This window comes from Perca fluviatilis, chromosome 4 (genome assembly GCF_010015445.1).
Source record: "Perca fluviatilis chromosome 4, GENO_Pfluv_1.0, whole genome shotgun sequence".
NCBI classification, from domain to species: domain Eukaryota; kingdom Metazoa; phylum Chordata; class Actinopteri; order Perciformes; family Percidae; genus Perca; species Perca fluviatilis.
In genome coordinates this window covers 27,219,240-27,345,823 of record NC_053115.1, presented here as the reverse complement: position 1 = coordinate 27,345,823, position 126,584 = coordinate 27,219,240, and the positions used below count along the sequence as shown (strand labels likewise).

The 126,584-nt window shown below is 40.8% G+C and overlaps 2 protein-coding genes across 3 annotated transcripts; both read left to right on the top strand.

The window, feature by feature from the left end:
- Nucleotides 1-7,287: 7,287 nt before the first annotated feature.
- LOC120557899 (olfactory receptor class A-like protein 1) lies at nt 7,288-8,475 on the top strand. Its single transcript, XM_039798591.1, has 2 exons — nt 7,288-7,334; nt 7,437-8,475. The coding sequence occupies exon 2, from the start codon at nt 7,439-7,441 to the stop codon at nt 8,399-8,401; it is 963 nt and encodes a 320-aa protein (XP_039654525.1). The 5' UTR covers nt 7,288-7,334; nt 7,437-7,438; the 3' UTR covers nt 8,402-8,475.
- A 28,212-nt stretch (nt 8,476-36,687) lies between these two features.
- On the top strand, nt 36,688-120,418 carry LOC120557738 (plexin-A2-like). Of its 2 annotated transcripts, XM_039798322.1 has the most exons (32): nt 36,698-37,055; nt 47,791-49,138; nt 51,119-51,301; nt 65,710-65,844; nt 73,958-74,058; nt 76,604-76,727; nt 77,772-77,925; nt 78,462-78,558; nt 81,396-81,510; nt 84,742-84,942; nt 85,645-85,741; nt 86,764-86,963; nt 88,602-88,753; nt 89,833-89,950; nt 92,794-92,930; nt 93,740-93,907; nt 96,064-96,157; nt 100,540-100,779; nt 101,653-101,796; nt 102,259-102,493; nt 103,013-103,155; nt 104,316-104,584; nt 107,239-107,305; nt 107,705-107,851; nt 108,832-108,991; nt 110,735-110,838; nt 112,834-112,930; nt 113,558-113,757; nt 114,382-114,551; nt 114,956-115,168; nt 116,883-117,033; nt 118,212-120,418. In XM_039798322.1, exons 2-32 carry the CDS (start codon nt 47,915-47,917, stop codon nt 118,305-118,307), a joined length of 5,736 nt encoding a protein of 1,911 aa, XP_039654256.1. In that variant the 5' UTR covers nt 36,698-37,055; nt 47,791-47,914; the 3' UTR covers nt 118,308-120,418. The 2 variants fall into 2 exon arrangements, with proteins under 2 accessions (XP_039654257.1, XP_039654256.1); XM_039798323.1 differs by lacking the exons at nt 65,710-65,844; nt 73,958-74,058; nt 76,604-76,727; ... (24 more) ...; nt 116,883-117,033; nt 118,212-120,418 and adding an exon at nt 58,969-59,871 and having other exon boundaries at nt 36,688-37,055.
- The last annotated feature ends 6,166 nt before the right edge of the window (nt 120,419-126,584 follow it).

The window sequence follows — 126,584 nt, the reverse complement described above, 5'->3', positions numbered from 1 at the left end:
TCTGCCATTCGATATTAAAAACAGACTTGTGTTGCTTGATTTGAATGCCTGTCAAGGCTACAATAAATAGGTCTATCAAAACATAGTCTTGCATTTCCAGATCTTCTTCCACAGCGCTGCGGAGGAAGGTCTGGCTAGTCCACACAGCATTCTGGGATGGGAGAAAAAAAACGTGCTCTGGTTTATTGGCATTTCTTTAAACCAATCACAATCGTCATGGGCAGTGCTAAGCACCAGGCAGAGCCACGGTGCCTCTGCAAAATAGCCTCCGGAAGGAACTTGTTTTGGTGGAACATGTTTACGTTGAAAAGTTGTTTTAGTTGTGCAACAGAAAACTCAGATTGGACAGATAGTCTAGCTAGCTGTCTGGATTTACCCTGCAGAGATCTGAGGAGCAGTTAACCATAGTCCTCAGAAATCCAGCGGAGTTTAGAATGCCAACACAAAGAAAGTAGAAGGTGATGGACATCCGGCCAAAATGAGGGACATCCGGCAGAATTTCTGGCGGCACCTAACAATCCCGGAAGTGAAACATTGTCAATATAGACTATTAAAAAAAGCTTTTTTGCTTTATTATTGTTTTATTAAATTTGACAGTTGTCTTGTCCCACACTGTGCCACAGTGACACTAAAATAAAATAGCTATGTGTGCATTAATAAGAGAATTGAAGGAGATATTCAATTAAATAATTACTTTTATATGTAGTAAAACCTAGTAACTGTAACTAATTTCTAATTTTCAGTAACTTGCACAACACTGTGACTAATGTGAATTCTAAACTTCAGTGTTATTCTCCTGTTCTTAACTTCCACATGTCAGTTTTCAGCTTCTATAGACAGAAAAACTGCACGTCAGTCAAATATTATAATGCTATTTCCCTGTGGAGTTAAAAAAAACAGTTTAAACAACCCCCGCAGAGACAATGGTGTGCGGTTATTGTTGATGCAAAAGCAGCCTGATGATGCCTTGAATGAGCTATCAAGAGGCTTTGACATGCACAGCTGATGCTTCAGTTTGCACTCCTTTCCTCCCTCCTGTCCTGGGAGCGTGTTAAAAGACACAGAGGAGCAAGACAATTAACCATATAACAATGCATGTCTTTACTAATTGGGGGCATAGGGACAATCAGCTATTATTAATTTATGTTCTTAACTCTCATCACTGACACATGCTACAACAGAAGTTTGCAATTTCTATCAAGGTATTCCAGCATTATCTCTATAAACTGTACATGGCAAAAGTGATGAAACCTACACTGGTCAATTTATGATTTTCCAGTTGCAAAATTGAGACTGGGTCTGTGTGCTGTAACGTTGTTTGAGAAGCTTGTTTTCTCCTGGGAGACGGCTTTGGAATAAAGCATCAGAAGATGTGTTATTTTCCTGTGTCTTTTTTCTACATGTTTACATGTTCGGAGAGCTAATTAAAATGGCAAGTTCAAGCATGTCCTTCTCAGGGGATTGCATCATGTACAGTACGCTGCAATCTGGGCTTTAATCCCCTTGACATGAGATTTTATTTCTTTGTTTATAGCTTATGTAAATAGTTTTTTCCCCATAGCACTAATTCAGTTTTAATTTTACATTAGCTAATTCCATTACAACAATATCATTAGAGGTGAAGTTTACCTTTATATAGTTTAATACAGTTCAGTCAACAACTACATGCAGAATGTCTTGTTTTTTCTGTGCATGCAATACGATATGAGACACATCATATTGTACTCCTGATTAAGGGATGCCTTTATAGATAAAATAGTTTAGATACAACTCAAGTTAGTTCAGAGATATGTATACTTTTTAACCTTTTGCACCTTTAAGTATGCTGGCAAGGCTTCGGTTGGTGAAGAGGGAATATTCAGTGAACCCCTCACTGTGCCAGTTAATCTGTCCCACAGCAAAAATGTGGTTTAAGAGGCTTTTGGCTTAGCAGTCTCACGTCTGAGATTGATGGGCCTTAGACTCTTTATTTGCATTTAAGGGAAGGGGAGCAGAATTGACCTCCCACGAGCTTTGATATTATTTCAATATATCTTTTCTAGCCTTTCTAATATCCTTTTAACATAATGCTCAGTTGAAAACACAAACTGATCTTACTGTAACCATGTACAGTGGGTACGGAAAGTATTCAGACCCATTTAAATTTTTCACTCTTTGTTTCATTGCAGCCATTTGCTAAAATCCAAAAAGTTCATTTTATTTCTCATTAATGTACACTCAGCACCCCATCTTGACAGAAAAAAACAGAAATGTAGAATTTTTTGTAAATTTATTAAAAAAGAAAAACTGAAATATCACATGGTCATAAGTATTCAGACCCTTTGCTGTGACACTCATATTTAACTCACATGCTGTCCATTTCTTCTGATCCTCCTTGAGATGGTTCTACTCCTTCATTGGAGTCCTGCTCTGTTTAATTAAACTGATTGGACTTGATTAGGAAAGGCACACCCTGTCTATATAAGACCTTACAGCTCACAGTGCATGTCAGAGCAAATGAGAATCATGAGGTCGAAGGAACTGCCCAAGGAGCTCAGAGACAGAATTGTGGCAAGGCACAGATCTGGCCAAGGTTACAAAAGAATTTCTGCAGCACTCAAGGTTCCTAAGAGCACAATGGCCTCCATAATCCTTAAATGGAAGAAGTTTGGGACGACCAGAACTCTTCCTAGACCTGGACATCCAGCCAAACTGAGCAATCGTGGGAGAAGAGCCTTGGTGAGAGAGGTAAAGAAGAACCCAAAGATCACTGTGGCTGAGCTCCAGAGATGCAGTAGGAAGATGGGAGAAAGTTCCACAAAGTCAACTATCACTGCAGCCCTCCACCTTTATGGCAGAGTGGCCCGACGGAAGCCTCTCCTCAGTGCAAGACATATGAAAGCCTGCATAGCGTTTTCCAAAAAACACACAAAGGACTCCCAGACTATGAGAAGTAAGATTCTCTGGTCTGATGAGACCCAGATTGAACTTTTTGGCGTTAATTCTAAGCAGTATGTGTGGAAAAAACCAGGCACTGCTCATCACCTGCCCAATACAATCCCAACAGTGAAACATGGTGGTGGCAGCATCATGCTATGGGGGTGTTTTTCAGCTGCAGGGACAGGACGACTGGTTGCAATTGAAGGAAAGATGAATGCAGCCAAGTACAGAGATATCCTGGAAGAAAACCTCATCCAGCGTGCTCAGGACCTCAGACTGGGCCAAAGGTTCACCTTCCAACAAGACAATGACCCTAAGCACACAGCTAAAATAACAAAGGAGTGGCTTCAGAACAACTCTGTGACCATTCTTGACTGGCCCAGCCAGAGCCCTGACCTAAACCCAATTGAGCATCTCTGGAGAGACCTGAAAATGACTGTTCACCATCCAACCTGATGGAACTGGAGAGGATCTGCAAGGAAGAATGGCAGAGGATCCCCAAATCCAGGTGTGAAAAACTTGTTGCATCATTCCCAAGAAGACTCATGGCTGTACTAGCTCAAAAGGGTGCTTCTACTCAATACTGAGCAAAGGGTCTGAATACTTATGACCATGTGACATTTCAGTTTTTCTTTTTTAATAAATTTGCAAAAATTTCTACATTTGTTTCTTTTTTTCTGTCAAGATGGGGTGCTGAGTGTACATTAATGAGAAATAAAATTAACTTTTTTGATTTTGGCAAATGGCTGCAATGAAACCGAGTGAAAAATTTAAAGGGGTCTGAATACTCTCCATACTCACTGTATTTTCATTACTCTGAGTATACTGTCACCTATCACATCAAATCTACAGAGATCATTCATCAGTTTAGGTACCTGTCTGCAATTTTCTCTCATTTTTTCTCTAGTCATATCATAGAATTTATAGATTTTTTAAATTTTTTTTTAATATACTTTCAAGTCTGCAATATGTGTTTCACCTGGCTGAAAGACAATTTTCTACGGAGCCCCAGACATGACATCCGAAAATATAAAAATAAATTGTGGCCACGAAATGCTATATTGTGGCCACGAAATACTAATTTGTGGCCACAATATACTAATTTGTGGCCTCGAAATGCTATATTGTGGCCACGAAATACTAATTTGTGGCCACAATATACTAATTTGTGGCCATGAAATGCTAATTTGTGGCCACAAAATACTAATTTATTTGTTATGATTTGATACTATAAATAAAAATGAATTGAATTAATTTGTGGCCACAATATACTAATTTGTGGCCACAAAATAGTATTTTGGGGATAACAACATAGCCTAACTATAATGCGGGCAGTTCTGCTATACCTGTGTGGGGCACATAGGCTACCCAGATCAAGCTAAAGGGGCAGTCATGAACAGAGATGATTTGATTGAATTGTATTTTAGGCTGGGAACGGCGTAAACATTAATACATTACATCCACGCGTGCAAGATCCAATCCAATCCACCTTTATTTATAAAGCACCTTAAAAACAACACTGTTGACCAAAGTGCTGAACACAGTCTATAAATAAACAATAACATACAACAGAGGCACAACACAAAATAATAAAACAATAAAAAATAAATGCAATTATACAAAACTCAAAGTCAACCCTCAAACCGAGTTAAAAGCCAAAGAAAATAAATGAGTTTTAAGATGAGATTTAAAAACAGGAAGAGACTCAGTCAGTCTGAGTTCCAGTTAAAAGACGAGCAGCTGCATTTTGGACTAGCTGTAATCGTGCCATATTTGATTTGCTAATACCAGTGTAAAGTGCATTGCGATAATCTAAACGAGTGGTGATAAAAGCATGGATTAAAATTTCAAAATCATGTCGAGATAGAACCAGTTTTACTTTGGCTAGTTGCCTCAGCTGGAAGAAGCTGGTCTTCACCACTGCACCAATCTGCGCATAAAGTTTTAAATGACCAGTCTAACTTGACTCCCAGGTTTGTAACCACAGGGCTAATGTCTCTGGTTAGACAACCCATGTCAACAGGAACCGCAGCAGCTGAGTCACTAAGAGCAAATAACACAAACTCAGTTTTGTTCTCATTTAAATACAAAACATTCATAGCCATCCATGCTTTCACTTCATTCAGACACTCTAAAAGAGTTTTTGACTGACTTAACGGTACATATATTTGGCAGTCGTCAGCATTAAAATGGAACGAAACATTGTGACTTCAAGATGTATGATTATTCACGGTTTGTTATTGCTTCCTAAGGAGAGAGTAAACTGCTGGTGACCATATTAACCACCTCAGGCATAGCAACATATGTTTATCTGAAAGTAAATAAAATATTTTAAGGTGCATTTTCTCTGAAATGTTTCTAATCATGTATTTCTTTGTGACTGCATGCACGAGTTACATTTGTCTCTATCTAAAACCTTACACTAGACCTACATTTAAAACAATAATCATATTCTACTGTAAAGAAAAGAACTAAATATTTAATGGACCAGTACACTGGGTAAATTGTTAGAATATGTGACCCCACTGTAACTGCTTAATAAAGGAGTTAAACTTCAAAATATTGTTTGGGGTAGTTATGTCATCCCTTCACACTAATCTGGACGCATGTTTTCTTATTTGGAGTCATCAAAGAGCCAGTACAACAGAGGTCACCATATCTGACAAGTAGCAGCGGTCAGAATATATGACCCCACTGTAACTGCTACTGTACTTATAATATATGGTGACCTCTGAGGTACTGGCTCTGTGATGACTATAAATAAGAAAACGTGTCCAGATTAGTGTGAAGGGATGGCATAACTACCCACAAATTAGCATTTTGTGGCCACAAATTAGTATTTCGTGGCCACAAATCAGTATATTGTGGCCATAAATTAGCATTTCGTGGCCACAATTCTTTTTTCGGATGTCATGTCTGGGGCTCTGTAATTTTCCCTTCAAAGACAATAGAGTTAAATTTGAAATGTTCTGAAGTACAGTGGTGTAGGAAGAAGTTGGATCCTTTACGTAAGTAAAAGTAGCAATATTACACTGTTTAAATACTCCATTACAAATTTAAAAGTTAATGGAGTAAAATGGCCTGTGTGAGAGTTCTACTGTGCATATATGTTATTGGATTTTTTTTTACTGATGTGTTATTGTCATTTTAATGTTGCAGTTGGTTACGGTGTAGCTAATATTGACTGCTTTACATAATATTGGGTACAAAGCATCATATTTTATAAAATGATCATGAGTTTTGTACAGTATGTAACTACTTACCAGTACTAGTGGAGTCAAAAGTACCATATTTACCTTTGAAATGTTGTATAGTAAAAAGTATCATAAAATGGAAATACTCAAGTCAAGTACTTCAAATTTTCACAGTGAGTAAATGTGCCGAGTTACATTCCACAACTGTATTAGATATAAATTAACCAACTCAACACTATCAATACATGACATCCTCTTATATTGTGTTCAAAATATAACTTTGTTATTAAATACAAAATATATAAAAATATAAAAGGTTATTGCCCATGTAACTAATCTCAATAATGGTCATATTGTAGTATATTCCCTTTTAATTTCAGTGGAGGACACGTCTCATCATGTACTTGTGAGAAATGGGCTTAATATTCATTACCAATTACCTGCTGTGGGACATGTTGCAGTTAAATCATGCAGTCCACCCACACTTATTTGCCCTTACAACATCCTCAGAGTTTAGATTTAATTCCATTTTTAGAACTCTCATTGCTTTGGATGAATTACACAACCATAAATCGAATGCTATGTCAGACTCTACAAATGAAATTGTTGGTGATCCATCACGCAAACCGAGTGGATCAGCCTCTGGCTTTTACTTTGTTTCAACTTTCTCCACTGGAGGACACTGTGGTGTTGGTGTTTGACTACCCAACACAAGAGAGGTCTTTTTAATAGTGGCTTTTAAAATTGATTGCAGAAATTAAAAATACAAAAGGTAATATGAAGGTTCTCATAAGGAAATCTAAATATAGGATCAGTAATTAGAAAGAAAGTATTCAATAGTCTCCACTCAGTGAAACAGTGACACTGAGAAATTGTTTTAATCTTTTTTTGACTATAAACATGCGGCTAATAGATATAATCCCCTCATTAACACCATTTTCCCTGTCCACTGGTTGGATCTCTGCAAACGAATCCAAACACACTCAGCTTTCGCTGTGTTATCCTGTCTGTCTGAAACCCAGTGAGGGGACAGAATCAGTCATCTGAATTGATCTCAAGTAATTGGAGGCTGAGCGAAGAGAAGTCAATGTACCATGAAAAACAGATCCAACAACTCTTACCTGTTTGCAACTATAAGAGCACAAACAAACTGACTACTTCAGAAGAGAGGGATCAAGGACAAGGTCCACTTCAGACTCTGCTAGCTTTAACTGTTCTCAGGTCAGGGTGTGCACTTGCAGCAATTCTTTCCTGATATCATTTTGAATACACATGGTTTATTTCAATGACAAAGTTGCCTTGTACTCTTTTCTATTCCTGCAGGAATGCCATCAGAGGAGTTTGTCCGTGGGATGCTCTATCTGTCCCTCACTGTTGTGGGAGTCCCGGGTAACGCTTCCATCATCCTGGCATTCCTCCTCTTGCTGTACCAGGAGAATCGCCTCCACCCAGCTGATGTCATTGTCCTGCACCTGGCCTGCGTCAACCTCCTGGTGGTTGGTGTTCGCTGTCTGCTGGAGACCCTGGCATCCTTCCGCCTGGCCAACATCTTTGGAGACGTAGGCTGCAAGGCTGTGATCTTTATCTACAGAACATCGCGTTCCCTCTCGATTTGGCTCACCTTTGTACTGAGCGGGTACCAGTGTCTGAGTGTTGCTCCTCCCGGATCACGCTGGGCCTCTGTCCGCACCTTGGTTGCCCAGTATTTGGGCTTTGTGTTCCTCTTCCTCTGGCTCTTCAACACCTCCATCAGCTCGGCAGCCATACTCTTCTCCTTCAGCACCAAAAATGCCTCCATCCCAACAGACCATGGCATCAATGTAGAATTCTGCTCTGTTAGTTTTCCTTCACAGTTGTCCAAAGAGGCAAATGGGGCAATCCAGGTGGGCAGAGATGTGGTGCCCATGGCCCTCATGACCCTAGCCAGTCTGATCATCCTGGTCTTCCTTTACAAGCACAGCCAGCAGGTGAAGGGACTCCGCAGCAACAGTGGGGGTGGGGGAAGCGGTGGGGCCGAGCAACGAGCTGCTAAAGCCGTGGTAGCACTTGTGACCTTATATGTGATTCTTTATGGGGTAGATAATGGTCTTTGGGTGTACACTCTCACTGTGAGGAAGACCCTGAGTTCTTCGCTGATCTCTGACCTACGTATATTCTTCTCCTCACTCTATGCAGCGCTGAGCCCCGTGGTCATCATTGCATCTAACAGGAAGGTGAATGGCAGGCTGAGGTGTGTAGTGCATGAGAAGCCTGTTCAGGAGCAAGCCACGAGTATTTCTACAACGTGAGGCCTACTGTGATAGCTGATTACTGACAGGGCAGCAGAGGAAGCCAAGATGATAAAAACTAAATCTTTCAAAAGTGTGAGTCATGCATAGGTCATTCAGTCTTTGTACGTATTGTGTTTTGAGGTAAGATTTGCAGAAGATACTCTTCTTTTCTCTGCCTCCTTTCTTATCAATTATTAAAATATCTTGTTTATGAGTATTTTCAGATATGTTCTGAAATAATAAGTGATGAGGGTTTAGCGCCTGCAGCTCTGATTAGAAGGTGTACTTGTGGGTAGGGGGAACCTATTGTCTCACTGTCTATAATTAAAGACCAAAACTGTCATAACAACACTCAATACAGGTCTGTATGGATCTCCGTTGATCTGGCACTACAGCATGTGGCTTTGTTTGTTCATGTTCTCTCCATCTTAATTGGGTAAAAGAATTATAGCTGGGTGACTTGGGGCTCAATGTAGCTGTCAAATGACTTCCAGTTGCCCATTTAGCTATAATTGAGGCTTTGAATATAATCTGCTAATGCCAATGAGGCAGGTTTATTATCCAACAGAGAATTGTTTAAAAACCTGATGGGAAAGCTATATTCTTAAAAAATATGTTCAATACTCAATACAATATTAACAATGTATGTGTGAGTTCTTTGGGTGCAGTAATAAGAAGAGTAGACTTAAAGGGACACAAAGCTATGTCTTCGCACAAACCCTGAAGAGTTTGCGGTGGATGTGGTAATGTGGGAATTTAGTCATTATGTAATTGCCATGTCTTGGTGAAGCAAGGGCAGAGAGGCAGGGTGAGGACATAACTACCTCTGTGAGTGACAGACATAAAGGAGGGCTGCGAGCACTCTGTGATCCTGCAATAACTCTAAAGTGCAATCAGTGCAGCACTTTTCAACTGCTGTCGCAATGCAGGTGAGGAGGAGAAGTCCTCTTTAAGTGCTTGTGCAGAACTGTTGCATTCAACACCAGGTTGACATGAAAAAATATAAAAAGCCATACAATAAAGTTGATCTTTTGTCACAGAGTAACATTCACCTTTATTGTAAAAGTTGCAACCAATAAAACCCTCTTTAATGTAACTTTATTCTTAGGAAAGCTCTCTCCAGATGACAAATTCCATGTGTTTTACCCTTCAAACCACTGAAATCTGATTGACACTTTACACAGACTCCGGTGGAATGAAGGATAGAATACAAGGATGGTTTCATTAGAGTGGCGAGCATGCTGGCGCCTCCGGTGAGTAGTCACAGAGAATGACATATAGTTGACAAGGCTGATTCCCTTCCACGCTTTCAGTGATGTCATTCTTTCTATTTCTGTCGGGAAAGAAGTTGCAGATTAGTTAAAATGAACAAATACATGAATAACAGGTTGTTCGTGTCTCTTTCAATGTGTGAGTGAGTGTGTGTGTGTGTGTGTGTGTGTGTGTGTGTGTGTGAGTGAGTGTGTGAGTGAGTGTGTGAAGGGTGTGTCGGGCCGGCCTCTCCTTGCACAAGACAGGACCTGTTTTCACCGTTTTCCATCCTTCTGGAGTCTTTTGAGTCTCAATGAATGCAGGGTGCTGTTAAACATGTAGAGACCAAACCCACACTAATGTAACCCTTTATTACTGCCATTACTCTCAAATCACCAACAACCTTGAGCTCACACGGTTCCCCTCCAAGACTTAATTCTGCAGCTGAAACAGAGCTTGCAACAGCTGATAAATGTACATTGTCGTCATCTTTTCTCTGACTGTATCTCACCTGCTTGATGAAGCAAGATGTGTAAATTGCACAAGCTACCAGGGAAAATAACAAAGCCCAGTGCCTGACATATTTTTAAAGAAATAAACCTAGAAATGCTAACTTTCTTGTTCTTTTGTCTGTAGTTAGACAAAGTATACAACACAAACCTGTACAAAAGCCACACACGCAAAAAAGCTGTCAAGTTGTCCAGAATGGTCGGTTAAGGGTTGCAGTAAATCCCGGCAGCCGGTCCACACCTGCTGTGTCTGTCAGTCTGTTTACCTGCACCAGGTACAGGCATATTTGTCCCCCGTGTCCACCAATAGCAATGCAGCAGCAGGTTTAAACCCCACCCCTTTTCTGCCTTGAAGCCAGTCCACACCCTAATATAGCCCTCCTTCACTCAGGAACTGAATGTTAAACCCAAACCCTCTCCTCCCCTGCAAAAAAAAAGCCAACTTTCAACATCATGATCTAAATCACTACAATCACTGTGTGCAACGTGCAGAAACGTGTGCTGGTTATACTAATGCAGGAGCAAATTGACGACTAATAAGGTAATACATGCAAACAGTGTCAACAAACACCATTCAACAACACAGTAACCTCCCAAAGCCAATTCTAAATAATTTGATAGTCACACATAAAAGCATTTTGAGTTAGTTTACGTCTAAACTATAAATTAAATCCACTAACCTTAAAAGTTATTCTTGTCATTAATCCCATAAACTCTCTCTGATGTTTTTCCAGTTAAGAAAACCTCTGGCTGACTATAGCAACTGGAAACTTTGGGGCTTATTACTGGTGAAAATGTGTCAGCAATAAACACGTCCTGGGGTACTTTTAAAACCCACATTTTATGGAAATGACAGACGTAATAAGCCCTTTTTACGTTTGCTGATACCGTCTTTGCTTTTCCTTCAAAGGGATGTTTCTTTAGGCGTGTTGTTTAGAGGATTTATTCCCTGTTTGAGTGAAGCTCCTGATGGAGAATGCCATAAAAACTGTGCTTTTATGTAAATCAACTCATTTAGTATTTTTGTTAAAGTGCAGGACTGATTGTAAAAAAAAACAAATAGAACTGGTTTTAATTCGGAGCAGTGCCCATTTGGGAAAAATATTTCAATTATGTAAAAGCAACATGCTCTAAACTTTACCTCAAAATATCTGCCAGGAGGTGACATGAGTTTAACACAATTTTCACTTTATTTTTTGCACTCTCAAGTTACTCTCAAGAGTTCTATGTGTGTGACCCATTACCTTGCATCCGCCCAGTTTAACTGCTTCCCTCAGACATGCAAACACATACGGTCATGTTTCAGCTTGCCTGGAATGCTGCACTGCATGTTAGCAAGGAACTCTGTATTAAAGATGGTGAGAAGAAGTCTTACAGAGTTAAGGGGAAACTTTGGCCTGTTCTGTCATGATGAACACAATACTTCTTGATTTATCCTGATTAACATCCATTTTGTAGAAAAGGCTGAAATGCCAGTCTAATATCCACATAAATTTGCAGGCTCTGGGGTTTAATGGTTGCCTTTAGAGTTCTGACAGCCTGGTTTTATTAGATTAATCAAGTGGCAACAAATGAAAGGAATAGTTTGTTTGCTTCTAAGAGTTTGATGAAAATATTGATATCACTCTCATACTTTATGTTCCACGTAGCTAGAGCCAGATGAGATAACAGCTAGCCTTTCTCTGTCCAAAGGTAACACAACCTCTAAAGATCACTAATTAATAACACAATCTTCTTAGTTTGAGCTGTACAAAAAACAGTCTCTAAAGCTCAGCTGCTGGCTATAGCTTCATATTTACTGTATAGACATCTAACCACTCCTTTAAATGTAATCAGTGTAGTTTATAGAAATGTTACAAGACAAGCCTCTTTCAATTCAGTCAAAATCCACACATCAGAGAGAAAAAAAAAAAACATGGCCATCCCAGGCTACAGGACATTCTTATTCTAAACCAAATATATTTCTACACTGTCCAAATAAGCATTAGCAGTGAAACTACTACTCTACCTTTACAATGTCTGCATAATGCCTGGCAGGGAGGCTGTATAGCAGATAATGCCTGTTTCCAATGTACCAGCAAGGACATGGACCACACTGAAGGAGGGTGGGGGTGGGGTGGAAGGCTCTGAGGCCCCAGGGCAGCAGCTTGCTGCAACTCCACCACTCTCAGGTAAGATATGCACTGCTGTGCTGAGACTTGAAAGACATTCAAGATGCACTACACCCTATCCAGCAGTGTATCACAATATAAGGAAGAAAGAGAAGGAGTGGAAAAGAATAGGTTAGGTTACTGAGTTAGAGAAAAAAAAAAACTATAAACAGGCATGGAAATGTTGTCATATAAACTTCTGAGAAATAACTGAATAATAATAATCTTTCAGGAGAAAGACGGGAGTGACAGTTTGAATTGGCTGAACTGAAAGCTGAGACCTGCCCTGATGTGATCCAAGTATCAGGATGTGCTATACGTCAGTATTCACTCAACATGTGGCTTATCATTTATTACTCAGGGGTGAATTTTTTTCTTATTATTAGTCTTCAGGTATTCTCACTGAGATCAAGATCTCTCTTTATAGAGAAACATACATTTCAAGAGAGAAGCAAATATATCAGGGAGGAATGGGCTTTCCTGACCTGTCAGTTTTCAGAGATTTATCTTTCGATGAGCCAATCCAGTGTCTCTCTAGGACGCTGGTTAATGCTGAATGATGTGTGAATACGTAAACCATGTGCCCAGATTTTTAATCTCTTAAAATGATTGTGGTTAAAAGGCATGGAGGAGGCTCGAACTGAGGGTTTAAAAGTTGAATTAAATTCCAGAAATCATAGTGAAGCTGTATCTGCCACCGCATGCTCAGTAAATTATTTCTTTATTTAGAATTAAATGCCTGAAAACAGAACCAAATGCAAAATTCAGCACTCCTACTTCACTCTAAAAACGGAGTGACATTCCCAAATATCATGCAACACTGACATTAAGACAGGTTTCTTCATACAGTAGTTGCCCCAAAACAGCTCAGATACAGGATATTTACATCTTCTCTATGAATAAATGCCCAAAGTTGATTTGAATTATACTATATGTGAGACTTTGACATTTTTATTTTCATTTTATTAAAAAAAATTGGTTGTAAATCAACCAGCAGATCCAACAAAGACCTTTAGTCAAAAGGTAACATAACCTTCTTCATGTCAAATTCCCTGTAGCAGTAACATGGATCCTGCCCTTTATCTTTCCCATCTTCCCCCCTAACTGCTACAAAGGTGGAATTTTCCACAAGCCACTTCCCTGAGTTTCGCCATGGAATGCAGACAAGATGGAGCAAGCCTGCAGAGTGCGGCATCTCTGCAGTAACAGTATGTTGAGGTGCTTAGCTTGTGCACACCATGTCCAACTCCTTTATTCTCCCTTCAGGGGGTTTGTTAAGCTATAACTCAAAGTGTGGCTCTGCCCTGTAGTGTGCCACTGTTGCTGTTGATTGTCACGAGGATCCCGCAGAGAGCCGGTTTAGGAGCTCAGCTGTCTCTGATTTTGTCCAGTAACCAATTAATGTAGTCTGAATGTCGTTAACATCTATTTTGCTTAAGTAGTTTGATGCATTTAGTGATTTCAATGAATCACTCGATATGTTGTCCACCTAAGTAACTCTCACAAAAAGGCCTAAATGCAGCAAGGTGTTTTAACACAACTCTAAATTCAAAGTTGTTGGACTGCTCTATTAAACAGACGTAGATTTCTATCTGTGCCTCAGAGCAACAGACCTTGTAAAGTTATACAAAGCGGGCATGTGCTGACATAACAGCCACACATATCTCATCTTGCTCGTGCCACCCTTCACACGGGGGAAAGGAATTGCAGAATAATGTATGGAGTAAATGACAAGAACATTGTGCCTCTTTGGAGCCAAAGTTGCTGTCTGTAACAGAGTGTAACAGTCTTAGTAGAGTACATATTCAGTTTCCATATACTGTATAGAGCACTTAAATGTATCACACAGTCCTACACTATTAATGGGATTTATATAAGATGACAAATTGCCTGGAATGGGGAGTTGATGGCATGTAATGATAGGGAGTGTTACTCCAACATACTTGAAAAATGGAGTCTCCTTGTGCTTTTTCAAAATAAGTGGTGTCACTCCACCCACTTAAGGCTGAATAATTCTGATGAATCATCTGTGCATGGTGCGGCTGCTGTCAGAGTAATTACAAAAGTGTTGCACACACACAGCCATATCAGAGTTTATATCAGTCGAGTGTATCAATCGAGTGTATCACAGAATCACAGACTAGAATCTGAGATGATTTTGCTTCTCATGTTCTGCTGAGCTTACTTTGGAATTGACTTTTGAAAACATTATTTGTGAGGTGGGAGAACATTTTGGTAGTTTGGGTCACTGTATAACAAAATCAGGCAGTGTACCTTTAAGTATTTTGAAATGGGGCAGGAGAGAGTGCCACCTGTTGATTCTTTATGGTACTGCAATGTAGGGGCAACTTGAATAATACCCCTGCAGTTGTGATATAGGGTAGATTCCTAAATATAAAAAAAATCTTGGAAATTAGACTGAAATCAATATTATTACAACATTTTTCAAAAAATATATTTCACAATATGATTGTGAACTGTGAACTGTGTTCCACTGTTATGTATTGCAAAACCCTATACACATTTAAACCAACAACTTTAATAAAACATTTTTTGTTTTTAACTTGCTTGGAAACACTAATTTGTACAGCAGAGTTTTGTGACTTTGTGTGACTTTTACTCACTTTATTTACAGGATATAATTCATATAGACAGACAGCAGTGGTACCATATTTATTTAATATATATATATATATATATAAACAACAACTTTAAGTGCATGGCTGAAATAATTAATTTGTGGGTGCATTATATGAGTTATCACCATATAATAACTGCCCCTTAACCAGCACTGTAAACTTTGGTTAAACTATTGCACAGATTGGGGCTTGTGATCAAATGTAGAGATATTTGACATATATTGAGTCAAAGACTTCCTGCACTCCTAACACTTCTATAAAGCCAAAGCCATTTAAAAAAAAAAACTAGTGCAGTGCCCATTGAAAACGTGCCTTTTTGGATTGCTTGGCATCCAGTATTGCGGCTTGCAGCTTTCTCGAGAACCGCTCATCCATACAATGTTTGAGTTTGCTACAATGTCCCATCTCCTGTCTCTCTTTCTTCATCTGTTCTGTTCAAGCTCTACCCAGCATGCCACAGCAGGCTGTGCAAAAGTTAATAGACGTCACCTCTCAATATGCTACACAGTGTGTACATAACCACTTCTAATAAAAAATGTCCCGTAGATCTCAAGAGCTCACACTCAACACTACACTTCCCTGGGTCCTCAGCTATACACCTGCCAAATGTGAAGACAATTGGATGAAGGACAAACAGAGACTCCTTCCATTTTAGTTAGATAAGTAAATCACACATAATAACATTATTAACACAAATAAGAGGATGGCTGAAGTATGGTTCCATTCATGATAATAAAGATATTTTTAGGTAAGTAGGCAGCGAAGGCCACCAGTTCTCTTCATTGTCACAGGTTTTGTTAATTTATTTGTGTGGAGAAGTGCCACAGTAAGCCAGACGATCAATGGCACAGCAGTATGCCCAGATTAGCCTTTAAAGAACTGCCAGGTTAGTTTTTTACCCGCACTTGTTGTATCATTAGAAACTATTGTATAAATAACTACTAAATAAATGCTGTAAGTGTAATGTAAGTACATAACTGCTTATAGGTTTGCTGTCACAGATAATTACACAGCAGTGCTCTTTGTCTCTAATTGTCCTTTAAACTGACATGTTTCCAACAGCAAAGATCAACATACAACCCCTCCTCTACTGTAGGTCATCCAGCACCAGTCACCCGTCAGCCTTCAAAACAAACACACACACACACACACACACACACACACACACACACACACACACACACACACACACACACACACACACACACACACACACACACACACACACACACACAGCAGATTTGGATGATTTACACAGAATTTCAATCAACTAATAAATGATGATGTATTTTACAAGTAGATCAAACTACCCAGCAGTATATAAAACAATTCAAATTAACCCCACCTTTACCAGCTGCAACATTAAAGTGAATACATTAATGCATAATTTTTTGGAATATTAAACACAAGCATGCACGCACGAACGAACGCACGCACGCACGCACGCGCACAAAAACACACACATCTGGTCGATTTACGTGGATGGTGTCAGACCGTTTCACCTCAGGCTTCCCCCTCTACCCCCCTACGGTCCTTCACGAGATACTCATTAACAGTGGAGGGCATTGGACACATCACCTCATCAACTCCCCACAGGACCGAGGCCCTATACCTGACCCTGGCAAACGTCCAAACCAGTAGCCCATTGGGCCTCAGGATGGGAGAGAGGTTGGGTTATGGGATGAAGGTCAACATACTGCAGCCTCACTGCATGCTGAAGAGCTCTGCTGCTTTTGAGACAGGAGGAGTTGTTGTTTTTTTCTCTCTTTCTATCTCTGACCTCTGAGGATACATCCCTCTGACACTGAAAAACACAAAGTCAAACACGTTGTAATCAGATCTTCAGGCTTGGGTTTCAGCCCAGGTTCATAATTGATGGTCTGTTTATGAGAAATCATTAGAAATGTAATGTGAAATAGAGTGCTGCTGTTTTTAACTGCTGTGTTTTATAGGAGATGCTCTGAAACGTTAAAAAAACGCTTGTAGCTGGTTTTACCAACAGTATGAAACCCTGTCAGGCAGATGAAGCAGACCTCTCTCTCCTTTAGATCTGAAAGCAAGACCACCATTCACTGACACTTTCATCTGAAAAGAGTAGGCGGTGGAAAAGGAAAAGGAAAAGTCCATTTATAAGGAAGATGGAGTCTTTTAATGATTACTAGCCATTCATTGATCAAGCACTCCAAGACAGGAACAAAGAACGCTTTGAGTAGGACGAACCCTGCTCCAGCTTCTACTTCAGAAATGAGTAATCAAGCCTCTGACTCAAATGTCTGTTCTTGATTTACTTAACAAGTAAAACTCAGCCTTTGCTTTTTCTTGGCTACATTTAGGTTAGAACAGTGGTTCTCAAACTAGGGGGCTTCACCGTCTGCCTTACGTGAAAAATATTTGTATCTACAAAAGGGGGGCCCCGCCGAAAAAGTTTTGGAACCACTGGGTTAGAATAACATTGGCTTCACAAGTCTAAACTGAAGCAACCTGAACTGTATCACTTACTATTATTATTTACAAAGAAAATATGACTCGACCAATTCATATAGGCTACTAAACATTGTGCCAAAATATTAACAATAATAACAATTACTAGGGGTGGCTTAGGCTAAGTGGTAGAGAGGTCGCCTGCCAATTGGAAGGTTGGTGGTTCGATCCCTGGCCCTGCAGTACCATGCCTAAATGTCCTTGGGCAAGACACTGAACCCCGAGTTGCCCCCGATGCTGCGCCATCCGAGTGTAAATCTGTGTGAATGTTTACCTGATGAGCAGGTGGCACCTTGTATATACGACACCTTAGATGACATGAAACATGTGATTTAACGTTACTGCTCCTTTTTAATACAATTTAGCAACAAAACAATTCACTTCAAGACATTTCATAAAATTCTGAAGCAGCGGCGGGAATAATATAACAGGGGTGGGTCACCGCTGCTAAATTTATATAGCTAAAACATAAATATATATAACTTTTTGAGCTGGGGGAGGAAAACTACTGTATGTCTTCATTTTGACTGCCTGGTTCTATGCTGTAGAAAATAAAAACTCTAACATAAAGAGTGATTGACTCCTAGTTCGTATAACTTATCAAAATGTTTTGTAGTTACAGTAAGATCATATTAAAAACAAACCTATAGTCCAGAAAGAGAACCTGTGCATAACTGACAGGAGTTGCAGGATGGAATGGAGACAGATACAGACCTATTTGCCCTGTATGCAATCTGGTAAAGGTCTAAGTTGACAACATTGGATAGGTGTTTATACACTAGACGCTCAATGATTTTTATTATTACAGATGTTAATGCAACAGGTCTGTAATAATATAGCCAACTGTATCAGTGAAGACTGTAGCATGCAAGTTCATCTATGCTACCTGCCCAGTACCAATGGCTGACAGACAAAGCTAACAACTAGCTTGTGACCATAGCAAGGTGGGTCATTTTGCAGCCAAAGAGCCCGATATTTTCCTCAGGAGCTGGTAGAGACTAACAACAGAGCTAGAGGAAGAGTGAATATTGACCTCACATTCATCAGGTAGACAGAAACCCAACTCCAAATTAATAATAATGTTGCTCTGGGTCTCCTAGAAGTATAAATAAGCTCCTTTTTGCTAACACATTCTCCATATCAACTTACGTAATGACATAGTGATAATATGTCAGTGTTGTGTGTACATGTTGTTGTACAGCCCCCAAGTGGGCCTTTTTTCAATCTTAAAATAATGTTGGACAGGTAAATAACTTGCTAAATTGTAATAATTCAGTTATTTTATTTATTTTTTTATTTTATTATTATACACACACACACACACACACACACAAGAAACACATTTTTAGTGGATACAGACAATGGTGTATTCTTATTTTATATTTTGCAAAGGTTTGAGGTGATTTCATTGGATTTGTCATTTCAAGTTCATGTTGATGACATAGTGTGAAGGAATTTAAAGATGTGTGTACCAAACTAAGCCCTGATTTCGTATTACTGCTGTTTTTCTGCATCAACATCTCACATTAAATGGACTGTATTTATACATACATCATAACACAAAAAAGGTCAGAATCTGCTAAGAAAGCATAATGGATTGCAGAACAGCACAAAAGTGACACCTGCCAAATTTGAATGTATTCTCTGGTTTGTCTGCAATCTGTCACATTTGCAATACTTTACAATGTTCAACGTCAGCCCTCCCTATGGACAACATGCTGTTCCTTGCTACAGTGCATTATAAAAGGTTGCAAATGGGCTAATTTGCAGCTTTGACAGCACCAGCCTCAGCAAAGGCGGGTAGTAATAGGTTTTGAGGTGCCGCTTCAGCGACTGCTGTGATGGGAACGCTGTGGTTGAAAGAAGGCATAGGTCAGGCTTCCCTGGAAACTCTGACAAATTAAAAACAGAAAACCTTTGACATTTATCATGCTAGGATTCTGCAAAGGTCATTGCCTGTACTTGCTGCTTTCATTTTCCTTCCCCGTCCCCCCTGGACATGTTTTTCTGTGATTGCTTGAGCTGCAGCAGGGGGAATCAGGAGCTGTGATTTCAGAGAAATACTCTCACGATGACAACATTTCTCATACAAAAAGCAGATATATGGAGTAAACAGAAATTTTAACTTATGGAGTCCCTCTGCTGCTGCTCTCCCATTCCCTCTTATTTATTTACCAAACCAGTGATAGGCCAGTTGTTAGTGAGCCTATCATGATGATTAGTTATCACATCAGTTTCATCAGGATGCTATTAAGAAGTAAACTGCTGTTGTGTAAAGAACAACCACGGGTATGTAATAACACGCTAAAATTCATTTCTGATTTCCTCGCGATACATCATTCCACACCATAAACACTGAAAACTTGTAATCCAACTGGCCCATGACTGTCTCATTTAAATGTTAATAGAATTCCCATCATTCATAATTCAATGTGCTCCCTGGCATTTTCCGTTCATCTCGGCAATGCTATCTGATGTGACAAGCCAATTTACGGCTGGAGCTGACCAAATTGCTTTAGCATTGTAATGCTAACACCATAATAAATCCTTCACATACTCTTCCTTCTCAGGTGATAAAAAAATATAATAGAAATTTATACAGTACACGTTCACCATGTAATCCATTTTCATTGATTTCCCTGGCGTTACACACACCGAGAGATTGTGCCTTCAAGTCGGATACGATGCAGCTGGAAAAACATTACATCTGAGGAATGTGACAGAGATTGCCCTTTATGCCCTCTCATTCTCAGAGGTGGCATTAGTGGGGCTGAAAGCAGTGTGAGAAATGACACAAGCAGTGCTAGGAAGACGAATCAGACAGATTATAGCTTTGAAGAGAGAGAGGAAAGAGAGCAGGGCCAGGCTTAATGCTGGTAGGTGTCATTTTGTGTGACCTTTCTGGGAATTACCACTGTGCATGACCCAGAGCATGTCTGCTTGTCACTGAGACAGTCTGGGGCTTCTGCTGCTGTTTCCCCTCCTCATCCTTCCTCTGGCAGACATCATGGCCCAACTCAGCCTCCTGATGCCCGACTACCTTCCAATTGACCTGATCACGGCCAATAACTCTGATAATCCCTCAGTTCTCATTAGCTCCCTCACACAACTTGAACTGAAATTTAAATTCTACGGTCTGTGTCTGCGAGGTAGCTTAACCTTTGATAATAAGTCGCCACGTCTTAGCAGAGAAAACCCAGGATTAGTAGACTCGTGGAAGCTTTTGTGGGAGAAAGGCAGCATCAAAAGTTGATCATCGTTTAGGTGGGGGAATATGAATGTGGATTCACCCAAGATACAGGCTGTCGAAGCTTGAAATCCTGTGATTAAGACATGTAATCCTATGTTAATTGTAGGATGGCAGCATGTACAGTATGTTTAAATGGTGATCACTCACTATACATGCTATTTCAAACCAGGCATATCACGTTTTCTTTAAAGGATAAGTCTGGTGATATTCTATATTTTTCTTTTGTCAATAAATCCCATAAAAAGACCAAAACCAACAATGTGTCCATCTTTTCATATCCTTTTCATATTCCAACATCCCTACCATGTTTAAGGCACTCAGCCCCAAGCATATTGGTCCCTGTTAAAAGAGTATCGTAAAAACAGCTCAAATATATAGTAACATTTGTTTTGTTTTTAAAGGATCAGTAATTTCCTTAAACAGCCAGGCACTGGTGTTTTTAGCGCAAACATTACTCAAACTGGAGTAAATGGTGCATTTTTAGGGACGATTTTCCGCTGCTGATTAATATTCATTTAGTGCTCTAGTGAGTATTTATGGCAGCAGTGTGTTAGATCAACTGGAAATAAACAGTGCCAATGATCATTGAAATTATGCAAAATGTCACTTAGTTTAACAGTGTGGCTCAATGATTTGCTTTTAATTGTTTTTGGAAAACAATGGAGGTCAATGGCACAGAGGAAAAGCTACAGTATATCAGACTTTGGCTACACAGACAACACTTGTTAGTAGTATCAATTCATTGTTTGTTTTGGTATTTTAATGGTTTTGGGACAAAAGAAAAACACATTAATTGCTATCCTCTAAAACAATAGTTTCCAACATTTTGTGAAACAAGATAATTTGCTTTCTTGCTGAGATAAGAGGATTGATAGCATTTTTTTAAATTGCTACTGCAGGCAGCCAGTTACCTTACGCAGACTGAAAACAGAGCTAAACAGCTCACCTGGCTATGTCCAAAATTCTGTCTACAAGCCCCTCTAAAGCTCACTAAGTAACACAATATATGTTTAATCATTAAAAACCAAAGGATGCTGTTACCTTTGGACATAGTCAGGCTAGCTTTTTCCCCCTTTCTAGTCTTTGTGCTAAGCTAGCTAATCAGCTGCTGGCTTCAGCTACATATTTACTTTACAGAGAGTGAGATTGGTGTCCATCTTCTCATCTTACTTAATAAAACGGTAATAAAATAAATGTGTATTTCCCAAAATGTTGAAGTATTGCTTTATAGATAGGTGTTGCATTAGTATAATATTAACAGTTCATAAGATTCTATAATGAATTAAGTTTTTTTTTGGTTTTCTACACCCACAACAACAAATCCTGAACAATGACTATTGAAGCAATGGGGAACCAGGTTGGAGTGGAGGGTGGGGGGGCTTGTCTAACAACTTGTCCCACTGAGTAGAGCTACAACAAAACCAGCTTGAACTGCTGCCAACGTGTTTGCAGGAAGCCACCGTCGCTCACAAAAATAAAATTACTCCTCTTGCAAGGAACGAGGTCCAATTACTTCAAGGTCCCAATTAAAATAAATTAGAGATAGAGACACATAGGGAGAGACAACGTGGGAACGATGTTTTAACTTAAGTACTTTTTTTTTCTTAAAATAATGTTTGTAGACGTGCATCAATTGCAATGATTTCTATTTGAAGACATCCAACATAAATCACTTTTTCTTTCCCTCGACATGTTTCTCCCTGAGGAAGGGTTTCATATATTCATGACAGCACTGTGTTTATGTTTTCTCCTCTCTTCACATCCCTGTCTGTATTTGATGTCCTCCGCAATCCAACCTTTGGACATGATGTGTTTTGAGGGACAGATGAGAGGAAATGATTCATTCATCAGATGAGACCCAGCATACAAATCCCAGCTGACCTGCTGATCAGATGGTTGATATTGCAGATCTTCCTTGGGGCGGGTGTCAGGCTATGCTTATTAGAGCTTTCAGCCAAGCATGGTGTGCAGGTCATCATCTCTCCCGTAGTGACTCTGTGCGACAGCAAACACAACGACGCTAGCCTCACCTCTGAATATGTGCACATTGCACCACCATTCAAACGTCAAACCAGATAAGGAACTGCCGGGATGATAGTGTGATATGAAGGCTGAGCAGGCCTGTCAGAGCAGTAATTATTTACTCCAAGAGGAGATATGGATTTGGCCTCAGGTGTGTGTTTTCTTGTTTCTGAGGGCATTCTGTGGGTAAATGTGTCACATCAGAACTTTGCGGCAGCAGATATATACTCATCAAAACTTTTGTGATTGCTTTGGACCTGCAATTTCAAAACAAAGTGCACAGGAAGATGACTGAGTGCAGCTGTCCGTGGTGCTGAAATTGACATACAAAGACTTGAGTGTGTTTGCTTTCACTATCTATAGGTTTGACAGACATTGCATTACATTGCATACAATTATAGGGTGCTTCTGAATAGTAAAAGCCTGATCAACACAATGTCCATCAGAGGGCTTTTTTGCTTTTTTGCATTCGGTGCCAGATAAACACATTAGTGAGCTGCATTTTCAAACGCATAGCAGAAGGCAGATGATAACACACCTGAAATTATGTTTTTTAATGTACTTTAACTATAAAATCCTTTTGATTTGAGAAATTTCTTTCAGATATTATTTTATCTAAATCCTGATACACCTGCAATAGACAGGATACAATTCATGATTTGTAGGACAGGTTATCTGTGTGCATTTGCTCATATCATGTGATGCATTTTAAATAAAATATATTTGTCTAACTTGATGCCTTTCTCAACTCATGTTCATTAGACTTAACTTAAGCTTGTGTGTAAAGATTGTAATTTAGGACTAATATATACGGATATCTACTGTGCTTAAAGTTAATTTCAGTGGTGGAGGAAGTATTTAGATTATTTTCTTAACTAAAAGTAGCCATACTATGCTATGAAAATAAAAAAAAAAGTCTAAAATAAAAAAAAATTTTAAGGGACGCTATGCAGTTTTGGCAATTTCTTTCGCTTTTTGCTCGCAGGTTTCTCTATAGATCTCCCCCTACAGCTTCGGAATAAATATTTGGCAACGCTGTTTAAAAAGTTGCTCGGTCAGTCTGCCGTTTCCTCTTTCTCTGTTCCTCCGACAATGCTTTCCTAGCGCTCTGCTTCTTTTTTGCCGGCTCAGCCATGACGATAGTGTGAAAAACTCCATCGCTACCTTGTTCTTATAGCCAGCCGGTTCCTGGAGGGGGGCGTGTATGTGTGTAGTGCCGTGACTGTTACATCGCGAGACCTGATATCACGCAATACTTGATGCAAAAGTTATATGGGTGTTTTTTTCCGCTCACAGGAGCTAGGGGGCAGCGAGACGACCACCATTCAACCCGAACAAAGTCATATAACCATTCCAATGACTCCGAAGCTGTTCAGTTAAGGTTAATTAAGATTAAAAAAAACTACACAGTTCCCCTTTAAAGGGGTTAGGAACTAAGAAACAAGCTAATTGGTCCAGGCAGCGGTTAACCAGCAACTCCCATGTTCTGCAAGGAAAATTACTCTTTTTGTTTGGTAGCTGCTGCCCCTGTCCACAACAGTAGATTGGTTATCTTCAGTGCTTGACTATACATACACTGACTCTGGAGAAGTAGGCCTACTTCATACAACCCCACTTCTAAAAATCCCAACTATCCATTTCAGTATTGGGGAAATTGAAATTTTGACTTGATGAAGGTGCTAGATGAAATGTTAAGGATCACCAGAATTATGAAAGTTCATCCTGAGGGGAACATTAACGTTTGCGGCTAAGATGCTTTCTGTGTAGACATGCCATTAGTCTTATTTACGTCCAATTATAGTATTTCCTGTATACAGTAAATACCAGTAGTCTAGAGATACAATTAGTTTCTAATGAAAAGCCTACTGCCATCATGACTACATGTAAACAGACAGATATAAATATAAAAAGGTTATGCACTGATAAATACAGACACAGATGGCGATTTCAAACTCAAAGCAGCTTGACCAGGAAAACAATATAGAAATCTGCATTGGAGATATGTAAAAAAAGGAATTTGAAGTTTAGACCTGAAACCTTTGCTCTGCTTTACTTTAGATTAAAATTGTAATTATGAAATGAACATGGTTTCTCAAATCCTTACCATAAACCAGGGATGGTAGCTGAAGCACAGTCTGTTCCTCAGCCTCGCTTCCTTTTATTTGCTCAACCACTGTGCAATGATTTCCTGTGCCAAGGTAGAGGCAGCACACATTACATTCTATTCTGAGCACAGGCTTCATCCTTCCTGTGTATTGTGAAATAATCCAATAATAGGGCTGAAAGTGAGAGAAACCCTGCAGAGATCTAATCAGTGCCACACATTGTACTGAGCCAGTGTCTAATGTATGCCAGAGCAGCATGCTCATCAGCAGCCATTTTCAGAAGCCAAATTTAAGAATTACCATCACTCAATGTTTGTGGTACATTTCTTATAGCGCAAATTAAATCAAAATGTCCTCCGACATTTGTGCTGAAGTTTCACTAAGCGACCCCCAGAACATCTGCAGAGGGGCAATTCTGAAATCTCGCTGAGCTGGTGGTTAAATGGCAGTGATAGACATTTTCTTCACTTTGTTTTTTCTTTCAACTCCGCGACAGTGCAGTCCTCTGCCTCTTTTTGACCACACCAACTGACTCCTTCTTACACACAAGAACCCACTTTTATATTTCACCATATTATTTTGCAGCCACAGGGAAGGCTTCAGTCTATTCCTGCTGAATATTTACACATGCAATATCTTCCTCTGACAAGAAAATGCCAATTTACTTGGCACACGAAATTGCTTTCATCCAATAAGGCAGATGCAAATTAATTCCAGTAAAGAAGGTCAAACATATTCAAGATTTTTTAAGCCGTCTTTAATAAAAAAAAAGGGTCGGATGTTCTAAATATGGAAGTACTCTTAAAATATGATGCACACTGCCCTGTGTGCTGACTTGTAACACATTCCCAATAGCCTTTGTTTTGCCTGCTTGATAACAAGATATGGGATTTCTTAAATTTACTTTAAATGGATAAGAATCTAGTTAATTTGCTTCACAAAACCCCAACCAAATAACAGACGTATTCATACACAGGGCTCAAATGTGTGCAGTGGGCAGGTTACCAGAGCGATTTGGCTTAAAGAGTGCATCCTGCTCCACAGGATGTGGGGGAAATGCTGAGCGCGCAGATCAAGTTCTTTCCACCTGTTCGCAGAGGGAATGACCTCCACAAACAGGTAGACATCCCAGCAGGGTAAGTTCATGTTCAAGCCAAGCATGCGAGGGATGAAGCCATAAAAGAGGAGTGAGCTTAACTCATAAACCAAAAATGAAATAAGAGGCCAAGACGTAAAGTAAGATACCCTGACACCTTGGAAATACAAGGAGCCATCTGGCAAAAATGAAAATAGAGTAACTCAAAAAGTGAATTAGATTTGTCAAATATTTCTTCTTTTTCACACAGCCGTGTTCTTTTCTTTTTTAACAAGGCACAACATCCACATTTGAAGCTAATAAGAGACCTTAAGAGGAAGATAAATTAAAGCAGGACAAAAATGATCCATATGTATGTAAGGGATCAGAATTCAACAGTAATACACCTTTATTCTGGTCTTCCACTTCTGCTTAGTTTTCTCAATATTCACAGTGCAGTATTGATTTGTCTCATTATAAGCGCTCGAATAAATAGGGAGCCACAAAATGCCAGCAAATGTCAGCTGATGAAAATGCATGACTGATGGGCGAACTGTGTGGTTTCATATCACATTCACACACAATTGGCTCTTACCGTCTGCCTATCCCCTCCTTAATGCTACGGGGATGCAACATTCTGCAAAATACCTTCAGAGTCAAGGAGGGTAATTAACTGATGATAAACACTTTGCTCACATAAACAGATCCGAGAACTTCATTTACAAACGGTTGTAACCGAGGAAAGGGTCAATTTTATCTGAATTCAATCAGCGGAGGAAGTGAATTGTTTATAAAAAATTCCTAAATCTTTTGCTCTATTTCTAATCTGTCAAGAACTTGTGAATGAGGTCTCTGTCGTTGGTTTATAATGTGCAGCTTTAATCTTATTTGTGAACTGAGTGAGCTGAATGTGAACAGAGCACAAAGTTGTGAGTGTATAATACCTAAGCTCTGTTTAGACCCAAGCTTGACACATCCGCACTGGCAATGGCTCAAAATAGAAATGTTTCTTTTTCATTTTATTACTTTCAGTGACACAGTGACTCAGTTCTTATTCACTGTAAGAAAGCTTTAACATTTGCTGCTTTAAACTCCTATCTAGGTCTGTTTGTTTAGGTCTACATATCTAACAGCAATTCTATAAACCCTTTTTATAAACATTATCCTCAACTGTACTGGACTGTGTCATATGATTTAAGGTTAATACTTTATTTTATCATTATATGTTGATATCATTATGATACTGTAGTTGTTCTCTTTGTATTTTATCATTGTATAATGTGACGGATTAATGTAGAGTTACAATCTGTATAGTGTAAAGTATAATTTGTTATTGGAACCCCCATTAGCTTCCCGAAGGTTCCTTGGGTCAACATAAAATCAATAACAATAAAAAATAAACAATAAATTAATTGCAATTCTGAACAAAATATCTACAGAAATTCAAACTTCATGAAAGAAACCCAAGTCAAAAAGATGATATAGCTTCAATTGTTTTATTGCCCAACGATTTTCTAATAGTTTAATACATAAAGACCACAGAGACGAGGACACAGATACATTTAAAAAACCCAAACAAAAGCCAGTAATCCTGATACTCTGATGTACGTATGTCTAAAATCCTTTTTGTGTGTGTAAATGAGTTCGTGCTCGAGTGTTTGAATATTGCCGGAGTGTGAATTTAGAGGATTGTTTATGAATACAATAATTAAATGTTCATCTAAATGTATCAAGTCAGTGTTGTTGAACAAGGAAACTGATGAGATTGAGTGGAAGCATCAGTGCTTGCATTCTTGTTTGCCACCCCTGCTATGACAGTATAATTAGCAGCTTTGTGAAGCTCAGTAGATTGTTTAGTTTTTATTGAAAACTCTTTCAAGGAAGTGTTAAATAGCAGTGTGGGAGTTTGAGGATGTACCTTTGGGGTCTTTAGCAGCTATCGGCGTATTTCTCTGGCTTTTGGTGAGCATTGGATTCTGACTGCTGTTCTTGTTATATATATAATATAATAATATAACGACTATAGTTATAATTTTTCAGCCTCTGCTATTTGTCTCTAATTGTTCATCTAAATGTATCGAGTCAGTGTTGTTGAACAAGGAAACGGATGAGATACAGTAGCGTGGAAGCATCAGTGCTTGTATAATTGTCGACAAATTTCCCACTGGACATAATATAAGGTATGCAGAGATATAGTCTTTATCAAGGACGTTTCATTTCCGGGATTGTTCAGGTGCTGCCGGAATTTCCGCCGGATGTCCCTCATTTTGACCGGATGTCCTTTACCTTCCACTTTCTTTGTATTGACATTCTAAACTCTGGTGGATTTATGAGGACTATGGTTAACTGCTCCTCAGATCTCTCTAGGGTAAATCCAGACAGCTAGCTAGACTATCTGTCCAATCTGAGTTTTCTCATGCACGACTAAAACAACTTTTGAACGTACACACGTTCCACCAAAACAAGTTCCTTCCTGAGGCTATTTTGCAGTGGCACAGTTAGCTCCATACGGCGCCTAGCCCTGCCCAAGACGATTGTGATTGGTTTAAAGAAATGCCAATAAACCAGAGCACGTTTTTCACCCATCGCAGAATGCTGTGTGGACTCGCCAGACCCTCCTCCGTAGCGCTGTGGACGAAGGTCTGGCAATGCGAGACTAGCAGAGATATGAATAAAAGAATCTAAATAAAAAAATAAAAACATCTGAACTAATAGGTCTACAATACAGATGACTATATCTTTAATATAAGTTATTACTCGTCAGGTCAAGTAAACTAACCGCTCCATTACATTTTAAGTAGGTGTCACATTTTTTGAGTAAGGGGATGTCAGTTAGTTGTCGTTTGGTTTCCTGTAACCTCTTTTTTTTTTTTTACATGTTTTTGTAAACTTGGGCTTTATCAGCCTGGAACATGGGAACATCATGAGAGAACTGTGTTGGCAGCTCTGGATACATCAGCTCTCTTCATATATCCATAGTGTCTGCGTGTGGAGAAATCCAAAGCTTGACACACCTGTCATGCTTACTATGTAGTAAACCATGTAGTTATGGTTGCTCAGCTATGATTGAGATGTTCGAGAGGAGGGGGGTAATTAATAAACAGTTAATTGCTCACAGTTTAGGTTTTGTTCCTTTTAACAACCATTGCCACCCCTGCTATGACAGTATAATTAGCAGCTTTGTGAAGCTCACAGTAGATTGTTTTAATTGAAAACTCTTTCAAGGAAGTGTTAAATTGCAGTGTGGGAGTTTGAGGATGTACCTTTGGGGTCTTTAGCAGCTATCGGCGTATTTCTCTGGCTGTTGGTGAGCATTGGATTCTGACTGCTGTTCTGTCTGTCTGGCAGATAACATGACAGTTTCCCATTTTGCATCACATAACAGAGCAGGTGTTGTGGCTGACACATCATCTGCAGTTCAGCTAACAACTCTATTTATCATTGTTCAGCCTCTGCTAGTTGCCTCATAGTGCTTTGACAGTATAGAAGTAGTGATCGTATTATGATAAACACTTTGCTCACATAAACAGATCCGAGAACTTCATTTACAAACGGTTGTAACCGAGGAAAGGGTCAATTTTATCTGAATTCAATCAGCGGAGGAAGTGAATTGTTTATAAAAAATTCCTAAATCTTTTGCTCTATTTCTAATCTGTCAAGAACTTGTGAATGAGGTCTCTGTCGTTGGTTTATAATGTGCAGCTTTAATCTTATTTGTGAACTGAGTGAGCTGAATGTGAACAGAGCACAAAGTTGTGAGTGTATAATACCTAAGCTCTGTTTAGACCCAAGCTTGACACATCCGCACTGGCAATGGCTCAAAATAGAAATGTTTCTTTTTCATTTTATTACTTTCAGTGACACAGTGACTCAGTTCTTATTCACTGTAAGAAAGCTTTAACATTTGCTGCTTTAAACTCCTATCTAGGTCTGTTTGTTTAGGTCTACATATCTAACAGCAATTCTATAAACCCTTTTTATAAACATTATCCTCAACTGTACTGGACTGTGTCATATGATTTAAGGTTAATACTTTATTTTATCATTATATGTTGATATCATTATGATACTGTAGTTGTTCTCTTTGTATTTTATCATTGTATAATGTGACGGATTAATGTAGAGTTACAATCTGTATAGTGTAAAGTATAATTTGTTATTGGATCCCCATTAGCTTCCACGAAGTTCCTTGGGTCAACATAAAATCAATAACAATAAAAAATAAACAATAAATTAATTGCAATTCTGAACAAAATATCTACAGAAATTCAAACTTCATGAAAGAAACCCAAGTCAAAAAGATGATATAGCTTCAATTGTTTTATTGCCCAACGATTTTCTAATAGTTTAATACATAAAGACCACAGAGACGAGGACACAGATACATTTAAAAAACCCAAACAAAAGCCAGTAATCCTGATACTCTGATTGTATGTCTAAAATCCTTTTTGTGTGTGTAAATGAGTTCGTGCTCGAGTGTTTGAATATTATGGCCGAGTGTGAATTTAGAGGATTGTTTATGAATACAATAATTAAATGTTCATCTAAATGTATCAAGTCAGTGTTGTTGAACAAGGAAACTGATGAGATTGAGTGGAAGCATCAGTGCTTGCATTCTTGTTTGCCACCCCTGCTATGACAGTATAATTAGCAGCTTTGTGAAGCTCAGTAGATTGTTTAGTTTTTATTGAAAACTCTTTCAAGGAAGTGTTAAATAGCAGTGTGGGAGTTTGAGGATGTACCTTTGGGGTCTTTAGCAGCTATCGGCGTATTTCTCTGGCTTTTGGTGAGCATTGGATTCTGACTGCTGTTCTTGTTATATATATAATATAATAATATAACGACTATAGTTATAATTTTTCAGCCTCTGCTATTTGTCTCTAATTGTTCATCTAAATGTATCGAGTCAGTGTTGTTGAACAAGGAAACGGATGAGATACAGTAGCGTGGAAGCATCAGTGCTTGTATAATTGTCGACAAATTTCCCACTGGACATAATATAAGGTATGCAGAGATATAGTCTTTATCAAGGACGTTTCATTTCCGGGATTGTTCAGGTGCTGCCGGAATTTCCGCCGGATGTCCCTCATTTTGACCGGATGTCCTTTACCTTCCACTTTCTTTGTATTGACATTCTAAACTCTGGTGGATTTATGAGGACTATGGTTAACTGCTCCTCAGATCTCTCTAGGGTAAATCCAGACAGCTAGCTAGACTATCTGTCCAATCTGAGTTTTCTCATGCACGACTAAAACAACTTTTGAACGTACACACGTTCCACCAAAACAAGTTCCTTCCTGAGGCTATTTTGCAGTGGCACAGTTAGCTCCATACGGCGCCTAGCCCTGCCCAAGACGATTGTGATTGGTTTAAAGAAATGCCAATAAACCAGAGCACGTTTTTCACCCATCGCAGAATGCTGTGTGGACTCGCCAGACCCTCCTCCGTAGCGCTGTGGACGAAGGTCTGGCAATGCGAGACTAGCAGAGATATGAATAAAAGAATCTAAATAAAAAAATAAAAACATCTGAACTAATAGGTCTACAATACAGATGACTATATCTTTAATATAAGTTATTACTCGTCAGGTCAAGTAAACTAACCGCTCCATTACATTTTAAGTAGGTGTCACATTTTTTGAGTAAGGGGATGTCAGTTAGTTGTCGTTTGGTTTCCTGTAACCTCTTTTTTTTTTTTTTTTACATGTTTTTGTAAACTTGGGCTTTATCAGCCTGGAACATGGGAACATCATGAGAGAACTGTGTTGGCAGCTCTGGATACATCAGCTCTCTTCATATATCCATAGTGTCTGCGTGTGGAGAAATCCAAAGCTTGACACACCTGTCATGCTTACTATGTAGTAAACCATGTAGTTATGGTTGCTCAGCTATGATTGAGATGTTCGAGAGGAGGGGGTTAATTAATAAACAGTTAATTGCTCACAGTTTAGGTTTTGTTCCTTTTACACCATTTGCCACCCCTGCTATGACAGTATAATTAGCAGCTTTGTGAAGCTCACAGTAGATTGTTTTTATTGAAAACTCTTTCAAGGAAGTGTTAAATTGCAGTGTGGGAGTTTGAGGATGTACCTTTGGGGTCTTTAGCAGCTATCGGCGTATTTCTCTGGCTGTTGGTGAGCATTGGATTCTGACTGCTGTTCTGTCTGTCTGGCAGATAACATGACAGTTTCCCATTTTGCATCACATAACAGAGCAGGTGTTGTGGCTGACACATCATCTGCAGTTCAGCTAACAACTCTATTTATCATTGTTCAGCCTCTGCTAGTTGCCTCATAGTGCTTTGACAGTATAGAAGTAGTGATCGTATTATCTCAACTGAGTGTTAATTGTTTTCAGTTGCTTGATGAAGTCTGTGGTGTTGCTGTTATTATTCATGTATGTCGGTATGGACCATTTTCTGTTTTACTTGTTTTGTCTGTGTCCTAAAGTTGTCTAACACATTTTGAAATTATGTACAGTATGTGTATTCACAGAATTATACTATTCCCCAAATGCTTTGAAATGTTTACTAATCCAGACAATGTTTTGTTACTTAAAGGATAAGGCTGGCAAAATTCTATATTTTTGTTATTATCAACGAATCCCTTGAAAAGACCAAAACCAACAATGGTGTTCCCGGTTCTCAATACTTGACTCACTGACTTCCCCAGTCTGTCTGAGAGCACTCAGGCCCATCGGTTACTGCAGACAGAGATCTTTAAAAGTCAGTCTCAAAGTTAATGACACAGATTCAAAAGACCAAATAACCTCCTAAAACTTCCAGCTGGGCACTGTAGTTTTTAGCAAACAGGAGTAAATAATGATATTGTTGGGGACTATTTCCAGCTGTGGATATATACACATTTGTTTCTCTAGTGAGTATTTACAGCAGCAGGACGGTGTATGTGGGATTGACTTAAAATAAACTAAAGCGTCCATGTTTCATGACAGAAAATGTGCAACGCTGCGGCTCAATGATATGCTTTTAATAGTTTTTGGCAAACAATGGAGGTCTATGGCACAGATGAATAAACTATATTAGCCTTTGGTGATTTCATACAGCCACACAAGCACAAACCACCAGTCTGAAAAACAACATGAAAAATGCACTTGGTTTTACTTTTCTTTTGGATGGAAAAACAGATCTGAATTTTTTGAGAAGAGACATTTATGTGGAAAGCCTCAACAAGAACAAGTGACAAGGGAATGGATAATTGTTTTCCAGCACAGGACTCCTTTTGATGAATGTCTCATTATAATCTGGAGATGATGGATGTGAGTTGGTTAAAGCCTGGTGTGTATATGTGACTATTTAGGCAAAATGAGGGCTATGAGGGCCTCTCAATACTATTCTTTGCACAGTGAGGTGTAACGGTTCGGAGTGAAAGGTTTTAATGGCTTTCAGTTGTTATTATTCTATGTGTTATGACAGCTTGATTGGGCCTGCGGTCTTATTTCATTGTTGTGCTATTTGCATGCACCTCCCTTTGCCGCCTTCCGCAGCTTTGTGTTGTTATGGTAATTTTGGTAAGTAGATTGCATCTCGATGGCTGCTCCACTTGGGTCCTGTCTGCGGGAGAAGCCTGGAGCCACAGCATAATAATCATAATGAACACATCTCTAGTGTGTGCAAGGTTACAGTTAGGGTTTTCATTTAGTGTTAAGAGTTCATTTCAGAGCAGCACTCAAGCTAACAATCACATTTCAACCGATCAGGGGCTAAAGTGCCCCCCCCTGTTGTGACATTAGTAACCATTGTGTTCTCAAAGTTTCTATAATCAAAAATATGGGTTTCTTTCAACTAAATTGCCCAAAAATAATATAAATGCCATAGGTTCCCCTGATCTTATCTATTAGCTAAAATAATTTATAATATCCAGGGTTTTTAACTAAAAAATAAGGAATAATTTGATATGAATTACGTTTATTGACCATATATTCCAAAAATAAGTGTCAAAAAAAAATTGTGCAGGATGTAGCAGGGTGAAGCAGGACGTAGCAGGGCACTGCAAAGCATAGCAGGGTGTAGCAGGGTGTAGCAGGGCGTAGCAGGGCGCGGAGCAGTAACACAGAATTGGGTGATAATTTAAACTGTATGCTTTATAAAACAGACCGGGTCAATTTTGACCATAGTTGATGGGAAGACAACACAAAGGTTAAAGCAACACAATGTAACTTTTCCCCCTTCGGTCCCCCTACAGGTTGTCTCATTGGAACTACAGCTGCAGCTAAAAGTTATATAGTGTTGCTTTAAGGCAAGAATGAAGTGTGTATTTTAGAGTCTAGTGTCATTTTACTATCCACATAACCTAAGTTCATGATTATTACTTCTCTGTAATCTGACATGACATCTATTGCATGTCTGTCTGTCCTGTTTTTACCTGTTTGGGGAGTTTTTCCTTAAATCTTTCATCCATAGGTCTGAGGACAAAGGTTGACAAATTCTGTAAAGCCCTTTGAGGCAAATTTGTGATTTTGGTATATATAATAATTATTGACTTAATTCGAAACCAAGCAGGCAGAAACGTCCCATTAGGGCATATCGTGGTAAAATAAAGGTTTCAAAACAAAGGGCACTTAAGCATTGAGAGAAATTCAAAATTTTAAAACACTGATCTGGCCCAATAAATGTTTTGTACTTCTAGCCTTTTGACTTTGGAATAAAGCTGATTCTGAATTTGATAAACATTTATCATAGCACCTTTAACCAGGTCAAGTTGCCCTTGAGTTTAAACCTTCTCTGAATGACCGAGAACCTTCCCAGACATTAATTAGTTTAGTATTTATATTAATGATTAATATAAATACCAAGATTTTTTATTTGAAATGCATAGTTATGTAAAACTTATCTAGCTACAATCCTTGTTCGCCATTATATGTTTAGAGGGGGAAAAACACATAGCTACATCCTCTTTGCTATATGTTACAGATTTTATCGGCAACAGCCTTTTTCAACTACAACGATATAATGAGGTATTTCAAAGAGAAGTCTGTTTTCTGCATCTGCAGCATTGTCTCATTCAGATGCTCTTCATTTGAGCAGCTAACCTGTGACTTTTCCTCTCTGGGAGTTTTCTCCAGAGTCTTGAACACACTGTACAAGTGCTGCTCTTGAAGGAGTGATAGCACAAGTTTGAAATAACTGCAATTGCCCTGACATTAGACAGTGTTGTGTAATTGAACTTGTGCAGGAATTATAACAATCTTCTACAACTCAGTTCCACTCAGTCTTCATCGCTGCCTTGACCAACATTGAAAAACAGCACAACTACTGTGTGTTATTCATAGAAGCACAAATCATTATGTTTAGCTTGGCATTTACCCAAACTCATAAGTCATGTATGTTTCAGCACAATGGATAGCTCCTTCACTGATGAATCTGATAAAGAAGACTACAATTTGGAGAAATATTTTTGAATTCATACAGAGAAGTATTCTAACAATGAATTGTTACAAGCAAAATCACACCATCACACATCTCTAAAAGCCTATTCAACACACGTGCCTTTTCTATTTTTCACTTTTCCCCTCACCTGACATTCTAGTTTCCCTCTAGTCATGCATGCAGCATAATTATTTCCAGCACTGACACAATTCGACTGCTTCAGGTGTATGTTTGCATGTGTTTGTATGCCTGCAGGCATGTGTGTTTTTGCATTACAGTGTATGTGTTTGTGTGTGTGTGTGTGTTTGTCACATTGCCTCATGAACCCCAGCGCCTGACGTGGGGCCAGTAAGGAGTATAGCTGCCATCTGGTCAGCCCTGAGGGAGTCCACCGGCCACCCAGAGCTGCTCGCCCCTAACAGGTAGCACGTCTGACATCTCCAACTCATCTCCAACCCACCAAACGGCAAATAATGAGGGGCAGACAGCTGGCCGACAGACCCAGGAAAACTGCCTACTGAGCTATTTAGCAACATAAGCAGTTCTGTGTTAGTTTCATGTAGGCATGTTGCTGCCTGGATATGGATATGTGTGTGTGTGTGTGTGTGTGTGCACAGTTTCCCTTCAAAGTCAGGCATAACCATGCATCATACAATACACCCTCTTATTCACAACTCAATAATGAGGCTTCTTTTGTAAATACTATACATAAGCTCTGTATCACAGCTTTATGATAGACGGATATGTGGTTGCATCATAAGTCCTACAGATGGCAGTATTTCTAAGGAAACTAGTGAGTGTCTTCTGAATGAAAAGAAAGCGCATAAATATGCACTGTGAAAGGTTGTATGACTTATTTATAAAAATGGTCCTGTCTCAGTCTCTATCTGACTGCGGGAGTGGGCCTTACCAGCATGTGAGCTGCTGTAACATCATTTCCTTTCACATTCTTCTAAACCACATTTTACATTTATCTCAGAGGATGTGTAGATGGATACTTGCTTCAAAATATACAATGAGCCACAAATACAACCCTTTGTACATGTGGAAGGCAGTCATTTTACAAAAACATGAAGATAGCAATCATTTGACAAATAGACCTATTTTAGACCCTGACATTATCTCCATCCTGTGCGCTGCTGATAACATAGGCCGGCTATAGGCCCAATATGTCTAAATTCTACGTATATTTCTGTTGAATCTCTATTACATGCATGCATTTATTGATTATTTCTCCATATTTAAAAAAAAGATTATTTTTCATCTGCCTTGATGTATAAATCTACAAACACGTTAGAGAGTCCACCTAATGACTAAGGGACATTAAATGTATTGCAGTGCGCTCAAGTTGTGCCAAAGGATGACGCGACGGAGGTTGGGTCTAAAAACGCACACTGTACGTGAGGTGCAAGTGAACTGATGAGTGACTTCATGTAGCACCGGCATGCACACCGAAGGAGAGAGAGAGAGAGAGAGAGAGAGAGAGAGAGAGAGGTTGTATGGCAGCCTTTTACAGAACATGATCAATTCCTGAACGAGGCAGGAGGGTCACTTGATACCGTCTCCTTCTTAGCCGCTGACGGAGAGATGCTCACTGCTGTCCAGATGACTTTACTGGCTGGCTGTGCGTCGCGTGCAGCGCGTAGAATAAATTAACCGGCAGTTTATCTCGCTGAATTTGGCGTCCACACTCATTCACTTGCTGGCTGGCAAGCTGGCTGACACGCGGGACGTTTCCCCCCCTAAAAATTCCAGCGAAATTACCGGATCTGTGCTACTCATGAATGAGTCTCCTCTTATTTCAAGGTGAGTAGCCTCTCCTTTACTGTTAGTAGCAGAGCAGCAGCCTGTAGTGCTGTGCCGCCCGGCAGTGTGCAGGAGAGCAAAGTTGGGCAGACTTTACGCGCCTGGGCGTAGTGAAAGACGTCCGGTGTACTCTGAATCAAGGTGTTATATGAAATGTTTGCATGAGCAAATTATCAAATTATTCCTCTGCTGCCCACCTGGGGCAAGCAACAGATGTGGTCTGATGCTCTGGAGACAGAGGGACTGCAAATGCCTCAGCTTCAGCACCCATCACAGACAGGAGGCAGAGCATTGTGTAGGTTTGGTGCAAATCATTGCATTATCACAGGGATACATTTCACTCTGCTTTAGGCAAAGCCTGCGGCTTGTGCAGATTTTTCCGCAACTCTTTACACTTGTGGATTATTCTGGGCAGCGCATCAGATCAGTGGTCATCAGGAGAATACCAAAGTGCAGTATTTAGCCTGGAGATAGTGAGTCCTCCAGTGCTGCCCTGCCTCCTGCCTCCTGCAGCCAGGGCTTGTGCAGCCTTGGCAACCTGGGCAGAACAGAAGCTACTGGGATGCTGATAAGGCTGGGCAGGAGCTGAGATGGAGCCTGAGCCCGAGAGAACTAAAGCACACACGGCTGTAGCGCTGCCAACCTCAACAATGCTGTTGACCAAGTGCATCTTTGTTAGAGCCCCCTGTCTGTGTGTGTGTGTGTGTGTGTGTGTGTGTGTGTTTGAGTGTAAGTAGAGGGGGTGAGGAGGGGTGGTGGTTGTTAGATTCACGGTTCTTTGACTCTCACCCTTCATGCAAACCAGATGAACCCGTGTTACCTCTGTATGCTCTTTCTGGTCTGGCTTATCTGGCCGGCCAGTTGGACTAGCTTTTTATTCTCCTGGCCCCTCCAGAGTGGGTAAAGCCTCTCACGGAGGGAGAGGGAGGGAAACAGAGAGAGAGAGAGAGAGAGAGAGAGAGAGATTGGCCCTCAGCATGTTCATGCCAGTCATGCACACTTTATCAGTTGCCTGCTAATTTTAGGATTTATATGAATCTCCACATTAGTTCTGTCTCTCACTCTTTTGCTGTTTCTGACAGCAACAAATGAAATTTGAGGTTTGGGTTGTGATGAAAGGTGTTCATCTAGTACATGCAGTTAAGGGGTTAACCAATCTAAACTCAGAGGCTGACCAATTTTTTTAGGGTAAGATTTTCAAAAATACAAAAATACATATTTTCCCCCCTTACTCCTTGTATTTTCTAGCCATGCAGATACTTTTCGTTTTACATGCTGAGGTTTTAAGATATAGTCATACCATTTTTCCACAACGTAGTGTCAGACTGATAAAAATAAAAAATAAATAAAGCATGAATTGTTCATTGGAGTGTTCACTGATTTCTATTTGAAGCGTGTTATATTTTTTACCAGTTTTTGTTAAGGTAGTTTTGAATGCAGAGAAATTGCAGGTGAAACTGCATTATTTTGGATTCTCTTGACCCTGGAGACAATGCAGGACCAGTGTAGGTGAAGTAATTTAGAATATCTGTCTCTGTCAACAATACCCACAAGCCAGGAGTTAAGTGTTATCCCAGGCTTCTACAGAGATTAATAAACTATAGTGTACGTTTGAGAAGACAGGAAAAGGGAAGAAGTCAGAACCACAACTCTAGCTGCAAAACTGCTTTTGATTTAAATGACCACCAGTTCTAACCGTGACATTGATTTTAGAGTAATTTGAACATTAGAGGGTGATGTGGGTCAGGGGCAAAGGCGACGCACAGTCGCTGCAATAGCACATCAGGAGAATTAGTGTATGTAACACAATTACACAGTGTGTGAGTGCACAGCAGCTCACTACTACTACCCATACAGTAGCTGGCGACCCCCTGCCTCCAACCCTCACCCACTCCCCTCCACCACTACCCCTGTTGCCAACGGAGACACTGATTAAACATGACTGTTCAGATGCTACAGCCCGAGGAGGAGGAAGAAAGAGAGCCCTACTGTGTGTGCATTGTGTGTGTGTGTGTGTGTGATAGTGTTTGCATGTGTGTGCATGTAGTATATGTGTGCGTGCACATGTGGATTTACTAGTGTGACTCCGCATTGGAGGGTATAAATTAGAGAGCAGGAAAGAAAGCAACAAAAAGAGAGGAGACGCAAACAACGATATGAAACCGACAGTGACGGGAGAAAGAAACAGCGAGAGAACAAAATACTGCAGATCATCAAGCATGACCGATATGTTGTTGTCCTTACTCTTTTCTCTCCTTCATCCCCCTTTCAATCTTCATGCTTCCTCTTGTTTTAGTGTGCGAACCAGGCCTGGAGGGAGGTGGATATACAGGAAGATAGAGGTGGAGAATAGGGACAGAGAGGGGTAAACAGGGGTTGAGAGGAGATGAAGAGGTAGAAAAAGATAGGTTGTGGGAGTGAGAAAGACTAACGCAAACAGAGAGAGCGAAGAGAAAGAGAGAGAGAGAGAGGTAGTAACAAACAGTGGAGGAGAGAAGTGAAAGGGAGGAGAGGTACAAGTGGAAAGCGTGCAGCTCACCTGCCAGATGGCAGCTTTGGCAGCTCTCAGCATGCAGTGATGGCGGTCTTACAATATGGCGCACCGCCTCCAGATTGTCACACCGTTGTTGATACAAACAGTGCAATAACTTTGCTGATGTGTGTGTGTTTTTGCATGATTTCCTCTGGCACTGGTGTAAGCAGACAGCATATGGTTGTAAAGAAAACTGACAAAGTTGAAGGAAGTCATTTGTGTTCTTTTTATTTCCTTGGGAAGGAATTGACTTTCATATATTTGAAAAGTTTGTAAACTCTTTCTTCTTAAAGGGGAACTCCAGTGATTTTACACACAACGATCAGTTTACTCATGAGCAGGACTACTTATTTAAACAGACTCATAATGTTTTTTGTGGCTCTGGAGAAGCTCCCTAAATTCTTAGATAATCATCCGATATCATTGGGGGGTGATCTCAGGTCTGGCTTGACTACAGACTACAGATTTTTAACAAAAAGTCAAACTCAGGTCAGAGAGTTTGAAAGACATTTTCTTGGTAGGGAGGGTCTCACAAATGATGCTATCAAGTTGCATTATGAGAAATGTTGAGTCTGACTGCTGAGTCATATTAGGGACCAAAAGTCAGAATATCTCGGCCTCTTCTGCACAATACTGTCTCTTGCAAGTCCCCAAACTTTATGGAATCGCAGTGCTAAACCAATTGAAGTTAACCTTTGAAAATATAATTTCATACATGTCTGTGTTAGGGAACTAAAAATAATCTTGGAGAATTAAAATAAGCTATCAATTAAAATGTAAGAATTTCATATAGTAATATTGGTCATGGGAAAAAATGTGTTGTATGACATGGAAAATGTATGGAAATTGGTCTTAATGTGGTAGAGCCATGGCAAATATGTGTCACTCCACAAAAAACTGTCTCCTTCCTCCATTTCAGCAAACGCCTCCAACTCAAATCATTTTCCATTTCTAAGAAAACGATAACTTTGTGGCAATCTCTTCAATGCATGTCAGTAAAAGTAGGTGAAATTCCCAATAAAAAATAACATCAGTGACTTTTAAACAATCTCCACATTCATCAGTCCCATCACAGACAACCCGCAACTTCCACATTTCAAAGAATGTGACGTGCAATTAGGGTCATTCACCCATTAAAACTTTTTACGTTTCCTAAAATATTATCAGTGGATTTGCAGTTGCTGGAATTTAACGGTTTTAAAGAATGTAGAATTTATGAAATTTCAAGGTTATAGATAAAAATACCTTTGTTTCACACCAACTGAATTGAATTACCGAAGGAGGACGTTACTAAATTGTTTCTCCCTTGTGACTTGGCTGTCTTTGGGGGAATATTAAGATAACAGCACAACACTGAATGAGTTTCTTGGGCTGGTCTTAGAAACAAAGTAAGTGATCAGTTACTTACAACATGTCCCAAAAGCCCAGAGCACCTGGACTACATCTGAGACGAGCCGTGTTCAGCCCTTGGCAGCAACAAACCAGGTGGGAGTGGACTTACTTAATAGAGTTGGAGAATTCAGTATTAATTTGAGGATCAAGACCTATCAAGAAGGACAGGTTGTAGCGTTGGGAAATGTTCTCTGCTGTGTAAATTCTATACTTTTTCCCCAGTATGCATTATCACTTTAGGGGCTTTTGTAAAAAAAAAAACATCCCATTTGCCTTCCAGGGAGAAATTCACCTATGTTTGTAGTCCTGGTAGACTTCTGGCCCACTAGGGTACTGTACCTTTAACCAGGCTATGCCTATTTCTAAACATTGAGGAACTTTATATGCATTTGCCCAAAATTACATTCAGAGATTTTGGAGATTAGGATATAGTTTCAGAGTGGGTTAGAATTAGGGACAAGCCGGGCTGGGCCGACCATGGAGAAAAACTGAGATAATCTGGGCAGATGCTTGTATTTGTACAGCTTTTTGGGTGAATGGCCTCCAAAGGCTTTATTTGCACTGTGGATTAAATGTTTAAATGGGTTTTGGAGGAGCAGATACTTAGAGGGAAAGTTGTCGAATAGTAGAACATGCACCCTCTCTCCTCCTCTTTGCTGTTTCTCTCTCACTCGCTCGCTGTCTATTGCCGTCTCCTCTTGCTCACAGTGATTTGTCAGCAGTGGAGGTAGCAGCTGTTCCTTTCGCATTGTAATTTCTTTGATCGTAATTATTCGTGCCAGCTACCTCCAACCTTGGCATCTTCCACCCCAAGAAGCCATATGGGCAAAGAGGGAGAAAGCCGAGGAAACATACCGGCTTCTTTGGAATAAGTTCTTTGATTTCTGTGTGCAGTGGTGTGGGAATTATGGACATATGTGCTTCACAGCTTCACATGGATGCTCTACATCACTGTGTTTGATTATTTTTCTCATTCATACACCCGCATGGGGTCTAGTCTCTGCCAAATGTAATGTATGCTCCCTGTCAGGTATCCATGATTTATGCATGCAAAAGCAATATTGCCCTGCACATCTGTAACAGAATCAGTCTGAGCAGAAATATATCTGTGTTATAGAGAAAGAGCATCGTCAACTCAGACAAAAGAGACAGAAACTATGGGAGCAGACAATACAATTACAGCCATGCCAGAGGCTGAATATCACACTGGTAGTTTATGCCCCCAGCTGCACTGTCCACAGATTACTCAGAGCCCCGGTTGGACTCCTCACTTTACCCCTTGTTCTTCTTCTTGCACTTAAGTGACGTTAAAGGAGGAGGGGTGCTGGGCAGCTGCTGCAGCACGGTTCAAACGCACACGCTGTGTGGTTCCAAAGCAAACGCTGCTCACTCTGTCTTCTTCTGCGGCCGCTGAATTATAGAAGACCCTCTATTGCACTCGAGCTGCATGGGTTTTCATCACAGTGCTGGAGGTCACTTTGACTTTCCCTCTCTATGCTCATCACACATGCAACACGAGGGCTTCGGCAGTTGAAAGGAGCCTGCTTGAGGTCACCATTAACCAGGGAAGACCGACAACGAGATTTATGGAAGAGGAGACAGAGCTGAGAAGAGGGAAGGGAGGAGAAAGGCATGCATGGTTAAATGTGACGGTGGCAGCAGCGCCCTTCATCTGGTCCCTGCTCTTAACAGCAATTTCAGATATAGTACTGTATCTGCATGTATAATGCATGCGCCCTAAGATAATGGCATGCATTGCAGAGGAGGCTGCTGACTGTGTTGTGGTGATGTGTTGGAATCGGTCCCCTATGTCACATTTGCCTGTGCCCAGGTCCCTCGCAGCATCCTGCAGTTATTAGGAGCAGAGCGTGTTGCGATGACATAGTGCTGTTTTACTGTTCCCAGCAGACATCCTCTGCTACGCTACCATCAAGATTAGTGGCTGGCTGGAGAGTCCTAAAGCGTGCAGTAGCCTATCTGCGCTGACCAATAAACTAAACAACAAGTCAGACATGCCAGAAGTACTGCCAACAAAACTAAATGAATTTACAGCAATTCACACTCGTTTCCAGAGAATGCTAGCATCACAAAGCGTTATTATCATTATTCTAAATACTGCTTGTAATAAAAAGTAAAAAATAAAAAAAAATACTGCTTGCAAGATGTTTTCCATCCCCATGACTGAGAGAAATGTCTGGCAAGAAGCACTGCCGTTTGAATTTCCATTGCAGAACATAATGAAGAAAATTAACCACAGGCCAACTGTCACAAATTTCACTGTGCGGCATCAAAGTGGAGATATCCTGTGGGTATCTGCAGTGTGAGCATCCACGCTACACATTATGCCATCTGAGGCCCGAGTCTGTATTTCTGTAATGGGGCCTTAAGAGGAGGGGCCAATTGCCCTGGGCTGCCCCTTCACAACGCAGCCACAGATACAACACGGTGGACTGATCACAAAACATTGCTTTTTCTAATAAACCCCACCGGTCCCTTGTGATTCAATATGACATTCATTTATAAGTCATCCTTAATAAAGACGGCATTTTCATGTCCTAATTCCCCGACTCATCGCTGTACGTACCAGCGACAGCCCCTGGCTCTGGCTTGCTGGCTCCCTCCTCCCTCCTGTCTCCGCCACGTTTGACCTACTTCTGTCTCCACAACATTGTAAACAGATCTACTAATTGCCTTCATTTATTCATTTGGAAGTCAAATTCTGTTGCGGCTGGCGCTCTCCCAGCTCATTCATGTGTAATGTGTACAACGATGGCCCTCCCCCCAATGACTCGTCCATGTGTAATGGCAGGAAACCCCAGACAAGAGTATCCCATCAGGGCATGTGAGCTTGCATACAAGAAGTGCAAATATTGTGCAGCACATTACTAAGAAGAGCTGGAGCCACAAGTTTTACCCCAAATCTGAAATCATCTCCAAGAACGAACTTCATAAACTGACTTTCAACTTCCATCAGCTGTCCTGTCTCGGAAAACCTAGTGACTCAAAAAAAACCTGTGCATTTCTGCCCAGCTGGCTTGAAATCATAAAGACAGAACTGTCCTTTCTGCCCCCGTGCTCTTATACTGTTATTGCTTTTGTGCAGCCGTATAAATCTAGGCCACAAAAAAACAAAATGTTTTATCACTTCTGATGCTAGTGATAATGACTCCCATTGTTGACTAAGTGTGAGAACAGAAATGTTTCTCCTGACCTTTAGAAAGATCACTGCACAGTCTGTCGACAGATCTCACCCAAATCTATAATCCAAAATGTAAACAAGATAAACTTGGACACCATACTGTTCGTGCTAAAAATGTTTTTCTTTTAAGTGAAAAGATCATGTTGGGCCATCTTATTGCTGGTGTGTGAAAACGTAATATTTAGAAATGCTTTGTGACATTATCCACCGGGGTTTAACAGGGTTTTCAAAACCCATTATGTCTCACAAAGGTGCAATCTTCATAGCAAAGGAAAAAAATCACAAAATCACCAAAAAAATCTTTTTTTTGTTTTGTTTTTTACACAACATCAGTGATATAACCCATGACAGCTCATTATAATTCGTGAATTTACTACAAGAAAAATGTTTGCTGACCTGTTGGAAGCCCGGCTCCGTGCTATCGAACTTGAGCGGGCAGTGAAAATGATACACTTGGACAGCCTAACAAAGAAATATCCCCTATGAACATTTTAGTTCATCTCTGATGGCAGATGGGTCAAACAAACAAAAGCTAACCATCCCTTCTGTCCCATGCATCATGCCTAACAGGGCGCTACAGAAGCTATGACAGCATTTCACCCCAATAAAAGCTGAACCCAAAGGATGGATTTGGTTCCACTGATCTCGATCCAGGTCAAGGGGTCGTGTTTGTGGAGCACAAGAGGCTGGCTTCTCTCTCATCTGCGCTGTGATTGGTGCCCGCTGAGAGCTTGCGTCCCCAGAGGCCTCAGCAAACCATGTTCCTGTGTGTGAGTGTGAATGAGTCACGTCTGGGCTGGAGCGTGTCTGAGTGGCGAGGCGGAGAATTCAGCAGGGAGGACTGCACAGGGCAAAAAGTTGTCTCTATAATCCAGGGTAAACACTGAGCAGCATGACTGCACGCCTTAGACGTGACCAAAGCCGGGAGAACAGAAATGGATGGAATGATGAGGCTGCTGCTCGTCTGCCTGGCTTCGTTTGCCACCAGCACTTCCTTTTTCCTCTTCTCTTTATCCCCTCCCTGTTTTGTAACTCCTCCAGGGGTTTGAATAGAGACTCAACACTGAATTAACCTCTGGGTGACACTGCTGGTGTCTGTTGTTTAAGGTCATGCCAGACTCAAACCTGGCTTTGCAAATATCATATGGTCTGCTATTGGCTGTCGGACATCAAGAGCGCTGTCTTCTAGTTGTTAAAAGGACAGCGCTTAAGGTGCTGATAAGTGATAACAATGCAAATAACATTTAAGGTCTTCACCAGGAAGTTTGCAGTGTGATTTTTGAACAAGAGAAATTCAAAGGTAAGGGATTTTGTTGGACGCCCCGTTGAATTGGAATTTCTGCTGTTTTTTTGTGGCAGCTCAAGAATATGTACAAAGGATTGAAAGATTTTTGTGATATAATCCGCCCACTTTCAACAGCTCTTTAATGCATTACATCCCATTCCAGCATCCCCTTTCCCACTAGCTTACATCAAAAAGAAGAAGACACATTTAGAAAAAGGTTTGCACTCTAGGGAGTAAAGGTTTCCAGTGACCACTGGTTTAGGCAATTTGGTTTACTGAAAACAAACATAAATGCTTAAAATAGTTTATATTTTTGTCTACCCAGAAGCCATTAAAATAGAGGACTGCCACTGCTTCCTTTGAAACATTTCAAAAGGCCTAATACTCTTTTCATTGGGTTTTCACATAAAATGGACAAATAATAGAAAATGGAGGTTACATCAAACCAGAAATTGGTTCAGGGACTCATCAGCTTGCAAAGCAGATGATTTCAGGGATTTTCAGAAGGAATTTGTTGGATACCATTTGGCCCAAAATAAAGAAGCTAAGAGCCAACATGTCCTGCCAAATCTCAGCTTTCTGAGAACTAATAAAAGCAAACATAGTTTTTCTGTCCAGTTGGAAAATAGTGGTCAAGAAAAGAATAGAAGCTTTGTGATCTAACATTTAAGCAGATAGATAAAGATACTGTATATAGATAAAAGCAACAGTGTGACTAGGATTGATTCACATAGGTCTGAATGAAATGTCATGCATTACAATTAAAGAAAAGCAAACACTGAACTTCAGATTCAAATTCAGCAATACAATGTGCGTCAGATGTTACTCTTAGGTGGCCAATTACGGGTAGAGTTTCTCACACTGAGCCTGCCAAATTGAGCAGAGTAGGTCGAGACACTCGAGTGACTTCTCCCCTGGTGTGAGCGAGGCGGGGACAGATGGACAGGAGATGCTGGAGTGGAGCTGGAGTCGGCCCAGCCAGCTCAGTGTCAGTCCATCCGCTCCATCCCTGGCTCCCTCTCAACTCAGCCAGAAGTCCTGTTAGTCAGCCAATGGAGAGCGCCCACCGCATCATGACCCCCGCATTAGGATCTGACATGGCTGTCTTCATTTAACCTTTACTTATACTGGGAAGTCTGACTGAGAAAACACCCTGTTTACGTTATCTGCAGCCAAAAAAAGACAGTTGTCTTTGAGCTAAAGCCTTCTAGCTTTTTTGGCAGCATATCTTTGGAGGACATTTGTAGAGATACGATTAAAGGAGTGTGAAGGGACTGCTGGCGATGACAAAGGGGGAGATAGAAAGAACCTTTAGGGGCCAGATTGGAGAAGCTTCTGGTGGCACATGGACAGGATTTAGGGTGATGTAGGTGTCTTAATTTATGATCCGTCCTCCTATGCAGGCAGTTTTATTACTCCATTAATGGACTACGATGAAGTAACGGCGTATGTGAAGCCACTTTATCTACGATACTTGTGTTGCATTCACTAAACATCTCTCTTTATTCTGAGATAAAAACCTGTTCCTGTTTTTTGTTGCAAATTAGCTTATTTTGTCTCATCCGTATAAGAAACACCACAAACTAAAACATATTGTACATCACAATTGTTATGACAAGGGTAAAAAAACTGTCACAAACACATCAAACATCCTTTGCCATGTGTCTAACTCATCCATCCTCCAGTCCATCGTGTGTTTGAGGGACATTGTTTGTCCCCTGGAAATATCTACATAAAATATGCAAACGATATTAAACAGGGAAGTGTGAGGGTTGATGCTGCCTGGCTCTGAATCTCTAATGACTCCCTGCCATCCCTAGAAAAAGCCTGATTAATTTAGGAATGTCGGCCGCAGTGGAGAGTGATTAATTCCTCCTGGATTCAACCACTTAAACGAACAAGGCAGAGGGGAGAAAGGAAAACAGGGAGCCCAAAATATGGAAGCATAATTAATACATTTGGATCATTTAATTAGCCACCCAAACAGAGGGAAGGCACAGCTACAGTGTGTCACTGCTTTGTTCAAGTAATAGACCACAGTTAGTTCTCTCTTCCAGAGATGCAATATAATGAGCCCCCCTGTTGATAGGGGGAATATTGGACCATCTCTCGGGCTAGTAAATATGGGGAGGCAGTTTGAACAAATGACTACTTGTTTCTTTGATGTCTCATGTGTCTGACTAAGTAGAGAAAGAGGGAAAAACAAGTACATATATTTCTAGGTTTTTAGATGAAGTGTCTAATGATACCCTGAAAGCAGTTTTTCCCTCTCGAAGAATCAAGGCTCTTTTGAGTTTAAAACAAATGTCTTTATTCTCTCTTTCAGAATGATGTAAAGATCACTTGAGGAGAACGAGACCGCACTTCAGCTCATCTTTTTCCTGCTCCCAGGTGACACACGATCCCAGGTGTTTTGTCCGAGCTTGGTATTTTTTTGGGGCCCTGTGGGGATGGGAACGTGCTCGGATAAAGGATGGACTTACTGCGGCCTCGCTAAAGGTCCCTGTCCACTGAAGGCCATGTCATGGCCCCTGGCACTGTGGCTATTGACTCTAATCTCTGTGAATCAAAAGACGACTGTTGGACAGACTCTGAACACCTTCCAATCAGAGAGGAGGGAGTGGTCTCTGAACCACCTGACTGTGCATCAGTCTACTGGAGCTCTGTACATCGGAGCTGTCAACCGAATCTACAAGTTGTCAGCTAATCTCACCCTCCTGGTGTCCCATGACACGGGGCCAGAGTATGACAACAAAGCGTGTTATCCTCCGCTGATTGTCCAGCCCTGTTCTGAGCCTCTTGCCTCTACTGACAACGTGAACAAACTGTTGCTCATCGACTACTCTCACAACCGGCTGCTGGCCTGCGGGAGTCTCTACCAGGGCGTCTGCAAGCTGATGAGGCTGGATGACTTGTTCATCCTCGTGGAGCCCACGCACAAGAAGGAACACTACCTGTCCAGTGACAACCAGACAGGGACGATGTACGGGGTTGTTGTGCCCTCGCAGGGTCAGGATGCAACTCTGTACATCGGCACGGCCGTCGGTGGCAAACAGGACTACTTTCCAACTATCTCCAGCCGCAAGCTGCCTCGCGACCCAGAATCCTCTGCCATGCTGGACTACGAGCTTCACACTGACTTTGTTTCCTCTCTTATTAAAATCCCCTCAGACACACTGGCTCTTGTCCCACACTTTGACATCTACTACATCTACGGCTTCGCTAGCGGCAGCTTCGTCTACTTCATGACCGTGCAGCCGGAGACGCCTGAGAATGGGATGCCTGCTGGCGGCTCCCCTGGCGACCTGTTTTACACCTCTCGCATCATCCGCCTCTGCAAAGGTGACAAGAAGTTCCACTCATACGTGTCGCTTCCTGTGGGGTGCGTACATAAAGGCGAGGAGTACCGTCTGCTGCAGGCGGCTTACCTGTCTACGGCCGGCAGGGTTCTGGCAAAGTCGCTCAACATCAGCGCCCAGGAGGACGTGCTCTTTGCCGTGTTCTCCAAGGGACAGAAGCAGTGCCACGACCCTCCAGATCACTCCGCTCTCTGCGTCTTCACCATCCAAGACATCAACGCTCGCATCAAGGAGCGGCTGCAGTCCTGCTACCAGGGAGAGGGAAACCTGGAGCTGCACTGGCTGCTGGGAAAGGACGTGCAGTGCACCAAGGCGGTAGGTGAAATGTACAGAAATTGAACCTCCTGTAACACACATATTTAGACCAACTATGAAAGGTGGTGAGCAGCACTGATATAGATTTACTGAAAGCTTATCCACAACCATGGCTGAAGCCTAAATAGCTGATAGGCCGTCAGCCAGAGCTGTGCTGAAGACACCATTCAGGTTTTCAGGATCCCACAAGAGCAGAAGAGCTGGAGGAGATTAATTCCACAATGTTAATCAGAGGAGTTTTGTATAGAGCTTTGATTTCATTCAGGGGTTTGGGCACTCACTCCCGCCTACTTCTCCTCCCCTGTCTCTCTTCCCCTCTCTCCCCCGCCATCTCCTTCCTTCTACTCTTGTCGCTGTCAGCTGTATTAGAGCCCTCTGAGACCTGTTCTTGATCTTGAGAAAAGGGCTTTCTTGTAAATGTCCAAGTCTGTTCTTTGTGAAAGCTATAATTCTGCATAATGAGTGGCTTTCAGGGAAACAACTTGAAAGCGAATCATGAAAACAATGATATTCATCGCATCCTTTGCTCTGTTGGTTCACAACATGAACTTTGATTCCACCATGCCAATAAACAAATAAGATGTTCAGTAATGTTATTCATAAAAGCAGCTGAGGGAGGACAGAGACACATAATAATTTGTAATTAACTCTTGCTGTGCAGTTAACCAAAAGGGCTTTATATCTAAAGTGGACTGTAAATGAAACGCAGTGGTTCAGCTTTTTAAAGATGTGATTAGATACTGTGTTTCTTTGGTTGCATGATTAATTACTCAGTGAAAGATGAAAATAGTTTCTTTTGAAAGTGGATATCTTGAAAGTGAAAGATCAAGATATTTTCTTTCCCATGTCAAGATTTTTAAACATGCCTATCTTAAGATAATTACTTAAAAAGACCAATGTCTTTGTTTCAGGGATGACTAAGTGAAGGGATGATGAAGTATTTATGAAGGCCGACCTGGAAGTTAGATGAAGCGCTTATATTTCTAATTTAACATCTAACATTTCCAAGTAGTTATAAAAGGTATGCCATTAAAAATTCAGCTGCAGAATTTTAGGCTGGCAATTTAGCAAGCAGTCAACAGTAACAAATGCAACTGTTAAGAATATTCACAGATATATGTACAATAAGTTTCAAAAGAGAAGAGTTGAATGCACGCATACTATAGCCAGAAAGAAAATGGCTTATATGTGGTGAGATAAGAAGTTTTTGTTTACACTGAGCTTATTTCACTAATCACGATCAGTAAAGCTGAGGCACTTTGCTTGATGAAAGAAAAACAACAGTAAGAACTAATATGCGTTAGAAGACGAGGATGTGAAATAAGAAATTAGCTGCCCTAAAAAAGGTATTCATACACTGAGCGACAGGCAATTAGCAAAGGTTTGCATGTTAGTACAAAAAGATGTAACAGGACTGCAAAGCATGCGGCTCTCTTTGATGCTTAAACCTGACATATCTTGTGCTGTGTGTTTGTGTGATGTCAGATCAAGTGATCTAAAAATCACAGAAACGGGCGCAAAATACACAGAGTTTCTCGTGTTTGCCATCAGCAATTAGTCTGCTCCGCAAATTTGGCCGCTCCAAAGCTTGCTGATAAAGGCGGCAGCCCGAACCCTTTTGAAGTAACCGTTTTTAACCCTGAATATTGTGCACTTAATGCATGTTAGGCTTGCCTCAGGTCAGCTTGTGTTCTCGTCTTGTATTCGTATGTGTCTACAGTAATCTCAGTCATTTTTCTGGCTCCCACTTACGCTCTTCCCTCTCTCTCTCGTAACCTCCACCTCCCCTCCTTACATGTGTCATCCCCACTCCTCCTTCCTCTCACTCGCTTCCCTTTTCAATCCCTCCCTCCTTTCACATTTTCTCCTGTTTTCTTCCCCACACCTTCTCAAATAACACTTCTCTGCCTTCATATTCTTAATGCCTTCTTCATCTTCACCCCAACACCCATCTGTCCATCCCTACCTCTCTCCACACAGCCTGTTCCCATTGATGATCACTTCTGTGGCCTGGATATAAACCAGCCCCTCGGGGGTTCCCAGCTGGTGTCGGGTCGGACGGTGTACACTGAGAGCAGGGACAGGCTGACCTCTGTCACCTCCTACGTCTACAATGGACACAGTGTGATCTTCCTGGGGACCAGGAGTGGACGGCTGAAGAAGGTGAGAGCATACTGAGGGATTGTCTGGTTGTTTAAAGCGAAATGCTCAAGAGAGGTAACCAGATCCTCTTGATGACTAATAACATCACTTATTTACTCAAAACACAACAACGATTTCTCGAGGCTGCTATTGATGACCTATTGGCATCTCAGGTTTGTGCAGCGATTCAAATAGGTCTGATGTCGTGCCCATTCATGGCTATTTCCAATGGTTGGCAAAACAATCAACTCCTCAGAGCTTAGTGGGCGAGGTTAAGAATGGGAAAGTCATGTTCTTACAAAGCTGGCTAGATAATGGAAAGTAGCCAGAAAAAAATGGCAAAATGGGTGGGTAAGATTGATGAAACTGTACAAGTAGCATCAATCTCCAGCATCAAGTCCAAGCACAGAAATAACAACACTTAAAAGGACACATTTCTATGATAGATAAAATGTCCGAATTCAGCAGGATGGCTGTGTGACTGGGTGATTTGGGAAAAATCTAACAAAATAACATTTGAAGTCACTCCCCTAAATCCTTGACCTGATGAGACATGAGCATATAAAACAATTTGAATGCAAACTGATGATTCTGAGAGACTGACAACACAACTTAATAATTCAAAGTTTAAAATACTACTCCAGCAATTTAGTATGACAGTTCCATAAAGTTTGGGGAACACACTGGAACCTACATTTCCCATAATGCAGCGCAGAGCTTTTGGTTAGACCTTCCCTGTCTCCTAAATGCTCATGTCTAACTCCATGCCCACAGTTTGTAACGCAGGCTTGCTGTTAAGAATTTGAAGGGCCAATGCCAAAGTCAAGATAACCCTGATGACATCATTGTGACATCATCACTTTCTCAGACTTAACAAAGACAAGAAAAAAAACATTTTCACAGGCTGTGTTGCACTCACCATGACTAATTAACTTAAAATTGGTATAATGTCCCTTTAGTTACATCACAATAAAGGTTTCTTCCACCAAACTTCATATTACATCATTTGTCAGTCGACCATGAGAATACACCACTGAGATTCATCACTCACAGGTGTTTTTGCGTCTCACCACTGTGGTGCATTTATCATACCTGCAAACTAGCCGTTTTGAATGGGAAAATGTCAACCACGTGAATTGTGTAGATCCAAAGAGTTTTTATTTGGGGGGGGGGGTCCAAGACCCGGTGCTAATACGGCACCGTTAACGACCGTTATCTACCGGACCGAATAGCAACGCGGATTTCGGTGCCTTATTTAGGTGCCACTTAAATGCCTGCGCTTCTCTCTGATGCTCTGAAAATGGACGTTAGAGCCAGAGGCAACTGAAACAGTTGGGGGGGAGGAATGTGTCACCTTTTTTCAGCCCTTCTGAGTTTTCAGGTATGATTTATGTAATAATGATCTTAAATCCATTAACACTAATTAGTGTAATAATATGATCAATTAATGGCCTAATTAGCATAACTGGTTGTTATTAATACTGTATATCATGGTGATTATGTGGGACATTATGCAGCTGAACAAAGGTGCAGTAATCATGCAGCACTACATCTGCAGCCTTTGGGCCGAGGACAAACCAATGTAAATTTCCACCTGTGACAACTTAAGCCACAACTGAAGCACATGCCTGTTCCTTCGATCCCTTTGTATTAGTTGTTTTAGTAACAGGAAATTATGCAGCTCTAGTGCCTCTTGTTTAACACATGTCCTGGTGGATTTTGGTTTGAATAGCGTTTAGCATTACAAAATACTTAAAGGTCCACTTCACATTATCTTTCTGTGCTTGACATGGATTTTTACATGTTAATAAAACACCATTAGATTTGTAAGTGTTCTCTGTATCTTGTAGGCAGGTTCAAATCACTCCACTAAATCCTTCAATTTATAAGGCACAAGAAAACAAGAAAATACAATGAATTTCAATTAATTTACTTGTCTAACAACGCTAATTTGAGTTTTCCTTGTTTCAAAGCGTAACATTAGTTTTCCTATTATTGTAATGTCCTGGTAAAGCAAAAATAAATGTGTTCTGAGTCTGTCTGTGAAGGAGCACAAAAATTGCCCAAGTATATAAAATGAGGTTCCTAAATCATGAAACAATAAGCAGTATTCTCTGCTCTTTAGACACTGGGGGCACTGAGCGGAAGAAAGAGCCGCTGGCATCGACTGACTCTTGTTGCAGCTGTGTTAGTTCACTAGCACATATACTAAGCAAGTAGCACACAATGGTAGCACAGCAGCCCCCCCCCACCCCCGAGCCGAAGAGCACTCTGTGTGGCAACAGACTATCGTTAGCAGTTTACCCAGTAGCACACACAGTCTATAGTAGGACAGCACACCCACCCTGAGCTGCTTCACGGCGACAGACAGCACCAAGCACACACCTGCAGCAGTGAGCAGTAGCTAAAGTTCTGTGAATTTCTTGTTCCTTTCTTCAAGGTCTCAAAGGCCTGGTGATATTCTAAATTTTTTCTTATTGTCAATAAATCCAATAAAAAGACAAACAACATAAATGTATACTATTAATACTGCTTGTGTAGCCTTAACCATGATATATCTTATTCCTCTGTGCCACAGACCTCCATTGTTGTTCAAAAAATACTATTAAAAAACACATCCTTAAGCCACAGTGCTGCACTTGGTGACATGTTTTTGTATTATGATAAATATGGGCACTGTAGTTTATTTTGAGTCAGCCCATATATACACTGTTCTGCTGCCATAAATACTCACGAACACACCAAATCTGCAGCTGAAAATAAACCGCAACAAGTGCACCTTTTATTCCCATTTGAGTAGCATTCGCTAAAAAGGATAGTGCTCAGCTGTTTAAGGAAATTACTTAGCTTTAGGCTTTAAAAAAATGAAAATATAGCCTATACTTGTGACATGTTTTCAAAGTTAGCAGGACAAAAGAGGCTAAGTGCCACACACAGGGAGGACCTGAAAGCATAAAAGGAACACACCGACTTATTGGGAATTTAGCTCATTCACCGTAACCCCCAGAGTTAGACAAGTCGATACATACCCTTCTCATCTCCGTGCGTGCTGTAACGCTGTCTGACGGCTCCAGCATTAGCTTAGCCCAGCACAGATCCTGCAGGTAACCGGTTCCAACTAGCCTACTGCTCCGAATTGTGACGAAAGTGACAAAATAACGCCAACATGTTCCTATTTACATGTTGTGATTTGTAGAGTCACAGCGTGTACAAAAAACAATGTAACATGAGACACAGCCATCTTCTATCCGTAAACAAACTGGGAACTATACTCTCAGGCAGGCTTGCTGTGAGCATATCACTCCGCCCAAGTACTATTTTCTTCCACCTGAGAATATAGTTCCCGGTTTGTTTACGGTTAGAAGATGGCTGTGTCTCATGTTACGTTGTTTTTTGTACACGCTGTGACTCTACAAATCACAACATGTGAATAGGAACATGTTGGTGTTATTTTGTCACTTATTTGGAGCAGTAGGATTACTGGAACCATTCACCTGCCTGTTCTGTGATGGGCTGATGCCCCTGGAGCTGTCAGACAGCTTTACAGCACGCACGGAGATGAGAAGGGTATGTGTCGACTTGTCTAACTCTGGGGGTTACGGTGAATAAGCTAAACTCCCAATAAGTCGGAGTGTTCCTTTAAGAGGTTGACTAAAGCGTTGTTGGTTTTGGTCTTTTCATTGGATTTAACAATAAAAAAAAAAATAATAATAAAAAATATTGCCAGTCTGATCCTTTTAAGTGTAACTTTAGTATTCCTTTAGTATTAGGTTTCTGCTGTTCTTCCGTGCTTGCATCATCAGGTGCATTCATGGTGTTAAACTAAGAAGTTGAGTGATGAATGAAAAAAAGAGAGTTTGAGAGAGAAGCTTAATTTTTGACCCTTTTAGGGCTACTGATTTCGGATTAATCTGCCATTTTTTCTTAATAAAATTAATCAATCATTGATTATTCATTCTGGCTTAAAAAATGGGGTTAGAAAATAATAAATCAATGAAAATGACAAAAATGCATTATTTTGCTATTTTCTTCTTATTTAAGACGATACAATCCGAGAATGTGTGGCATATTTGCTTGGAGAAATGACTGAAACAATGATCTCATTATCAAAATAGTTGCAATTTCTTTTTGTCAATCGACTAAAGATTTCAGGTCTAATTTCTCAACTCTGCACACCTGGTCATTGACTGAGTGAAGTGGACATGATTGTCGGTTTCATACAGTTACAAAAATCAGAAAGGTGTAAGGGGGGTTTCAGATGCTGTTTGGCACTCTGACAAGCACTTTACAGCATACTGACCCCTTAATGCTCCTTGGCATGCCTAACTATGATGTATCGATGTACGTTTGAAACTCACTGAACAACAACTTTAACACAATAAGGTAGGCAAACAAAGCAAAGCAAGCAAACAAAAGAACGCTATAGATGTGATGCCACATACAGAAAATGTACAGAAAACAGGCATCTATAGGAATGCATCATCCACCATAGTGATTTATTTCACAGCTATACATGTAGGATCCCTTAAGGCCCATAGACATTCAATGACCTCTTTCTGAGGGGCTCATGAAGTTGATTTAACTCATTGTCCATCATGTTTGATTTCAAATGCATACTGTAATGATATCTCATAATCAAGTTCCTATAAGGCTCATTCTTTGATCTGACTGGATTGACTTGGTAGCACCGCTGGCTCTGCTTACTGCACAGTCGTACAGGCATGCAGCTGACTGAGGAAATGTGTGAGAGGACTGTTGTGACATTAGCCTAGGGGCCTCAGTCTTATGAGGAGCAATCTGTCTGACACACACACACACACACACACACACAAACACGGGTCCAGACTAGCAGTGATAGCATCACTGCAGCTCTTTCATTGGATGAGCCATCGGGGAAAAAAGACAAGATAGCCTGACAGACAGAGAAAGAGAAGAATCTGGGACAGACAGTGTGAGACAAAGACAGAAAAATGGCAAAGGTAGAGAGAAACAATAAAGACAGAGGTAAAAAGACTTAGATTTTCAGTTAGAAAAAGAAAGAGGGATTCCTTCCTAAATATGGAAGAAAGAGAAGTTAGATCAATAAAAAACAGAGCAAAATGTATGCTTTGTATGTGTTCAGGAATTGAGCAGAAAGGTTGGGTTAGGAGCATAAGGAATCCGTCATTACTGCTCTAAGTGCATAGTGTCTAAAGGCCAGAGTTTGTCATTACACTGAGAGAACGAGCAGCCATGATTCAGACTCCCAGGAGCCTCTAGGAGCACCAGGGTCACCTCTCGAATCCTATTCCATCACCCCCAAATGGACAGGCTGAGTGGAAATGGGGCATGACAATAAATGCCATCAACGGATCATTCCAGTAGCAGGGCCATTGCAAAGGTCAAGCCTGCCACAGGAAGGGTGTAGCTGGGGTGAAAGGTCACAGGGATAAACAACAGTCTCACCATCCAGGCTCCATGCACCATATGGATGAGTCCATCAACGTCTCTCGATAAGGCTACTCCTAGTCCAGATATAGAACAGGATATTTCTATCATCACCTGTCACAGTTTTGTTGCCTTAGGTCGTTGATTTTAGCTGAGTAATATGACCACCCTAACTCTGTAGGTAGCTCTGGGCTGATTACAAAAGGGGCTTTTACACTTTGTATGCATGCACGCTAATGAGGTGAATCCAGGTAAAAGCCATTATCTCACTGATCCTTATTTAAATCTATTCCAGTCTCAAGGCAGGAGGTGTTGGTAGATGCAACTTTCATTGGCGCCGATGGCACAATTTCCCCTCGTTAGCAGTCACATCAAGGTTTTAACCATTTATTGCAACAATAATGAGTTTGGTGGTGTGACAAACAACAAATTCTGAGCAAGTGTGACAAAGACTGTGCCGGAGCTCACAAACCAGAAGGCAGAGCCTGAGATACATAACGTTTTAATAAACATGAACACATATTGAAAGAAGCTTGGTCAGGTGGAGAGAGTAGAGGGGAATTTGGTACATGTACAAACACATCTTTGATGCCATTTTCACCAACCAAATCAGTAGCTTTTAGCATTAGAGCTTAGCCACTGTATGTACCTAACAGCTCAGCTAATGTATTACCTTTTGGGTTACTAAATGACTGCAAAAGCAAGATAAACAATCATGATGCAATAATTCTGTAGCAGACAGGTGGCTGCTGAGCAATAATCGCATAAACGGTGCATATCTATGCCCAGAAAGAAAAAAACTTGAACCAGAAAGAGACTGACATCACTACTGAACTGCACATGAAGTGATCACTTATTTGAGAAAAAAACAAACAGTGAATCACAGTCAGTGACTACTGACAAGTGACAGTAACTACTGACTGAACTGAACAAAACAACTCAAATCGGTAAAGAGACTCAAAATGTGGTTTGAGTAGCATTGTAGTTTGATTTGTAAATAAATGGTTGGTATTATTCGCTTCTAAAATCTAAAAGACTACAAACCAGGTACCGTACTCCATTTCACTTTTCCACTTAGGAAGGACAGCAGAATTATGTCTCCATGCTCCTGAATCCTAGCAAGTACAGTATAAGTGAGCAGCAAACACACTGTAGAATGACATACTTTTGCTTACCCTGTGGCAGCCTCAAACACATAACAGGTGTTGAGTGGAATTGATTTTCGGAGGAATAGTTTCAGCAGAGCGCCGTAATACTCAGAAGGACTACAATGGCATACACAGTGCAACCGGATGCTTCCCTGACATAGTGAGTGCTAGGACGAGGATTGTGCAACTCAGTATCAAGAGTTCAGAGTTCAGAGTTTTTACTAATATTTAGAGTGCATTCCATTTCAGAGGGAAATCAGTGATGTCTTACCTGCCACAAAGCAACTGCAGTAATATTTTATCATATGATTAAACCATTTAAAGATTCCATCTCACTCTCCACATGCTGGGGAGGGAGGGAGGTCTGGTGGAGAAACGGTCCTTTAACTGAAGCATCACAAATTTGATCCCTGCAGCTGCCTCAACACTGCTTTTGAGTGAGCCACTGATGCCTTTACTGATCAATCACTGTAAGAGAATTAGCTCAGTGCTGGTAAATATAACTGTGAAGGATGCACACGCTGCAATATGAAGGGGTTGCAGTGTTGCTGAACAAAATAAAAACCGACCAGCACATTACCTCAGTGGCTTCAGCTACTCAGCAGCGGTATTTCCCTAGAAATGGTTGGAAATGTCAAGCTCACAACAAATAAAGCTTTAGTTAAATACTCTCATGCGCAAATAGTGGATTCATTATGGCTTCTTGAGAGTTGACCGGGTGGGGAAACGAATTGGACTTTTCAAAGTCACGATTTCTAAGAGGGGGGGGGGTCAGAAAGTGGAGATTTGGTGATTGAAAGCATAAGAATGGAGTTTCAGAGGAGGGGAGGGGCACCAGCTGAATAGAATTTTCATAACTGCATGAAGAGAACTGGACCTGAGGGTGAAAGTCTTCAGAGCGGATCGCCATTAGATGTCTCAGTGCAGCTGAAATAGTGAATGGTATTAAGGGAGGCAATTTTGTGACAACACAGAAAGATAGAAAGGTGTTCATGTCTCTGCTTTTTCTGACTGCAGTTTTATTTAGCAGCTCCATCTCTTTCTCAAACAGTTTTTGTCCTCACTTTCCTCTCTTTCTTTTCTTCCTCCTGCTCAATCACATACACACAAGAGGACTGTGACTGCATTGCGGTCAGCAAAATGAAGACCATACGGGTGCCGTTAATGGTTCCACTGTCCCCCTCCCACTGCTTTTGTTGGTGGGCCATGGGAACCCGACAAACAATGGGAATGATTGGAGGGACAGGGGGGCGTGCGGAGGAGGACAGGAAACAGAGAACAGGAAACCATGTCCTCAAGGAGAGAGAAAAGAAGTGAACATGCAGAGACAGAGGAGAATGTGGTTAAGTTGTAGAAATTGTAGTATAAGGACTTGGAAGCCCGCCATGCAGCTGTAGGTTAGAGCAAACTGAAAATGTTGGCTGCTGCAGCTGGAAGGCTTTTAACAATAACCCTCAAAAACACACATGCATGAACACACACACACACGTGACACGCCATGACCTCTCTTCCGACCCAGTTGGTAATCGCGTTAAGTTATGGGCACTTACCGACATACAGCGTATCTAGTGGCTATGATCAATACACTTGGCTTTGTGACTGTACTGTTAGTTAATGTGATGGCTGAATGATTAGTTCTGTCCTGTAATACACATCTCCACCTCAGTGACCCCTCCTCCCCTGAACGCTCTTTGTTTTCATCAGCCGCATCAGCTCAGCTCTATCCTTAGCTTCGTCTCATTAGCATTCACAGAGCCGTGATGGGTATATGGGCTAATCAATGCCCGCTCTCCTCGGCTGTCATCCTCCATCGGACCATATGCACAGCCACTCAACCTTAAAAAGGTGGCCAGTTGTCTGGCCCTTATGTCGCTGCATGCCCCGTGTCACAATATTGAGTCAAGCTGTTGCCAAAATAGGTCGTGCTCACAGTCTGTGTACATTTATTTTATATCTGGTCGTGCACGTATTTTCATTCTGTGCCCCTTACCCAGTGTTATGGAAGATGTGTGTGGTTTCCTGCCCAATTGTGACTTATTTACTTTTGGTGTTTTTTTTATGCAAAACACAATACTTTACTGTAATTCCGATGTTTGCATACAGGATGAATCACTGGTTTCCAGCAAAATCCCATGCAAAGACTGAAGAAGACAAGTTTGTTGTTGAATAAATGAACCGACCTCTTTGTGTTTGGTTCAAGTCGGTCAGAGCGGTCTTCGGGGACAGATGAAACCTTGTCAGAGTGGCAGATTGGGAATGATTGGTTTAACAGAGTGCTCCATGCCTCCTGGGTCATCATCCATATGTTTAGGTTAGCTGGGTGAATGTGGAGGGCACAGACCGGCTGGCCACATATGGACACACTTTTTTAGATTGGACAGCCGTTACCACATAAACATAGTAATCATCTGTTTTACAATGTTTCTCAATCTGCAGCGGAAAAGCAGGGGTTTGGGGACATTTCCATGTATACTTCCTCTCAGCATGAATAAAATCATAGCCTGAAATGAATCTCAAAATCAACCCCATATGTAAATACTCACTGGAGAGACATTTGGGTGAGTGTATTGCTCATGCAAGGTCTGGCAGCTTTACAACGGAGCCAACCCGACTCAAGCCAAGTGACATCTAAGAAGTCTGGGTTTTTTTGTTTTGTTTTCTTTGGCTCTCACAGGATGAGAGCGCAGCCGAGCATTTAAGATGCAAACCCAGCTACGAGAAAGGGAGGCTGTTTTCGTTAAGAGCACATGTGCTCAGGTTGCATATCTGTTTGTGGAAACCATGCTAATCTGGGTTGTTTATATTCCATTGCAGGTTCTGCAATGGTATTTCAGCAGCAGGAAGACAATGCTGTTATTGGTTTAAATATTATCCATGGGTTAAATATATATATCCTCGTCAGCTGTGAGAAGCTGGGAAGATAAATTGAAATGAGGAGCTCGCTGAGGTCATATGAACATGTGGTATTAATGGCAAATCAGTTAAGTTCTTCTGTTACATGACATGGACCACACAAGAGGAATCTGCTTGAATTTAAAAACGAGGTTTACTTGGGTTTTTGGGAAATATGTAGTGGTTCATATTGACTTTCAACAAAGTGTCCTAACTACAAAAATAAGACCTCATTTACACTTAGTCACTTCATTCATTTAAGTAGGATCAGATAGCTCTTTTGATATGTAATAGCTAGGTACAAATGCAATCAAGAAGCATTCAAGGTGGATTGAAATCCAATTGTCGCATTCTAGCTAGATGTTGAACTGTAAGAGCTTTGTGGAAACACCCATGCACAGGGTCAATGGCAGCTAATTTGAACACATACGATCATACAGAAGGGGCACTGAGCTGTTGTAGCGTATATCTGACCCCTGACCAGTATAATCCCTAAAATATCTGTAGGTGAGGGAGCGGCGTGAGTGAAAGACTGTAAAGATGATGTAATTTTAGTCTTGTTTTTAGTCTTGTCATTCCCAAACAGGATTCAACAATGTGTTTTTATCTGTTTATGTATACCATGGATGTATTATATAAACTGGATCCCAATATGGCACCTATTCAGTCCAATGGAGTTGCTTACCTAACACATACGCCAAAAAAGTTTCTAAGTGTCTGTGATATGCGGCCCACTGAATATGCGCAGTCGTGTTTCTCCTGCTGGCCCCGCCCGCAAGTTCCCGCTCGGCCGTGGTGATGTCACAGGTTTTTAAATCGCTTTTCCCAGCTAGAGGGAAGTTGGTCAAATATAAAAAGTCCATGGATTAAAAATTCAGAATAAAAAGACTGACCCTGTTTGCCGTTTGAGGTGTCCTGGCAGTTTTACAGATGTCACTTTTTACAATGTGGAAAATGCTTTTGGTGCCGTAGGTTTATTTTCCCGTTGCAATCCTGCAAACATTTGCTGCAGGGCTAAATGCACTTCCTGGGGGCCTAATTATGCGTGAAGAAGTGAAGATGGGGCCTAATTTGGCTCTATATGGATTGTTGCATATTGGGTGTATGTTCCTGATATGCAATAATCCATGATAGTGTATTGATCAAACAAGTAATCATGTACATAATTTACAACTACAAATCTAATGAGGGCAACCAACAAAAGAGTCAGTTTGCAGTCTGTTTGCATGCAAGTGTATGGGTCTTTGTTTTCATGCTTGTGTGTGTGTGTGTGTGTGTAGGTGGGAATGCGTGTGTGTGCAACCTTGTGTGTCATTTCCTACAAGCAGGCTCATTATAAAACCAATTAAACTTGCCTTACTCCCATTATAGAGCTGTGGGGTTTAAGGAGAGATTGAGGACCTGTTGTACTCCCAGAGGGCTTCTGCCTGGCCAGCCCTGTTTTAAATGATAAAAAAACACTTTCAAATCCACTGAAATCAAACACCACGGATCGGTCATGATGGGTCAGTATTTGTCTGAGCTTATCCCTGCACCCATGGCCCTTAGTCAGCCTCATCATCCCCAACTGAAAACACACATGGCTCAGTATCTCTCCGTCTCTAGACGATTGTTCTATTTTATTTTAACATTGTTTCACCACAGCAATGCTTACATGCTCTGCTTTCTATGCTATTTATATAGAATGAAGAGTGTGGGAAACAATAATGTAAACTGGCTCCATTACTGCGTGGGATAGTGTTACGGGAGAGGAGGAATAGGATAAGGAGGAGGTGGAGGAAGAATAGGAGCAAGAGAAGACAGGGCAAGAAAAAGAAACCAGACAATGAGCGAGAGAGAAAGAAGCTTAGCCCTAAAATTTCTATTATAAAAAATAAATCTGTCTATGAAATAACTGTTTCAAAGCATAGTGTGGTGTGTGCACAGTGTCGAGGAAATAACTAGTGGGAGAGACAGTCTCTTCTTATGATCCAGAATCAACAGACCATATCTTGTCACTATTGTGCTCATTACTTTAGTGTTGTTGTATGTGAAAGATGATTCCCCATCCTCCCTGTACCCCCAAGTTTGTGTGCACACACACACACACACACACACACACACACACACTTTCTCTCTCTCCTTTCTTCATTTTTGGGGGGTGGAGCTGACGGTTGGAGAGGCACAGCTGCCAGGAAGGTGGAGGCGTGATTGATTGATGAAGTTTTGGTGCCCAGGGGATCCAATCATGTAATCAGTTTGTATTGATTGACTGTCCCCATTGAGCGACTGCTGAGGCTCTGCCACCATGTGTGCGAGCTAGACCTGGCACGTATTCAAAATCTTCTGCAGTCAAATTTGATTTGGGTGGCGAGGTCGCCTAAGTTCATGCGTCAGAATGCATGCAGCGAAGACTAGCATGATCACACTGCAGACGTATCGCAACACTTCCACAATTCTCTGCTCCAATTCCTCATTATCTTGCTTTTATTTCAATTAATACGATTGAGAAATTAATTCAGCTTTACTGTAATTGCATCACATGGTTAATGATCTCCCTGGAATTTAAATAGGGCTTCAAACTGGGTTTGCATAGCTAATAAGGATTGTTTTTCTCTAGCTATCCTGCTTAATTCAGACTTTTCTCCCCCATTTCACATTTCTGACTTATATATCGAGTGTCAAATTATCATTGCTGTATGATGCAAGGTATTTTTGTGAAATAAAAAATGTAAGGAGCATTGCCTAGTCTTTTTGTGGTGCAAAGCTCATTGGGCATGGTTACGTAATATAAACCAAACAAACAAGGAGGTCTTTTTGGTAAGCAGATGAAAATGTATAACACTAACGGGTAGTTTATTTCAGCAATAATAAAGGGTTTTCCAGCTTACTCACCACTTTACATCTTTACAAACAGTTTCACATCCTCACGAGGCTGCCTTTCGACAGCTCCAACATCAGTAAGCCACTTATTACAAAGACAGCCCTGCTTATTTGTTTGCTTCACTGCAACAGCACATCTTGTTTGTAGGCAGAGGTGAGAGAAGATAATTGAAAACCCTTCACCATTGGGCATCTGTTCTCCATGCTTACAAAAGATTGCTGCTTGAAAGTCATTCTAAAGTCAAATTAAGGCTAAGCTCACTGAACACGTTTCAAATCTCAACTACAGTGTCATGGCTGTTAGGCCTCATTCACACTGCTTGCGTCGGCCCTCAACGTTGAAACCTCAACTTTTGGAGAAACACAACCACACGTCACGCTGCGGTGGCCAATCATATAACTGGAGATCTGACTTGACAGTGTGTTTTGAGGTGTGAGAATCTGTCGGTACACGATCTGTGATGCCTGCACGATCCGTCATGCGCAAGATGTTCGCGCATGTGCAGATCATAATCCTGTTTTACGAGGATTTACAACACTGCACGATTTGTTCCATACTTCTGGTCGTAGTTGTAGCAGTCAACATTAGTTTAGCTAACAGCTAATTCGGCTAACCGCTAGCTAAGACCGCATGTAATAAATTTAAAAGACCCTCAAAATAAAACCTGAAAATAACCGTTAAAATATATAACAGCTGTTACGTCAATTCTACTTTACTTGTGCTCACTTAAAATACAATTAATCAATACTTGTCTTTATTGTTATTACTGTAAAGTCTTCATTTAGCTGTAGCCTGCTTTTCCCAGTGTTTAGTTTGAGTTAACGATATTTTAGACTGAATCAAGCTGTTATAATTAGAATTAGCTTTTAGGTGGAGGCTAACGGCAGACCGCTACAACTACGACCGGAAGCGTGGAACAGATCGTGCAGTGTCGTAAATCCTCGTAAAACAGGATTATCATCTGCGCATGCGCGAACATCTTGCACATGACGGATCGTGCAGGCAGCACAGATCGGGTACCGACAGAATCCCGTACAGTAAACAGGAAACATCACTAACTTTATCGCTGCCACAAGAAACTTTTAAAACACTACAAGGGTAAACAATGAAACACAAGCACTGAACTGGCCTGGAGTTTGTTCAATAGCTGAATGTTTCCTGCAACAACAAAGTACTCGCTGTGTCTCGCTCGTCTCATTTCTTTCTCTCTCTCCTGTGAAATAAAGCTGCCTTCGGTGTGTGTGTCGGAAAGGTTGAGATCTATAAACCTTCTGACGGAAAACAGTAATTGTGAAAAAAAAAATCTACTTGTGCTATGTTAGGGGGTTGAATAACACAACAATACGTCACACCCTTTATTAAGTGACATTCCCACCGCCGCACAACCCTGCACCAATTTTTGGTCTGAACGTAGCTTAATTTTCGGAACTTACCAGACTGTTCTAGCGGTTCTATTATTTGCCTTTACCCACTTAGTCGTTGTTTCCAAATTACTGATGATTATTTATCAAAACTCTTATTGTGTAAATATTTTAGTGAAAGCACCAATAGTCAACCCTACAATATTGTTGCAATATCGACATCCATGTATTTGGTAAAAAATATCGTGATATTTGATTATCTCCATATCGCTACTGCTCACTATCGGCTTCTCTGTTATTAAGCTAATTGAGTGCTATACTGGAGGAGAGTTTATTTACAACTATACGTCTATTTGTCATTATTGAGAAAAATGTAAATGGACATTTTGTACTATGTTGGTGACTCTGGAAAAAATTACTTGAATAGACATTTTTGCTTCACAATGTACTGAAATGACCTGAAGTGTTAGGCATTGCAGCAAAGTTTTATAACCATTTGAAGCAAGAAAGAAAGCTAAAATTGAAATTCAGTCATCAAACTGAAAAGATGCTAATGATCTCATATTTTCCCTCCAAAAAGGAAAGTGGCAGCTCGCATACAGATGCAAAAGGAAGCGTACTAGGCATACTAAATTGATACACAGTCAACAACAGATGCCACTCTACAAAAGTACAGTAACTATTAGTCAGTGTCCTGCAGCTAGAATTCACTCTCTGTATTTGTCTGTGTCTCTGCAGATCAGAGTGGACGGTCCTCTGGAAGGAGGAGTGCTGTACGAGACAGTGACCGTGATGAAGGATAGCAGCCCCATCCTCCGGGACATGGCCTTCTCCCTGGACAGGAACTCTCTCTATGTCATGTCTGACAATCAGGTGAGGAAACGCCCTCATTTTGCTGCTGCTGTCAGTAGAAACGCTAAGCGGAAGAGTGATGTAGTGAGTAGCGAGACGGTCCTTCAGCTGAAAGCCCCCCGAGTTCATGCCCCTGTGACAGCGAGCGTTCGCTATGCTGACACGTCCTTGAGCGAGAAACTGTATATGTAGTGTATTTTATGTGTATTTTATTTAGGCATTTCTGCCATTCTGTCTTTTACTGTGATAGCGAGAGAGACAGACAGGAAAGGCCGGGGAGAGAGAGGGAATGACATGCAGCAAAGGGCCCTGGTAGTTTTACTTGAAAATTGTACAAGCAAACACTAAATATAGTATTTACTAGTGCTGTCAGTTAAACGCGTTATTAACGGCGTTATTAACAGCGTTATTAACAGCATTATTAACGGCGTTAACGCAAACCCATTTTAACGGCGTACATTTTTGTATCGCGAGATTAACGTTCTTTTTGGACTTTTTTCACATGCATTTGCAACAACTAGTAACGTTAGAAAAACGACAACACCACACCGGATCTAGCTAGACCGGAAACAAAACAACAGGCACGCTGCACGCACTTGTTTGGACTTGCGAGCCGGCCAAAGAGTAGTAGGCTAACCTTACATTTTGAGTGGATGGCGAGCGCGAGACGCCAAAATGGATGCCAATAAGATTCTGAATGGAAAGTTTACTTTTAAAAAGTTGCCAAATGGTTCCATTGACAAGACCAAAGTGATCTGTGTGTTTTGTCGTTGTGAACTGAGAACTTAGCTATCATCGCAGCACGTCCAGTCTGAAATACCACTTGATGGCCGAGCACACAGCTGATGCGAATTCTCCGCCCCCTCGTCAAAGCCAGGCGACAAAAGCACAAAGCAAGCCGGTCCACAGTTTATCAGGATATTGCAAAAAGAAATGTTTGGCTTTTTTTTGCACAGATACCAGCTTTACAGTTAGCCTTATTATTGTATACGGCTCAGGAATTAGCAGAAAAACAGTTTAAAATCAAAAACATTAATTTATGTTAAATGATAAATTAATGCCATTTATTTGGAATCCGACCAGATAATTATGGCTTATCCCCAAACTTCAATGTGGCAACTCCCAAACATTCAGAAGCTGCATGTCTACAGTAGGGATTGTTAAATATGCAGGCTGTGTGTAAGGGGATGGACCACTGGTCTAATTACTTATCCATGCGAATCAACTTACAGTGCATGCATCTTTTGTACATGACACACACACACACACACACACACACACACACACACACACACACACACACACACACACACACACACACACACACACCATAAAAAACCATTAGGGGCTTTTTTTCTGTGTGGCTGTATCCCCCCCTCTCGTCTGCTCCTCACTTGGCCCAGCATCACAGAGGCGAGCAGTTGTTGTTGTTGTTGTTGGACGTTATTCTCTGCACTCATTGGAGATAAGAGTGAACAGTAGTAATCACTTTCAACTCCCATCAAGTGATTATTTTGGCGCAGCTGCATGGCACTGTGAAATGGGATTAGGTGTCAGTGCGGCCAAAAAAACAAAAAGAAAGCGCCCCTATCACTGCTCCCAGTTGTCTTCTGACTGCTGGAATGTGATGAGCCAGAGTCACAGGACCGACAGGCAAAGGGCATTGGGGTGATTGCAGTTGTGTCAGTTATTTCCAAGTAACTTCAAAACTATTTTCTGGAAGCTTGAAAAACAGTCCGAAAATCTATAAAAGCATTAAGTTTACAAAACAAGGGATGTCATCTGAAGAGCGAGGCAGAATAGAGACACTATTGTGTTGGGTACTGTCTTCTAAAACAAATCAAGGCAGCTCTGCCTTCTGTGTGATAGACTGGAAGAGACAGAACATCACTTATTGATGAGCTCTGGTCGTTCAAGGAGACGCATGCTTCCTTCAAGGAGATAGCCAGCTACTCTCTTCACTCCGCCTCCGGTGACACATAATAACCGAGCAAAAACTAAAATGCAGCTTGGCCAGGCATTTTCTTTCAATATTAGAACAGCTTTGGCTTTGTAGCCCTAAGGTGCTCGGAGCAAAGTAAAGCCTTCCTCTTTCCGTCTCCCTCTCCATCTTTGCTCGGCTCGGGTGCGGAATCCCCCAGGGAGAGGGCTTCACTCACAGATTTCCCACATTTTCTAGTAGATCCCAGAGATGAGAGATTTTCTGATTCCTGGGAGCCAAACAATACAGGAATGATGTGGAATGAGGAGCGAGGCACAGACAGATTTGGCTGAGATCAGCCGACCCTTGTGGAATAACAATGAGCCTCTCTGTCTCCTGCCGAGTGAAACACGCAGGGTTAGCATGATGATGAAGAGTGAGGAGAGAAAAGAGGGAATCAGTGTGTGTGTGTGTGTGTGTGTGTGTGGATACTTGTGCTTGTGTCCGCACCAAAACAGCATTTGGGAACCATTATTGATATGAAAGAAAAGAAAAAATCTTCACAGCAGTTAATCTTTTTTCCTCACTGTGTGCCTTTAGTTTGATGATTTCTGAGAATAGAAATGCTCAGTATCCAAACACCCTAAAACCGCGCTGAATGTCACTCGTCTGTCTGTGAAATGATGGCTGAAGGCTTTAAACCTTAGAGAAAAGGGGAAACTGTTGCAGGGTTTTTTCCAGGGCAATCGCTCAAAGTGCCACTCTGTAAAATGTAGAATAATTGCTTGAAATCCCACCAATCCACTTCTTTGTTTCTCTCTAGCTCTCTCTGTCTGTCTCCCACCCTCTCACCTGTAGGTAAGAGTGCTGTACAGCAGTGGTTTCCAACTTTTTTTCAACCAACATAACTCCACAGCTCTATCAGATGAGCTCAAGCACCATCCGTCATGTTCCTAATGCGCTCATTTGAATGGGTTTTAAACTGGATGTACAGACAATGCACATTACAACCATTTATCTGCACTTTTAACTATATTTTAACTTATCTGCTCACTTGCTAACTAATTTTGATGAACTCTGAATCCTAGCAGATGGTGTTCAGGTGTAGCTGGTAGTTTACTTGTATTGCAACAATACATATAGCCTACTAAAGATCGGCCCCACACCAATTTGTAATCCTATTTGTTGTTGATTTTTACGGAAACATCTGGATTTCTAAATAAAATCTAATTCTTTAAAATGAGCTACTATTTCCATAAACACCCATTGGCAACTCATACCTCATGGGTACACATACCCGTGGTTGGGAATCACAGCTGTACAGCATGTGCACTTACTGTAACAGACTTTGAGAAAGTGAAAAAGGTTAATGTAACATGGCACAAGTGTGGATATATTAGCTTCAGACTGAAGCTACTGTCTATAAAATGATCTAGGTAACTGCATGATAATACAGTCAGTAATGCTTGCAATTCTACTAATTGTAGAATTACTTTCGAAAATGTCACATATCTGTTATTTTTTTATGGCTTGTGCTCTGCAGTTAACAATTAGCCTTAGGTTACATTTTCTTTCATTCATGAGTTTTAAAGTGATTTTCTTTTTCTTTCTTTAGGAAACTACTTATTGATTTTTCTAATGCTGAGTAATAAAATCGGGTCTAACAATTCAGAATCATATATTTTCTTGGCGAGTACCACAAAACAAAAAAATCCTGGATATGACCAGATAACCCCATGACCGTTAGTATCACGTGGCTATGGATTTGCCAGAACCAGGCGGGGGATGTATAGGATGACAGTAGTGTAAGGGTCTAAAAGCCTGCACGCTCATCTGACAGCATTTGTAAAGTTCAAGTAAATCCGGATGAAAGTATTTAAGCGATAGCGAACTGATAAGATAATAAGAATGAGCATTAGTGTGAGAGAATCCCAGATGTTGTGAAAAGATAAGGATTTTGTAATTCCAAAAGCTGGAAAAGTGGACGTGATCATCCAACTCTGCCATGATACAACGCATGATCAGCCAGACTGAGATTCCACCTCTCGGGAGCGTGGGGATTTCATTGGTTTTCTGTGTTTGCTTTAAATGATCAGTTTCTTCTGAAGAAATTATCTCAGAGAAGACAAGACAAACAGAAGCTCGATGAGTAAATACTACTGATAATGAATGACTAAGGAGGAATCTAAAATACATTGGACATAAACTGAGAATGAAGGCTTAATTTAGTGATCCACGATTGTAGAAAGATGATAGATCAGTTTATTGTAGATTATACTGTGAAGTTAAACTCATCACCACAATATGAACTTTCAACAAAAAACGTTCCACAATAATTCATCACATACTACATACTGACACTTCGGTCAGGACACCGTTAGCGTAATTTTTTTAACGTGCTGGGTAGTCCGATAGACTTCGACACCTGGTTAAGATTAGGCAACTGAACTATTTGGTTAGGTTTAGGAAAAGATCATGATTTGGGTTAAAATAAGTAAGTTTGTTATGTTCCTTAAGTTACGTACATAAGTTAAGGATGTTCTGTATGTGGTGTAAGTTAAGTACGTTACGTGAGTTAAGTTACGTACTCAAGTTAAAATAAGTATATGTTGACTTTTGGATTCACACAGGACACAAACAGCTGTCTCCTGGGTGAAACTCCTGTTTTTGTTTGATCCGTTCATCCACGCCGACCTCCTCCCTACATGGACTTTGTCTCCTAATACTACGCCACCTAACTTACTTTTACTCCCGTCATAATTACTACAGCCACTACAGGCAGCCCTGCACGTGGAATACTGACACTAGAGCGGTACGTGGAGCGTCACACTTTTGACACGTAGGGCCACTGACTAAGCATCCGTATGTGACAAGTTGGGAGGGAGAACAGGTGTGCTAGATCAACTCCCGTGTATCATTACATTTATAAGATATGTTATGATGACTGTCATTGGGCTGGACACTAAAAGAAACACCTGCACGACAGTAGTTTCCATGGCTCAATGCAGTCTTTCAATTTAGCATTTCATTTACCTTTCTTTCTTGTGGGTTACTATCCATTTTCTATTCTATTCATACTTGATATTTGAAGTTGAACCCTTAGTGACCTGAACAAAGTCAAACAACTAAGTCGTTAGCATAACTAAAACCATCTCACTTGAAAATTCACCATTGCAGCAGCGCGGGTACTTGTAACTATTGGTTTCTGCTTTGTCCATAATACCCACCAGAGCTCAATATAATGTAATAGAAAAAAATATATATATATATAGCTGTAATCTCTGCTGTCTAAAAAGGTCTACAGCCATTTTGTTACAGCCAAGTCTGGACTAGTGACGTCTCTTGACTTGCTGCATTCTTTTTCGCTGGGGACAGTTAACCTGTGATGGTCCAGGGCTTGTGGAAAATGATGTTCATTAAAGGCAGTTTAAAGGCTGGATTATTAGTAATTTGCATTAACACAAATGTCAATGTGATTTGGACTGCTACCATTGTCAGAGAGGATTTGATTCAACCCTAATTCTTTAGGCCATAGTTTGTCATATTTAGTGCTTTATTAAGATCTACAAATTGCCTAGTGGTTAAGACCCATATAACAGGAGATTCCCCAGTTTGATTCTGGCCGGGGACCTTTGTTGCATGTTTTATGACGCTTATGACCTGTACTTGAACTGCCGCTATCCAATAAAGGCAAAATACTATAACATCATCTTAAACCAACGTGAAAAAAATATAATGCAGGCTGATGCTAATTCACATGCTGAGCTGCAATGCTTTTTAGACCTTGTGAACATAAAACCTGAGGTCATGTCTTTTGATTTTATTTGGATTCAACACAGCGCGTTCCTGCTCAGGCCAGTTCCACTAAACAAATCAACGCTGATGTGCAGCGAGAGCATCACATTTGATTCTTCGCGGAAAGCAGAAGATCCATAGCTCTCCCCTTGTAAAGGTCACGCTGCCTAACGGCCACGGACCAACTTTGTTAGTTTGGACGAGCTCCAGCCCACAACAATTCATGGATTATTCCCACTGCGTCAGATATGGACTTAGAACCTCAGCCCCTCCCAACGCTACAAAATCATTTTGCTAATGGAATGCACCGAATGGGTTCTGAACTGCTGGGGGAAAAAAGAGAAAGTTCTTTCATAGGGTGCAGCAGATAATCCATTTTGCCAACACAGACCTGAGAGAGCACCCACTTATGCTATCAGGAGCCCCAGAGACACTCTAATCCATAATCCACTCTTCATTTGTGATTGCTTACATCAGGAAATTGCTTGCATCATACGTCCAGACATTGAATAATAACAAAGTATAAAATAACCGGGTTGCAGCTCCAAACCTGGTTTTGTATGCAGGGGTGGTGCTGGCCGTGTGACAGCAGTGCCTCTCACAGCAGCTAATGGAGAGCTTATGCTTTGCCAGACATTCATGCATGGAAGTGGCAGCAGTAGAAGAGTGTATGGCTGCCTGTCTGTCAGTTTGTGTGTGTGTGTTTGTGTGTAAAATAGCAGCATAAACCTACACTGCGTGATAACAGTGTAATTACTATTGCAGGAGTCTACAAGTCGTCATGCTTTACCAACGCAAGAACATCTTTTATGAATTTTTAAAAGAAAAGTTAAATAAGTATGTTGCTGCAAAAATGCTTCTCAAATAGTTGCAGTGTCACATCATGTGCTTTATGACATCTGAGAAAAAAGAAAAATCTGAAAATTCCTCATGTGGGCAGAACCACAATGCTGCATGTTGCAAACTGGTGTCAAAGTGGTTTTCCTCGGAGATATTCCACAGTGGGAGCTGTGATGAGGCTTCCATATATTGCAAAATAGACAACACGATGAAAAGGTCTCCCCTCATCAGAACTGCTTATTATTTCATCAGAATGTTTTGGTGGCACGCCTTCATTGACCTTATTTCCAGTCAATGGCAGCCATTTTTTTTTTTTTTACAATTGTCACACTAAGATTTGGAAACTTTAATCAGGAGGATGACATGTGCATTAACATTTTATACATAACATTATTTACATTTGAATCAGAAGGCCTCTGTACAGTAGTATTATTTAAATATATGCAGGTCAAACAAAGTAAAAGTGAGTTTTACTTTATCTACCGTAGTTCTCTTTGGATTATGTGTGGGATTTGTTGGATTTTGGATGAAATTGATTATATACACATAGGCTACAGTATATAGTAGCCTTCCTAGTTAGTCCTCTGAAATACATGTATATTTTATCTCTTCTCAGGATATAGCTGCATAATTATTGCAATTTTTTAAGATGGACTAAGGCTGCGTGTGGAATGTGACTTTTGTACGTCTACACAATGCTGTGTGTGGGGCAAAGAGTCCTCTGTATCACACCTGTGATTTGTTCTCCTAATTGACAAGAGAGTCTGCTCACTCTTCTTCAGCAGACAATATTTAAACAAATACCAAGTAGGTAAGTAATCGTCTTGGCTATAAAATACTAGCAAATAGCCCTATTTCCAAAGCCCTAGGTGGCATCTTCAAATGTCTTTTTAAAATATATGATATAAGACAAAGATTAGCAGCAAAACCTCACATCACAATAGCTGTAAAATTCAGTTTTGCTTGAAAAATGACTGAATTGCTTAATGGATTGTTAAAATAATTGCCAATTAAGAAGTTTTCAGTTGGTCCAGAGCTTTTTTTTGATTGGTAAAACCATAGTATAGGACTTCAGTCTCAATTTATTATATATACTGTATGTGTGTGTGTGTATATATATATATATATATATATATATATATATATATATATATATATATATATATATATATATATAAAAACAACTGCATGAATATGCCAGGACAGAAAGGTAGTTGTACAGTGGTGAATTAACCATGTTAAATTCTGGAAGTTGCAAACCCCAAAATCTAAATTCAGATCCATTAACCAGATCTATTCAGGGATCCCTAACCCTTTGGGACACTGGTTCATAATATCATGTCATAAACCCTCTCTCTCTCTTCCTGTTTGCATCTAAACTATGTGAAAGTGAAAATGCGAGAAAAAAAACTATCTTGAAAATAAAGATTGTATATGTACTCAAGAAAAGGACCAAATCGGGCTTCCTTTTCTCTGTGCAGTAAACTCAATTTAGCTGCCGCTGGAATCATGTCCATACATTTTCCTTAACGTGTGCTACTCCACATTTTAACCCTCCCTGTCCTTCCTCTGGTTTAGGTGGCCCAGGTCCCCGTGGAGGCCTGTGAGCAGTACGGTACATGTGCTGAGTGCCTGAGCTCTGGGGACCCCCACTGTGGCTGGTGTGTCCTGTACAACATGTGAGTCTGTTTCCCTGATCTTCTCCCATGCTCACTTACACACATCACAGCCGAGGGATTAAAACCACAACATAACTGTTCACCAAACAGCTCGTAGAAAGCCATAAATAAGGCTGAAGCACGTGCTCATGTGATTTAATATAACAGAGATATTGTGCTCCCTGGAGGTCACCATTATCAACAGCTGGCGGGACAAACGGAAAACCAGGAAGTGGTTGTTGGATAGTGTGATCCCTCTTAAATAGCGCTATTCAGGACAGCAGAAACTACACGCCCACCGGATTTTATTGTCTGTCAGGCGGGAGGACGACTGGTGTTAATGGTGGAGGGATTAGCCTGTCAGTCCAACTGCACCTCTACATACCCGGGGAACATTTTGGACCTGACAGAGCCAGCTTATCTCTTCCATTTTAATTATCTGACCCCCGGGTTAGCTTGCATTATACCTCGATATGGAGCAGAGGGGAATCGTGAGATTAAAACGCTGTGTTTCTGAACCAGCCGCTGTGTTTGAAGCTGACCTCAGCCAGGGATTTACCCGTCTCATCATATGACGTCTGCATTTCGGCGAGCAATATCTTGACAATGATCAGCATTATTTAAATTGCAGCTCCCAGTGTATCGCCAGTGAAGTGAGAGGAAACATTTTGGTTTCGTCTTAATCCAAATTACCTCATTAAGCAGTTGTTTTTCCTTTTTTCCCTACGTGCTGACTTTGTATGCAAGACCCATTACGCTGCTTATTTAAGTTAATGCCTAACACTTATCAGTGAACAGATAGGCTGCTGCTCCCTCAGGTAACCCCAAAGTCAATCATGATTCCTCACATTGCAGGAGGAGGATACTTTATTTTTCAGTCTATTTAATCCTGATTGGGGTCTTTGTCTAGCCTCTGAATGACTCTCACGGAGGGTATGGATCTCACCCCTGGCACGGTGCCCCAAAGCACCTATCTGTGTGTGTGTTGTTTTGTTTGTGTGCGTGTGTGTGTGGCGTGGGGGCGTAGCTGAACAGGCACAAAGCTTGACAAAAAGGGAACAAATGGCTCCATCAGACAAAACGTGGTGAAATAAAGAGGCAAAACAAAAGGCAATGAAAGAAATCTGACATGAAAGGTGTCCTATTTTTCAGAGCCACTTCAGTTGATGAGCGGTCAGAAGGTGACTGTCTATACTCCTGTGGCTCTAGTCCGCCTCAAGGAGCCCAGCCAGCATCAGCTCTCACAGCGTTTCCATTCCGCCTTTATATTGTGTAGTAATTACAGCAGAGGCCTCGGTGCTCTTTGAGCTCTCTCATGAGGTGACACCCCCTCAGCAGCAGCTCAGAGTGTATTAAGTACTCTCTCCCCTCGCTGTGCGCATTACACATTTAAAAGAAAGAAATGACGGTGTACAGCCAAAATACTCTGTTTGCCATTGCGAATTCAACTCTACAGCTGAGAGACTCTTGTTCTTTTTAATTCCTGTTGCTATTTGAGCTTGCACAAACCTAACTCATATAAGGCATCTTTCAAATAAATCAGTATCAATACCACATTAAAACTATCTCATCAACAAATCCCCATTTTTGAAACTGGAAAAATTACTCAACGTTTTAAAAATGCTTTCTACTACCCCTTGCCATAACTTTGAATGTACTTTTACTTGCACTTCTCTCTTACAAGATTTTTTTAAGGTCGCACTATGGTGTCGACCCCTTCACTTCTTACTTTTAATTGCCTGTTGGGATCTTGGAGCTAAAGCTTATTCTACTGGTGCACTCGGTGTAATGTGCTCTGCAGAAAAGCACAGTAAAAATGTAAAGGTAGGAATTTGACCGAGCTGACTGAAAGCCATGTGCAGGAGATGACCATGACCAAAAACAATCTAAACATGGACAATCTTATTTTGTGGTCAAGTTAAAAAAAGCTTTAGAAATTAATGTATATGTCCATATTTTAAAGATTCAGGGAGAACGTTTTGATCACTACAGATGTCACCTCAGCTTTGATTCAGACAAGACATTCACTAATAGCTATTGATGTACACATTTAACAATAGGTCTCTACAGCCATGCTAACAAGCTGACGTTTAACAGGTATAATGTTTACTGTGTTTACCATCTTGGTTTAACATCAGCATGCTAACATTTGCTCATTAGCACTAAGCAAAGTAAAGCGGCGGCTGATGGGAATGCCATTAGTTTTGCAGGTTTTTTAATTCCTAAACCAAAGTTTTGGACAACAGAAATTTTTACTTGATAATGGTGCAAGATGAAACGTCACCAAAATAACTGAAATTCATCCAGAAAATGTACCAAATTTCATGACAATCCATCCAGTAGTTGAGATATTTCACTCAAAACTGCAAATGTGAACCTCATGGTGGCGCCAGAGGGAAAGGCACAGGATCAGCATTCAGTCAGTAGGATTCATCCTCTGGGCACCATGCATGTCTGCACAAACTTGCATACATCCACTAGTTGTCGAGTTATTTCAGTATGTAGCCTAATTCATCACTAAACTTGCTGCACTGTTACATACATTTTTAATGTATGTAATCCACAGGTGCTCGAGGAGGGATCTGTGTCTGAGGGCGGAGGAGACATTCCGTTTCGCCACGGACATTGACCGCTGTGTGAAGGTTATCGCTCACCCGGACAGCATGGCTGTCTCAGCACATAGTGTCCCTGTGAGTCTGCTTATCATTCCACCAATACCACTGCTGTGTCACTCCACTCACAATGTTTATGAGCAATCACTGAGAGTAGCCTTGTATAGCCACATGTACAGTAAGTACATGCAGAGAAGATTGATTCTCCCTGTAGGACACTCACTCTATTTATTTTGGTTCAAACACATGTACTGTGGGGACAAATGTTCTAAAAAGAGATGTTTTTGTGGCTGTGAGCTACTGGGTCAGCATCTCTGATGCATCTGCCAAAAGGTTGATTATATTTCCTAAAAGCTTAATTCAACTGTTTTTGTACAGTAGCCAAGAGCACAGCGGAGGCAAGTAAAGTAGGAGCTATGGGTTATTTTAAGGGGATTGTTTGACATTTAGGGAAATACACTTAACTGGCTTTCTTGCAGAGAGTTAAATGATTAATGCCACTATCTATCGGTCTGTTAAATATGCTGCTGGAGCCAACAGCTGGCTAGCTTAGCTTTGCACAAAGAAACAGTGGAAGAGGCTAGCCTGGCACTGTCCAAACATAACAAACCCTGCCTACCAGCACCTCTTAAGCTCACTAATTAACATTTTATTTCTCGTTTGTTTAATCCGTAAAAACAACAGATTAAGGGGCTTGTCTGCCGGACTATTTCATGGCCAGGAGCAGTAACTTCCTGGAGTAAATTTAGTCGTTTTTACAGTTTGGCCTCGATATGGATTATACAAACAAGATTTAATGTGTTAATTAGTGAGTTTAAGAAGTGCTGATAGGCAGATTGTGTTGCCTTTGGACAGAGACAAAGGCAACAAAATGCAGTTTCTCCTTGTTTCTAGTATTAGAACAGGGAGTGCTAAGCTAACCACCTTCTAGCTCCGGCTTCATATTTAACAGTTAGATATACTGTAAGTGTGCCAAGAAAACAAATAAGCATATTTCCCCAAATGTTGAACTATTTCTTTAACCCTTTGATAATGACATTTTACTTTGAAAGCACTGTCACAGTATTCACCAATGCACAAAGTTCAGCACATTAAATCTTCTCCCTCTCCTATTCTTTTAAGCTTCTGCTGGAGGTGAATAATGTTCCAGACCTTTCTGCTGGAATCACCTGCTCATTTGGCCATCAGGCCCAAGTGGAGGGTCACGTCAACGGGAACAGGGTCATGTGTCTGTCCCCGGCTGGGAAAGAGGTCCCTCAGATACCAGCAGGACAAGGTGAGCTCAGATATCATGTATCAAAACAAAACAGATAAAAAAAAATAAAGTTATATACATCTTAAATATACCAGAGTAATGGTGATGCCAATGTCAGGTGAAAAACTAAGAATACCAATATTCCAGACACAAGAAACAGCCGTCTTTTCAGATGGACCACCTTGCATTTTTTGTTTATCCAAAGAGTTTGATAAGTACCAAGGAGCAGTAGAATTTTCTCAGAGCATACACAGTAATCCTTCAATTGAAGTTTCTGACTGAAGGCATTCCAACGACAACAGCAATATGCCCTCGCAGTGACGCAGACACCAGGTGGCTCTTTACAGAAGTGTGATAAAAGTATTAACTTTTTTTTTCTCAATTTGACCTCCTCTTTTCGTTCATTGTTTTCGTTCTTTCACCCATCTTTTTCGTCTCTCTCTTACTCTCTCCCTCTTTCTCTCTCTCTCTGTTTTTCCTCACTGTTATCTCTCTGTCATTGACATATTTTTAATTCCCTCTCTCCGTCCTTTCACTCATTATGCTCTCTCTCTCAGACTGGGCTGGCATAGAGCTTCGTCTGAACTCAAAGGAGACGGGTCAAATGGTTGCCAGCACAGAGGTGAAGTTCTACAACTGCAGCACCCATCAAAAGTGAGTCCAGCTACCACCGCCAAGCCCCCTCCTCCCCCACACACACACACACACTTTGATTTGTTCAATAGATGGAGGAGCACGACTTAATTTAGGGCAATGATGTACTGATGCTCACAATTCCACTTAAGATTGGGCTGTTAGATAACCTCTGAGTTCAATTTATCTGTCAGGTTTCATTTAAATCAACATGATGCATTTGCCATGGCCTGTTTGTTTCGACTTTGCTAGAACTGGTTTGTGGGCTTACTGCTTATGCCTTTAAATACAAATAGCTACAGTTTACTCAGTCAGTTACTGAAAAATACCCAATGATCTTTATTTATTTTTTTAATACCCGAAGCATATATGCTCTTTTAATGCAGTACCTTATTCATAGTCACACCTAGAAACTGCTTGGTAGACCTGCAGTGTTCGTAAAAGAGCAGTTTTACTGCTGTATAGGCCAGCAGTCCCTGAGGCCCCCTGAATAGATAAGCAGTAGACTCAAACACACACACACACTCCTTTCTGCCTTGACTTTGTCCCAAGTGGCCCCACCAGAGAATTGTTTGTGTTGAGCATTTTTGGATTTTTAGCTTTGCTCTGATGCCTTGAGGGTGGATAAAAATAATGTAAATTAAAGAGGACTTTATTTAAATACTCATCTGTTTTGTCTTAACAATATAAGCTCTTCTGACTGGGCAGAGAAGCTGCTTTGACTTTGAGCCATTATGCTAATGTCAACTGTATTTATCGTAACAGAAAACTCTGACTGAGTGTTTCTATCTGAATAGCAATTACAAACATTGCTACAAAAGGGGATCTTATTAGGATGAATGTCAATTAGTCAGCTTTAAAATATGTCTGCAAATCAGCAACTTAATGAGTTGAGCAGTTAACAAATCTCCACAAAAGTAAAATTACACAATGCTGAATTAGTTTCTTGAAAGACCTTCATCATGAAATTATTACTTTTTCGTCCACATTCTGAACGGTACAGTAACAGAAAGAAACACTTTCTCTCTATTTTGAGGCTACTGAGAGTTGAACCAATCTATAAAGGTACTATGTGGGATTTGCAAAAAAATCCTTATTATATTATATATTAATGACACTGGTTAGGTGAAATGCAGTCAGCATCCAGCTGTTCTTTGCTCTCACGCACATTCCCGCACTCCGTAGGCGAGAGTAAGCATCCTGGGCATCGGCCAAAACAGTCAAGCTAAAGTTAGCCAGCTAGTTTCATCTTAGCTGTGTGGCATGGATCCAGCGTTGGTTGCTTCGTAACATTAGCTGATGAACTAATTAGAAAATGGCAAGCTTAAAAATTTACATTCAGACCAGCACCAGGAGTCTGGATGAATTAGCTGACATTATAAACTCAAGACAGTATTTTGCTACGTAGCTAGCTAGCAGTTCGTCCAACGTTAGCGACCTAGCTAACATTAGCCAGCCAAAACCACAATATCACAATATATTTCACATGCTTTGCATGTAACGTTACTTGTGTAATAGAAAGAAAGCTAGCTCGGGGTCGGTTTTGATCCTCAAACCAAACAAAGTTCCCTATTGAATGGTTTATTCATAGCCAAACCCTGGAAATTAGCTCACAGTGGATACACATGTCACCTATTCTTTGACTGCGACATGAATGCCCTAATATAACCATATTAAGCAATTAGAGAGAAACAGTTGGAAGCTCATCACATCCGCCCCACACCAATACGGCCTCCATTAGCTGCAGAGTGACCCTGTGAACTCCTGTGATTAATATTTCAAACCAAACACACTCCTAACCCAGCACCACCTCCTCCACCTCCCCTATACCACCATCACATCGCCCTCCATAATTAATTATCCAGTGTTTGCAGCTCCCTGACAGTCCGGTTCTATTAATACCCAACCCCCGAAATTCTCTCTCTCACACACACACACACACACACACACACACACACACACACACACACACACACACACACACACACACACACACACACACACACACACACACACTCTTTTATGTCCATACTGGCCCTAGGCAGCTAATTAATATAAAAATGTAATGGTGCTGCACTACATTTATTGGCATTTGTAGCTTGCTATGAGCCGCAGTATTGGAGTGCTGCTATTCACTTATCTCTTCAAGTCTCAGGTCTCCACCCAAAATTATATGAAAATCAGCTCCATGTTTGCTGAACGAAATGTGACTAAATCCAGTCTATCAGGGTTGTTTCAGCCCAACTTTAATCCACAACGTTGGCTGTAGTTCACTGAATCAGAGCCAAAGATGTTGTGCAATTCTACCCATCAAATATTCAGTTTTCACTTTCATTCAAGCTTTAGTATATAGTAGAATTCGATAGGTGAAATTTACTGTAGTCATAAATCAGAAATACATATCAACATAATGTAAAAAAAGGATTCATGAATTCTGAAATGAAAAGCTCAGAACAAGGACACTGTATGACCTTTACATCTTTTTATATAACACTGTTTAATTGCAATTGCTTCAAAAGGAGTTTAAGTGACAGGCACACTTGAATAGTTACACCTGCAAAGACCTAAGGTCATTTATGGTCATATACGACAAAAAAACTACCATTCATTGCTGTCTGCATAGAAAATGGGGACCTCACTGGCATGATAAACTCAGCTGAAAGCTATAATCTTTCATCAGTCTCCTTTTTTCAACCTTCTTCACCCCATAGAGAAATATGTAGCCTAGATGATGGGTAGGAAACAAAATGGGATTCATCTTTTTTTTTTACATACTACACGAATGCAGAGCAACTCAATATACAGGAGGCAATATTAAAAGGTTGTTGGTCATGTAATGTATTAATTTCGTCCTGCAGGTGTCTGTCCTGTGTAAATAGCACTTTCCGCTGCCACTGGTGTAAATACCGCAACCTGTGCACCCACGACCCCAGCAGCTGTTCTTTCCAGGAGGGAAGAGTCAACGCCTCAGAGGTACTGCCATTCCCATTAACATAAAGAGAGTTACAGTTTCATTAGCTGATTAAAGTGTAGCTTTCCAGAGCACCCTTTCTCTGTTTCTCTGTGACACACCTTAAAGGCACAATCCAAGTTTTAGATGTAAAACTAAAGCCGCACCAAAGACTCAAGCAAGCTTAGAGTCTACAGCCATGCTAGCGTCTATTTTAAGCACAACAGTATTGTGGGTAAATGCTAATATCAGCATGCTAACATGCTCACATTAAGAACAATAAACCAATGTACTGGATGAATTTGAATTTTGACCTGATGATGGTGCTGAATGAAAAGTTATCATCAAAGTTATTACAAGTTTTCCTAAGAGGGACATGAATGTCTGTACCAAATGTAATGGCAATCTTTTGAATAGTTAAGACTAAAATACTTTTTTATTAAATACCCAAAAATTCAACCTCATAGTTGTGCTAAAGGAAAAGTCAGGAGATCCCTAAAGTCATTAGAATTCATCCTGTGGGGCGCCCGGATAGCTCAGTTGGTAGAGCGGCTCCTAGACTGGGTAAACCCAGTCCGATCTGCCGGCGATTTGATTTCGCCCTGCAACTCAGGCTGGAAACCTGTACATTTACCTATCCTGCTTCCGTTACAAATCTGCGGGAACCAATCACAAACTGGCTTATCCAACTGGCACGCTATTGGCGGGTTTAACACGATGATGATAGAGAAGCGACCAAGCAGCTTTTTGTTTACATTCAATATGGCGGCCACTGAAGCGCAGCAACCCGTTGATGCCGCTGTCGCTGCTACGTCACCCTGAACGTTGGTCTGATTGGTTGAAGGACTATCCAATTGCGTAGAGAGTCATTTGACTTATGCCCGCTGATCACGCCTCTTGTGCAGTAGAAAATACAGAGCAGACTCCCCAGACTAACGTTCAATCTTAATAGATTGAGCTTGGTCTGGTGATAGCCAGTTTTACAGTTATAACGGAAAAAGAAAAAAAATAAACTACTTCAACGTAGATTTTCTTTAGGGCTTTATTACGTGGTATCGGATCGGTGCATAAACTCCAGTACTTCCCGATAACGATACCAGCGTTTTAGGCATTATCGGTATCGGAACATCTCTAGTATATACACAGTACCTACCAGGGACGGACTTGGACCAAAAATTGGCCCTGGCATTTTGGCCCAGACCGGCCCACCACATAAGATCACATATACCACCTGTCCTTGCGCTCCCCTGAATATGTATACCAACTCTTACTCCTTAAAACTACTAATGCCATGTAATGAGTAAGCAAAAACCAGTGAGAGTTGACACATTAAATACTTCAAAATAAGTGCCATTTATTAATACAATAAAACGGTATACACCTCATCAGTGTTGGGCAAGTTACTACCAAAATGTAATACATTATTGATTACTTACTGTCATTTAAGAGTAATTAGTTATATTACAATATTACTGTCTTTGAATTGTAATGCTTTACACTACTTTTGAATTACTTTCACCAAAATAAAAGCAGAAGTATGACTTTGCAGGTAGCTTGTGAATTTCACCACAGGATCAACAAAGTCTCATCTTTATCCACTATATACATCATAATGTATTCATATTATTTTGTATTATTAATCTGAATCTGCAAAGTAACTAAAGCTATAAAATGAATAGTTAAGTAAATCGTACAATAGACTACTTGACTCTGAATTGTGGTGGAGTAGAAGTAGCCTAATAAGTAGGAGAAAATGAAAACACTCAATTAAAAGCACCTTACAATTGAACTGAAGTAGCGGTATAGTTACTTTCCACTGCTGAAAAAATGTAATGATATTACGTGTAGCAAGACTAAACAATAATTCCCGACATGTCATCTGTCAGTTGCTCGGTCACATTGCTGTCGGCACTGACAGGACACAGATGTCCCTAGGCTACCGTCTCTGGTTCTGGCTCTAACCACAGGAACAGTGACGAGACAGCTTGCTTCAACGCAGTGTAAAAACCTCCGGAAAATAATGTCCATGTCGCAAATGTATCCGTCTCTGCAGTCATTTCAACCACCGAATCCAGCAACAGGAAATAAAACTCGCAGACTTTTTTTCCTGTGCTGAAATGTTTTGCGGTGTTGGTTGAATTCTTAAAAAAAAAAAACGCCACTAAATGTCAGGTTAAAATGTGTTGTAACTTGCATTAATGGATATAATATTACCGACATTTTAATAGTAAGGTGTTATATTCCTGGGTTACAGCAAAAAGGAATACATTAGCCTACTGTAATTGCGTTACTTTTGTAACGCGTTACTCCCATCACTGGTTGTAATGTTATCATCAACAGTTTGTCCACCACTTGTTTTTGGCTGTTTGGCTCAATTTTATCAAGGGGCAAAGTGTTTTAAGGGGAGATCTGCTTACCGCAGGTTCTACCCTCACTGCCTCATCTCTGTCCCTCTCCTCCTGAGTCTCCTCCTCACTGTGCATGCCACGGCCGCCGACACCACCACCACTATCATCAGCCACGGGAGCTGATGAAGGTCCTGCTACTGCCGAAAACATATCTGTCAATTTGACACATTTGGCAGCGTCTGCCTGAAGGGCCCTGTTTCTTTTTCTCACGCAGCTTCTCTGCACCTCCTTTGCGTTTCTTCTCCATGGTCTCTATCACTATTCTAGCCTGACAGATGCACACTGAAACTGCATGCAGGCAGAAATCCCAAAGAGGGTGCTGTGTAAAGATATGATTGGGCCAGTCCAGTGTCAATTAAATAAATGTTTCATGGCCGCGTCTGTCAGAAAAAATAACCTAGCCTATGTGATATTTTTGACTAAAGTGTTTTGGGCCAGCAGCCCAGTGTCAATTGAAAAAGCAATGGGCCGCCGATCTAGGCCTACCACTTTTATGGGCCAGTTCATGGGCCGGACAAAAAAAATAAAATAAAAAAATAAAAAGTAAAATAAAAAAGTGTCGGCGGTTGGCCCACCGGGAAAGTGGACAGATGGCCAGTCCGCCCTTGATACATACATACTTTAGAAACGTTTGTAGATAAATCAATTCATCTCTGAAGATGAAATAGAAATAGAAAGGAAATAGATGAAAAGGATGAAAAGACTACTTGTGTATTATGCATCGGTAATGTTAAGGCTAAACTGCAGGGACAACATGAATCAAGCATGCATGTTTTCTTACTGTGAATAGAACAATTACGTGTGTGTCTGTGTGTGTGTGCTTGTGTGTGTGTGCTGTTTTCACAGGACTGCCCTCAGCTCCTTCACTCTGGGGAAATTCTTCTTCCGGCCGGCGAGGTCCGACCCATCACCCTGAGGGCCCGAAACCTTCCCCAGCCGCAGTCAGGCCAGCGGGGCTACGAGTGTGTGGTGCATGTGCAGGGTGTCAGCCACCGTGTCACGGCGCTGCGCTTCAACAGCACCAGCGTGCAGTGCCAGAACAGCTCGGTATGACCTCAAACACTCCCAGTGGGAGTCTCACAGCTGTCAAATGAGGCAGACAGCTTGGATGCTGTGTAGGCAAGGTACATAGGGTACATCAGTGAATACCGCCTGAGGTATTGAGCGTACTAAGGAGAAAGTAGAGGAAAGGGAAAGTGAGAGGGATGAGGAAAGGTGGAAAGCATGTGAGAGAAAGAAGACTGACAGGGAAGGAAGAAAGCAAGGAAGGAAAGACTTTTTTTTTTGGCTGTATACTCAATACTAGCTTGTTTAGTAAGCAGCATATTGTCTGACTAACACCTACAGTATAGTGTTCACAAAGCATAACAGTGATGTTAGGATTAATACAGGAGATTGTTGTTGCACAATGCAAGTCACCGGCTAAATTTCAATGCAAAGCATACAGTACATCGCTACTCTGTGACAATGAATGAAAAGGACATTTTCCTCAGTTGTGGATGATCGGCCACCCCAGCCAGGGTTTGCGTCCCTACATGTCAAAGAGAAGAGGAGCAGACAACCATAGCAGAAATGACAGATGGTTAAAAGCCTTGTCTATCTGCTGCCCTTTCATCATCTCATATTCCTCCACTCTGTCTTTCTCTCTGTATTTTTGTTTTTACTCTATCCTCTGTCTCGCTTTGACTTTCTCTCTCTCTCTGGATCCACTTACCGCACAATCCCTCACTCTCTGTTTCTTCTTTTCAGTACATGTACGAGGGTGTGAAGATCAGTGACCTGGCAGTGGACCTCTCCATCGTATGGAACGGCAATTTCATCATCGACAATCCCGAGAAGATTAAAGGTGCCTTTGCCATCCATCACTGCCAGGCCAGAGAAGTGTAAAGCACTCAATCCACAGACGATAGATGGGTCATAGAGACCGCTTCAAGGCTCACAAAAGGCCTTAAGAGAAAGTTCACAATAGCAGGGAGTGTTGTCAAAAAAGCACCCAATTACTTGTGTGCCCGGAGGGGTGAAGGGTGAATCTTCATATTTGCTCAGTTTGGCTCTCACAGCAGCTCTTGGTTTCCTCTCCATCATCATGCGAGAAAAGGTGTTTGTCAGTTGTCATTGTGGGTTGTATATTAAATACATCCCCATAGCCAAGGATATACACAGTGGTGGCCATGAATTGTATAAGGCCTTGTCATTACGTAGGTAAGTTACTTTATATGGGCATAAATATAGGCTACTTGTACAGGAGAGGATGTAAGCAACAAACTTCAAAGAAGAGGTTTATTGAATTACTTTTACATTTTTTTTCTTAAGATAAAGGGATTTAAACAAACTTTTTTACGGTTCGGTGGAAAAAAATTCTAAGGTTCGGCAGAAACCGAACTCCGTCAAAAAGCCCAATATTCCCTAATTACATTTTTAAGTTACAGTAGCGACATATTAAGGTTGTATGTTTTACCTTGGTGTTATTGGTAGAGGTTGTGTGGCTTACCTAAACTAATGAACTATGAGGCAGGCTGTAGTATCCTGATCGTATCGTCTCTGGCGAATGGCGTACACAATTTCAGATGTCACAGCTTTCTCCAAGCTGGGGATCCAAGGGTCCGGAGGAGAAAGTGGGTCTAAGCCTGGAGCTCTGCAGCTAGACCATTCTTGTTTTTTTGGGGGGGTTGACTGTAAATACCTTCTGTTTAAGGATGTGTTCTGATTGGTTGATTAGTATTTTAATCAGAATAGCTTGTAACAGGACTCCCTGCTGGTGTTTTGCTAGCCTATTCATAGCAGTGACATTCTCCAAAATCATCAATATTGAAAAGGGAAATGACTTGATATTTTAACTGAGCAGATAACCTCTGTGTTTTCCCACAGTGCACCTCTACAAGTGCAGCGCCCAGCGGGACAGCTGTGGCATGTGTCTGCGGGCGGAGAGGAAGTTCCAGTGTGGCTGGTGCAGCGGTGAGGGCCGATGCACCATGAAGCAGCACTGTCCTCCCATCTCCCCCTACGCTAGCCGCTGGCTGGACCTGTCTGCCAGGAATGTCAAGTGTACCAACCCACGCATTACTGAGGTCTGTTGATTGTTTGTTTGGGCTGTTGCCCAGTCAGTCAGGCAGTCAGTCATCAGTCAAAAAATGAAGTTGAAGATGGATGGAAGGAAGGCATAGTCTTGTTTCAGGGGTTTTGTTAGCAATAAAAAAAAAAGGCAAACTCTGACTGATGTGCAAGGCATGTCTGACAGAGAAACCAAGGTGAAGCAGGTGGTTAAAATAGCTGAAACTACTTTATTTCACTCTGCTCTGGTTACCAACTGAGTGGATAAGTGTCACAATGGTGTAACAGTAACATTTGATTAGTAGACCTCAGCTTAGGATTGTCGGATAGTTTTGTGCTTTTTCAGAAATGTGGGAAAAAATAAGATCTCTTAAAAATTAGGTTGACTTCTGCAGGATCATATACTGTAGTTGTGTTCCTATGCAAATATAGTGCAGGCATAGCCAAATTTCCTGTGGAGATTATTAATAGTTTATTCTTCCGGAAACCGCCATTTAAATTCTATTGTTCTTTACTGGAAGATTTTGGGGGCTAAAGGCTTTGAACAAGCCTGTTTCTTCAACCGTCTGGCTATCTGAACCTCTTAGTATCAGAACAATACGCCAAGACATCTTGTTGGATATTCCTGGTAGTATGTAAATGTCAATAACGAACACATTTTATCCATGGCTACCTTCCAATTTCCAAGTGCCTGTTTACCTGAGACTACCTTACGTTTTATCCCACGCAGGATGAATACGCTAAGTGTTTAGAGAGTGGTGATGGATCTTATGTCACAAACTCCTGTTCGTTCTCATGAATGAGGCACAGTGGGTCAGGCACAGAGATGCGAGGCTCTTCCACTTCAAAGAGCCGCGAGCCTTTGATGTCCCCGTCACATTATTAGTGCTTCTGAGGGAGCTGCAGCAGAATGAATTAACCACCGAGTGCTGCTTGGGAGTAGAGGGAGTGTTGCTCTGGCGTTGCTCCTGTTCTGCTCTGTAGGTCTAAAGGTTTGCTGCTGGGATGGTTAACTTTACACTGTGAATAGGTTTCTCAAGGTTTTGTCATGCACTGCATTATTCATTAAAGTTTGTTTTGAATTATAGTGGATTTCAAGGCTTTTTGAATAAACCCTGTCAGTATGTGACTTAAGGTAAATATACTATATATATATAATATACTGTTTACATGGAGATTACACAGAAACTGTGGGAATGTGTAGATTCTCAATCATTCAGGTGATGTAGCTTTTCGCTGTGTGTCGCTCACGCGCAGGTGTCAGCGTCTGTGTGTACCCGCCAGAAATTCTGCCAGAAATGGACTTTTATCCAGTTGAAAAGCACAATTTAACAATACACTTTTTAAATCTTGGTTGTTTTCAGCTATGTTCTCTGTTCTTTTTTTAAGACTTAAGGGACGTGTCTCTGTGAAATGATAATGCTTGACTCTAAAGCTGGATAAATAACAGGCTCCCACTGCTATCCTCACTCGAGCAAACATGCACTTGACATACGTGTGTTGCTGTGAGTCCAGCTGCTAGTGATAGAATAAACCTAAAGGAAAGACAAGTGTTGCCTAAAAGGGTTTATTTATACAAGAATGGCCTGAGAACCTATCACTGTACGTCAAATCCTTTCTTCATCCTTTTTTATTTTCTTCTCCTTCCCATGTAGGTGAGCCCAGTGGCAGGTCCTCTGGAGGGGGGGACACTGGTCACCATCCAGGGCCTGAACCTGGGTCTGTCCTTCTCTGAGCTGGAGGGTAACGTGGAGGTGGCGGGTATGCAGTGCATCCCACAGGAGGAGGGATACATCACTGCAGAACAGTAAGAGAGACTCCTCTCCTGCCCAGACATGCATGGATTCATACTATACTATACATAGGCATACGGTACAGATGTAAACACACACACACACACACACACACACACACACACAACACGCACACACACACTTTTCCTCTCTCACACCATTTTTCTCACAGTCACTAGCAGAATCTGTGAATAAGCTGGAGCCTGTGATGCCTCATCAGGTTGTAGGATTGTGTGGGGGGCTTTGCATTGCTCTGGTGCAGTCAGAGCCAAAGGAAGAGACAGTCTTTGTGTCGTTGTCGTTATGAGGCTGTCGGCACAGCTGTAATTGAAATGCGCTGCATGTTGCTGACTGCAGGGACAATCTGTTAGCCATGTGTTTCTCTCACAGCCATGTAATGCGATTGGGCTCAGGCTGGAGGGACTTTATTTATATCCTAGTAAAAAAAAAAGAAAAAAGAAAAAGAAAAGAACATGCCAGCAGAAAATTGGAAAACTCTCGTGATGTATGAATAGAAGGGATGGGCGGGGACGATTCATTGGGTGCTGTTATTGTAAAGGGAAACGCAGAGTTTGTTGAGCAGAGCAATGCATTCAGCAGGGCCATTCATTTGGCACACACAGTGCTTTAAAACATGGCATTACAACTGTTACAACTATTCATTTCGGCATGGGGTCAGTTGCTATAATGACTTATTCATGGTACACTTAATCTTATTGACCTGGCAGGCAATACTGATTTATTGAAGAAACCCTCATGTTGTCATGGCAACCGGAGGTAATGGTGGGTGACAATCTTGCTGAAGATGGGGAGGGGTGTAGTTTATCATTTGAGTTATATTGCTGTTATAGGTTTCCCATTAGGAAGAAAGATGGCCCTCCGTATTGACCCACAACTTCTATGAAAGTCTGCCTCAATCACACTGGCCAGCACAGGCCATCTTGTCCCTGTGCAATTCAGAACAAATGTGATACAGTGCAGTGATTCTGCTGTGTGCGCCTGGCTTGTGTTATTACTTGTGTGCGCGATAATCTGTTGCCCGCCTGTTTTTTTTGCACCTTTTGCATTTGTGTCTTTTTTTTTTTTTTGACAGGATTGTGTGTGAGATGGCTGCAGCTCCTAAAGGAAGTGCTCCAGGTCCAGTTAAGCTGTGCGTTGGCGAATGCAGGCCAGAACTACGCACACAGTCCTCCCAGCTCTACTCCTTTGTGGTAATTCTGACACTGAAACACCAACATGACATCATGACTTCGCGTAAACAAGTGGTGTGTTATCTGTACGCATCTTGAGCACCGTATACATCGGGACGGGTTGGGTTTAGGAAAAGAAGAAAGTGAAGGTTGAGTTTAGGAAATTTGACACGCGGGACATGAAGGAAACGTGACAGGCGTGACACGATCCCCCGGTCTCCTGGGTGAAAGTCCTGTGTTTGATTTCCGCCCTTTCATACGCAATTGCAAGGTAATGTAAGTCAATGGAGGCCAAACGGCGTTGATAAACATGCTAAAAAGCAAGTATGCGTCTTGATAACATGTCATACATACGCTACTTCATGAGATCAGTCTTGGAACACATTCACTCTTGTCCATTTGTTCTGAAGCAAACATCTGGGGCCACATGCCAGAGGTGAGACCAAGTCACTGTTTTTCAAGTCTTAAGTAAGTCTCAAGTCTTTGCACTGAAGTCCCAAGTCAAGACAGACAAGTCCTGAGTCAAGTCCCAAGTCACGACTAACAAGTCCCAAGTCAAGTCCAAAGTCCTAAAATTTGTGTTTTGAGTCCTAAACAAGTCATAACGCAATATTCACCAAATCTAAACAACCAGAGTAATAATAAATTAAATGTACACAAATCATGAAGGTATTTTCAAATGTGTATTTATTTATTTTAAACAAGTTTTACCAAGTGCTACTGAATTTAATAACACATACACTTCACACGTTCATAATGTTTTATATCTAGATAAATTAAAAAGATAAATGTAAAAGAAGAAAAAACTCACTTTATGAATAAACTTTCTGTGTGTGCATGTGTGTGAGAGAGAACACCACAGTTTGCATCAAACAACGTAAAAAAGGCATAAACAGTTGCATTCACCCGCAAGGTTGCACAATTTCTGTTCCTTAGACTGAAGTACGAGTTAGGGAGGGAACCCACGGAACCCACAACACTTTGCCGACACGGCGCCTCTGTTGATTAAATGATTTAGCCTCGACTTAACGTTGCCGTACTTTGTGCATTTTCAAATGAACAAAGTTGGAAGTAGTTGCTGTAATTTTCAACCCGCTTGTTTTGCACATTGCATTTTTTTTCTTTTTTTGTTGACCACTACATAGGCCTATACATATTACATACACATATACATATTAGAGAACGCCTTAGGCGATCTCTAATATTTTAATCGCCAGACTGACAGGTTACATTGAACACGTAATTGCACATAACATAATGGATTTGCGCAGCGTCTTTCACTTTCATCAATGAAGCTACACCGGCTCGGCTGTCCTGTCCAGCCTCCTGCTTTGCTGACGTGCAGACATGCTTCTGTGTTGATAGTGTCTTGCTACGTTAGCTCGCCGCAGTATTTTTTGTTATATTCATCATTACAGTGGCTAATTATTCACTTCACATTCAAACCTAATGTTACACTAGTTCACTCAAGCACTCATAGCGATCTCCTTTTAACGACTTTCTCGCTAACCACACAGGTGTTTAATGTTTACACGCTGTTATGAGCTACTTTAGCAGTTAGAGGTGGTTTCTCTCTCTCATTCTCCGGCTCTCTGTAGATCTGGGCGTCAAATTTAGCTATTCCTATGCCTCCTAACGTGACAATTGAACATGTAATAACTGTAGTTTGTCGTGTTGGAGGCAAAGCTCCGCACCAGGGAAACTTTACCTTCATATATCTCAACGTTAATTGTTGCGGGCTGACCTCATGTAAGTCCCGTGGGTGACTACTGTCTGAAATCAGCACAGCCCATCAGGTTTCAGATCCATGGAAAAGGGATGGCAAACTGCTTTGTAATGAACATTAAGGATTTAAAATGAATTCGTCACTAATGCTGATTACCGGAGCTCAGCAGACAGACTTACCGCTCCCCCAGAAAATAAACAGTAGGGCGCAGATTCTAAATAGTAATTCTGAAAGTAAGTAGTCTTCATACGCAAACAAAATTCTTTGGTGTCATCATTTCAAACTGTCACTTATAGACATAACTTCACTTCATGCTTCTCTCCGGTCTGCGGTCCGTCAGATTGGTTAAAGTGGATCTGGGAAATTATGTGTTCATAAAGTATTGACTTGCTGGGAATTAATAGCGTTAGTTGATTCAGGACATGAAAGGAAATCAATTTATTTGTAAAGCACGTTTTAAAAAAACGTCTTTTTTTATCTTTGTGTTTGGGGAAAGGTATCAAGTCTTTTCAAGTCAAAAGGCTCAAGTCCAAATGAAGTCACGAGTCATTGGTCTTGAAGTCCAAGTCGAGTTGCAAGTCTTTCCTGAAATTCTCGAATAGAGTCTAAAGTCATCAAATGTGTGACTCGAGCTTGACTCAAGTCCAAGTCATGTGACTCCAGTCCACATCTCTGCCACATGCATAATCAATCCATGTACCTTATCCCACACATGAACTGGTATTTCTAAAGAAAGAATGTGCGATGAGAATGTGCGCACTGTGCACCTCATGCAGACTTCAGAACATGTACAACATGAAGAGACGTGCATTATCATTACCGAGGTGTTTCTATACGTGTGTTCACTGTGTGCATTATTTTATTTTCATGGCTAATGAAAAGAATCATGTGGTTTATTGCACTCAAGTCAAGTACGATTTTGATTGCTTTTGAAGGTGCACTGTTTTATTAGTATTTTTCATTTTGATAGGGGTCATACTTCTTTTCTAAAGAAGCTCTTTAGAGTTTTGTTGTTACTGCAACCTTTTTTTCTACTGTGGTTTATTTAGCCAAGGCTGATAGATTATTAATGAGATGCACTGTATTCTGTGTTTGATCTATGCTGAATAAAAAGTTAATGAATTTTGGTTCTTCACAGAACCCTTCGATAATGGCGCTGACCCCAGGCAGAGGACCTGAATCGGGGGGCACCAAGGTCACCATTGTCGGGGAGAACCTGGGCGCTGGCAGCACTGTCAATGTGTACTTTGGTAATCAGACCTGTGAGCTGTACAGGTGAGTCTGATAACACAACTTCCTGATGTTAAATTATGCCTTGAACAGGATTTATGCTTCTGCGGGGGCTCTATTCAGATCTTACGCCGTAGCCTACGTAAGTAGCCTGACGTTTATACTTGTTGTCTGCGTTGTTCGAGCCAACATGTGTGTATGCTGGGGAGGCCAAGTGGACCAATCACAGTTAGTTACATTTTTTGAGAGGTACACATCAAGCTAAGGCGTAGGGTCTGTTTCTACACGTACCTACATATGTACCTACGTACGTACGTACCTACGGTACGCAGGACCATAAATTGGGCTTTACATTCCTTAAGACTCCAGATTCACAAACAATAACCTGAGACTGCCTCCGCACTACATCAGAGATTTAGCCTCCTCTAATCTCTATGAAACCTAGTAAGAAATCACTGCATTTAAAGAAGCACACTTTAGATACAATTAAGTGTTTGTGCGTTACATAAAAAGTCTTTATAATGATTTGTGAGGAGGTGATGAAACCCGCAGCCGTAGGTATGGTTCTCTGTGTATTAATAGATATCTATTTAAAGTTCAAAATGCCTCACATGGTAGGAGTCAGGGGTGAGGCGAGGAAGCCATTAGCTAGAGCACCCTCTAATTACAGTGTTCCATCCCTAATGTATCTGTAACGAGGAAGAGACGAGTCTGACTGTAATGAATCCTCTGCCCTCATGGTAATGTACATTGGCTCATAACTGCGAGAAGTCAGGGATTTGCCACTGCAGTAACAAGTGGGCAGAGTCACAATCAAAGGCATGAATAAATCGCTCATTTGGTGCTCCCACCAGGAGGACCATGTCGGAGATCGTGTGCTTCTCTGCGCCGTCTGTGACGAGAGCCGGGCCGGTGCAAGTCAGTTTGAGTGTCGACCGGGCCAACGTTCCTGGGAGTCTGGCCTTTGAGTACATAGAGGACCCCACAGTCCAGCGCATTGAACCCCTGTGGAGCATCACCAGGTAACACTAAGCAATACATCACTGCATATACGGTTCAGATACCAGCCGCATGTGCGCACTGATACCTCACGAGGATGGAGGTTCATTCCCTGAACCTTTCTGTGTGGAGTTTGAACTCCTCCCAGCATAAGCGTAATTTACAAAACTGGCCAGTGCAACACCCCCCCCCGAAATATCTAATAATAATTTCCTTTACATAATTAAATACATTTGCACAGAAATTGATGCAGAAAAAGCACAAATTGATGCAGAAAAATGAAGTGTTTGATATGCTCAAAATTTTAATTTTGCTCCAAAGTGGAGACCTCACCCCCCCATTTTGAACCCAAAGTTACACCTTTGCCTCCCAGTGTTCATGTTTTTGTTGTTGTGATCTTGTTACGTCACACAGTCAACAGACATGCAAACCTTAGGGCCTGTCTCACAAAAGTGATTTGCGAGTACTTAGGTGCAAATTGCAAACGGTAGCAATTAACCAAAAATTGTTGCTTGCAAATTGTGGATACATTTGGCAGGCCAACAGGGCTCTCACATTCTCATGGGTCGCAGGCATGGTGTTAGTCTGAATAGAGAAACGTGTAATAATTAATGCGAGACGAAGTGATCTAATTTTGTAAATTGCAGTTTGCATGTTGCAAATTTGAGGAACCAGGCCCCTGGTTGATTGGAGACTCTAAGTAGGTGTAAATGAGAGCTTGAGCTGCTCTTCAGATTGCACTTTGTTTTCTGTTTTACTGCATTTATCTTAATGCCATCAAATCCAAACCCAACCGGTGTTGTAAAACAAACTGCAGATCTATTTATAGGAAGTATAACACTAGTGGTACTGTGTGGCAAACAAAGACGGGATTATGCAAATAAGCATAGGTAAATGTGTGCTGAACAAAACAGACAAGGACACTGATCCGTCTATCTATCTTATCTTTTTTCTGACATTATCACATAGTATTATTATATTGTAGTTTTCCAGTAAAAATCAAATAAGATGGAAACCCTCTCATGCCTGCATGTGGTGGCCTGCCCAGTACAGATTATCGCCGCGCCAGGCAATCTGTAAATTACTTAGTCAGGTTTACAGGGACAGTGATGCAAATACAGTAACTGAGGTGTTGTGGCTGTCGGTTATAACTAGATTTTTAAATTATATCAAATCAGTGTTCACAACAAAATGACTCACGTAAATAAATAAAATCTGTGTTCAAAATAGTACTTTTATTTATGCTCCATTTCATTAAAATATGAAAACCGATTTCAGATGAATGTGAGTGCGATGCCACGAATATTACAATGAAAGTGAATTTGCCGCATAAACATTTCTGTCACGGCTGAAAGGTGCATTACCTGTATGCCACTAAATAAAAGATGGCAGTTAATTTGGTGTCGGGTGGTATCACCCAGCACTATGTCCCTGCAGATTAGACTTCAGAGAGACACCCTGGCCCTCAGCCTATAGTGACACCCTGGCCCTCAGCCTAGTGACAGGAGGAGCTTTGTGGAGCTGCAATCAAGAGCCCTCATCGTGAATGTGCAGTCCCACTATGTGGCCCTACAAGCTTAGGTACCCTTTGAAGTGTGAGAAGAGAGGGATTGGCACTCTGTCAGGCTGACTAGACTGCCCAGTTTTTTTGAAGCTATTTTTTCATCACTTCTCGCTTGTATTTCCTGCCCTCTTTGTCTCTCCTTCTCTACTTTCCAATTCCATAGTACAGTTTTCTAAGCTCACACTGCAGCACAAGTTATACAAAGATTAGTGTAGAGTGTTGTTTATTTTAATCACATCTAGCACAGATATGTACACAAGCAGCACCTGTATTCATGCTATGCCAGCCTCACAGTTATGGATGAATATAAAACAGCAGCCAGCTGGTTTGCCGTTTGATCTGGCTCTTCTGCCCAATAACAAAGAGCGAGCTACCATGCCAGCGAAACCTCCAACCTGCATTAATGTAGTTCCTCTGGAAAATGTGGGGTTTGTAAGTTAAAAAGATTGCTCTCTCTGCGGCCGTCACTCTAATTGAATCAAGGTGAAACATGGCTTGCATTCATAAATAGGTCACCTGGAGCTGAAGTGGAGTGCTTGTATGTGCATGTGTACATGCGTTTGACCAACAATTCTTGTTTTTTTATGAATAATCTTGTTCCTTCCTTGCAAACAGTGGACACACCACCCTGACAGTGACTGGGACCAACCTGGATGTAGTTCAGGAGCCACGCGTCAGAGTCAAATATGCCGGCCATGAATCTGTCAATGTGAGTGTGTCAACTGCTAATATAACTGCACGCAACCTTTTATTGGCATTGCTTACTCAAGCTGATGGAAATGTCACAGTAAAGTTGTTCTTTATTGATGGTTTGCTACAATTGTAAAAAGTTACATTTAGGGCTGTGGTTTACTACCTTTTGTTTTGCATACTGATCTGCAGTGACGTCTTTGTAAAGCATGTATGCAGCTTTAATCACAAACCTGTTTTGCTTCTCCTGATAGGGTGACAGGATGTTTACAGCTAGTTTAGTTTTGAGTACAAAATAGTATAGAACTACAGAATTACCAAACAGCCTGCAGGATGAGGAGCAAATTAACCAACAAGAGCTTCTTTTCAAAACCTTTTTATTGAAATTTTCAGCAAACAAATCCCAGAGTTTGGGCAATTCCAGATTGTTATATGTATGTTAATGTAGTATCATATAAAAGTAACAATGACAATAATAACAGTAATAAAGTAAGGTAGCCCTAGATTATCTAGAATATGTAGGCACAATATCTAGAAATAAAGAAATAAAACTAAAGATGTAGTTATTTTCATGAAGTCAGGAGTTATTTTTCATGTCAAGGGTAGAGTTAGAATGCATGTCATGCTATGTCCTTTGGGTGTTATGAAAGTATGTCAAAAATGGTCCCCAGGTCTTAAAGAATTTCTTCTCAGAGCCACTAACTGAGAAGCTTATCATCTCCAAGTTAAAGCAGGACTTAATGACTTGGAGCTACTGACTGAACACTGAAGTGTGGGCAGGGCAGCATCCTTCCATTTGAGGAAAAACTGCAAAAAAGGCAACCATGCGGCGCTCTGCAGATTGTCAGATGAAAATCGTCTCCCTCTGTAATGCCAAACAAAGCTACCAGAGGGTCCGGATCTAGAATCCACTTTAAGATGTTGGATAGGGTATGAGAGACATCTCTCCAGAAATTGTGTAAGCAAGGGCCACACACAGTACTTGTGAATAAGGGTAGCAACAAACAAGAGCTTAAAATACTATGGCACAGTCTAATAGGCCATAGTTTGTAAAACGTCAGCGTTGCTGTGTATGTTCAAATGAAGCCATACATAAACTAATGGGTTAGACAGAGGTTCCCAACCTTTTTTCCTTGGCGCCCCTCCCTACTCATGTCTAAGAAAAGCTGAGCTCCCCCCACCCCGAAACCGAAGTTGAGGTAACTCTCGAGATAGAGCCTTACTTTCTTTTTTGATACAGAGCAGTTATCAGCACTTTGACATTTCTCCGCCATGTTTCATTCATAAAATAGTGATGCTGTGGCGGCAGGAAAAACGAGGATACAACAAAATATATAGTTTTCATTCAGACTTTTGTATACATTATATATTCTAGTGTATTATCATAATTTGTTTAAAATGTGCAAATATTTTTTTTTTTACCTCAACCTCAAACCAGATAAAGACTTGCGCCCCCTGTGATCTTTGCCGCCCCTCCTGGGGGTGCCCGGACCCCAGGTTGGGAACCATTGGGTTAGACAGAGGTTGCATATAGAGAGGTTTCTTTCCAAAATGAGATTTTTTTTAAAAGTGACATGAAAGTACAACTCAGTTTTGGGAGGTGATTTATGGTGCTGATTCTGCTTGCCTGAGCTCTTCAGGCAGGTCGTTTCAAAGTGATTGATTGTTCCAAATGTTGGGGCCCCAGTGGCATAAGTCCAGTAACCTTTAGCCTCTATTATTCCACTTTGGACCAGTCAGGGAACTGCCTCAGGATCTGAGACTGCACACTGGCTGAAGGAGGGTCAAAAATAAATGGAGGGAACTTTTGGCTCGACCTTGGAAAAGATCAATATATTCTTAAAAATCAATTCTAAGCAAGTTACAAGTGGAGAAATGCCAGATATGGAATGATAAGATCGTTTGCTTGTATCAGCAAAAGGTAAATATTTTAAAGACATATTTTCTTGATGCCAAACTAAAGATAGAAAACAAAATGAATATGATATGAAAGCATTAATGGCTTTGTCTAGACCAATACATTATATATATATATATATATATATATATATATATATATATATATATATATATATATATATATATATATATATATATATATATATGTTGACACAGAAGCGGAATGAACCCTATATCTAAAGACAATAAAGCTGAGGTGGAAGCATGCGACCTCTGATCTTTGCTGCGTGTCATTACCCCTCTCTCTCTCCCCCCTTTCATGTCTTCTTCTATCCTGTCAAATAAAGGCCTAAAATGCCCCAAAAAATTATCTTAAAAAAAAAAAGAAAACCAAGTTGAGGCCACTAGGAACTTAAAATGTAATGTGTTTGAAGAAGTTATTTTTTTATGTAGACAATGTTGTGTGTTAGAGGTATGCCCTGAGCTAATTAAATGGTGTGTTAATGATGCCAGCCCAGAATGTGAGCCAGTCAATTAAAACTGCATGTTTTACAGTGTCACTGGCAGCACTGAGATCTGAAGGGATTAAAGCTGAACTTTAACCCGCATCAGCTGCTAAAAGAGGGTCACTGGTAAATTTAATGAGGGCAGTCTCTTCATCGCACATATCTCGAAAACATCACTGGAATTGCTTAAAAAATGTTTTGAGTCACAAAAGCAGTTAATTGACTTGAAACAACTTTCTGTGAAACCTTAGATAATAACTGAAGCTTAGAAATTGGCCTGAAGCTGGGGGAATTTAACAGACCTGCTTGATTTTGAGGAGGATTTTCAAGAACTGCAGAGGAAAACCGAAGGCGCATGCCAATTCCAGAGAGCTATTAGTTATTGATGAAGTGATCCAATAACTAACAACAGTAGTGACAAAGAACTGAAAGAAGTTTTATGAATTTCATCTTAACCTCATCAAGGGAGCAAGTGATTGGTTTCGTATGAAAAACTGTTTCTGGTAGATATGCAGAAAACATGGCTGAAATACTTCCCCTAACATATGACCCAGCTCTCTGGCATGCCTTTATGTCACTACTTTAGCAATTGTCGCGGCAAAGCAGCTGTTACAAGCAGAAGGTAAAAACACAAGAGCAGACAGGTAAACATATGGAAGGGAGGAGGTAAATATGTGAAGAATACTGTAGCAGCTAATGAATAAGAGTCAGACATACAAATATCCTTATGTAGGTTAACACCGTGGAGACCGTCGGTATATTTATGTTATTACACAAGTTAAGACTCCATAAAATTCACAACATCTGGATGTTTAAAATGACTGAGAATAGTAATTCTACCACATTTCTGAGTGTAAAATATTGCCTCTCGATTCGGCTGAGGACTTCAAAATCCACATTTGTTTATAATTAACCTGCAAGCAGATGAATTGTTTTTTGTCTTTCATTCATTTATGCAATTATTAATCATGCAGGACACACTGTGAGCCATTAAATCATTAAATACTTCATTACTGTACTTAAGTACATTTTTCACGTATCTGTACTTTACTTAAGTACAATCAATTGTGCATACTTTTGACTTTTACTTCGTTACATTTTGCAGCAATTATCTATACTTTCTACTCCACTACATTTCTACAACGTTCCGTTACATTTTCGTTACATTTTCTGATCAGTTTCCCCCCGCTGCGAAAACGTCTTCCTGACCGTCACACGTTTGCAGCCCGCAGGGAAGCCTTCAGCAGCGGCTCCTGCACCGGTCGCAGTCCGTCCAGCTCCCGGTGCCGCTCGCGATATTACAAATCCCACTATGGCCACGCCAAGACCCGCGCTTCAATAGCATTTATTGGCCAGGCGTGTACCACTCCCGGTACTACCGCTGCTCCCGTTACTGCTGCTGCAACAAATACTCTGCTTGGTCATATATGAAGCATCCGTTCACATAGGGTTAACATACAACCCGTATATTTATCTTAAAAACTGCTAATGCTTGTTTTGATCAAAGCTTATTACTATAATTTTTTTTAAAAAATATTTTTTTTTTTTTTTTTTTTAAAAAAAAAAAAAATTAAATATATTTAGCATTCACTGTCCCGTGGGAAATAATGCAAAGTCGAGCTTCATGCAGATCACCCTGATAGATAACCAGAATTGTAAGTCAGAATGTAAACTGGGCCACAGATGGTAAGCACAATTACATTAACCTAAAACTAATTTAATTAAAATGCCACAGCCCATACTGTTTTTGTTTTTTTAATTATTAGAATATGGACATTAAGAGAATAAATCGTTATGCAAGTACTTTTACTTTTAATACTTAAAGTACATTTAAAATCAGGTACTTCTTACTTTTACTTAAGTAGGGTTGTCATTGTTGCACTTCTACTTTTACTAAAGTAAATATATCTCTGGTTATTTCTACTTTTACTTAAGTACTGAGATTCAGTACTTCCTCCACCACTGGTAACGCTGACTGATTTGATTTCATCTGCAGGTGTGCAAAGTGCTGAACACAACCACCATCAGCTGCTTCGCCCCCTCTCTGAAGGCGGAGTACACTGCAGACCAGGAGACGATCAAACACGTGGACGAGTTTGGCTTTGTCTTCAACAACGTCCAAGCTCTCCTCACTTACAGCAACACAAGCTTTGTGTACTACCCCAACCCTTACCTGGAACCCCTCAGCCTATCAGGTGTTCTGGAGCAGAAACCAGGTGCTCCCATCATACTCAAGGTACGTCTGACCTGCGATTACTGCGATTATGGTTTCTTTTTTTTGATTTCACTGCAATAGACAGAGGAAATTCTAATACTGTCTGGCGTTGACAGTGACATGTAAGAATATGAAATACATACGACCTATAGTCTAATGCTTCACTGCTGTCCCTTCAACCATGAATAAATCTGATAAGACTGCTACACGTAATATTTCTTAACATACATTTATGAAATTAATTTAAATGCTTTACTACAAACGCTGTAAACAAAATGAAACAATAGTGGACTCGTGTTTTTAATTTTTTTTCTTCTGAAAAACTTAACTCCTTTCACAAAGTGAACATGGCTACTTCTTTTTAGTTTCTGGAATAGAATTTTTCCATCTGCCTTTCACTTTTACGCCATGTGCAATTGCCTTCACCTCTGTGTGCCGTGGAGGAACAGCATGGCAGATTGCTTTGCATCCTGAAGCAATCTGCCTTTGTGTGGTAAAATAATTTAGCTGATTTCCTGCAGAATATGAGTCAGTGGCTCACAGTGTTCTCCAAGAAGGCTGATTAAAGTAATTATACTAATGCCCCCAAATTGCACGGTAATAATCTATTGAGTTTAAAATGCAATACATGTGATCAGCAAGAAATGATGCCACGAAACTGAAACTGCGTAGAAAAAACAGAGGGAATTCCAATGGGGTGATTGTCTACTACACAGTTACTGTACAGTGGATACAATTTGAAGAAAAAAAAAACAGTCTCATAGAGACCTTTGTTTGTTAGGATCCCAATCAATTAGTTAGTTTACTTTTAGTCTTGTAAGAAAAAAAAGTTTTAGGTTTGATATATTGTTATGTTCTGCAGTTTTGTACAATGCTTCTCTAACCGTGTTGCAGGGACGTAACCTGGTGCCATCTGCATCTGGCGGAGCCCGGCTGAATTACACGGTGCTGATCGGAGATACGCCCTGTTCTCTCACTGTGTCTGACACTCAGTTACTCTGCGAGCCACCAAACCTCACCGGGCAGCACAAAGTCCTGGTCAGTCTAAAAACGTTTCTGCCTATCCGGCAGTTTTCTGTCAGCCTGTGCATCTGATCGCCTGTCTGAGTGGATGTGGGTCACTGTCTGTACGTCACTGTGTTTGTGGGTCACCGACAGGCTTTCAGTTAGTCGCTGTCATTGTCTGTCACTCATGGTCTGGTGGGTTCCCAATTACAGAACATTGCTCTGTAGAATTACTGACAGGCAATCTTGTAAATAATGAGGTATAGCTATAAAAAGAAAGCTGGTGTGCCTGGAACTTTCAGGAATTGTTTTCTTCAAAGGCGCCCGTTCATGAAAATGGTCCACATCTCTATTGTATTTACCAATTTACTTCTTCAGCAACGCTGTATTAAATTCGGGCCAGCTTTTTCATTCCTGATTTTCTTTATTTGAGCATTTTCAACACTGTTTTGGGCTTATTACTTTGCTTACGCCTGTATTATAATTATTGTTCAGGTCCAGGTAGGAGGACTCCACATCTCTCCAGGAGAAGTTCACATCAGGTCCGACAGCCTGCTCACCCTTCCTGCTATCTTCAGCATCACAGCTGGAGGAGGGCTGCTCCTCATCATCGTCATTATAGTCCTACTGGCCTACAGACGGAAGTCGCATGAGAACGACCTCACTCTGAAGCGCCTGCAGATGCAGATGGACAATCTGGAGTCCCGAGTGGCTCTGGAGTGCAAGGAAGGTGAGTGAGACTGATCTGAGGGATCGTAAATCCTGTTTTCTTAAAAGTCACACTCTCAAAAGAATGTCTGATTTGTAGTTGCATTATTGCGCAGTCTGTTGAGAACTGATGTTTTGGCTGATGTTTGATTTATCTGAATGAAGGTTTATTTACTTATATACATCTATATCGGCTGGGGAATGATTAAATGGTCATTAATGATAGCTTGAAAATAACACACCTAGCTACGTTTTGGATACCTGTATTTTGAGTTGCAATAAGGTAACAAAGTTAACTGAAAATGAACAACCCCACGATGAAATATACCGTATACTGTAAGATACATTATGAACTGTACAATTACTACAGACATGTGGATCCAAAAATGACTGGACGCTCTCTTTGTCATCATTTTACTGTTTTACAATGGTTTGACCATTTCAATCAGAAACAGCTGAGAAAGGAAACATCTTTTTTTAGGTTTACTGTGGTGACACAATTGTAGGCAAAATGTTTAAGGTGCACCTTTGTCCCGTGCAGCCTTTGCAGAGCTGCAGACAGACATCAACGAATTAACGAGCGATCTGGACAGAGCTGGTATCCCCTACCTGGACTATCGCACCTACGCCATGAGGGTTCTCTTCCCTGGCATCGATGATCACCCTGTGCTCAGAGAGCTGGAGGTAAGGCAACCTCTGAAGCAGGGTTGCAGTACATGATTCCAGCGTCAACTATTTTTCTGACATCTTGACTTTAGGGCTCTAGTACACTCCAAAATAGATTGATTTGGGGCTTGTTGGCGAGTGCTGTCAAACTGCTGTCGAGCAGAGCAATGTGAGCAAATGTCAGTCTTTGCGTGTTGTTTGTTTGATGGGGTACACACCAGCTGGAAGAGCTTGTGGGTTAGTTTGCCGCATCCCTTAGTATCAGTCACGCAGCTATTTTGAGTCAAACTTTTCTTAGTCTCTGACTCTTAACTTTTTACATTCAAAACTTTCTAACTAAATTATTTGTCTACACCTGATCTTACACAGTGTATTTTCTTCATCACAAACTTTACATAGTAATCTAGTAATAGTAGTAATATTAGATAGTATTAGGTATTTGTGAAATGTTTATGTATTCCTTTGCATCAATAAGCTGGATGTTGAAGAATGAAGGATCTACATTTATAGTTGATGAAATTCCCTAAGCATTATTTTTTTTTTACATTTGCGCTGTGGTGTCCATTGCCTATTTTGTACTGGTCATAGGTAGGATTTGTTTTATTCTCATTTTGGTCTCATCCTCACCTAGATCCCTATGGATCGCATCTTGTCTCAAACTCAAGAGGACCTGGTTTTAAAAGTATCTTCGACACGGCTGAGATTGTTTTTACATTTTAAGGGATTAATTGTGTAGCACTGCACTCTATAACTAATTTTAAAGAAACTTTGACAAACCATTTGCCTTTTCATTAAGTGTAGAACAACTTCTCAGGTACATTAATTAGGCTGGGGTTGCCAATTAGCCATTAGTTGGTTTAATCAAGCTGTTGTAATGGTCACAATGATTTTAAAAAGGTCTCTGATTGTATCCTGACTCATCAAAATAACAGGCCCTGTATTTGTTGCAGACAAATTAAGCATATGCATAGTTTATGTGTTTTTTTGATAAACATCTTGATGAATTTAGAAGCAATCAACCAATTGTGTCCTGGTGGGGATGGACGTGTTAGCGATAAGCCTGTAACCACACCTGTGGTTCTGTCTTTATGTTCCTCCATCTATGTTATGACTTTTCCGATCCCTGAGTGAGCATTGTCTGATGAGCATGTGCATCTTTGTGTGCATGATGCGTGTAGGTGCCGGGGAGCGGACAGGCGAATGTGGAGAAAGCCTTGAAGCAGTTTGCTCAGCTGGTGAATAACAAGGTTTTCCTGCTGACATTCATCCGTACACTGGAGCTGCAGCGCTCCTTCTCCATGCGGGACCGCGGCTACGTCGCCTCGCTCATCATGACCGCTCTGCAGGGACGGCTGGAGTACGCCACAGACATCCTCAAACACCTGCTCTCAGATCTTATAGAGCGCAACCTGGAGAGCAAGAACCACCCCAAACTACTCCTCCGCAGGTAAACCAGTAGTTTCACAGTTGTGTTATACAGTACGTTTGGGGGGGAAAAACTGTGTTATATTCATCAACAAAGGGTTAAAGTTATGTCCCTCAGGAAGCTCAGGTTTAGGCATCTAGCAGAGACACTCACAAGTCTATGAGCTAGTCCAAGTCAAGTCTGAAGTCCCTAAACTAAGTCCAATTCAAACCTCAAGTCTCTGAGCTACAGTCCAAGTCAAGTCTTAAGTCTCTAAACTAAGTCCAAGTCAAGTCTTAAGTCTCTGAGCCAGAGTCCAAGTCAAGTCTCAAGTCTCTGAGGTAGATTTCAAGTCAAGTCTCTGAGCTAGAGTTCAAGTCTCAAGTCTCTGAGGTAGAGCCCAAGTCAAGTCTGAGCTAGAGTCCAAGTCAAGTCTCAAGTCTCTAAACTAAGTCCAAGTCAAGTCTGAAGTCTCTGAGCCAGAGTCCAAGTCAAGACTCTGAGCTAGAGTTCAAGTCTCAAGTCTCTGAGCTAGAGTTCAAGTCTCAAGTCTCTGAGCTAGAGTCCAAGTCAAGTCTCTGAGCTAGAGTCCAAGTCAAGACTCAAGTCTCTGAGCTAGAGTCCAAGTCAAGTCTCAAGTCTCTCGTGGTTATGAGTGTTGTATCACCTGCTGCGTTCCATCCAGGCTGCTTAGAACACTGCATAGCTATATATAAGGAATTCAAAGTATTGCAGCCAGCGGGACATAAATTATTACGTAAATCTACTACCACAAGTTTGGCAAACAAACGATCATTCATCTTTTTTACAACATCTCAACGTCTGAGTTAACCTCCCGTAGGTCGTAGCTAAAGCAAGAAGCAAGCTAACGTTAGATGGCTAATGCTGCGCTAAACATAACCTATTAGGGTGCGTTTTCAGGTGGCAGGTAAAATCAGACGTGGTTGAGCCAGAATCCTTTATCTTGATAACACATATTTGGCATTCAGCGCTTCTTTTGTATGGGCCTTGTTGTCTGAAGTTCTTAAAGCCAAAGCTTCTGATGAAGGAACAGCAGCTGCTGTTGCGGTCAACAGGTTTGTTGTCCTCTCTCACAAGTGGCCGTGCGCAGCAGATACGTTACATGTTACATAAGTAGGTTATAGTTTACGCAGGGAGGGAAATAACAGTCAGCTCATCAGACGTTTCCTAAAAATAAAAATTGTTCAAGAGTCCTACATCTCAAGTCAAGTCTGAAGTCACTGTGTGTGCGACTTAAGTGCGACTCGGGAATCAAACCTGAGTCCCCCATCTCTGGCATCTAGGCATCTTAGTTGCAGTTGCTAAGAAGAATATCACTGTTTTTTAAATAACACTCACTTGGAGGTAAGCACATTATTGGTAAGAAGTCTGACAAGTCATGTATGTCGCACAAGCATTTCCTTGTAAATTTCAGGTACCAAAATTGGACTTAAACCCGACAATTTCTTTCTCACTTTCTCTGTCCATATTTTCCACTGTGGGCACAGGATTTAAACTGGAGGCTGGCCTTCTCTGTCACGAAGCTGACCAGTTCTAATCAGTGCTGCTTATCTTTTGGCATGGATAATTCCTTTGTGCACTGTTCTTTCCAGCCCAGTTACGGCACTTGTGATGGATGAGTAAGTAGGCCAGCGAAGGAAAGCCCACAGCTTTGCTTTGTGCAGCGGCGTGAAACAGCCGCTACAAGTCTGAGAAACAGGGTGCCTGAGCAGACAGGTGAAAGACAGAAGCGGTAATAGTGATAGAGAGTGGGAGGGACCGGCAGAGGAAGAGAAACTAATGGGGAAGAGTGAGTGCAGCGGCGGCACAGTCGATGTCAGTTTGACTTATCTTTTGTGTGCCACTCATGAAACATTCAGCTGTAGCTCACGTTTCTTCCCCCGTCACCTCTCCTGTCCTCCCTTCTTTCGCCTCTCCCCCTTTCCTCCACCTCTGCTTATCTGCCGATTGTTTTCCCAGTGCTGAGACTGGCCTACTGAATGTTTCATGAGTTTTTTTTTTTTCTTTTATGAAAAAGAGGGCTCTCTCAATCTGAAGCACACTCATTAAATATAAGGATGAGTTCACATGGGAGCCGGTACAACAAGAACTTGTTAGCCCTAACATGCTGCTCTTGCTAAAACACTTAATGGGATGCCGTCAACAGTCGGGTCAATACAGGATAGGGTTGAAATACAGGTAAGAACCGAAAACAAGTGACAGACAGACTGCACGTTAGGCATGGAGAGAGACATGTGGCTATAAAACTGCAGGCTTTGGATTACATTTTGATTAGAAAGAGCTTACACGCCATTTAACGGTTCTGTTACATGATTTAAAGGATTTGCTACAGTAAACCATGAAATCTAAAGTAGCTAAGTGCAGACACAGCGAGGAAGAAACAGTAAAAGGACTTGAAGTGGACATCTAAGTTGTGTCTGCACAATTATGTCATGACCCAAATATGTTCTCTGCACTAGCAGCACTCAACTTACAGTATATCAGAGTATGTGTCCTTTGAGACAGAGCGTCTGAGTAAGGATGGTGTTTCTCTGTAAACTCTGTCAAGTTTATTTTTTATCCAACAATGTCAGCCTCTTCTACGTCTTAAATTATAAAAGAATAATCAGAGCACTCCAGCTCTCTGTGGGACGCCTCTTGCTAACAAATGAGTGTGCTTTCTTCTTGTCTTGCAGAACAGAGTCGGTGGCGGAGAAGATGCTGACAAATTGGTTTGCCTTCTTGCTACATAAATTTCTCAAGGTAAAATGAACTCACACCTTATCTCTATAGGCGTCAATGTAACATTCTAAAGGGTGTACTATGACAATGCTTCTTAAAATTATAAGCATCGATTTTGAAATAGACTGCTGTGTAAGTTTTGTTGTAGCTGTCATTTTAATGGTGTGGTATTGATGAGTTTTATGGACATTGTGGAAGGATAATCGCTACCTGTGGGGGTCAAACGTATCTCCAGCTTGCAATTCAAAAGGAGAGAAAGCTCTGTGTTATCATGTTTGATGTGTCATGCTCTAGTTACTAAATCTCATTGTCTGCGCTGATGAATACAGATCTCTGTCCTTGCCTTCCCTTCTTTCCTATGTCTTATTTTCCTTTCTCCCACCTTTCACTCGAATCCCTGGGTTCCCTTCCAAAACAAAGGAGTGTGCTGGCGAGCCTCTCTTCATGCTGTTCTGTGCCATCAAACAGCAAATGGAGAAGGGACCCATAGACTCCATCACTGGAGAGGCACGCTATTCCCTCAGTGAGGACAAGCTCATCCGACAGCAGATTGAATACAAGACGTTGGTGAGTCATAAAGACATTAACAAAAAAAAAAGTCCCAAATATTGTCTTTGTTCATCTTTGTACATCTCTTGGCAAAGAACCTTGACAGATCCACAGAAATGTGGCATGTGTTGTGAAAGTAATTGTATGAATGGTTTGAATATTTGGGGAGTTTCAATAACGTGACAGCAGAGGGCAAATAATCTTGCATAGCCAGATGTCCATCTCATCAGGCTTAAGGAGATCTAGACAAAGTTTCTTCAAAACAAATTGAGAAAATAAGACCTAAGAACGTTGAGTTTAACCCCAGCTTCATTTTCTTATTTGCGTAAAAGCATGGCTGTCTGCATTATTCAAAACAACTCCCTGTTCACTGCAGTCCTTGTCACAGTTAACTCCAACTGTCCAGTTGGTTTGTAGAGGAAGAAGACACATATGTATCCCCTCCTAGCTTAACTGGAAGGGCATATATTACGAGGAGGATCATGCTTTTGCCTCGACATCTCAAACATTTGGGCTTAAGGTTCTCTAGGCAGAATGAACTTTGTCAAGGCTGCCCAAATTAGCGGAGAAATAATGAAATGGAAGGAACATACATTTTTCATGTGTCATGTAGTAGGGCCACCTGTATACACAACAAGTTCCTCTCTTTTACCTTTCCATTAAAATGAAACCGGCTGGGTTCCTCCACCAGCATGCCAGAATAAGTTCCCCCTCAGGCTTTTGCTCCAACACAGAGACAGCCAGCGACAGGATGACACCTTTCTGATATCCATGTCTGAGAGTCTGAGAGTCTGAGTCTCATTACTTGTTTAATGCTCCTGCTGGAGCTGCAAAGCCACATCCTGGAGGTGTGAAATTACATTTCTGGCCAAGATACGCTCCACCAGGACAGTTTGGTGAGGAGCATGAAATAAAAGGCAACACCTTTCTTTTTGCCTCTTTCTCTTACTTCCCCCTACCCCCTCCTCTCTCCCTCTTTCTCTATCCGGCATCCCCAGACGCTGAGCTGCGTAAACCCAGACAATGAGAATAGCCCAGAAATCCCTGTCAAGGTGCTCAACTGTGACACCATTACCCAGGTAAAGGAGAAGATCCTGGATGCGGTGTATAAGAACATGCCCTTCTCACAGCGACCACGTGTTGCAGACATGGATCTCGGTAAGGCTGCAATCCATATATATTTATATATGCAAATAATTGTTGTATATATAGATCTATTATATTTTTATTTTATGAAATCCATTTTAAGAAAAATAAATTACAACATTACACATTATGGAACAAATATTTATTTTAATTGTTCAGCTTCTTAACACCTCTGTGATGCACACTGTAGTCAAGCCTCTCAAAATAAACAACACACAGACAACTGAGCCCCGTCTCTGCGCTTAAAGGTCCTATGACATGCTGCTTTTTGGATGCTTTCATATAGGCCTTAGTGGTCCCTAATACTGCATCTGAAGTCTCTTTCCCGAAATTCAGCCTTGGTGCAGAATAACAGCCCCTAGAGCCAGTCCCACAATGAGCTTTCCTTAGGATGTGCCATTTCTGTGTCTGTAGCTTTAAATGCTCTTGAGGAGAGGAGAGGGGGGGGCAAGGTGGAGGGTGGGGGTGTGGCCTTGACCAACTGCCATGCTTCGCTCGTTTGCAAGCCATGATGTCTCTTCTTTCTCATGGGCGGGCAAAGCAGAGAAAGGGGAGGTAACCTTGCCCCTTATGACATCATAAGGAGGAGATTCCAGATCGGCCCATCTGAGCTTTCATTTTCTCAAAGGCTAAGCAGGATACCCATGGCTCGGTTTACACCTATCGCCATTTCTAGCCACTGGGGGACCATAGGCAGACTGGGGGAACTCATATTAATGTTAAAAAACCTCATAAAGTGAAATTTTCATGCCATGGGTCCTTTAAGGTAGAGTTTTTCCTGCATGCCTTTACGACATGTAGACAGCCAATCACCAGCATTATTATTATTATTACTTGGTAGTATGGAAGTATACTGCATGCTTATAAGCTCACTGTCACTGAGAATTACTCCTTAATTATTAGAATTTGGTATTGCATGACAAGGCATGTTTTGATACTCGATATATTATTAATAATAATATGATTGTTGCCTAAAAGTATCGAAGTATCGAAGCCCAGCCCTACTCATTTCATAATGCTAATTGTCTTGTATACTAGAGACAGAAGCCATGGCACATGATATGCTGGAATAATGACAGGATGGAAGAATACAGCTTATAGTGGGTGTGTCAGGCAGTTATCACAGTTGTTTGACTGAAGATGTATGCCATCAGCAAAGAGCTCAAAAATTTGTTTCTGGAAGAAAACCTCCTCCCGAAACCTGTTTACAGCCCTAGCCAGAGCAACACTCAACAACACTAACATTAAACCTTACTGACAGCTCACCTACACTTAAGCTTACACCCACAATATGTCATCCATCACTGAATGACTTGGCACAAATCCAGCTGACACGCATAATGTAGGTAGTGGCTGATACTGCCTTGGATTTGTACTTATATACCTTAATGGGCTTTTACAGGTTAGAGATTTGGAGAGGATCAGTTTCTTCTTGTTGCTTTGGGCAGCTTTAATCTCTGTGAAGACACAGTGTCATTTGTGTTTTGTTCGTAGAATCACAATCACTTCAAATGTCAAGAGGAAATGTACAGGAAGATGTCTTAGTGACACTTTGGCTGCTTGGCTTGACAACAAGAGTTTCAGAGAACAAACTAACAGTGCACAAGGATAACATGACCTCACCTGCAGCGCAAAAGGGACAGTGCAAGACAACAATGGGCATTAGACAATATGTAACTGCCTGGCGCTTGGGATACAAACATTCCCCAAAATGACATGTGTCATACATTCACTATTGATTGCATTTTCCTTCAGAGTGGCGGCAGGGCAGAACAGCTCGTGTGGTCCTGCAGGATGAGGACATCACCACTAAGATAGAGAGTGACTGGAAGAGACTCAACACACTCATGCACTACCAGGTCTGTTAATAATATTAATACTAGGGTTGCAACTAACTGTTTTTTTGTTGTTTTTTTTATTAACAATGAAATCTGCTGATTATCTTCTTGATAAGTAGATCAATTGTTTTATCTACAAAAAACAGAAAAGAGTGAAAAATGCCCATCACAATTTCCCAGAGCCAAAGGGGACATACTTAAATTGCTCCTGTTGTCCAACAAATTTCCAAGAATCCAAAGATATTCAATTTACAATTATATAAAAAAACACACAGAAAATACATTTAGGAAGTTGGTACTAGCAAACGCTAGACATGTTAGTTTGAGAAGTGACTCAAACATTAATAAATAATAAGAAAATAGTTGCAGATTAATCTTCTGTCAATCAAAATATTTTTAGATATCTTGGGTTTGGTGTAGGCCTAAGACTATGAGCATCTTCATGTGTGATTTACTTATTTTGAAAACATGTATTAAGCAATCATATTTGTCTTTGCCGAATGCGATGACACACCCACAAAGGGACATCATTTCTGTTACACACGCAACACACACACACATGTAGCTACTACACGTCCTCATACAGCGTGATTATAACTCTGTATAATTCTCAGTTTATCACTGAAGTGTATGAACTAGACTGCAGACAACAGAGTGACAGCTGTCTCAGGTGAACCTCTAAGGGTAATCCACATTGGTAGCTCTGCGCATGTCTCCTGTATTAAATGGCTGTATCCTCACTGTCCTGCAATATTATAAACTATAATAACCTGTGCATGGGTCACATCTCTCACCCACAAGTTTGCAGTCTGTTGTAGTGTAAAACATTCTAAAATGAGTGTAAAATGTTAACAGTTATTAAATATAAATTATCCTGGCCATTCATATTAATGCAAAAACCATGAATGTCGTGCAGCATTTTAGTACGACATTATTATATAGACTGACTTTCTCTCAGCACCCCCAACTCTGACTGAACTACAGCGTGCCTCAGCGCCATTCCACTCTTACAAATCTAACACATTTTTCAACCTTTAAAAAAATAAAAATCCAGTTGCTCAAGGGCGTCACAGCTGATATTGTTGATGAAGGACAGAGCATTACTCATTCATATTCATATCACTCAGCTCACCCCCCTGCCAACAAGCACGCCTAGTCAAATGAACATGCACTTGTGTGCCTGTGTCTTTTACAACATCTTTTCAGCTCATACAACACACAGGTCACCAACCTCAGATGAGTCATCCTGTTCCTTTATCAGTCAAATGTTTCCCTTGACTATCAGCTTTGGGCTTTGGAAGTGTACCACTCACACAGCCACTATTTCCAGTGTAGCATACTTTTGTCTAACAAAACGGACGTCCTGGCGGCCCGCTTAAAGGCATGGTTTCTGAATACGGGCTGTGGATTGAGCGTTTTGATACCTTCATATTATTTATACAGTATAGCACCTCGACCTGCTTTATAATAAAAAAAAATATATATGGAAATCTCACACCAAATGTACAGTACATAAATACTTTTCAGCTTTATTGTGTGTTAAACACAGTTTGGAGTCTTTCCCCTTGACTGCATTTGAACTTCACCCAAGAGAATTATATTGCTGTGAAAAAGAGTGCTTATTTATGCACTGATAAATCTTACTTTATTCCAGTTTTAGCTCAATTAGGTGTATTCTGAGCAAGTCCATGATCGATATGCAGTAGATATTTATGTCTATCTGTCTAAATGCCATCTGTATTTCTATCTAGCTAGAGATGGAAGATGTCTACAACTGTCGATTTTAACAGAATGTTTTACTTGAACTAAAGGCCATTCCTTTATACGTCTATTGTAAGTCGTGTGACTCAACTGACCATGGAAGACTATTCAACACCTCTGAATCATAATTTTACAAATCCCTGGTCCTTTATTTGTATTCGCAAACAACTTATTCAAGCCATGATTGCTTTTGACCTAACGCTGCAAGCCACCAATTCATAAAAATAATAGACCATCTTTACCTTTGTCTTCCAGGTGTCTGAGCGCTGTGTGGTGGCCTTGGTGCCCAAACAGATGTCCTCTTTCAATATTCCTTCCTCAGCCAGCTTCCCACGCAGCATCAGCAGATACGGTCAGTACTGTTAAAGAAATACAAACACACTTAATATTCATCCAGCTCACAGCCGTGTTGCACCATCTGTTGTTGTCACTGATCAGTCTGTTGTAAAGCACATTATCAGGTAATGTTATACAGCACATTCAACAAAGAGAGGCAATATCAGTTTAAAAAATATTCATCTAGTCTCATCACTTTAGATTCATATAAACTCAATCACATCTCTGAAACTACAACTCACATGGATGTTTCATAATAGATTTCAAGTGATTTAAAAAAAAGAAATACAAAAAATAACATGACACGACAGCAAACAAAGTGACAAAAAGACCAGAAAACACAGAGGACAGACAGTGAGGACCAGAGCCCGGAGTGAAAACATGTCTTTAGTAAAAGAGTGCATGCTGTGTCATTATTATGACAACTGATGAAATAATGGCAGCAAACGATTATACATTCTAAACACACACATCCAACCTGCAAATAGACATTCTGTCTTTAATCCTGATGTGTTAAGCAAAAGTGACTTTCTTTCCGTTGTCTGACAAACTGCAGTTTATGGCCGTAAGATTCTATTTACAAACTGATTCTAGAGCATTTTGGAATTTATATTTTCTTTATATCTGTCATTTGACCATCTAGGTGTGGACGTTCCCTTCCGCTCGACGCCCACCAGCCCGGACAGCCCCCACTCCCGTGTGCCCATGCTGACCCCAGACCTGGAGAGCGGGGTCAAAGTTTGGCACTTGGTAAAGAACCACGACCACGGAGACCAGAAAGAGGGCGAGCGCGGCAGCAAGATGGTGTCTGAGATCTACCTGACGAGGCTACTAGCAACAAAGGTGCAATATATTACAGTTATTATAGTAACAATATGTTGGACTTTGATTTACTTATTTATTCTATTTGTTTTTAACAACATCACTAGGGGTGCAACGGTTCACAAATCTCATGGTTCGGTTTCGGATCACGGTTCTGAGTCACGGATCGAATCAATTTTCGGATCAGCACAAAAAAGGGGGGAATTTAAATATTTATTAAAAATGTAATAACGATAACTTATAACAATAACTGTTTTCACCAGTAAATTGCTGTTAAATGACAACAACAGATGAGAAAATGGTGTTTTACAATAACTTTGAATGCACCACAAGGTTTACCAGTTATAAGTAAACGCACCATTTTGTCCCGTGTATGTTGTTTTTCTGACAGGAGTGATCAAGTGCTAGATTGTGTCCGTACGGGCCACGGATCAACTATGTTCCGTTACACCACTAAACATCACTGACATCCCTAAAACCAAAACCTAATGAGAAACAATAAATGGTGCGGCGTTCAGTTAGAATTAAGAATTATTTCTGGACACGTGCCAATTTTTGTTATCTTAAGTTACACTTTTCACGCAGTAGTACATGTTACACAAGCAGTAACGCTACAAGTCTCAACTCTAACACTGTTTTCTATAGGGCACACTGCAGAAGTTTGTGGATGATCTGTTTGAGACCCTGTTCAGCACCGTGTGTCGGGGCACCGCCCTGCCTCTAGCAATCAAATATATGTTTGACTTCCTGGACGAGCAGGCCGACAGGCACGGCATCCATGACATGGACGTTCGTCACACCTGGAAGAGCAACTGGTGAGAGAGACGGGGAGGAACTCTTTACCTTTAATGTGACTGTAGAGACATCTCACTTTCTTTAACAAGCCCGCTTGCAGTACTTTTTTTATAGAACTTCTACTCATTACTTACAAACAGTCAAAGCTTGGGGCCCAGTGAACACTTCTGAATGATTGAAACCTTGATGCCAGGGTGCACCCTTATCTTATTTATCTAAATCTTTCAGTTTTATGCTGCTTTTTGTAGAATCTAAATGCCAACTTCATCTTGTTCTCATGGCTAAAGTCACTTCGAAATGTCTATACAGGATTGGTCAGAAGATGAAAAAAGAACATCTTGTACACATGAAGTAATCATTTTATTTTTGCAAGTCTAAAAATGTTTAAAATCTGTCTGTCTCTCTCCTCTTTTATTATCTGCAGCCTGCCCCTGCGCTTCTGGGTAAATGTGATCAAGAATCCCCAGTTTGTGTTTGACATCCATAAAAGCAGCATCACGGACGCCTGTCTGTCTGTGGTGGCCCAAACCTTTATGGACTCTTGCTCAACTTCTGAACACCGTCTGGGCAAAGACTCACCCTCCACCAAACTACTCTATGCGAAGGACATACCGCATTACAAAAGCTGGGTAGAAAGGTGTGTATGTGTGTGTGCAAAGACAAATGCAGTAGTATAGAAAGTATAGAAAGATGATTGAAATCCCGACTGAGGAGTCTTTAGCTTGTCATCACATCTTCACAGGGTCAGTTTTAAAATAGCCCCACATCATCACATACCCTTCACCATACCTAGAGATTGGCATGGCTTTATTTCAGTTAAATTTATTAAATTTATTAATTTATATAATATATAAATTAATTATAATAATAGCTGGTTTGATTTGCATTGAGAGATGATCTTATGCTAAGTACCCCATGCCAATCTCTAGGTATGGTGAAGGGTATGTTATGATGTGGGGCTATTTTAATTCCAAAGGCCAAGGGAACTTTATCAGGATGCATAGTATCCTGGATCCATGAAATAAATGGCCTTTAAAAATAAAAATCTGCCTGCCTCTATGGGAATTTAACATAGGGGTGTACTTACGTATCCTCCTGTATTTTAAGGAAGAACATTTATTTATTTACAATACATTATTCATTCACAAAGACAATTGGTGTCCTTAAAGGTTGGATTTTTCCTAATTTTTTTAATTAAGGCATTTTTATTCCTCTTTAGCATGGTTGTATTCACCTATGCTAGTAAATACTGTGAAGGTATCAAAACACTCAATCCACGGAGAAATGGACACAGCCTGTATTCAAAAACTGTGCCTTTAAACGAGCCGTCAGTCCTTCCGTACGGTTGCGATGTCACAACTATACTACAGAAAGACCCGGAAATGCTGACCAATCAGAGAAGACATTAATGCATGTAAACATGTTCTAGTAGAAACGCAAAATACAAGTATCAACCTGAAAATTTGCATAATATGGGACATTTAGGGCTTTATTTTAGGAGTAAGGGGAGGCTTGCCATATATATTGTGTGTGTTTTTAGAGCCACCAAATCTGGATGAAATGAGAATCATGATTTACTTACTCAGAACTATTTCTGTCATCACCCTGTAAGATACGATGATGCACTGTGTTGGTTTGGTATGATGGCTTCATCATATTGTATTTTGTGGTAGTAACCATTTCTGGTGTTACTATACAGTTCAGAAACTACATCAGAACATTGGTTGCTATTCATCTACTTTTTTGACTACGAGGTTTAGTCAGAACTGACGGATTAATCTATTTATTCTTGCTTATCATCAGAGAGGTTTTCTCAATTATGACTCATTTTGTTGTTATTCGTCTGAAGTTTTATCTTTTGCCACATTCCTTTTCCGAATTTCTCACACATTTGTCCTATAGTGCAATGGAGTCTCGTCCTTAGTTGATGCAGGGATGAAATGCAACAGATCTCCATGCTATTAGGGCAGAATCATCATGTATAAATGGGATTGCATAGAGTTATAAATGCAAATTGTGGCCCAATTAATCATGCAGCTCTAATAGGGTTGGGAGTGACAGAATGAATATGTAATCAAGTGAAAATAGTCATGAGTACAGTCATATAAGGCGGTGTGTTTCAAAACAGTGAGCTGGTGTGGTTTGAACCACTGTGACTAAATGACTGAACCTACAGTATAAGTGACAGATTTCCTTATTTTCCTGCCAAAACGCCTCTGATTTACTGACGCCTGTAAAATTGGATATTCTTTGACTTTTCACAACAACAGACTGAATCCAGGTGAGGAGAAAAGCTCTGGTATGCATGACTGTGCCCTTGATTCTGACACAGTTTGTGTGTCTCCTCACAGGTACTACGCTGACATCAACCGCCTGCCTGCCATCAGTGATCAGGATATGAATGCCTATCTGGCTGAACAGGCCCGCCTTCACTCCAGTGAGTTCAACATGCTCAGTGCCCTCCATGAGATCTACGCTTACGTCAGCAAGTACAGCCAAGAGGTGAGGCCCAGTCAACACACTGTAACATAGAAATGTGCTCTAGAGGTCCTGCTGCTGTGTTTTTTTTATTTAATTTTTATTCTTTATTTTTTTTTAAAAAGGATAAAATGACTGTGTACTCTAAGAGCTGTCACTTGTAGTGGTGAATCCACATAGAATTATCACCCCACTGCAGCTCTGAGAAACTCTTTGTATGCTAGTTGTTCAGCACAAAACAGCAAACAGACAAAGTTAGCGACTACCTGGTGACTAAAGTGAAACATTTAGCCACTACAAAAACAGATAATTCCCTCAGGAGTTGGTAGAGGCCGAGCTCAAAGGAAAGGGAATATTGGATATTAATTAATCATGTGGACTATCAGAACTTTTAATGAATGACAATGTTGCTCTGCGTCTGTTGGGTATGCAGATAGGCAACTGTTTGCTAACAAGTCCGTCATAACAACTTTATATGGTTATCATGTGTCGATATTGTGCTGCCCCCAAGTCGCCGAAAATATCAATGAATTCAGGTTTAAATAGTAACTTAACACCAGGCTGAAAAGTAGCGCTTTGCCATCCTCTCCGGTTGAAATATTCAGGCTCGTTTCACCTGTAACCACACCCAACAGTGACATCACGGTATCTAGAAGTCCACCCGTACATCACTGCAGCAAGGTGGGAAGTTAAACTACTGGAGGTCGGCAAAAACAGCGGTGTTAAGTTACTCTTTAAAGGCATTTTATATATTTTCATAGTCTATCAATATGTTGATGTTGATGATAATCATCACAATCACAAGATATTTAGATATTTTATTTACAATGATATAAAATCCTTGCTGGAACCAGCAAATGTTTATTATATTTTAGCTTGATAAGATTTAGTTATAACTGAGTTACATAACAGATGTTTTGCTAATGTTTATACATATGCAATGGATTCGTAGTCAAATCACTGATGGTTAATTCAAATGAACCTGCAAACATAATTTTGAAATTTAAATGCATGTAAAATATATTAAGTCATCACAAGTAGAATGACTAGTGAAAGCTGTTGGTGTAGATGTGGATTTCTTTGAGTAAGTCATGTGTATTATGCTTATTTGTATGATTCCTATAGCTGACCGGCGATATGCCTTACATCCTCAGTTTCACAGTTTGTGCCCTTTGGTGTGTTTCTGTGTGTGTGTGTTTTAGATCATCGAGGCACTGGAGCAGGATGAACAGGCCCAGAAGCAGAAGTTGGCGTATAAAGTGGAGCAGATCATCTCAGCCATGTCTATAGAGAGCTGAGACACATACACAAATACATACATACACACAGACACACACACTACAAACAAACACACTGAAACATACTATAACAGAAGAGTTATAAACCCATCGGCAACACACGTGGCACTCAGATGTGCGCGCACACACACACACACACACACACACACACACACACACACACACACACACACCGAAATTGCAGACTTAATGGACCTACTGTATAAACAAACTGACAATACATACAAAGACATTTACACACACGCATAAATGCACACATACAAATGTACATACATAAACCACAGCACACAGATCATCCCAAAGCACGAACTGAATCCAATGTCATCGGTTTTTCAGAAGAAACTACAAAGGCAAACACTCAATTTCTAAAACGCTCCTATAGAGAGAGACAGAGAGAGGATTTGGGCCATCACGGATGCTGAATTTGCAGCCAATTCTTTCCCATGCGGTAATGGTTTGTCTTTGTAGTGGCTTATACAAAATGTGTGTGTGTGGCATGGCTGGAGCTCTGAAGAGAACAACACTTAATAAAGAATGACTCAACTTGAAAAGTCACTGGAGAAGCTCAACAAAGACAGGAGCTATTTCATTGGAATGGCACGTGATGAGACAAGATAAAGTACTTTTTATATGTCAAAGATGAAGGACACTTATTCACACTACATATCACAGGTTTGGATTGATATCACCATTTGGAGCAGTGTTTTCCTACTGCCTTTTGAAGGCTTAAAAAAGACAACACTAAACACACCGGCATCATTACATTTTTTATTTCCCCACTTGAAGCTCCCAGTCATTTCTGAATTACACGTCTGCCAGGGATTGAACAGTATACACAAAATTTGGTATTGACGAGGTGAAGGTTCAGCTCTTTAATAATACTGCAAATTTGAAATATATGTAGAGATATTTCCAGATCTAATTCCTGGCTTTTTGTGCCAAATATAATATGTCTCATGTTTAATTCATGTTAAACGCTCCTGTAGAAGCTATTAAAAATACATGTCATTGTACGGAAAAGATCCCATTTAAGATAGGAAATGTTGTACAGTGATGATCTATAGACCACCAATTCAGCCATTCAAAGATAAGTGGAGACCAAATTGAACTGTAGCAGGAAGCATGATTAATGATGCTTTAAGTCTGATCGTGAATCAGATTACCCAAACCCTGGCCAACAGCGCCGCTCCTCCACCCTCCCTGTCTCATCAGTCATTGTTTACATCCAGCGTGATACTTGAAATGCACTGCGTGTACAAGATATTAAGAACGCCTGCTGCACTTGTGAAGTAATCTGGCCAGATTTAGTTAGATGAAGGCTTTGATGCCTTAATGATTTTCCCCAATAAATCCACTTTAAAACGTAACCTGGAAATGAAACGTAGGAAACGAGCCGGAAGGATTTTTCACCCTGGAGACATTTGAGCTGTGGGTGCTGCAAGCGGGTCTGTAGCTCAGAATAAAGTATGTGTTCCTAATATTTTGTCCACAGAGTGGATATATGATTAATGATACATGGGTTTGGATCAGTTCTTGGTCCTTGTAAAGTTCATTCATTAAATGTCTGTTTGTTGCTTCACAGCGCTATCTTCGCTTTAAGTCCGGACTGTTCTTTCAGCATATAATTCACAAGTTTTAATTTTGCATTGATATGTACATTTTACCTGACCGCTTGTTGTCTCCTTGCTGCTGTATTTATAGAGTGCCATATCTAAACTTTAAAATGATTTTCATGATGAAAAAGTACGTCTGAGGCATCATGTGAATTCAGGGTTTTAGTTTTGTATTTTACCCATTGCAATGCTGAAAGAAAGATGAACTTCTTTCTGTGCTTGAGGCAGTTTCATCGCTCCGTATGAAAGTCACAGCGACTGTCTATCAGTGTCATTTCAGAGCGCTGCTCTTCTTACCATTTCAGTATCAGTGGGGTTAATGTACTCCCCACAGGACCTTTATTCATGCTAATCTAGAAGAGCAAGATAAAACAATATAAATAATACATTTCCCGTTAAGTGTTGAAATATGACAGAGAACTCATCTGTTTCATGTGTGGTTTGATGATGATAATTTATAAATGTGTTGTGCAATAAACTGTCAGACGTTTAAACTGTCATGTTTTTTAAACTATATATTATTGTATAAATATTGTACATACAAAACACTCCTATTTTGCAAGCAAAAAAGATTCACTTTGTACTGTTGTTATACATTAAATGCGCAGCTGATGAAAATTATTTTCGCCTGGTTTCTTTTGTTGTGATGAGAAATTCGGAAAAATCCTGTTGAACATAAGTTCTCCATATTTATAGGTGTTAGATCCTAAAATGAAACCCTGGTCGATAAAAATCTTGTGTTGTCAAAATGCTCCATTCCTGTGGAAAGTAATTTTCTATTTCAGACTGCTTTGACTTATAATACTGCAATATATAAAACAATATAAAAGACAGCTGATTGTACAAAGAATCATCAGTCACAAATGTTGGCCACTAAATGTCTAGGTATTGTATTTTTCAGACAAAATGTCTGCTCCTGTTAGAGATTACCTCACTTCCAAGCCACACATAACTGGATAATCTATTGTTATTATGTTAGTGGAGCACTTGCAAGCTAAATTGACAGTTAAGCTCTTATTGGGTTTAAATGAAAGGGCTCTAAAGGCAAGACGATGATGTCAGAGATCCACCGAAATCCCAGGGGTACATCTATCGTTCAGCTTCGTACTTAGACATTAACATAATTGTTAGACACGTACACCAATGACATTAGCAATCCACTGACATTTCCACAGACAAGCAGTGTTCCAGCTTTGTATCAATGAGAAATTAATTATCTAACAAAATAGCACTGTATACCATAAGTGCATTATTGTTAATCCTTATTTCAGTAACGGTTGTAAATGGGGAACTTCAGGCATCAATTTTTATTTATTTTTTTTGGAGTGAAATAATTAGAATGCCTGGTTGAAAAGGTGGTAAAAATGTAATATTTTAACATGAATTAACCACACATTTTGAGACATTATTGTATACAATATAATTGCGGGTTTTTCTTTTTAGAAAATTACACACAATTTACATTTTGGAAGAAATTTAGCAATGTGCTTGTGCTACCAGGTTGGGTTTCCATGTTGGATTGCTTTACAGTTCTGTACAGGAAGAGGGCGTCGTATTTCCAGATCAAACTGCTAAGGCCGTTGTTAGCCAACAAAAGAAGCACCAATGGAACGATCACTTCCAGCTTGTTTAAGTACTTCAAAAATGAAAAACAAAAAGTACAGATAGTGGTACATTAAAGAACATCTATTAAATGTTCTCTTTAAAGTATGTCAGGAAGTAACAGCGTTTGTGGGAAATGTGGTTTTTAATTTTGTCAAAGACAGCCAATGATTTTGACTATTTCTGACAACTGTTAATTGCAATCATACAAAGGAAATCTGATGTTTACAAAGGCAGCAAACAGTACCATTTAACACACACCTTGTCTGGCAAGAGGAGCACATTTGATATTTAAAAGAGGAGTTGAGCTTGTAAAACAACAAAGAAATATCCTGGAGAAAAACAGTTTCCTTTTGAATTTCATAAAAAACAAATGGTGAATAGCCTCTCTGAATGAAGAATAGTTTGAATGCCGTCATACTGTGACAGTATTTGGTATGGTATGTGAGCAGCATATAGGGGCTCCTGAGCACTTGCCATAAGGAGCCAGAATTCATTATTCATGTTTAACCCTCGGGGGTCTGGGCAAGCAGAGCAGAGCAGAGGGGGAGGAGGAGGAGGAGGAGGAGGAGAGCCTCCCAATGCATACCTGTCAGGTCCAGGTGGGGGTGTCATCAGCCTATCGAAGGGTCCTCTGTATACCTGCCAGGCTCTAACCCCTTGTCTTTCCTCTCGTCTTTCTTTGCTTGTCAGAGTGCCTACAGTTAGCAGCTAGCAATTCCACCTCACACTTCCAACTCACATACCACACACACACACACACACAGACACACACACAGACACACACACAGACACACACACACACACACACACACACACACACACACACACACACACACACACACACACACACACACACACACACACACACACACACACACACACACACACACAGAGAGAGAGGAGGATCATTAGGACTAGAACCTACTGACAGCTGAGTGACCCACAGGATATCTTCTTGATAGACTGTGTAGTTAGATGGTACCAAACAGGTTTATGAAGCTACTACAGCCATTAGAAACCCATTATTCTCCTATCAATCTCTGACAGTTGTCATAATATCTGAATCATGCTTTGGACCAGGATTGATGACACTACATTGTGATGCACAGTTAACTAACAGTGCAACACTTATTATTTCTGTGAAATCACTGGTATAACAGATCCCCATCTTCTCATGCTGCAGAATATTTGATTCAGGGGGAAATGGACCTGACGCGCAGACTGCAGATCTTGTAGAATAATTCAAACTGTGGAACGAAGGCGGAATGGAAAAAGGCCTTTGACTTTCCATGCACCCTGAACAACCCAGCAGAGTTTGTTTTAATAGTCAACGGACAAGTCTCTGCTGCAATGTCCTTAAAGGGGTAGTTCAGATTTTTTTTTTAAGTGTGGTTGTATGAGGTACTTAAACCATAGTCAGTGTCTTACTAGTCTCGCTTTGCCAGACCTATCTCCACAGCGCTGTGGAGGAGGGTCTGGCTAGTCCACCCAGCATTCTGGTTTATTGGCATTTCTTTAAACCAATCACAAACTCAGATTGGACAGATAGTCTAGCTAGCTGTCTGGATTTACCCTGCAGAGATCTGAGGAGCAGTTAACCATAGTACACATAAATCCACCAGAGTTTAAAATTTAAAAAAACACACAGAAAGCGGAAAGAAAACGGACATCGCCGAAAAGACATGCATCCTGTGGAATTTCCTGCGGCACCAGAGCAATCCCGGAAGTGGAACATCGTGGATATAGACTAGTGTATTACCTACAGTACATGGAGGTCGGCACACCCTCAGTTTGAAGAAGCAGACTAGAGTACCGGCATGTAAGCTAAGCAACGTACTGCTGTGGACGGGGGCAGCAGCAAAACTGATTTTAGCCACTTTAAAAAAACCTACCTTAAAAACACAATATCAGTTTAAATGTACACTGTATTTAGACTATTTTCACCGCTTTACACTGCCATCAGACAGCCCTTTTCGACGGGGAACTGAAGCAGTTTTATCCATCTGTTGTCTTCAAAACCACCAGACTCCAAACAGTAATTTTACCTCTCATAACACTGGAGATGGTGGTCTACCGCTGCATTGATTGGTTAGTTTTCTTATTTTGTGACTTTGGTGGATCTAACTAACCCTTCAAAACACCGAAAATATTCGAAATAAAGCACTTAAATGGATATTCATTTGTTTAGGTGGGTCTGTTATAGGTGGCTAAAATATGTTTTTTGCAACCGCCCACAGCAGTACATAGCTTAGCAACTCATGCCTGCTTTTTCAAACTAGAGGCGTGCCAAGTTTACCGCCACCTACTGTATAGCCGGTTTCACATCTGAACTCCGGACCATGTCCCTACAATTCAGGTCCTGACAAGTTGTAGCGCACAACAAGAGATTGTCCATGTCAGATGCATTCTCACTTACTGGAAATACTCCATTTGGTTTAGACGGGGGGTGGCGCCTGGTAGAGCGTTCAGGAGACAGGACATGACGCAGACTACATCGCGCCACAGAGTCGGTTCGTAATTTGGTCATAAAAAAACAAGTATCGTGCCGTTCCTTGAATTTGTCTGAGGATTTTGGCGTTTACTGACAGAATTTCCAGATGGTCTAGCAAGTTAGACATTTTGGTTGCCGTCTTCGTGTAAATCACCCTTTTTCTTCACCCTCGCATGTTTGTTTTCTTCCAGTTTTGCGGGAGCCGCATGAAACATCATCAACGCGCCCACTCGCTTGTTGTGAATTCTCACACTTTTGGGCTCAATCGGAGATTACACAGACTTTGTACTACGGAGCTGGCAGGATAAAGACCGTTTGATGTCCGATCCAACTGATTCGGCCATTTGCATTCTCATATACAGCTCCACCAAGTAATGTCTAGATAAGTTCAGGTTTGCAGTGCATGTGTGAAAGGGACTTTGGTAATACAATGACTATGTATATTCGATTGATGGACGTTAATAGAAAATAAAGATTTGACAATTATTTAAGATTTTCAAAATTCTGCGCTTTTTCTATTTCATGTGATTATATTTTTGGATGTTTGTCAGACAAAACAAACCAAGACTTCACAGATTAATCGTTTTGTTAATTTGTTAAGCAAAAATCCCAAATATTCAGTGGTTTTATCCTCTCAAATGTGAGGATTTCATGCCTTCCTTTGTCACGTATGTTCATAAACTGAATGGCTGTCGGTTTTGGTTTGTTGGTTAAATAAAACAAGCATTCTGAATACAAAGATTAATTGAAAAAAATAATCATCAGATTCATGGATAATGAAAATAATCATTAGTTGCAGCCATTAAATACAGTAAAATAGCCCTACATTATATATAAACTGAATAAAGCTTCTATATATATATATATATATATATATATATATATATATATATATATATAAAAAATGATCCGTTTGTGCAGAAACTCTCAACGCCAAGCCAATGGTAATTTTTTTGGTGTGCAGATCATGCAGGATTGCATGATAACCACACACATAAACCTGCATCCTTTTATATACAGTATACAGATGCTTTTTCTTATGGGTTGTGGTTCTTTTCAGATGGGAAGAAACTTTCAGTGGACACAGATACAAATGCGTCATTTGTTTTTCCCTTCCATAATGTAAACTCCCACTATTGTACAATCAAGCCTCAAATTCCCACCACTGGAAGGCAGCCTCTAGGCTATTGAGGTCTGGTAGCATCGGTCTCCTGCTGCTTAAATTAAATGCAGAATGCATTATCAGAGTGCACACAATCAAACAGGCACTGATATGTTTGTTCTTGCCAAGGAAAAAAGACAGCTGTCCAACCACACATCCCTGATGACAGTATAGAATAAGTCAGTGAAATCACCACAGTTCAGCCTCTATCTGTAACAACTTGTGTCAGGATTTATTCGTTGAGCTAATCCATGATGGCATTTTATTTCCCCAATTTGCTGTAGTAATTTATCTTTTGTCCACTAGCAACGACATGGTTACTTGCAGACTCAGGTCATAATGGACTTCATTACTCACTACCTAACCATAACGGCTGGATTTTTAAAATATGGGCAGGTGGAAATGCTTTCAGTTCCACAAAATTTAACAATATGAAGCAATAACTGAAGGGTTTAATGATTTACTGATGAAGCTAATGTCCAGTAGGTTGATCTGCACGGCACACACCAGTCTAGTGGAGCCATCTTCTGGCCAAAGTTGGTATCACAAGCATGACTTGGAACAGGCTGAATGAGACAGAATGAGCATTCTTCATTCATTCACAGTTCACGTCAGTTTGAGCACAAACTGGGGTAAAAGAGAGAAAGATCATGTGAGAGGCTGTCAAAATGTGATGCAGGAAGCGGGCAAAGGGTTAGCATGTGTCAGTGACAAGTGTCTTGTTTTAGCACTACCGTGTATGTGTGTGTGTGTGTGCGTGTGTGTGTGTGTGTGTGTGTGTGTGTGTGTGTGTGTGTGTGTGTGTGTGTAACATCTGCAGAGACATGCAGTGGTCCTGTAGGTCATGACACAGACATACTCGAATACCCAGAGACTATAAAGAGAACCCTTAACACATTTGGTTTTGGGATGAAGTGATGTCATCAATAAAGCACTCTCTTTCTTTCTTATTTATTTTTTCTTCTTCCCGCTCACTTGAGGGCAAAGACCTCGCTGCTGCTCAGCCCAGAGAGGTAACGGTCAACATGTGCTGCAGTTTGAAATGAAATCCCCTCCCACTAAACCTACTCCTCCTCCTCCTCCTCTCAAAACTTCCCTCACTTTTTCTCCTTCTCAGCTTTCCTCTCCAGCACTCATGAAATCACTTCAAGACAGGCTCCCTCCTACGTAGCCTATCGGTGAGCTTTGTGGGATTTATGGCACCCATTTTAAAAGGGCCATAAAATGTGCATTACAACATGTATGTGTTTTCTGTGCGTGTGTGTGTGTGTGTGTGACTGCATATGTTTGTACAAATGTATGAACCAAAATTAAATTAAAAACACCTTTTCAATGAGGACTTAAAAAAATGCCCTCACCATTAATTTAGCTGAGCATGTCAATTGCTTTTTGTCTATTTCTGTGAT

What these genes read in the sequence shown, in the direction of transcription:
- LOC120557899 (XM_039798591.1), top strand. Translation starts at nt 7,439, where the DNA reads ATGCCATCAGAGGAGTTTGTCCGTGGGATGCTCTATCTGTCCCTCACT.
- LOC120557738 (XM_039798322.1), top strand. Translation starts at nt 47,915, where the DNA reads ATGGGAACGTGCTCGGATAAAGGATGGACTTACTGCGGCCTCGCTAAA. An exon ending in TGCAGTGCCAGAACAGCTCG is followed by an intron (nt 84,943 to 85,644) that starts GTATGACCTCAA and finishes TCTTCTTTTCAG; the next exon opens with TACATGTACGAGGGTGTGAA. An exon ending in CAGACCTGTGAGCTGTACAG is followed by an intron (nt 92,931 to 93,739) that starts GTGAGTCTGATA and finishes TGCTCCCACCAG; the next exon opens with GAGGACCATGTCGGAGATCG.